Raw genomic sequence first — 135,602 nt, 5'->3', positions numbered from 1 at the left:
GTGGGGGCCAGGGGATGGGGTCAGAGGACGGGGTGGGGTCAGAGGACAGGGGACGGGTTCAGAGGATGGGGGCAGGGTCAGAGGACAGGGAACAGGGTCAGAGGATGGAGGACGGGGTCAGAGGACAGGGTGGGGCACGGGGTCAGAGGACAGGGCATGGGGTCAGAGGATGGGGAACAGGGTCAGAGGACAGGGGATGGGGTCAGAGGACAGGGGGCAGGGTCAGAGGACAGGGGATGGAGTCAGAGGATGACGGATGGGGTCAGAGGATGGGGGACAGGGTCAGAGGACAGGGGACGAGGTCAGAGGATGGGGGCAGGATCAGAGGACAGGGAATGGGGTCACAGGATGGGGGTGGGGTCAGAGGACAGGGGGCATGGGGTCAGAGGACAGGGGATGGGTTCAGAGGATGGGGGGGTCAGAGGACGGTGGCGGGGTCAGAGGATGGGGGCAGGGCACAGTGGGCAGACACTGGTTTTGCAGCGTGGACGATGTCCCAGGAACACCAGCCCCCACAAGTGCATTTAGACGCTATAATTAACCACTGGAAAAAATAAATGTAATTTTTCCAGATATTTTTCCTCTCAGCAGAAATCCAGGATGTGTTTTTCTAGGTCCCTTCCCTTGAAGTGTGTATATTTTGAAGGACACTTTGCCCATGTGTTGCTTACTCGTGTTTCACACAAATGCTCTCAGGGAGTATTTACTCGAGGCCCCAAAACAAATTCCATTTGTTTGTGTTTTTAGAGAAACTTCCTAAACTTAAAAACAGGAAGTCCTCGCTGGTCGGGTGTATGATCGTAAGCTCTGTGGGTTTTCTAGGTTTGAGATTAGGTGTCCATGACGGGGCAGGAGGGATTTCAAACCACTGCCACCCGCATCGGCCATGCTCACGGGTGGCAGTGCCTGGAGGGGACCAGGAGAGGCCAGGCCTCATGAAAAACCGGCTTGGACCCACAGCCCTGAAAGGCTTTGGCTCTGAATGCCCGTCCTCCTCCGCCAGCCTCGAGAGGGAAGGGACAGGGCATCCTGGAACTGCCTCTGTCAGGTGAGGCAATGTGTCCTTGCAGCACAGTGTAAGACAGCTCTGCCTTGGCGGGGCCCTCCTGCTGCCAAAGGGAAGTGGGGAGGTCAGCGGGAGGAGGTGACGTGGAGGTGAGGGACTGGGGGACCGGGGCGGCAGGGGGTGCCACCCCGGGTCTGACCTGCTGCCCCCATTCTCCACCCGAGGCCTCAGTCCTACCACCCGTCAAATGGGAGTAAATGCACCTCCCTTATAAATATACGCGCATCAGAAATGGCTTCCACAGCCCCTGCACGTGCCTGGGGACCCGTCGACGGGCACCCTCAGCAGACAGCACAGGAGGTCAGGGGCGACCTTCCCTGGCCGTGTGACTGGGTGGCCACACCTGCCCTGACCAGTGTACCGTGGAGGTTCTGGGTCAGTTTCCAGAGGACGCTGTGTAGACATTGACTCTGAGTCTGTGTCCATCACCGCTCAGCTGGATTGGGGTCCCCAGAGTGGGGCACGTGACCCGAGGGGGGTGCAAGAATGTCCAGCGAGGCCTGGGGAGGACACAAGGGCTTGCTTTATGAGAATGTCTCCAGATGTGAGAAAGTGCATCTCGCTGTACGTGGGATGAGACTGATCCCTGCGGAGCAGCCAGCACTGCAGCCCTGAGCCACCGGGGACAGGGCGGGAGGCGGGGGTGCGGGAGCCCCAGCCCGCAGTCTAGCCACTCAGCCTCCGTCCAGCGCTGTGGTTTGTGTGTACCTGGCGCACCGGTGGGGACCCAGAGGGACCTTGGCAGTACTTTGATGTGAGTCGGGCGTGGCCGTGCAAAGCTTGACGCCACACGGCTGGTGGGGACCGGTGCACACGGACCAGCGGTTCTAGACACCCGGTGGGCGGCCCTCCTGCAAAAGGCAGCCTCTTGTTTGTCTACACTGTCCTCTGCAGACAAAGGCTGGTCATCGCACGCAGCCTGCCAGGGTTCCTGAAAAAATAAACCTGTGGATGCTGTCTTTTCAAGGGAAAAGTGATGTTTTCAAAGTGGAAGAGAAAGAAACTCATCTCACAGAGAGACTGAAAAATATGGAGTGTTCTCCATCCTCAGGAGATTTTATTACGGGAAACAATTGAAGCACGTTGCCTTAAAAGCCACTATATGTGTCCACCGAGGAAACTTGCGAACAGAATCTGGTGCCTGTGTGTCTCCAGCCAGGGCAGGGTCCAGAGAACCAGAGCCCAACGTGCCCCAAACTTAGAAGCTTGAACTGCTGCTTCAGAAAGTCCAAGCAAGGGAGGGGGTGCAGCTCAGTGGTAGAGCGTGTGCTTAGCACGCACAAGGTCCTGGGTTCAGTCCCCAGTCCCTCCATCAAAAAAGGAGAAAAAGGAAGTCTGATTAAGATTTCTAAAACTGATGGTGTGTATTTAATCATATCAATGCTTCCAGTATCACTTTAGTAAGGAAAAAAGAGATTGAAGTCCACAATAAAAAATTAATGGAAATTATTTTAACTATTGTTTATATTTCATCTTTGTTGCAATCTTTTTATTTTGATAGATACTCTGTTATCCAGATAATGTGCCCCTTCAGTGTCGTGGGTATGGGATGTGTGTGTGTACACATGCACACAAAGTCTGTTAGTATTTTTGGGTTGAGTTTTTAGATTTGGGGGTATCTCCCTGGTCCCCCTGAGTAGGAGGCCCACGGAGCCCCAGCCCACCCCCCAGCGGAGTCCCCCTCTGCCCGCCAGCCTGCACCTCACCTGGGAGCTGGCCTCTCTGCTCCTGCCCTGCTCCTGCCCAGCCCCAAAACGCACGGAGCCTGTCTTTTGGCAGAAAGGCCAACGTGGAAATGGCACCTGAGCGGGAGCCTCGGACGTGAGCCAAAGGAAACAAGTGCCTGTCCCTGGAAACCAGGACCGGGAGCGTGATTCCTTGGGTGTCTACGGGGGCAGGGCACACGCGGGTGCACACGCAGGGCACACGCGGGTGCACACGCGGGTGCACACGCCACTTGACAAGTCCAGTGAGCAGATGCTCTTCATCACGGTTTTAATCGCCCAGAAAAGTGACGCTGGTGTGCGGTGTGGCAGAAGGAAAACAAGAAGAGAACGTGAAACCTGAAAGTGTACAATCTAACTCGGAAGGAAGAATGCCTTCAGACATCAGGGAGTCAGAACAGGATAAAACCTTCCTGAATAAATAAAGTGCACCAGAGCGGCAGGCGCACCCCCAGAGCCAGGCCAGGCAGGTACACGGCTCGGGGGGCAAAGGACGCCCCCAGGTCGGGTGACGGTGAGCGACACCTGGCTCTCCGTCCCATCGCGGGGCCAGCTCCGCAGGCCCAGCGGTTTCTGCTCCTGAATACCCCTCTCCCACCCTTTCCCCCCACCTCCTGCCTCCTGGGACCACCCCAGGGCACCTCCTGCCCCCTCCCCGTCCTGCCTTGGCTCTGCTCTCAGGGATCTAATTAAACACACGTGGTCTGTCTGGTGGGCACAGCCTCCCGCCCAGGGGTCTGAACCACACGTGCCTCTCTCCTTCCAAAAACTGTAGCTTGTGCTGCCTGTGGCCTCGTGGTCCCGGGTTCTGCATCTTCCGGAAGCCTGGGGACGTGGGGGAGCAGCCCCGCCACCAGCTCCCGTGCGTGAGGGGCCGAAGAGCCCGTCTGGCCCCCGCAGGAAACGGCCCCGCATCTGGGGCACAGGCTTCCTGCCGCCGGCCCCTCCGTCCCCGGCGCCTGCTGTGCTCCATCCAAGCCCGCGGTCTTCCACCCTTTACACAACGTACTCGGGGGCAGCTGGAGCTGCACCAGCCAGGCCCAGGGTCCCCGTGCCAGTTAGGGGTCTCCGTGGGCTAGAGCGCCAGGCAGGCCAGCCTCCGCCGAAGGGGCCCATGCGGAGCAGAGCAAAGCGGGCGCTTCTGAGCTTGTGCGCTGGCGCTGCCTCCCGAGCGCCCTCCTCGTGTCGCCGTGGAGCCGCCCTCAGAGGATCGCTGCAGAAGCTGGGCAGGTGACGGCCGGGAAGCGGCCCCCACAGGACGGGGCGCCCGGGGATGAGAAATGGCCGTGCTGGCTGCCGGCCCCGGTCCCAGGGAGGAAGCAGCGTGGACGAGACTTCAGATTCCGGTCCACACGCTGAGGAGGAAGCAAACACGCTCAGCATCACCTTTTCTCTTACTCATTCGTTGTTACTTTTGTGACCATGACCGTGTGTTGGGCACGTGCGCCACACTGCCCATTTGCTCCTTTTCTCCCCGAAACGTCACCTCATTTATTCCCTGAAACAAGCCCTTTGCGGGGGTTGTATTGATACCCCAACTCAGCCAACGCGTGTGCCCCCCACTCACCGACACCCACCTGTGGTGACGCCCATCGCAGTGCAGTCTGTCCACAGAACCACCCCGGTGACGCCATCCCGCCCCCCCGCACCGCGCATTCCCTGCCAGGAACACAGGGACCCCTGCCAGGAACTCACACCCTCCCCACCAGGAACTGCCTGGAACTGGAGGAGAAAATTCACCCCTTCATTTTTCCAAATAAATGTGGGTCAGTTAAGTGACCTCGGGATGAATTCTGCCAAGAGTCAACTAGCCCTGACAGCGGTGCCCTTCGGTCCCTGCCCCGCTCCGGGGAAGCGGGTGGTCCAAGGTGACTCAGGGGACATTAGCACAACTGGCGAGGAGCCAGGTTCTTGTCTCAGGTTGGTTTGGGCAAAAGCCAACTTCTGCCCCAATTCATTTTCTTCCAGCAACAGATCGTATGTATCCCCTAACTCGGGCGTGTTTACTGAGAAGAAACAGGCTGTGTGGGTGGAAACAGGCCGCCGCACCCACACACCAGGCCTTAGGGCACCTGCCTGCGGCCGGCCTGGGCGGGGCCGGTGCCGCAGCTCACACGGGGGGGGGGGGGGGGGGGGAGGGGGGCCCGAAGCCCACCCGTCTCCCATCCACACACTTGCTCTTGTTTTTCCTCCTGTAACACCCCACCCAGGGCCTCCAGGTTCTGGGCAGACGACAACGTGATCATCATCGTGGTTTTTTTAAACAAGTTGGCAACAAATAGAAACGAAGATTAACCCAAAAACCAACCGATTTCGGATAAACAGAGACGCCCCTGCAGGGACCCCAGGCGGCGCCTGCCGCCGGCGTGCTGCTGTGTGAGCTCAGTGCGGGCAGGGCCGAAAACAGCCCGTGCTCCGCTGCAGGCGGCCACACAGAACAGACGGGCAAGGTCCCCCTGTGCAGCACAGGGAACCACACTCACAGGCTCGCGGGGACCTGTAATGGAGAAGAACGTGCACGTATCCATGTGTGTGTGTAACTGAATCCCTGTGCTGCACACCGGAAACTGACACAGCATTGTAAATCCAAAAAAATGCAAAAAAAAAATGTTTAAATGGTGCTGAACTTCACCCTGTGGGGTTTTGCTGTCAGCCGAGTCCTTAAGATCTAACGGGTAGCTTTAAATAAATCCCTCGCTATTTTCAAAACACACACACACACAAATGGTGATGCTGTTGTTTGATGGGGACAGAGTTTGGGGGAGGACGAGAAACGTCCAGGTGTGGGTGGTGGGGGTGGCTGGGCAACGTGAACGTGCTTAATGCCAGTGAACCGCATGCTTAAAAACGGCTGCGACGGCTAAATTGTACGTTCTGCACCTTTTACCGCCATGAGAAGAACACAAGAGGTCATTCGTAAATAATCTGAGGTACTTTTCTGTATGTTTGAAATACTTCATAATATAAACAAGCACATAAATAGATACATAAAAGTGAGTATTAAAATCGCAGTGCTGACCCCCCCACCCTAAAGATCCCCGCAGGGACACCAGCACGTTCCAAGGCAAGGATTCTCTGGGAGGCCCGGCATCCGCGCACTCGCGGGCATTCACGCGCAGCCCCCAGTTCTTTCCATCACCCTGGTGGGAGGTGGGTCACGGCTCAGAGCGGGAGTGCGGGGTTGACTGTGTCCGAGGGGAGCACGAGGGCCAATGGGGACAGGAGCCCCCACGCCCGACGCCCCTTCCGTACCTGGCCCGTCCTGGCGGGTGTCCTCATTGGAGCCAGGGGACAACTGACAGTGCCCAGCAGCCAGGCCCGCGCACCTCGGGCCACTCGGACACCCACTCAGCCCACCAGCCCCCACAGGACCGTGTGACTTCCCCGGCTCCGAGGCTTCATGAAAGTACTGAGGAAAATGCCTGAAAATGGACCCGAGTTCAGCTCATGTGTGTGGCCGTCCCGCTTGTGGACAAGAGCTCCCTGGCTCGAGCGTCTCCAGGCCACGCAGCGGCTGGGGGGGTGGAGGGGCGTCGTCCCTGCCGTCGGGTCCAGACCTGGGGTCTCTGGCCACACTGCTCCAGGCACCTGGTCCCCGAACCCCCCGAGCTCCTCTCGGGCACCGTCCACCCCTGGCTTCCAGACTGACCGTCACAGGACGTGGGGAGGAAAAGGCGAGTGACAGCTGGAGCCCCTGCTGGCGAAACGGCACAGAGGGCGGCCATCCCCCTGCGGACACTCGGGGCCGACCCGGCGGCCCTGCCAGCAGCTGCCAGCTGGCCACGGGCTCTGTAAAGAGCTGGTGTGAGTGGTCAGGCTTCACGAGCCAGTCGGTGTCCGTCACACTGGTCACCTGCCCCAAGGCGGTGGACGTCGCGGGGGCCAAGAAGACGGGCTCGTGGCTTTGAACTTTCCCGTCTCATGTGATACTGACACACTTTTTCTGCTTTCCCCCCAGTCATCTAAAACTGTAAAGACCTGGGACTGAGCAGGACCCCCGGGGGCCTCCCCAGGACAGACCCCACCCCCACGTCCTCGCCCGCCTCCTGTTGGCAGGAGCACTGTGGCCTCCCGGGCTGCCCCCCAGCGCAGAGAGCCGGCCCAGCAGTTACTGGTGAAGACGAGAGCCTCGGGACCCCCAGCTCCTCCCGGGAGGACGCTGGTCCCCGGGCCGGGCTGTGGACACTGAAACCTCCACCAGAGGGAAAGGGCGAGTGCACGATGACCAGACCGTGGCCATGACACAGCTGCTCCACCTTGAGCAGGGCGGAGCCCGCGGTTTGCACGATTCTGAGAACTGGCCTCAAGGAAATGGGAACAAACCGGCCCCGGAGTTGAAGATGAACTGTGCTTAAAACAATCAAGTTGTGGCTGACCCGACCCCCGCAGACCCGGAGGACAATCAGCTTGACCGTCAGGGCTGGCCGCGCTGCCCTGCGCGTAGCCCCGGCCGACACACCTGGAAGCTGCCCGGTTTTCCCTGTGAAACCCTTTTCCCTCTAACTGACAACGGGGGACGATTTAGGGGACGCCAGTCCACCATCTACCCATCTGCCAGCTTCCTGAGAAAAACTTCTTTTTCTGCCAACCCCGTCTCTGGAACGTTGATTTTTGAGCAAAGAGCAGCAGAGCCTGAGTTCGGTTCTGGTCCAGCTGGGGACAAAACCCCGGGCCACTCACAACCACATAGCAGCCAGATTTGCTCCCAGGGTCACAGGCTGCCGACCCCTGGTTTACCCTGGAGGCGACACCACGAGATGCCTCGGCGGCGGCGAGGGCTGTGCATGTGGGAGGGGCAGCCCCGGGGAGGGGCGGGGAGGGGAGAAACGCAGCCCTTCCAGGGAAGCCACCCGCCCCTCCATCAGGCAGCTCGTTCGCTCTCCACTCTTTGCAGCGGCTGAAGCATCCGCGCTGACGTGGCCGCCTCTGCCGGCTCCCGTGGGCACCGGGTATGTCCCCCACCACCGATGAGGCCACTGCCATCACCCTGATCTTCTGAGGAGAAAATTGGGGCACAAACGCAAGAAGGAAGCCGCCCAAGACCACGTGGAAGGCGGGGCGGGCACAGCGTTGGGTGCAGGCATCTGGTCTCAGCCTCGGCGCCCCTCCCCCCGCGTCCACCGGCCGCTGCAGGGGTCTTACCCAGAACATTGGTGCCGCCCACCCCCACCCAGGGGTCCAGAAAGTTCTGTTTCTTCTCTCCAACAGGCTCCTGCACCCCCTTCTCCACATCCACAGGCCCAACAGAGCACATGGAATCCACGCCCGGGCTGCCCGTGCATGGAAGCTGCTGCTCCGGCCGCTGTCCGAGTGACCACGTGTGCCCAGCTCAGTCACACGCACACACACACACACATGCTCACCTCCCTGACCCTCGGGTCCCCCTGGGCTGGGTCGAGCCCCATTGCAGGGGATGGGTAGAGGGTGGAGGGTGGATGGGAGGCATGGCCTCTGCAGAGGGAGGGGTTAGTGGGACATGGGGGTCCAGTGACGTCCTTGACCTGGCTGGGGCAGCAGGGGGAGGCAGGCAGGGCTGGGGTGGAGGCCCTAACACACCGTCATGCGCCGCCTCGGCTGCTGCCGCCCCGGTTCTCACCTGCACACCTGCAGTCGCCCCCCCCCCGCTGCCGCCCGGTTCTCACCTGCACACCTGCAGTCGCCCCCCCCACTGCTGCCTTTCTGTGGTGCCTGTTTCTACGTCCATCATAGACACTGAGAATTCCCTTGGTCCCCCACCCTCCAAGACTTGGATTTTTGGACTCCTTTAGTTTTTGTCACTTTGCCAGTAGTGGAACTGCATCTCTGCTGTGATTTGTTCTCTGCCTCTTCTCCAGGCTGTGGCCAGCAGAGACCCCACAGCTGTCCTCGCTGTCCCGGGCCTTTGCACCCACCTTCCCCTGAGCCTGTGTGCTCTTCCCAGGTGTCCGCACAGCACCTGCCTCTCATCCTCGTCCTCCCGTCCCACGTACCTCTGCCTTTGGATCCCAGATAGAGGAGCACAGGGCTTCTCTCCCCAGATCACACGGGAGCCCTCCTGGGGGCAGCGTGGCCTCGTGTCTGCCCAGCAGCACAGCAGTACGTCTGTGCACACGCAGCGCGAGGCCCCCAGCTGCACGGCTGCCGGGGGAGGACGAGCCCCGTGGCCCAGGGACCATGACGCTAAGTGTGTGTAGAACCAGGCGGGTCTGTGCCATCAGTGACCATAAACGCAGGGCACGGGACTCACTTGAGAATCGCAGAGAATGACCAGAACCACAGTGATGTCTTTCTCTCGGGACGCGTGTCCGTGGAAGTTGGAATTCTGGTGTTTTGAGTCCTCATTTGGCTGAACTTGGCATTGACTGTTTCAACTGTGTGTTGTTGTTGACAGCTTTCAGAAAACAAGACTTTCCTTTTCTGTGAAATTGTTCGAGGTGAGGCGAGAGCCAAACGACCTGAAGGTGTGGACCTCCCGCATCTGGGGGTCACAGGCTGGGGGGACTCAGGATGGGCAGCCGTGCAGGGCGGAGGGCTGAGCCGTCTCATCACAAGGGAGGTCAGGCCCCCCGCCCCCCCGCTGCCCACCCTCACTCCCCTCAGCTCCAAGGCCGTCAGGTCAGCCTGCGCACACTTCCTCTCCCCCAGTCCCAGTCCCAGCCTCGGTGCTGCCAGACTTCTGCAGAATCCCCCAGGCCCCCTCCAGTCTCCCCCAGAGACCAGAAAGACCTTAAACACGAGTGGGAATGTGACCCCTTCCTTAAAACTCGGGGTGAATCATCCTCTGTCCCTCTCAGAGCCTCTGCGTGTGCCGTCTCCAACCCAGGACCCACCCCCGCCCCATGGTGTCCAGCCCAGAACTGGCACCAAGACTGCCCCACGGGAGGGAGGGTGGTGACTCCTTGTCTGAGCACCTTTGGTCACTGATAGTATGAATCTGCAGGGCGTCCCCCTTGCTGGCCGGCCCCTCAGTGGTCTCAGGTCGTGGGCAGATGCTCCCAGTCCCCGCTTTCTGGGGCTGCCCCTCTCTGTCCTGCCCCCTGTGCGTGTCTGCTGGCCCCTGTCCTGCCCCCCATCCCACCTCCTTGCCCAGGTCACAGAGGACATCACCAGACTGAAGCAGGCCACGGGTCAGCCGGGCAGTGCCTTGCCTTTAAGGAGCCCCAGCGGCCTCTGCCCAAATCCTAATGGCTGTTGGATTCATCAAACACAAGACAGTGGAATTTTCCCAGCAGTGTGTTACGGAGAACTTCTAAATCCAGCGGTATTAACAGTAACGCATGCTGAGAGCTGGGGCTCGACCCCACTCCCCAGTCCAGAGACAGGGACCCTGGGCCATGTCCCCAGCTCCGTGCTCCTGTGCCCTTGGGTTTGGGCCCTGCTCACTAAGAGTGGGAGGAGAGGAGTGCTTTCTAGATGAACGAAGGAGGCTGCATATCCCTCAGGCGCCCACGGGGAGGAGAGGGGACCGGTGGAGGGGGACCAGCGCGGGCGGGGTGCAGGGGTGCTTCTGCGTAACAGAATCCCCACGGTGCCCAGAGCCCTTGGCGGGAGGGGCAGGGCTCCGCACGTGGCCAGCGCCTGAAGGCATGTGCTGGGGTCACTCGTGGGGCTGCCTCGTGGCTGCGGCTGGATCGACTTCTCCCCAAGGGGTCTAGGTGGGGCCGCCTTTAAACCAGCACGCCCTGCCTCCTGCCTCTCCTCCAGCCCCAGGCAGCTTGGCTGTTGTTTGCAAAATCAGTCCCAGGGTCAGGACCTTGAACTTGGGCTGGAATCTGGGGCTCCACCTTTTGGCAGGGCACCATGGAAGTGGCCTTTGGTCCACCCAACGGACGTTCTGCCTCCGAGCCTGTGTTTTCAGAAGGATCTGCTGATTCGGCGATGGCCCTCTCCCGGCCGACAGCGGCTGGGTGTGCACCAGAAACTCTTGGCCCATCTGGTCGCGTTTACCGTGACCCACACACGTCGTTTTCCCCAATTTGCTCTAAAGCTCCTGAGAAACATTTTCCCTCCACGGTCCCCGCATCAAAAGGTCTTATTCCTCAGCTGCTGGAACCACGGGCTTCTCGGGGACGGTCAGCACGGCTCACATTGCAGAAGGACGCACAGTGACCCACTTAGTGGGAACGTCAGTCTGACCAGACACCCCGAGCAGGGCTCGGGTTTCAGTAAGGCTGCTGGACCCCGGAAACAGAAGCAGACGTCTTGTCCGGGGACCCATGTGTCTAACACAGCCTTGGGCATGAAACCCCAAGGGACTCGGGTTTCAAGTCACAATACTGACAGTTTAGTCAAGACCTCAGAACAACACGTTCTTTGATCACTGCTTTAGTGACGGTTTCTGATCCGTGGGAAACCCGGAGTCCGGGAGGCCTGGGCGTCCCCCAGTCCTGGCCGGTGAAGCCAGAGCAGAGGCTCCCAGCCTCCGCTCCCCGCCGGACGGTGTGGATGCGACTCCGCCTGGTGGACAGTTCAGATTCTGAGGGTGCAGAGCTGGGTCCGGGGGCCTCACTCCCCTCAGGAGCCCCACAGGCATGTGGTGCCCCCAGACCCCAGGCTCGTGGTGAGGGGGTGATGGGAAGGCCCTGACCTCGGAGGAGACAGGCTCCTCTGGGCTGGGACGCAGAGTCTGAGCCCCCTCCCGAGCCTGGCCCCGGCCCCTTCCTTACGGCCCTCCTCCAGGTCCACTCAGGCCGCTGCCACGAAGGCTCACGGGACCTGGAGGTCAGCACAGGATGCTCCCGACCCCGGGAACGGCGTCTTCAAAAAATACATTACAGAGAAAATCTACATTTTCGTAGCAAATGTAGGAAATGACGAGAAGGGAAACCAAAAACCCTGCGATTATCTGTGACCCCCCTCACACCACTCATGTTCTGCTGTTTCTCTCTGGTATGTGTCACACATACGCCTGTGCATCACATTTTTTTACAAAAACAAGTTTACTCTGTAATTTCTTTTTCTCACCTAGAAATTTATTTTTTAAGTCAGCACCTGAACGTGTTACAAAAGAGTCAAGCGATATGAAAACAAAGAGCCCCTCCCCGGCCCCCGCGCCCCGGGCCCCTGCCCGGTGACCGCGGGGCCGGGAGCCCCTCCCCGAGCCCGACTCCGCTGCTCTGGCGAGGACGCGGCGCGGCGCGGCGGGGCTGAGCCCAAGGGCCTCGCGGTCTTCGCTGTAATGAAGGCGTTCAGTGGTTCTCGAAATAGTTGTTCGGATTCGTTCTCCCAAATTGTAACAGCTGTCTTCCCACGCCCGCTGACACCTGCGATCCTTCTGTGTCTCCGTGTCTGCCAGCCCGCAGGCGAAAGCGTTAACTCCCGGTTGTTTTAGTTTGATTTCCCTGAAGGGCGGCGACGTTTACGTTGGCTGGGGAGCGTCCCCTGCCGTGAACAACCTGGTCACATCCTGGCCTCTATGCCGTTAGCCTTTTAAAATGGTTTTGGAACTTCCTTCTACGCCTGGTGTTAAACTTCCATGCGATCTGCGTGTACATACGGCGTTTTTCTCCCGGCCTTTGCACCTCTTAAAACTTCACTTATGATGCCTTTTTTCATTGATTTTTAAAATTATTTTTATGTCACCCAAACTTTCAACTTCCTGTAATAATTTTGAGAATTTTGCCTTATTACATGAATGTTATATGCGTACCAACTGTAAGTTGGTTTTTATATTTACTTCCTTCTCAAAGATATATTCCACAAATGCGAATTAAAAGAGGGTTCTGCCTTCGTCCCAACGGCGTATCCGAGCGTAGTAGTTGAATCCCAAGCGTCGTTACTGAACGAAGTAGAAGTGCTCACGTATCTGAAAGGCTGCGTCCCCACGTGAGGTTACGATTAGTGCACTTTGTGCTAAAATCACGTTCTTTTTTGGGGGGCGGTAATCAGGTTTTTATTTATTCAGATGGAGGTCTTGGGGGTTGAACTCGGGACCTCGTGCATGCGAGCCACGGACTCTGCCACTGAGCTGCACCCTCCCCCTTAAAACCACCTTCTGTTTGCTGTGTTCTCTTGAGTGTCGTTTCCACGTGTTGCGTCCAATGCCTGACCCTTGTGGTGCTGCCCTGAAGCCCGTGGCCTTGGGGCTCCTCCCTCTGCCTTGAGAAGGTTCTGATGGTCAGAGTGGGTCAGACAAGCAAGCGCTAACCCCAGGCGGTTCCTTCTGACTCCGCAGACCTGGGGGGCTTCTCTTTGTAACCTGGGACGTCCTTTTAGACCACCAAGGACGTTCGAAAAGGCACGCGCCGGGGAGGGCAGAGCTCAGCGGCAGAGCGCATGCTTAGCACGCATGAGGTCCTGGGCTCAATCCCCAGCACCTCCTCCCACAAAAAAAAAAATAAAAAAATAAAAAAATCAAAGGAATTTTAAAAAGAAATTTCTTTATAATAAAAAAAAACTTTTTAAAGGTCATAGGGCACTGTGTCTGGCTTGTCCTGGCCATTCCTCGGTCTCCTGGTCAGTGAGGGACCCCCACCCTGGGGGCGAGGTGGGCATGCAGACACATCACCTGAGTCCATCTTCACAGTGTGTGCGGGGTGAGGACGTTACGGAAGCGTAAGTCCCACGTCACGGGCGGATCTCTGACAACCTGGTCACCGTCTAGCAGCACGCGCCCCGGGCGCCTTCCGGCCGGAGGGAAGGGGCGTGTGTCTGCTTAGGCACAGCTGTGAAATCGAGGGTGCAGCTTTGGGAAGGCGTCTGGGAGAGGGCGTCCGGAACGTGAACAGGTGTGTGCAGGGGGCTCACAGCGAGGGAGACGTGATCTGGAGTAGTCAAAACCCTCACTGGGGAGGCGTTCTTTGCGACTCCACCCCCAGCTGCGGTCCGTGGGGAGACTCAGCTGGTCTATGTGTCTCCAGCTAAATTTCATCCTCTGCAAACGAAATGCTACGTTGGCAAAGGAGCCTTGCTTTTTGCCATAAATAGATGTCTGAAAATTTGCTAAATAAATCCTATTCTGAATGCCCGAAGAAAGCTTGCTGTTTAAAAGTCCCATCCCATAAAAAGCTCACATGGTGTTCGGATGAGGCTGTCGCCCTGTAACTAGGAATAAAAGGTCCGTTATCAGAATCAGTACCACTCGGGTCTCAGCAAACTAAGAAGGTGGGTCAACACAACCTGCCGGGTTGAACAGGAGCGCCGCTGTGCGCGCAGGTGGGCGTGGAGCAGCCGCTCAGAGAGAAGCAAGTGCGCGAGGCAGACGCAGGGGCCCGACCTGGGTCTGTGGACGGAGAGGCTCTCCTCTGGGGATGAGATGCTATTGATACGCTGCGGCGGGGACAGTTAGGAGCAACCGGGGGCCTGAGGGAGCAGCGTGATGAGTAGTGTGACGAAGAGCTGGAGGAGCTGGACAGGCCAGGACGGGAGGGCTTACGTCGGCGCAGGGAGCTCGGCGTCCGTGGGGGTTGAAGCAGAGACGCCAGCAGGAAGGTTCCAGCACGGCCTGAGCAGGTGGGCTGGTCAGTGTCTTCCGGTGGTGCTTAGCAGTGGTGAGTTCCCTGTCCTCGGAGGCATCCAAGCACCCAATGAATGTCAGTTAGCAAAAGTCCCAGCTTAGAGGGTCAGCATTTTCCAAACCTCTCTGCAGACTCTGTGTGGCTCCCCTGAGAAACTTTTCAACAGGACACAACACCAAGCCCCATCACAGAAATGCTGATGCGTGGTTTGGGGGGAAAAAAGCCAGTGGTGCTGGTAAATGTTAAAAAAAGAGCTCTCCAGGAAACAAAAAAGTCCTGATCTGCAGTGTAAACACTCCTGCCGTGCCCAGTTCCCGGCTCCCGGGGTGGTGTCCGGGCTGCGGGGGGAAGTCCTGGCAAAGACGGACTCTGGAGGAGCGTCACCACGCCCAGCCTCTCCCTGTCCCCCCCACCTCCCAGCCCCACCCTGGAGCTGCGGGGAGCTCCGTCTTCCCGGTGGGGAGACAGGGAAACCCCACCCCTCAGCCGTCCGTGAGCGCTGCATGCCGGGGGTGAGAGGCGCGTCTCCCGGGAGACCGGAGCCAGGGGTGCGACTTACAGTAGGGACACAGGACAGATGTGCAGACACCTCCCCGGGGCGGGGGGCTCGGCCCCCTGCGCCCCTTTAAGGGTGAGGGGCTCCGGTGGGAGGGACCCCTGAGGGCCTGGCAGATGCCACCTCCGCCAACGTGTCGGGGCGTCATGTGCCCCAAGTTCTGATAAGAGAAGGCCCTAAACTGCACTGTGCTCCCCACAATGCAGTCCTGAGGAAACACCAGAGAAGCCGGACTGGGGCGCTCTACAGAATTCAGAGCAGAATCGGGGGCCCTCAGATGTTAAATCCCGGGCACTGGCAGCCTGGCTCCCACCAGCCTGGGGCCGGGGTCCCTCAGGGGACAGGCTCACAGGCTCCGAGGCCGCTTCAGCTGGCCGGGCCTCGCCCGCCGCCTGTCTGACAGGGTGGCACCCGGCGGGTCTGCCCCTCCGGGGCCGTGCGCGCCGCTCACACAGAGCCCCTGGTGCCCGGGTCCAGGAAGCGCCCTCCCTCCCAGCCCCGCAGGAGGGGCGGCCGGGGCGGCGGCCGGGCGCGACGGAAACGCGCCCCAACGCAGGTGTCGTGGGAAGGAAGGTTTCCGGCTGCTGTGACCCGACGGGGCTGCGGCCTGACAGGTCATCTCCAGAGACTGCTGAGTGCGGGACTTCGCTTCCCGGGGCTGCCGAGAGAAAGCACCGTGCGTGGAGGGAGACAGGGTTAAAGCAACAGAAAATCCTCCTCTCCAAGTCCTGCGGCCACAAGTCGAAACCCAGGTGTGGCGGGGCCACGCTTCCTCCACACCCTGTCCCGAGGCTCCTGGGAGGGGCCTTCCTGCCCCTTCCAGCCCCTTCCTGCCCCTTCCAGCCCCGGCTGCTCCTGCACCTGACGGAGCACCACTCTGACCTCCGCCCCATCCCCGCACGGCCTCCTCCTCTCTGCATGTCTGTCCCCGTGTCTCTTCTCGAGAGGACACCAGTCACCCCGTGGGCACCAAGGGGAAGGGTGGGAGGGATAAACCAGGAGTTTGGGATCAGCAGACACACACACCGTATATAAAACAGATAAGCAACAAGGACCTACTGTAGAGGACAGGGAACTGTATTCAATACCACGTAGTAAACTAGAATGAAAAAGAATGCACGTGTGTATGTATGACTGGATCGCTACGCTGCACACCGGGAATGAAGACAACACTGTGAATCAACTCTCCCGCAATTACGAAGAGCCTGCCCTGCCCTGGGTGACCCGTCTTCACCCGTTACGCCTGCAGTGACGCTGAGACAGGACCTTCTGCTTTGGTCACAGTCGGAGGGTCTGAGCTTCTGGGTGGACATGAACAGGGAGGGGTGCTCTCTGGCCCAGGACAGCAGGGAGCTCAGTCCGACGTGGAGGCAGTCCACACGAGGCCACACAGGTCACAGCAGGGGCCGACACTCTCAGTGGGAGGGGACCGAGGTGTCCCAGCTCAAAGGGAAGCAGTGGGGACCCCAGATCTGACGCCCAGATTCCCACCCAGGTCCTGCCACTGTCAGCACTGCTGAATCCCGCCAAACCTCAGCTGCCTCACCTTCAAACAGAGTCACCACTTACAACGCGCAGGGGTGAGCGCTTTGGTGAGCGGCGGTCCCCTCCAGGCCAGCAAAGGAAGGACTGCGGGAGGACACCCGGAGCACGTTCCCTCACGCAGGCCATCCCGCTTTGCCATCAGTAACGAGAGCACCTTGGGGAACACAATCCCCAGCACCTCCACTCAACAAAAGATGAAAATTCTCAGCAGACACCGTACTCCCCCTTGGCTCTCCCAGAGCCCTGTGGTCCTGAACCGGCCACACTTCCACCCCGGATTGACAGACAAAAATCTGAGTCTTGGAGCAGCTGCCCAGGGGGTCCCGCTAAGTGTTGGAGCCAGGACTCACTCCAGCCCTCCACCCGGGCTCAGCACCCCTCAGCCACCCTGTGCTACCCAAGGGGTGGTTCTCTGCTGCCAGATTTGGTCTGAAGGGGAAACAGCCCTCCTGCCCTGCAGAAGGGTCCCACCAGCACCTCCCCGCACAGGGGTCACCTCACAGGGTCCCAAGCTTATCTCCTATGTCAGCACACACATTTGCATCGGAGGATGGCAGGCCGGGGGCGGGGGGCCCCTGCCCAGGACCGTGATGCAGTGGGCAAGTGCAGCACCGGGTCAGCCCCGCGCCATCCCTCCCTGTAAGCGGGGATTGTCGCCCCATCCAACTCCCAGACTTTCTTCAGAGGAGAAAGGACCACGTAAGACGGAGGTTGGCCTGAGTTCAATGGAGAGTCCAACGCTCTGCTCCTGAGACACCTCAGGGCCCGATGACCAAAGCCCAAAGCGCCAGGTGGCAGAATCCTATGCAGTCGGCAGTCCCTGACGCCGCCGCCCGGTCCGAGCCCTCGTGTAAGGGGGAGCGCACGGAGCTGGGCGAGCCCAGAGCGGACCCCAGCCGGCCCGTCCATCTTTCGGTGCCTTCTGTCGACACAATATTGGGTGTCGACAGAGCCTGGGCGTCTCCCTGACCCCTGTGAAGCCATTGTAACTTCAGAGATGTGGAAAATTCACTTGCAAGCACAGCATTTTTGACAGTTCGGGAATCGCAGCGGGAAGTGACTCAACTTCCTCCGGGACCCGGGTGGTCACAGCACAAAGGTGACAGCTCCATCTGCCAGGAGGGGGGCGGCCGCGGAGCGGCTCGGCGGAGGAAGCCACGAAACGGCCCGGGGACGAAGGCTTCCAGACCAAGGGCGCGCTCCGTCCAAGAGCCCAGCACGGGGGAGGGGCACAGAGCCCGGCCAGAGCCCCCGCGTCCCGGGGAGACCCGGCCAAGGCTCACCCAGAAGGCGGGGCCGCGGGCGCCCGCCGGCCCGCCACCGCGCGCGAAGCTGGAGACAGAAAGCAAAGCCTCTCAGCTCTGAAAGTAAACCACATCCAACCTAGAATTCTGCTTTTTCAAATTTTTAAAATTTAGACTGTTACAGCTGACCTAGACTCCTACACACAGACGATCCACTAACGACGAGGGGAGAACACAGACGTTTCAGACAGGCGAGACCTCAGAGGCTCCCCTTCCCTTCTCTCTTTCTCAAGAAGCCTTTGGAGTCTGTCGCTTCACCACACTGAACCCAAGGAAGGGAGACTGGAGTCCAGAAGCCAAAAGCCCACACACGGGAGCGGGGCCCATGAACGCGCGGGGCGGCCGCTGTGCGCCCGACCGGGACCGCAGTCGGGGCGGAGGGCTCGGGGCTCCAGGAGAGGCTCCTTCAAGAGAAAAACTTAAAGGGCATCTAAAGTGGTGGCCGACCCGCGGTGCCTTCAGACAACGGAGTGTGAGTCGGCGGTAAAGGGAAATGCGCTCTCAAGCCTCAGAATTCATGCAGGGATCTTGAATGCGTGTTTCTAAGTGAAAGAAGCCAGTTTGAAAAGGCCACTGTGGTTCCAACTACAGGACACTCTGGACAAGGCAGACCTGCAGGAACAGGGGAGGTCAGGGACTGCGGGGGGTGGGGAGGGGCCGGCACACAGAGCACAGAGGATTTCAGGGCAGAGACGCGAGGTTACTGAGCTGCGGGCCTGGGCTGGGCGAGCACCCCCCTCACTGTTTAACCACCGCTGACCCTGGGTTCTCTGGAAGCCGAAAGTGCGGGTCCTCCCCGCCGAGTACACGCTGCAGTGCACCTGTGGGCGCACCTGCCGGCTCTCGGCGCGACCCCCAACGCCGGTCACAACAGCCTGCACGCCTGACATCAGGTACCCAGGGCGGAACACCCACGGAGGGGTCACACTGTGGCCACGTTCAAATCCGTCTGTTCAAAATCTCTCCTTAAAGGTGCGTAAGAGAACAGGGCAGAGGCCTCCAAGAAGGCGGTGTGTGCGGGAAAACGAAACCGGGCGACCCAATGAGGGAAAGAAGTCTTCTGGGAGCCAGATGAGCCGGGCTGGGGGCAGAGGGGCCTGGGTCCCTGGGGCTGGGGTCCGGGCGGCGGGCCCCCGGCAGCGGGAGGGCAGGCCCGCGTGGCACTGACCGCCAGCCCCAGGAGCCCCTCATGGGCGGCGTCTGCAAAGCTGTGTGCCGTTTCTGCCCTTGGGTTTCTCCTCTCCCTGAGGGGCTGAGGAGACACCTCCAACCGAGGGGTGACGGCCGGGCTGAGGCGCGGAATGAGGGCGCTGTTCACTCCGCACCACTCCCGGGCTGCACACCTGCGGCCAATACCGACAGGGGAGCTGGAAAACACAACACCCAACCGTGAAGCGTGTGCAAGGCAGAGCCCCACAGGCACGAGGTCGCAGCTCGGGGCCCGTGCCTGCTACCCGACGTGTCCTGCACGGAGAGGCTCTGCGCCCCCCCCCCACCCCCGCTGGGAGCAGGGCCCCGAGAGGGCGGGCGCCCGGGGCTCATTCGCAGGCTCGCGTTGAAGCGTGATGCCTCCCCTGCTGTCAGGACGGAACGCTCTGAGCAGCCGGAGCACAGTTCTGCTGTGACAGCCGGGTGGGTGACACCATGTCCTCCTTTCAGAGACCGAGCCCCGGGCCCTGGGACGGTCCCCCCGGCAGGGAGGCCACGAGGAAAGCCCTTCCGTGGTCAGGGCCGCCCCATCCAGCATCGCCCAGGGAGCAGACACCACCAGCATGAGATGGAACAGCCTCAGCGGACCAACCCGTCCCGGGACCAGGAGACCAGCTCAACAAGGTCCGGGGCTGCGTGCCCAGATGCAGACCCTCGGCTTGCGCTCAGCTCAGCTCTCAACATGTGACACGTCCTCCGTAAAGCCGAGGGGCAGACCGCCCACTCAGCGGGGGCTCGGTCACGGACGCCAGCACTCGCTGTTCGCAGGTCTACTCAAACTTCCCGAGCCTTTGACTCAGCCCCGGTGGCTGCGCGTTCCTAGAACTGCGTCGCCTCCCCTGGACTGCCCGACCTGCTGGTGCGCGCTCGCAGTCCCCCCGCAGTCCTCTCACACCCGCGGCTGGGGGCGGGGTCCCCACACGCACCTCTGGTTTAGTCACCCGAGCCTGCATTTCTTGCTCAGTCCAGGTTTGTCAGCTTTGTTGAGCCAGTCAGAGAACCAGCTTCCGGTTCTGTTGTCTTTCTCTGCTGTTTCCTTTCTCAGCTTCATCCGTCTCTGCTGTGGTTTTGATCTGAACTGGGACACAGTGAGAGCCTGCTGTGTGAGCCCGCGGCCCGTTGCCCGGATCGCCCGCCCCGGGCCCTACCGGCCCCTCTGCTTCCTCCGTTCCGCTGCCTGCACAGCCTCAGGCTGCCTCCCAACTGGCCACCGAAGAGTGGCAGGTAACTGTGGCCAAGGAAGTTGGAACGGCGGGGCCCGTGGAGCTGGAGGGACCCTGGCCCAGGTGACGTGACTTCTGCCGGGTTCCGGGGGCGATAACGCTGCAGAGACAAACACCACAAACCTCAGGTCCTGGAGCGGAGCGTGCTCACCCCCGGCTCCCTTGGAGGCTGCTCCCACAGTCCTGCGGGGCGGCTGTTGTCCGTGCAGGGACCTGATAACTCAGCGGAGTCTTTTGGTGGCCCCACTGTCCCCACCCGCCCGCAGTCTCCTCAGTGGCAGAGTTCAGCAGCCTGGGGTCACTTCCGCCCATGTCCATGCGCGTCACCAGGAAGAAAAGGGGAACTCGCTGTCACACGATGACACATTTGTTTTCCCCCAAGTTAACCTTCACATGAAACTCCAAACTGGGTGCTTCTCTGTTTTGAGAGGGACGGGGGCACAGTCCTGCTGAAGGCTCACCCGCTCCCAGAAGGACCAACCTCAACCTTCTGTCTCTAAGGAGCAGAGGGGGCAACCTGGTGACAGGGTCCACCGCCCCCCACCCATTTGGCACATTCAGAAACGACTGCAAAGCCGGGGGCTCCTGGCCGGCACACAGCGTCGCACTGGCAGGGGCGGCTGGGTGAGTCCGGTAGACTTCTTGCCCCAGGGTGGCCGACAGCACTTTGTAAAGGACAGCAAAGCGGGAGAAACTGCCCTCGTCGTGGACCGCAGACACAGTCCTGCCCAGCGTGGCTGCAGAGCCCTATTCAAACCGCGACGCTGGCGAGGAACGGGGGGGATCGCCATGCGGCCACCTCCTGAGGAGCCTTTGAAGTCCTCGTCGGCCCCGAGAAAGTTCAGAAATTCACCTGATCTGAGAAAATGTCAGAGGAAAGTGCCTGATAACAAAGGTCAGAATGTTAAGTAAAGAGACAGGAATTAATCCCCACTCATTAACAGGATGCTGACGTGACCTTTAAATCAAATCGAAGTCGCAGCCTCGAGAAGGAGCTCCCTCTGCTTTGTGGATGGAGCCTAAGTGTCGTCTTGACCCCCTCCCTCCGTCCCTTCCCCAGCTGAGAACACGGTGCGTCAGAGGAAGCCGTGCGTCTGTGCAGACTGCGTCACCCTCCTTGCGGCCAAGCCCAAACCCATCCCCTGCCCTCGCAATTGCCCTGCTTCTGGGAAAAGCACCGCGGCCCCCGTGCGCCTGGCTCTCACCTGCTCCTCCCCGGCCCCCTTGGCCAGCCCCGCCCCCTCCCCCACCCCCGGCACCTGGAGACCCCAGGCTGGGCTGCCAGGAGCCTCCCACGCAGTCTCCCAGCCCCAGCTTCTGCCCACGGCTGCTGCCAGGTCCAGGTGTCCTCACTCACTTCTGTGGGTCCCGCACCCGCACCCCCTCTCCCCGCAGGCACTGAGCCCCGGCTTGTATTTTACGGGCATTCCTTCCACCCCGTTCTTTCTCCTGGTGATTCCCTGGGCTCAGGGATGTGTCCTCATAATCCTGCCTCCTGCAGAGGAGGGGGCACTAAACACACTCACACCCATGCACACACGCACACAGGTGCACACGCACACAGAAGCCCTCCACGCCGCACCCTCTCTGCCAGCTGCATGGAGGAGATCCCAGCAGTGTGTTTCCAAACAGGAAAGAAACAGAGAGCTGACAGGGGACTCGGCCAGCAGGGATGAACCGTGTTCGCAGGGCTGTGACGTGTCCACTCCAGGACCGTGCTGACCGTGTGGCTCCCTGGACACATGTTCCACCTGAAGCTGCTACTCCAACCCAAGAGGTGCCTCCTGGGACGGCACACGCCCGGCTGTGAGGACCAGGTGGGCAAAGGACGCGGGGTATTGCGTTCTCACTGACTGCCTGTTCAAACGGTAACACTCGAGAGGTGCTGCGTTAAGTAAAACGTATCATTCAGATCAACCCCATCTCTTTCTTTCTCCTCCTTTTGCTTTAATGCACCGACTGAAAAGGTAACATTCCATGTGAGGCTCGTACCGTAGCTTCTCCCCGGAGCCAGAAGCCTCTCGCGGGACCACAGCCCTGGCCCCGTGCCCGCCGAGGCTGCGGCCACAGCCCCGAGAGCAGAGCCGGTGGTTGTGATGAGACCGTCCGGCCACGAAGCCGAGCAGACTGACCTTCAGATGCTTCAGAAGCAGCTCTCATGTTACCCAGAGGACGAGGGGGACCGTCGTGAGACTTCATCCGTCCGTCATCTGGGAGGCTGTGGCACTCAGTCCAGTCAACCGAGATCTCTAGAAAATGTGTGTAAAATTGGTCAGAACTGCCGTAGTATTTGAGACGTGAACTCCTCCAGTGCAGAGAGGTTGGGAGCGACGGCCGTGTGCAGGATGGAGGGGGAGCTCTGGGGAGAAGCCCCTCGAGGCTGGAGAGGAGGTTCAGGGAAGCCGCCTTGACACCCATTACCATGTACAGCGTGGATGAACAGCAGGGTCCTTCTGCACCGCACGGGGGCTGTGTTCACGGCTTGTGGTTCCCTGTAACGAAAAGGAGTGTGTATGTGTGTTTTTATGTATGTGTATGACTGAGTCACGATGCTGTGCACCAGAAACTAACACAACACTGTAAGTTTTAAAAAATCAAAAAAATACATAAAGAGAAAAAAAATAAAATTAAAATTGGAAGTAATATATATGAAAGGTGAAATCTCACAACCCCTGTTCTGTACAAGCTAGCACGGCTTGCTGTAACTGTTGCAATCTAAACACCCTACAGGGAACAAAGCAAAGGGAAGCACTCGTCCCTGATAACTCAGCCATCAGACATAGCAATACCTCAGTTGTGTACCATCGTTGTTAGAAAGTGCGGGCCCCGGGTGGACGCCGCTCCTAGCTCCAGCGACTTTCTGTTTCATGTGTCTCAGCACTTTGTGTAACCGACGAAGTCGGGACCGGCACTGGAGGCGCTTGGTGCGGGCTGGACGCTGAGCACGGGCTGGACAGACATCCTTTCGCTTCTTCTGATTTCTGGTTTTCGAAATTGAGTGGCTTCGACTTAATCCAGGTTTTCACTCCTAGGGAGCATGACTCCCTTGGGTCACATCCTTGGCTCCACAGGCAGGAGGCAAACACCGAGCGGCATCTCCCGGCCCCTCTCAGCAGAGACCCGGGGACCAGCCACAGGGCCCCGCCCCAGACGGCCTGGGAGCCCCGCGCCAGGAGGCTCTTCCCCCGGCGGCTCCTCTGCCTCCGAGACTGGACCCCTCAGGCCTGCCCCTCGGGCTCCGCCCGGGCCCAGCGAGCGTCGTGGGGACTTGGGGAAGGTGGGGACAGACCTGACCAGGAGGCCACTTTCCCTCCCCCACCTGTCGGGGGGCCCATCGGGCGGGAAGGGAGGGCCCTACAGGTCACTCATGTCCAGACAGTCCTTGGCAGGAGACAGTGCCGCTTGCTGACCGCTGCTGCAGACGGTTATTTAGCTGAGGAACCATCTGTTTCCAACTCAGGGGACAAGTGCTGACATGAGATGACAGTGGGACGTGGCCCGCCACGCCAGCTGGGCCTCTGAGACACACCTCGACCTCCTGCCCACCGAGCACACGGCGGGGGGTGCTCGTCAGGACGCGCTGTGCGTCTCTGGGACGCTCCTCCCGTAGGGCTCCTCCCCAGCCCACACAGAGAGTTAGCTGTGCCTCGCAGGGAACAAACAGAAAACTAGTAGGAGGCTGTTGTTGGCGGAAGTCCAGAGAGCGAGGGTGGGAGGGACATGGGGGTCCCAGCGGCGTGCAGCCCGGACAGGGTGCCCAGGTGTCCCCCAACCCTCCCCAGGGACGCCTGACGTGGAGGCAGAGAAGCTCCTTCTGCCCTGGCCTCCCCTGGCCTCCCGGCCTCATCCCAGCCGCCACCAGCAGCCTGTCCCTGTCCCCGACGCCCTTGTGGGGCTGCTCCTGCGTGTGTGTGTGTGTCCTTGTGTCCGTATTCCCATGAGGTTTCCACTGTCTGATGGTCTCCAGGACCTCGGCCGGGAAGGTGGGGCCCCCACGGTGAGCTTTCTCCAAACTGCCCACAAGCGACTTGACTCCCTAGGAGGGGAGCTAACTGCTACTGCGAGGCCGGCCCTGGGCAGAGCCCACGCTTTTCCGAGGAAACGGCAAGCAGGGGCCGTTCTGGGCCAGATGACTCACTGGTTTCCAGCAGCCCTCGCGGGCACTGGTCTGCTTTCCCTTCAGTGAAGACCCGCCTGGACGTGGACGCACTGAGGGCACACGGGCCTCCGCCTGTGGCCGTCCTGCCCCTCGTGGCGCCATCACCACAGCCCGAATGCCCGCGGCCCTCGCATCCCGTGGGGCATCGGGGCCCAGAGCGTCCCTGGGCCTCTCTTGTTCGCTCCCCACCCGACAGTTCCCGCTGCCCGCGCTCCAGCACCCCCGTCCATGAGCTCTGCACCGCGTCCACCTGCCTGCTTGGCGGAAACATCCCTGTGGAGAGGTTGCCCTGTCCACCCGGGGTCCCCAGGAGTCTCCTTCCCATGGAGCTGGCAGACGCCAACTTGCACAGAGAACAGGACACCCTGAGTGTCCGGGACGCTGGCGGGCAAACTGAGCAGGAGGGCGGTGCAGTCGGTGTTCCAGCAGCGTCTCAGGTGCTCACCTGTGGCTGCCGTCCCAAAGCTGCGTTCAGCACAGGCCAGGCCTCCCACACAGGCTTGCTTCTGATCCGCATAAAACATGCCGGGAAGGATCAGGAGTCCCTTGTCCTTCTCCAGCGCTTCTCCTCCGAGAGCTCACTTCCAATGCTCACACCGGTGGGGGTGGCTCCTGGTCAAGGTGGGTGGTGACCACGAGGGGGAAGCTGGCCCAGGAGGGCAGCGACCCACGTCTGATATCAGGTGAGCTCAGAATCACTTGCAGAGAGCTGGGGGCCCACCTGCCCAGGGCCCCAACCTCCAATACGTCAAACGTGGTGCCCATGGAGGTGTGCTGAGCAGAGCGCCAGGGCGAAGCTGCTGGGCCTCAAAGCCGCCACATCTCCGGCCCATGCGGCGGTGCCCCCGAGGCCTCGCTCTCCCAGGGGCTCCCAGTCAATGACAGAGCACAGCAGGGTCTGCAGAGCTGCCGTCCTGCTGGAGGGGCCCCCCCAGGAACCCCGATGCAGGGCTTCCCCAGGGCCAGCCAGGATTCCACAGGGCGCCTCCCCAGCCTCCATCCTTTCACGGTGTCAGAGGCTCCCGAACCTCTTCTCCTCCACAGACAGGATGCTCCCCAACACATCTCCTGCTTCAGATCCCATCCTGGTGTCTGCTTCTGTCACGGAGTCCAAGCCCACACTGCTGGGCACACGGCAGGCCAGTAAACCAAGAGACGAGGTGCTGGGGCAAGGACTTTATTCAGAAAGCCCCAGAGCCAGAAGATGGTGGACTGGTGACCCAGAGAACCGTCATGCCTGAGTTAGAATCCAGGCCCCTTTCATACTACGAGGGGGAGGGGTGAGGCCGAACACTGCACGGTGCCGGCCAGCCTCGGAGGGGAGGTGTCAGTTCTCCTTCCCGCAGCCACTCACCAGGGGCCCTGGTCAGGGTGCTCCCTGAGGTAAACAGAGGTATTTTGGGCCAACGCTCAGGCCTGGGAGGTTGTATGTAATGTACGCTGTAGGCAACACCTCTTCAGTGGTTAACTTGTAGCAAAAGCAATGGATACAAACGTTAAAGTAAAAGAAACAGGTCCGCTGTGGAGTCCCGCCTGCTCTGCCCTGTCACCTCCGAGCTGACACGCTGCACCTCCAGCACACGAATTCACCAGGAAGCCTGTTCCCCTGCGGCAGGATTCAAAGCTCTTCTCCCGTGGTCAGGGTGCTGGCAGAAAGCTGACTTCTGCTTGGCCAGTTTGGATGGAACCCTTAATGGAGTGAAATGCCTACAGTGTAAGGGAACAGACCAGGGACGATGAGGTGCCTGGAACACCCACCCTCCCAAGCTGTCGGCGCCCAGGACTGAAGGGGGCTCTGCTCCTGCGGCCCGTGGGCCTGGAGCCACTGTGTGGCTGGCACCAAGCATGGAGGGCAGGGGCGCAGCCCAGGGGACAGGGCAGAGCGGGCGGGCGGGCGGGCGGGGTGCGCGCAGCGTCCACCTTCCGAGCTGCCACGCCCCCTCCCAGGAGCCCCCCCCCCGGGGTCCCCTGCTGCAGTTCTCATTCTGTGTCCGACCCGGGACCCCCGAGCCGTCACCCTCATGTTTCAGCCTCACACCCGCTTTCACATTCTCCCCGCTGGCTCTGGGCTCACGCGCCATACCTCGTGATGACACTCCGGGTCTCCACCCAGCTTGGTCCTCAGCGCACACCCCTCCTCGCCAGGCGCCCGCCAGCTGTCAGCTGAAGCCAGACCACGGGTGGGGCCCGGGCGGAGACCCTGAAGTCAGCTCACCCCACACGCTGCACCTTGGGTGGAAACCCTTGGCAAACTGAAAGCATCTGCCACGCCACAGACCTCAGCTCTTGCTGACGGCCGCTGACTCCAGAAGTCAGGGGCCGCCCGAGCCCACCTCATTCCACTGTTTGTGGTCACAACCAGCTTCCCAGCTGACCACAGTGCTCCCAATGCCAAGCCTGCAGGTCCCCGACATCACTGCACACCCACCCGGGGCCTCGAAACCCGAGCCAGAGGCCACGGAAATTTCACCATCGCTGTAAAATGTCTGAAAATATCTGAAACATGCAAAAATCCAAATTTCCTCAACAAATCTCAAGAGAGTCGATCGCAGACAGGTTGTATTTGATGCTGGGTGGCCGTGTGATGTAGGCGGCCTGGGCTGGAGCTGTGGCAGCAGCTTCGCTGATACACTGATCTGCACACGAAGGCCAGGGAGCTGTGACGGGGGAGGGAAAAGCACCCCCTTACCAGCACAGCATCCCGGACTGTGAGACCCTTCCACAGAAGTAGGGCTTAACGCCACAGCAAGCCTTCTCTTCTGAAAGCTGTATAACATTACAAAATTGATTGAAAAATAATTCTTAACAGAATTCTCTGACCATTCTTTTCCAGACACACACCTGCTGCAGAGCGACCTGATCCCACCCTGAGGGACACGGCTCTTCTGGGAGCTGAGAACCAGTGGGTGAACGCTTAAGTGACCCCACCCCCTGGCCACACACCCCTGGCCTCCCAGAGACCCTGCGGAGACACGTGCCCCTCGGAGACCGCGGGGGCCTCAGGGCCCCGGCCGCGCAGCGGGCTGGGCCGATTTAGCTTCTCACTGCGACTTCAGGACCGATTTCAGTACCGAGCGCAGGCCTGGCCCCGAGCGGGTGAGCCCGTGTGCTCACACCCCACTTTCTCCCTCTGTCCCCACCTCTGTTTCTCCCCTTCTCTCTCTCCATCTCTCTCTCCTTCCCTCCTGCCCTGCCTCTCTCTCCCACCCCCAGGCTCACTCCAGGACAGCCAGGCTGTGAGGAAGCCCAGACCATGTGGCAGCACCGTGGGGCCCCCTGCTGAGAGCCTGCAGCCTGGGGGCTTGTGGGTGGGTGACTTTGTGTGACTTCAGGTGACTCCAGTCTGCAGGCTTCACATCTCCCAGCTGAGGCCTCAGCCTGGAGCAAACACAAGCCAGGCTGTGCCACACCTGAACTGCTGACTCAGGGACCCTGTGGCAGACAGTAAGCGTTGCTTATCGGACCCCAGGTTTGAAGGGGTGGGCACCTGCCCAGGCGTAGGGGAGACGGTCATCAAGTGCCTCAGATCCCCAGCCGCCACCCCCCGACCCTCCAGGAGGCTGGCCTGAGCCGGCCCGCTCTCGGGAGAGGAGCTGAGGGGCCGTCGAGCCACGCAGCCCTCCTGACCAGTCCCCACCTGGCCGCCTGGAACGGGCCGCCCCGGGGTTCGGTGTGCTGAGCTGCTCCTCCACCCACTCACCACCGCTGTCACTTTGTCCCACGTCACAGTCTTCATCCGCCCCGTGAAACCACCCAGGGCCAAAGAGCAAAATGCCCAGCACGCGATCAAAGCGCTGGCAACGCAGCACTTTGAGGCAGCACCTCGGAGAGTGTGAACGGCGCCTGCCTCCCCCAAGGCTCCCAAGACTTCCCTCCAGTAAAGAAAAACCAAGGAGCCCCTCCGCACACCCACTGTCAAGACACAGAGATACTCTCGGACTTGGCAGCGTTGGGCCCAGGAGCTCCGGTGTGAGACAGAGCGGCCCGGTCCGCGCGGACCAGACGTGCGTGCAGAGGCTCTTTCCCAAGGCTGGGCCACACTCGTGTGGCCACTGCTTGAATAGCAGCTCAGAAGCCCGGGACAGGACGAGTCCAGATGGTGTCACCACACAGGGGATCTGGCACCACGCCAGGCCTGCACCAACCACCAGGAGCGGAGTCCCGGCAACGAGAGAATTCTGCGCGTGGGCTGCGGGCCAGCTCTTTTTCTTCCTTTAATGGAGGGACTGTGGTTTGGACCCACAACTGAACCAGGACCTCGCGCACACTAAGCACGCACCCTGCCACCGAGCTCCCCACCCCGGGGCCATGTCTGTCTGCGGAAACCAGGAAGGGGCACATCCCCAGCCCTCACCGCAGCCCCTCGGGGCCCATCGCGGGCACTGCTCTCTGGTCTGGATGGTGGTTCTCCCCGTGGTCCGGGGCCGGCAGCAGTGGCCCCAGGGAGTCCTGGGGCTTAGAGATTCAAACCCTGAGCCCAGTCGTCCTGCTGCGGAAACCCGAGGCCAAGGCTCCGGTCCCCGTGAGTTAACAAGCCCTCCAGAGGTGCCGGAGCCTCCGTCTGCGAGCCTCTGATGTGTCCAGGGTGGTTACTGTCACCGTCACACAGCTGGTACCAAGGCACCGACCCTGTGAGCGGCCAGAGGACCCGTCTGGAGACTCCCCAGGACGTGTGATGCTGAGACAGTCTTGTCTCCCAGCTCACCGCTGAGGCTGGGGTCCCCCACTGCAACCCTGACAATCATTTCCATGGGAGCAGAGCACTGGGGAGGTGACCCCAGGACGCGCCTGCTGGGCATGGGGGGGACCAGCACATGGTGTGTTGGGGGCAGGCTGGCACTGGGGCCACCGGACACAGTGTCGGGCATCCTCAGGGGTGTCCGTCCCAGGGCTCAGGAGCTGGGGTATCCACCCCAGCCCCCATCCATCACTGGGGGAGCAGCTCTGGGTGCTGACCCCTGGGCATCTTGCCCTACCCCGGGTGAGGCCGGAATCTGTGGCCAGAGGGCCCTCATCCAGGAAGGAGAGAGGGGAGGGCCCCCATCATCAGCTCTGGCAGCTTCCTCAGGCCTCCAGGGGAAGAGGAAGGTTCCCATAACTCGCCTGTGCGCCTAAGACCCTGGGGTGCTCTGGTTAATTCCGCCACATGGATGGAGGCCCTCACATCCCATCTTCCCTGGACACCTCGGTTTCTGGGGGTGGGGCGCTGCCTCTCCAGACAGAGTCAATCCTCCGCTCAGACATCTCTGCTGACCCTGAGCGGAAGCAGGGCCCAGTCAGCTGGCCGGGCCGGCCCTCGGCGGGAGAGGCCCTGCCACAGATGACTGGAGGGGGTGACATGGGGCCCAGCAGGGACAGGCAGCTCTACAAGGCCACCTCCCCCGGTAGGCGGGGACCCACTGAGGGCGGGGGCAGAGATACCTGCTCTCCCGGGTGCGGGCAGCTCAGAGCAGCCGTGGCTTAAGGAGGTGCAGTCACCTGGCTGGGTGTCAGGAGGGGCGACGCCTTCCCCAGTCACCTCACAGGTGCACCCAGCATCACCAAGGGGTGGCCGGTGAAGGACACTGAGCGTGGGGGTCCCCTCCTCTCCCAACGCCTACCTTCTTCACAACCGGCACCCACCTCGGCCTGGGGCCTCCCACTGACGGCCTTTTCCAGACCGCGGCACCAGGGGACGACACCCTCCCAGGAGCCCTCCGCCCTCAGGGCGCCCCAGCTCCCGCCCCACACCAGCCCCCCAGGTGGGGCTGTTACCTGAAAAACTGGGTTCGCCTCTTGATGGGCATCAAGCCAAAAAACACAACCAGGCCAAAGCACAGGCGCAGGAAGGTTTATTTCTTGCAGCAAGTAAGGGGGACGCCAGGCTCTTCCCCACAGCAGCGTCCCCCTGAACAGAGAACTGAGGAGGCGTGAAGCCAAGGGCACACGCGCGCTCACGGGGGCTTGGGCGGCCCAGAGACCAAGCTGTGGTGGATCCAAGTCGCGAATCAGAAGAGGGCAGCACCCACGCCCGTCCCGGCCAGTCTCCCCCTGAAGCGGACCCGGGGCCCTGACGAGCGGCGGGGCGGCCCTGCTGCCGCTCCTTCCGCCTGGGGGCAGTCCCTGGTCTCGGCGTTCTTGTCTTCCCTTAAGATCGCCAATGGCTGAGGCCCGCCGGGGTCACTCGGCTGGTTCCTCTCCCCACGGCAGGCCTGGGTGCCGCGCAGAGCGTGGCTGGGCTCCAAAGACATCTGCACTGAGGGCGCCCTGCAGAGGCTGCACCCCAGAAGTTACAGCTCTGCTTCTGAACTCAGTCCAGGGCTGCCCGAGCCCGAGGCGGGGCCCGATGCCATCTCCTGACTGCGTGGGTAGGGGGGGCAAGGTTCTGGGCAAGCATGTGTTTCCCAAGCATCTTTGTGACCATTTTTGGAAAATATACTCTGGCGCACAAGGGACAAGAAACCACCGGAAGTCACGGAAGCCACTCTCTGCAGCCTGTGTGTAGGTCTGTGTGTGTGAGCAGGTGTGTTTCCACCTCTGCCTCACCCCCTCTCTGGGCTCATGACCACATCTCGGCCCCTAAACTTACGGGCCTCCCCTCTTCCTGCCTTCCATGAATCTCCCCAAAAGTCAGGTCCCAAGTGACCTCCCAGAAACGCAGCCCCGGCTCCCTCTGGCCCAGCAGCAGCTCGGATGCCTCTTCTGAGGCAGTGAAAAAACCACACACATGGTTTTGGCGGCAACGTGTTAGAGGCGCCACCACCCAGGCACTGCCACGGACGCCTGCAGATCAACCCCAAGTCACGCAGCCTCTGGTGGCAAACACGCACGAGCTCCAGCACCAAGCACCTCGCGGGCCACGGGAAGGTGCAGTCCGGTGCTCACGGGCCCACAGGCCCCTAAGTCAGCCGCCTCCAGGCTACCAGGGGCTCAGCGTGCATGACCAGACGTGTCCTTCCTCCCTGCGGACTCCACGATGCACACAGGCCCTTGGCTCCAAGGCCGCTTAAGCCGGGCTCATCTTCCAGAAAGAGCTCCTACCAGTCTGTCCGTACGCTGGTGCCAAGTTTAGACGCTGGTTGTTGGAATGATCCTTGGCAAATAAGGAAGCTGCCATCAATGCAAAACATTGAAGCACACAAAAGGCCTCTGGATGCCAGCTTTGTGCTCGGCCCCGGGCTAGGACCACACCCCATCTCACGCCCTCCTCACGTCCACGGAGGGAACGGTGTTATTACTGCTCCTCTTCCGCAGATGAGGCGCTCAGCCTGAGGCAGGTTAACTAGCTCGCACAACTACTCTGCTAGCACACGAAGCCACACTAGCTAACTCACAAGTACCTTTATTTATGCCCGGTTTTAAAAAGTATTTTTTTAAAAAGGGAATTTACTGGCTCATGAAACTAGAAAGTCCCAACTTCAAGGCTGAGTTGGTTCCTAACACAGCCATCAAAGGCTTGATTTCTCCCCACCTCTTCTGTCTGCCTCATTGTACAAGGGCACCCTCTTCAGGGTGGCAAGATGGCTGCAGCAGCACCATCCACACGTGACATGTCCAGAAAGAGAAAGAGAAACATCATCTCTTCCAGAATCTCCTGGCAAACTCCTTCTCCAGGCTCAGTGGCCCTAACAGGGCACCCCACCACCCCAGAGCTGTGCCCCTTAGAGCCAGGAGTGACTCTAATCTCTCAAACCCAAAGACCACAGTGGCGGTGGGGGGAGGAGTAAAAACGAGGCTTGCTCCTAAGTAGGGGCCTGTCAGGGAGGAGGCAGCACAACTAGAATACTGCGGAGCAGCTGTGAACCCAAGGCCATCTGTTCATTCAAATGGTGTTTACTGAGCCCTTGCTGTGGCTCACACAGTGTTAGATGCTGGAGACACACCTGAAGGCTCCCCGCCCTCCCGCCTTCCTGCTGCTGCTCTGCTGCCTCTCCGGGTTCAAGCCTTGTGTCTTCAACAGAACTTGGAGCTGAATAATGTCCTCTTAACCAGCCCTTCTGGGACTGAAGAGGCTCTGTGGCTCTAGGCTGTCATTTAGTTCTGTCTCTCAGCCTCCTTCTCTGTAAGTAAAATCAGGAACACCTCCCCTAGAGTTATGAGAACGAAATGAAAAGGGATTATATAGGAAACAAGGAAACTTCAGAGCAGCAAGACACCCACCCCTGCAGGCATGCAGGTCAACCCTCGTTCTCACTGAGTGCTGCTGGGACTCGGAGTTCTGTCCATTAAACCCAGTGTCACCGTCTGGGGCTTTGTAAAGACACTGCAGTGTCACTACCGACCCAAAGATGCTAGTTCACCGTTTCCACTTAGCCGGCAGCTAATTTTTTTTTATAATCCACACATTTCTCCCACTTAAGAGGAGGGTCGCCTACACTGAAGCGCCCACCCAGCTTCTAAATTCGTCCTGACATCGGAGCGCCCGGATTCTCAGGAATGCAGGCAAAGGCGAGCCCCGGGGAGCCAGGAAGGCGAGGGGACGCAGCACACCGCGGAGACGCGGCAGCACCGGCAGACCTCACCTGCGCACGGGTCCCCCCGCTCTGCACGGAGGCAGTCAGTCCCCCAGCCAGCGGTCTGAACTGTAAACTCTGTCCCCGAGTCCCCCGCCAGCTGGTCCCGTTCTGGTGAGCCTGCTGCTTTAAACAAGAACTCTGCAGAAGGTCGGCCCAGGTTCCTTGAGCTGACACGCTGACGCGCGGGAGGAACCACAACCCCACCCAGCGGGGACCCGGCACGCGCGGGGCAGCCCGGCCCCCACCGCGCCTCCCCGCCAGCCGAGCGGCCCCTTCACCGGAACCGGCTTCCTGGGTCCCCGGGCGTCACCTCCAAGGGGCCGCACTGCGAACTGTACGGGAGGGAGGACCCGGTACCGGGTCCGGTGCGGCTCGACGGGCTCGACCCGCTCCGCCCTGGCGCCACCTGCCGTGCGGACTCACGGCCTCCGCCGGCCACTCGTCCCGGTGACCGGGCTTCCGCGGCCGCCTGCCGGCTGGAATCGGCGGATCGCAGGAGAACCGGGAACGCGAAGCAGGAGCCCACGCCCACACGGTCTTCTCAGGCCCAGGGGCTTCCGCGCAGCCGAGAGGCAGCCGCGCCCCCCAGCGCCGGGGGCGGGACCTACGAGGCTTTGCCCAATCAGAAGCCCCCTAGCCTCGGGCCGGCGTCTGTGACGCGGCTGGACCAATGAAGACTCGAGCGCGGGTTTGCTGTGGTCTTCTGGGAAAGCGCCTCTCCCGGAAGCCACCTCGCCTAGAGCCACACCTGGGCGACGTCCCACCGGCTGTCAAAGCTGCCCGTCTGGGGCGAGGGCGGGACCAAGCGCTCGCGTCTGCGCGGAGCTGGCGGGCCGCGCGCGGGAACCCCCGGAGGAGCCGGCGAGACTCGCTCTGTCCCGGGAGGAGGGGGCGCGGCGGCGAGTGGCTCTCCCCGGGCCGCCTCGGGCGAGCGACGAGGGGCACGGAGCCTCCGCGGGCCCGGCCCAACCGTCAGGGTTCTCCGCGGATCCGCGGCCCGCGTGACTGGAGCCGCCCACGCGACCCGGGTCATTTTCCCTACGCGGACCGACCTGACTGAGGCCCCCGCTGACCCGGATCATCTTCTCCTCGCCGACCCGTGGCCACTGGAACCACCCACACTGACCCGGGACTTCACGCCGACCTGGGGTCGGCCCGTTGACCGGAGTCATTACCCTCACGCTGACCGAGGCCGCGGCCCCGCCGTCATTCCCGCGCAGGTAGGTGCACCGCACAGGTAGGTGCACCGCGCAGGTAGGTGTCCCGCGCCGGTTAGGTGCCCCGCGCAGATCGGTGTCCCGCTCAGGTTAGGTGCCCCTCGCAGATTAGGTGCCCCGCGCAGGTAGGTGCCCCCGCGCAGGTTAGGTGCCCCCGCGCAGGTAGGTGCACCGCGCAGGTTTGGTGCCCCGCGCAGGTGGGTCCTCCCGCGCAGGTAGGTGCCCCTTGCAGGTTAGCTGCCCCCGCGCAGGTAGGTGCCCCGTGCAGGTTTGGTGCCCCCGAGCAGGGTAGGTGCCACCCCCGCGCAGGTAGGTGCTCCCGCGCAGGTTAGGTGCCCTTTGAAGGTTAGGTGTCCCCGCACAGGTAGGTGCAGGCCCCCTGACCGCGGCCGCCCGCGCGGTGAGACGTCGCCTAGCCTCGAGGCAGGTCTTGGACGGGTCGAAGCGCCGCAGGAACGGCCCCCCTCCCTGCCGACTCCCAGACGGCGGCTGGTTGAGCTGCGTGGGTGGAGGCGGAGGACCGAGGTGCTGGGAAACCGCGCGGTCGCCGGGTGGTGGGGAGCTCCAGAGAGGGAGACAGGGCCGCAGGGGCAAATTACAGACTAGCGGTCCTGACCGTGCGCGCACGGACTTGACCTCGGAAGAGCAGGAGCCAGTGAGAGGGCCACTCTGTTTTTGTAGACGGCAGATCCGGGCGGAGCTGACCCGGGACCCTCATCCACACTGCGTTTTCGCTTCTCATTAGTGAAGTTGTTACGGTAACATCCCCTCTCGGTGACCATTGAAGGACGCGGTGCCTGTAGACCGCTAGGAAAGTCAAGATCGGAGTGAGAGTGTGCAGGAGTTGGACTTGAGGTCCGCTGAGGGGCTGGCAGGGCCGGGTCCTCACCTGGCCCCCACCCCACACTCCTTTCTAGGACTCAGCTCCCGCCCAGCCTCTCCAGTTCTCCCCTAGAGGCACTGGCCTCCCCCTTCCTCAGCTCATAGGAGAGCCTGACTCCTTCCCAGCCCTGCCTGGGATCTTTCATCCTTCCCATAAGCCGATTTTTTTTTAAAGCGAAGGTCTTTGAAATGAAAAACAATTCAGTATTTAAGTCTGTAAATCTAAGCACATCCAGTATTTTAGTAATGTTGCCCTTTGTTGGGTTTTTGTTTAGTGAAATTTTAATCACACAAAAAGAATACAGCTATGACGGTTGTGCCATATGCTGAAGTAAAACAAATAATAATATTTCTGTATGCTTCTGGACTTTTTTTAAGGAAATGTGATATTTGAGCTACAATTGAAATTCTTTTTTGCTGCCACCACCTCTTCACCCCCCACCCCATAGGACGTCTTCCATCTGACCTGTCTTCCATGGGCTCAAGGGACATCCCTGTGCTCCCAGAAGCTGCGCATCCTCCCTTCTCATCCCAACCCGCCGCCAGCTTTGCTTCCTAGAGCCCCTCTTGGGGGTTGTGGCTCCACCTTGGTCCTGTCCTGCCCCTGTGGCATTTGTTTTCATAAGCCGGCCTTCTCTTCGCCCTCCCAGTCCTTGTGGGTGCCCTCCCAGCAGGCTGTCACCAGCCGATGAGCTGTGCCGTCTGATTGGCCTGGACTGGGCCACTGTCCCTGCCCCGTGCTGAACTGTCTTTACCCGGAATAAACTGCTTCCCTGCTTCTCAGGGGCAGTCACACCTGTCCCAGGCTTACAGGAGAAAGTGGCATTCCATACTGTAGCTTATGAGATGAGATTGTGAAAATTCACAGTGACATCTTCCATCTCTGGGCATCAGGCTCTTAAACCACGTGTGCGGCATGCGCAGTCTTGTGCCACCTGCACGGCCGTACCCAAGTTGGGGTGGCCCGTGTAGCAGGAGCGACTGAGGCTGGGTGGGGCCTCGCATCGGCATCGGCACACGCCTGGGTGGTCTCCCCGCAGAGCAGCAGGATGTCCTTTGCGGGGCAGCACGCACGGTGACATTCACACAGGCCTCTTCACCCTTCCTGCCCCACAGCCCGGCGCCCTTGGGTGCAGGGAGCACCCGGGCGGAGGCTTCCTCCTGTGGGCCAGAGATGGCGTCCGTGGACTTCAAGACCTACGTAGACCAGGCCTGCCGCGCGGCGGAGGAGTTCGTGAACGTGTACTACAGCACCATGGACAAGCGGCGGCGCCTGCTGTCCCGCCTGTACTTGGGCACGGCCACCCTGGTGTGGAACGGGAACGCCGTCTCCGGACAGGAGTCCTTGAGTGAGTTTTTTGAGATGCTGCCTTCCAGCGAGTTCCAGATCAACGTGGTGGACTGCCAGCCCGTTCACGACGAAGCCACCCCGAGCCAGACCACCGTCCTTGTGGTGATCTGTGGGACGGTGAAATTCGAGGGCAACAAGCAGCGGGACTTCAACCAGAACTTCATTCTGACTGCCCAGGCCTCGCCAGGCAACACGGTGTGGAAGATCGCCAGTGACTGCTTCCGCTTCCAGGACTGGGCCTGCTAGTGGGGGCAGGGCGACACCCCCAGCCTGCACTCTGCCCTCGCCCGAGTCCGGGGGCCCCTTTCTGGGCACGTGCGTGTTTGTCATAGCTGCCTTTTCAAAATAGTAAGATTCTCTATTTTTCTACTTGCCCAGTAGAGACCCTGGTTCTGGAAATTCTGATGAATAAAACAGTGAGTGTTGCTTCTTTCTCTCTCCTGGTGTGTCCGGGAGGTTGTGGGCGGGAGGAGGATGTGTGCAGGTAGCAGTCCCAGCAGAAGGCATTGCAGACCGAGCGAGGCTGAGATCCAGGGTGGAGCACCTCGCGGAGGCCCAGGGGCGCCCCCCGGGGCACAGAGCCGGCTCACGGCCCCTCACACTGGAATCCCTCGGGACACTCTGACACACCAGGCCCCTACACCGGCTGGCATGAGGGCGCCTGCCCCCTCCCCCCAGGCCAGAGCCGCTCCCTCTGCTGCGTTATTAAAGGGAAACACCTGTGCCCGTGGTGATGGTTGACTGCAGGGCTGTGTGGGGCGGGCCCCGGCCGCCGGTTTCCCTGGTAACTGATGAGCCAACCTGATGTCAGTTCTCCTGTAAATGGGCGCCGCCTCCCCCCTCCGGCTGCGGCACACAGTGGAGTGTCTGTCCCTCTAGGACCGCGTCAGACATGTAAGCGCCCCTGTCCACTAAGCCCCTGACGGCGCAGTCATTGCCTCCGGCCCCTGTGGTCCCTCGGCTGGGCAGCCACACGGCTTGCCGGCCTGCAGGGTGCTGCCCAGCAGAGGCTGATTCAGCAGGAGCTGCTGCTGGACTTCAGGCTCAGAAGCCCCCCCCCCCCCCCGTGAGGGGTGGGGTGGGACGCCCTCTTCCTCACCCCGGGCCTGGGTGGAGGGTGCAAGTCCCACCAGGACTCGGCTCAGAGCGAAGTCCCTGGGACCTGAAGGGCTGCCTGAGAAGCTTCAGGCCAGCAGCTGCGGGCGTCCTTGAGGGCAGGAGGGAAGTCAGAGTGCAGACCTTCAGGGGCTCCTCGTGTCCACCCGGCCCTCTTTCAGGACTAGAAGGAGGGTTTGCAGTCGGGAGAGCTGTCAGATGAAGGACCGCCTCCCCCAGAGCACCGAGCTAGCCTGGCTCTGCAACTCCGACGGAGGAGGACAGGCTGGGCAGGGGAAAGACTTGGGGGAGCCAGCCTCTCTGTGCTCCTTGTCTTCTGTTATTTGGAAAGCAGGTGAGAGGGTAGATGTTCTGGCAGCCCCTTTGGGCTGTGAGCCCCATTGGGCCACATGAAAGGGATGGAGGAAAGGAAAGCAGGTCAACCTCAGGGAGCCCCCACCAGCCTTGGGTGACCACCCTCTCCCCCGGCTTCTCTCAGGGGAGTAAGAAACACATGTCCATCTGACTGAAGCCACTGCTGTCTGGGGGCCTGTTTACACAGCGAACTGGAATCAGTGCCAAGATGGAGGAAAGAGTGTGAAACAGGACAGGACTATCTCCTTCCTGTGTAAGGCGCCCTTACACACCAGTGAGGAGAAATCAGATGAAAAGGGCAACAAAACAAGAAAATGGGAAACCACAAAAATATGTATGGAGGTGGGGCGGGAGGAAGGGAGGCGATGCAGCACTAGCGAGTCACGGTAGTGGAAGTAGGCGCGGTGTGAGCCGTGGACACGGGCCTCCAGCTGTTACCCACCAGGGTCCTTGGACTCCTTAATCAATAGAAGCTGACAAGAGGCCGGGCGAGGGATTCAGGCGAGGCTTTCCTGGGGCTCGTGCCGCAGCAGACGGAGCGAGAACAAGTGACAGGCGCCCCTGCTCGCTCCCCGGGGTCGGGGGCAAGCGAGCTGGTCCTTAAATGGGGGCAGGTGGGGAAAGGTCCAGGGCTCATGTGGGAGGGGTGGCTCAGGTGGTCGGCACCACCAAGGGGTGCGCAGGGATCATGCCCAGCACCACAGAAGTGGCAGTTGGGTACTTGGTCTTCCTGCATCTTGTTCACAGTGGGCCCCAGCTGCACATGCACACAGTTATTTTTAGTCCCTTGTAGTTCCTTTGTGTTCTGTTGCTCCAGGGGAGTCTGTCCAAGTGCAGGCCCTGTAGCCAGAGGTCCCAGGTCCCAGCCTGTCTCACATTCAGTCCTCCCTGGTGGGTATCATCTAACTGATGGCAGAAGGTACCATCGCCCAGCAGACTGGCCAAGGCCAGGAAACCCCAATCTCCCCAGCAGATTGGGACCTCGGGGGCGACTGCTCTGCACGATGGGAGATGGTGGGGAGTGGGGTGGGCATTTGGGGGAGCAATTTCCTGGGAGAAAGCAGGGAAGGGGTGAGGTGCCACGTCCCTGCCTCTAGCCCAGAGAGAAGGGGAATTAACAGGATCTGCTGAGCCTGACGGGCCCCCACTGGACACAGCCTGCAGGGACCGCTGTCCCCGGGCTGTGTGTCCCCGGGGACGGCTGGGCAGGGCGGGTCCTGCTGCCGTGTCGGGAGGGCTCCCACTCCCTATGACAGAGCAGAGGGGCCTGACCCCAGGGACCAGACGGAGAGTTGCGGGACAGAAGACTGCTGTACTGGGGCAGCCTGTGCTTAGGGGAAGCCCGGGTTGGTTTCCTGGGCTGAGACGCAGGCCTGAGTGGGGAGCCTGGCCTGAGGGGTCTCTTGGGTGCTGGGTGACTGGGCCCCTGGGAGAGGCTGAGAAGCAGGTGGACAGATTCTCAAGGGCTCCTGGAGTTGCTCAGGGCGAGAGCCCCCCAGAGCAAGAGGTCTGTGTTCTAAAGCCAGAAGATCTCAGCAGTGTTGGGGGCCTCAGAAAACCCACTCAGGTGGCCCAGGAGAGAAGGTCCCAGGTTGAGAGACAGCCAACTCCTCCCCTCCAAAGGCTCACGGCTAAGAAACTCGGGTGACGGAGGGCGCAGGGGCCAGGAGGGCGCCAGCCCAGCTGAGGGGTCCAGGCACTCAGCCTCCCACCAGCGTGCGGGGCTTTGGAGGATGTGGGTGAATGCAGGCCTTTCCCGTCTGCCAGTGAGTGCCAGGCGTCAGCAGGGCGCCCTTGAAGAGCTCATCAGACAGCACTTGATCTGTGGGTCGCTGCCTGGCGGACCGACCGCCCTGGTCTGCCCAGGGCTGGGGGTTCCTGGATGGGTTTTTAAAGCTAAGATCGAGAAAGGCCCAGGAAAACTGGGCGGTCACCCTACTTCAGCCCAGTTTATGCTGCAGACCAGTCGACTCTGGAAACAGGGAAGGAGGGGCGTGCGGCAGGACCACGAGTGCTGGGAGCAGGGGCACCAGGCTGTCCCACTGGGCCTGGTGGGAGGACGTGCCCCCAGCCATGTGGGACCCGCTGAGCACTTGAAATGTGGCTCCTGTGACTGGGTGCTGGGTTTATACGTCGTTCTAGCTAACTGAAGTCAGAACAGCCACAGGGGTCGCTGGTTCCTACTGTCGCGGCACAGAGATGAAGGAGGATGCTTGTCCGGAGCCTGGGAGCCACAGGGGACACCAGCGCCTTTTCAGCTGGAATGTGTCTCAGAAGCGAAAAGGTTGATGTGAAGTGCAGACCCCGATGCCCGTCGGGCTCCACGAAGGCGAGGCCGGAAAGACCCTGGTCCTCGACGCCCCAAGAGCGTCAGGGCCTCCCCCGCTTCTTCCCTGAAATGAGGCGCCACGTGGGCTTGCGGCAGCCCTGGGCTTGCGGCTGCCCTGAAGCAAACGCGGGGGAGCTCAGACCCAGGCGTGAAGAGTGCCCCGGCCAGGCCGCCAAGGCCACGCTCTCTTGCTGTTGAGCTGCCACCTCCCACTCCCAGGCGGAAGGCGAGCGAGGTGGCCGCCCAGCCTCGTTCGCCCTGACTCGGCGCGAGCACTGTCCTCCAGCAGGCCCGGCGGGAGCGGAAAGGGTGAGGCTTCCCCTGCACCTCCCGCTTGAGCCTGAAGACGAACTGTTTCAGTTTCCCTAAGGAATGGTGTGCAGGTGAGTGTGTGCGCCTGCGTGTGTGCGCTCCCATGCCACGGGCCCAGCCAAGGCACTGTGGCCCCTCGGGTCCCCTCAGGTGTGCCCTACCCCAAACACTCCTCCATCACCCCCAACCAAATGCACAAGCCTGCACAAGTGGTGTTTTTATTCAGGATTTCAGAACCAGGGCCTTCTACATGGCAAAGCAAACAGGTGGGTCAGGGGGACCAATCGTGACGTCAGCAGTCCTGCTGCCGGGACTCAGGTGGCCCAGCAGCCCCACCCGCTGCCAGGAAAACCTGCAGACCACATGGAAGGCGCTCCCGCAACCCCACCGCCAGCCACCCTGCAACCTAGAGCGACCCTGCCAAACCTCCAGTCCACACGGTCAGACCAGGGAGCCTTCAGAGTGAAGGTATGCTGGGCGGCCTCCCGCTTCTGGGTGCTTGGAGGCTGGCAGTGGACTGCACTGACGTGGAATGAGCTGGAAGGCAGGCAGCGGGAAACCTGGCTCAGGGCCTTCTGCCTCACATCAGCGGGGGCTCCTCCACACAGCAGGGCGGCTTCTCATCCGTGCTGGGCGGTACACACTGGCCAGCTCGGCAGCCCTGCACGCTGGCTCACGGCGTTTCCTGAAACACAACAAAGAAGTCACACTCGCCTGGCCTGGATGAGGTGGCGGAAAAGCTTCCATCTCAGGACCCGGGGAGCTGCAAGCTCAGAGGGGAGCAGAACCGCAGGCCCCGGAGACTCACCCTGGTTCCAGACGTGCCCCAGGGACCCGCTGGAGCAGGACAACCACCTGGGCACTGGCAAGGGATGCAGGCTCTCAAACCAACTGTCCACGCGGTCCTGATGCCTAGTAAGGCTGGAGGGCTGCCGCTTTAGAGGAACAGCCTCCTCTTCTGTCGCTGGAAGACTGTGACGTCGGAGGAGCATGCAGGTCAACCCCTGGGCGTTGCGGAGGCAGGAACTGGGCTCAGATTTCAGCCACTGCTCAGTGTCTCCAAGCCTCACGTTCCTCGTCTGCACAGTGGGAGGAGTATTACACCTGGGAAGCCTGAGTGCAGGGTCAGGACAGAGCCTGCTGCGTGAATCATGATCAACTCAAAACAGGAGGATCAACGTGCACCTTTCAAGCTTGGAATAGACCACATTCAGAAGCTTCTGCACACAGGACAAAGATAACGTCTGAACCAGGTAAGAGTCTATAGATCAGAAAGGCTTAGCAAAGTGGAGACTCGGGAAAGGATCCTAGCACACACACCGCAGAGGTGCACGTGGCCTCGCTACCGGACAGGGTGCTCGCCCAACCTCAGTTTTTAAAGGCATGTTACAAAGGACAACCACAGTAGATGTGGCAGTTTCCCTGAAGCCCCCCTTTGTTAACACATTTTCAAAGGACTGAACCCCTGCTCATCTCTGGGTAGACCTCCTAGTGGGTCTCGGGTAATCCTACTGCCCTTGCAAGAGCGAAGGTTCCAGGCTCGGGCACAGCAAACAGAACTGAAGAGCAGAAGGGAAAGGGAAGTTGGGTTCCAGGCGATTCTGATGCACTGTTGGACTAACCCCAACTCCAGGTCTCGAGTCAGCAACGCCCAGTAACGAGTTTGATGGGCCTTCCTGCAAACTGCGGTCAAAGTCGTCTAACAGGTAGGAACCGCCACTTTGCATCATTCATAGTGATAGTAGACCAGAACATACTGCTGTACCCCACGCTGGCCAGGGTCCAGAAGGAGCGTTCCTGCTCAGCTGTTCGGGGCGGTGACTGCACAAGCTCTTCTGAGAGCAAGTGACACAATTCAGGCCCTTATTGCTGTGGTTCCGTTTCTAGGGATACATACTTTGCAAGTGCAACTGCTTGTACGTAACCTTTATACAAAATGATTCATCACAGGGTCTTTGTGATAATAATCAAAGTACCCTAAAAGTCCATCAATGAGATTAAACAAGTTGTAATATTTCTAGAGTGGATTACTGTGCAGCCTTGAAAACGCCATGATATGATTGTGAAACAGTCTTCCAGATTCTTTGGTAGTCAGAAGAGTTCAAACTCTTTGTAGAATGTCAACAATAGTTGTCCCAAGCATCGAGAAAAACGTCCCAAGAACTTCTCAAGGTACTTTGCACTATTTCCAACCTCATTTTAGAGATGAAGAAATTAATTAGTGCTTTAAAAAAAAAGATTCCATACAGGCTTGGCTCTGTATGCACGACCTCCTGGAAGGACTGGCAAAAACGTAAGGATGGCTGTCCTTAGAGATTAGGTTCTCGATTTTTACTGAGGAGACGAGGTATTTGCTGCAACCATTTACTCGTAAACTTCATTTAAAAAAAAAAAAAAACCAAAAACACAGTCCACAGATTTAAATCTTACTGTAGAATCAGAAATGTGTTTCTGCAGCCAGAAATGTGTTTCTGCAGCCAGAAATAAAGGGCTTTCAAGGCGCGGGCATGGCGAGGAGTGACCTTCCTCCCCAGTCTCCAAGTAGATGCTTCTCTGAAACATACTGGAGCCTCCTCAAAACGGGTACGTTTTAAATATTAAAAGAACCACCAGCTACCCTTGTGGGAAGTTCGACCCGGGTAGTTTGCCCAGATTCCGGCAGGTGAAGGCCTGTGCCGGGCGCAAAGTCGTGGCTGGGCCCCAGCTGCCCTCAGACGCCGGTCTGACGGCCGGGGGCGCGAGCGGCGGCACCGCGCAGCCCCGGGCCCCGACCAGCCTGAACCAGCCCCGCGGCCACCAGCCCGAGGTCCGCACGCCAAAGTGCCCGCGCTTCCGACCCGCAAGCAGGGCGGCGGCATCATCATCCCGCGACCGCGCAGGACCAATCGGAGGACGGCGTGACCGCCAGTAGGCGTGAGCGCCTGAGGAGCCGGAAGGGGCGGGGACGTGGGGGGGCGGGGCTGGGAGCTGCGCGCGCAGCTTCTGCGCTCCTGCCCCTGCATTCTAGGACTTGCCGAAGGGTGGTCCTTCTGGTGTGCGTCTATACGTTTGCTTGTAAATGCGATCATCTCCTGAGTAAAGAAGCATACCTTCTTTACTATCACATGGTGAGCATTTCCCCAGGAAATTTCACATTTTCCCAGCTTCACTGAAGTCTGTACTTGATGATTTGATAAATGTATATATTCTGAAGTGATCAAAAGTTTCATTAGACATTTTTAAAAACATCATTTTAATGACTGCACAGTAAACCAGTGCATTGGTATATTATAATTATTCAGTCATCTCCTTGTGGGCGAGTAGGTTTTCTTCAGTTTTTCACCAATGTATTGCCTGAAAATTACTCATTCTTACTCAATTCTGTTACCGAAACTCACGTCTGGCTGCTCCCTGCTCAGAGCCAATACAAAGAGAGGCGCCTGTAAGTAGAAAGGAAAATTTGTTTTATTTCGGAGGCCGGCAGGGGGGTGGGGGTGGGCTTCTGTCCAAAGGCCCACTCCCCGCTGCCAATCAGTTGGCAAGAGTTTCAAAGGGGAGTTTCGGGGTGCACAGGTGGAGGGAGGGGGCTGCTTGCCGAACAGGACAGTCAGCGCCAACAATCCTGCTGAGATTGGTCGTGCGGTGTCTGACCAGCGTCTTCTTGATTAAGTACAGTTTATCTTCAGTTCCGGGGTCGGTTTGTTCCCACTTCTTTGAGGCCAGTTCTCCGAAGTGCAGCAGCTGATGTCATGGCTACAGCCTGGTCATCATGTACTTAGCTTTTCCCACCCGGTGGGGGTTTCAGTATCCACAGTGCCCAGGAGGGTGTGGAGGTGAGGTGGTCAGGCAGTAAAGGCTAGATCCCTGGGCTTCTGCAAGAGGCTGCCCCATCTGCCTCCAATACCTTAGAAACCACACTTCTCAGGGTTCACTTTTGGATTCGTACAAACCAGACATGGAACTTTTAGGATGCTATTTAATCGCACCTTCTGTGGTTCTTTTCTGATGTTTACCTGGTCTGACAGGAGATAGCGCCTCTGTTCTGTAGCTAGGAAGGCGTGTGGTCTGGGTAGAGGTCTCCTGTGGAGGTTCGAAGCTGGCTCTGTCTTGCACTGTGTGACCTTGGATAAGTAGGCTAAACTTCCCATGCCTCAGTTTCCTCATCTGTATAATGGGAGGGGGTGATAATACTACCACTTCAGAGTTCTGTGGGAAGTGACTACACCAGTAACAGAGGGTGGTGGCTCACCCTCTGTAACCATGAAGCACATTCTGTTCTTATTGAGACTTGGAACCAGAATGGGAAAGTTTGCAGGGAGGAGATGCGTTTGCAGGAGCAAGCTGAGGACCTGGATGGAGGGCAAGAGCCGTCCTTATACAGCAGAAAGAGTAAACTGTCAGCCCGTGCACCTGGGCATGAGCCCCGGTCTCCAGCAACTCAGATGGATTCTGGAAATCCTCCCGAGAAGGGGCATGACTGCAGGACCTACATCCAGGCAAAGCCGGAGGGAGAAATGGCCAACAGGTGTGTGAGGAGGGCAGGGCTGTTCAGGAACCATCAGAACTCAGTCATATTTTTTAGATGCAGCAGAAAGTAGAGATTATGTGTAGGTTTGTACAAATCAGAAGCTAGAAAGTAGAGTGGGAAAGGTGGTGGAACTGCTTTGTCCTGTTTGGGCTTCACTGAAACCAGTGCTGACTCACTTCCCTGAGGCCACTGGCTTCTGTGCTGACCGCACCCAGAAAGGGCAGGTGGGCGCAGTGCCAGGTTCACTGGAGGTGGCAGGAAGGGCCCCTAGAACGTGCCCTACCCGGAGGAGGAGCTGGGCCTGGGCCAGCTGCCCTCTGCCACATGGCCTGCAGGCTCGCTGGCCCTAGGCTCCTTCCACCAATGACATCGTGTGTGTCAGGGCGAGGCCTTCTATTCTGTGATGGACTTGAGAACTTAACAGCCCTAAACACAGAAGCTGAAGGATGGTTAACTACAGTTATTTCCAATCACTCCGTTCTGGCTACTCCCTTCCTCTACTGCCCTGACCCAAGGGAAAAGAGGCTGCCCGAGGCCTCCTCGCTAGACCCTCACCCAGGCCCTGCTCCCCGGGACCAGGGCGCCGTTGGTTCACACAGCATCCCAGCCGTTTCCGGTGGATGCTTTACGGACCGTGTCAGAGACAGTAAGAAGGGCTGTTTTATACGACGACTGAGCAGAGGATCTGCCTCGTTTCTGGACCAGAAGATACGGGGTGACAGGTCCGCGAGCCGCGAGTGTGCCTGGGTCTGCTGGACATCTGGGAGAAATGGGGACAAACGGACGCTCCGAGCTGCGATGTCAACCCTCCAGGCTGCGACGACGCGTTCCCAACTCGGACGCGACGCCTCAGCCGGTGCCCGGCGGTCACCGACGGCGCGCACACACCTGGAAACGGCGGCTCCAGCCCGAAGCTCGCAGGATCTCTGAGCACACACGGCTCCGGCTCCGCTCTTAACTGCCCGCTTGCCGCGTACCAACACCGCACCGCACCGCACCGCTTCAGCTCAGCCCACCGCTGCCTGCGGCACGTGGCAGCGCCCCGCCCACCTCCGGGGCCGCCCCCTACTTCCGGGGACCCGCCTGCGCACTTCTGCCCCGCCGGCTCACTTCCGGGTGCCCGCCCCGCCCTCTCCCGGGGGCCGCCCACCCGCTGTCCTGCCCTCGGGTAGAGGCTGGGGAGGAGCCAGTACGTGACCGCGCGCCCGGTAGGTCACACGCCTTCCTGGTGGGGGCGCCCACCCTGCCCACCCCGCCCCCTCCGCGTTGCGAGAGGCGCCGAGTCGGCGTCGCAGCTTTCCACGCAGGCGCAGACTTGGCTCGCTATGGGTGACGCAATTTGCGCAGTCGGTCGAACGCGCGGGCGGCAGCGTGCGACGGATCACGTAACTTCCCTGCCTCCGCAGTCGGACGTGTGCGCGCAGGACAGCCCACCGGCAGGGGGCGGGGCCAGGCTTGCAGCAACCAATCAGCGTCCCCCTCTCCGCGCCGTCCCGCCCCTGTCCGTCCGTCGGTCCCAGGGCCTGGTCCTCGGAAGCGCGGTGGTGACGGCCGGGTGGTGGGTGCGCGGCCCGCGGGGCGGGGGGCGCGGAGGGCCGGCGGCGGGCGCTGCCAGGGCTCCGATTCGGCCGGGAGGCCTCCGGGGAGTCGGGACGGGGCCAGGCCGGCCGGCGGGCGTGGGGAGAGGAGGCCACCTGCGGCCATTTCCCTGCCGGCCGCGGGCGCTGTCCTCCGGCCGGCGGCCTCTGAGGGGCTGGCCGCGCAGGTGAGGCCGGCCTCCGGGCCGCGGGCCGCGCGGGGGCGGGGCGGGGCGGGGGCGGGGCCGGCGGGCCTGGAGGAGGGGCAGGTGCGGGAGCGCCGCGGGGAGCGTCCGCGCCGGGTCCGGACCGGGCGGCGGGAGGGCGGCGCGGTGCGCGGGGACCCGGCCGCTCCCGTGACCTTGTCAGCGCGCCCGTGAAGCGGCGGGGCAGCCCCAGGACGGCCTGTCAGCCGCCCGCACGGAGCCGCCTGCCGTTCGGAGGGGCCCTGGTCTCCGCTCGGGGGACACGGGCCGCAGCGCGGCCCGGGGAACGGGGACCCCGGGTAGGAGGGGTTTCGGGGTTGGAAGTGGCCATGGATCCTGGGCTACTTTTCCAAGTTTTGTTCATGGAAAGAGGTATCTATTTAGTTGGCTGTTTTCAGACGCTGACGGCATCCTCTAAGGGTTGCTCTCAGACGGTGGCTGCCATGTATTTTGATTATTTGGTTTTCTGGTCAAAGTAGACATTTATTGTTGCTATAAATTCTGTTAGTTTGGGGGCTTTGGAGCTATGAACAAACTAGAAAATGATCCAGATAAACAAATGACTCCTTTAATGTATTTCATTAATTTTAACTTTATCGCTGGTGGAAATCTCAGACTACGTTTTCATGCTCGTATCTTAGGAAAGTGCACCAGGGCTTCAGAAACGTGCTTAGTGGCATGTGATTTGAATCTGTGTATGAGAAAAGTTAGGTTTAGGTTATTAATCAGTGTAAATCCTCTGAAGAACTGAAGTAATCCTCAGAGAGTTTCTAATCCTTTTACTTCCATGGTTGCTCATGCACGAATAATTCTTGCTTTTGTTTTCAAAGCTATTTCTGGAAAGAAGAAACATGGAAAGTGGTGCGGTTCTGCTGGAATCCAAGTCCTCACCCTTTAACCTTCTGCGTGAGATGCACCAGCTCCGCCTTCTGGGTCACCTGTGCGACGTGACTGTCAGCGTGGAGTACCAGGGTGTCCGTGAGGAATTCATGGCCCACAAGGCAGTGCTGGCTGCCACCAGCAAGTTTTTTAAGGAAGTGTTCCTTAACGAGAAGACTGTGGATGGTGCCAGGACTAATGTCTACTTAGACGAAGTACAGGTTGCTGACTTTGCTTCTTTTCTTGAGTTTGTCTACACCGCAAAAGTGCAGGTGGAGGAAGACCGGGTGCCGCGAATGCTGGAGGTGGCCGACAGGCTGAAGTGCTTGGACTTGTCCGAAACTTGCTTTCAGTTGAAGAAACAAATGTTAGAGTCTGTACTTCTGGAGTTGCAGAATTTCTCGGAGTCTCAGGAGGCAGAAGGGAGCGGTGGCTCCCTGGTCGCTGCTGCCACCGTCCCTGACCCTCGGGAAGGGGTGGCTGTGGATGGCCCTCTCGCCAACGGCCTCGCAGGCTCCCCAGATCCCCCGAGCGAGAGAGTGAGCAGTGGCGTGCCGCCAGGCGCGTGCCCGAGGAAGCCCAAGGACAAGCCGGACAAGAGAAGAGAGGCCGCCAAGCCTCCCTACCCTAAGGTCAGGAGGGCGAGCGGGAGGCTGGCTGGGAGAAAGGTGTTTGTGGAAATCCCTAAAAAGAAGTATACCCGGAGGCTCCGCGAGCAGCAGAAGGGAGTGGAGGAGGCCGGGGGGGACCCCGGGTGCCCCCGAGACCCCAGCCCGGACACCGTGGCAACAGAGAAGGAGCCGGTGACCAAAGACGAGGACGGCAGTGCTGGGGCAGAGGCTGAGGGAGAGCTGCCGAGGGCGGGGCCCGGGGAGGAGGAGGAGGAAGAGGAGGAGGAGGAGGACGGGGCTTCGGCGGGGGCGAGGAGGAGCGGCTTCCAGTGCACCGTCTGCGAGAAGGCCTTCCTGTACGAGAAGAGCTTCCTGAAGCACGTGCGGCACCACCACGGCGTGGCCACCGAGGTGGTCCACCGCTGCGACACCTGCGGCCAGACCTTCGCCAACCGCTGCAACCTGCGGGGCCACCAGCGCCACGTGCACAGCAGTGAGCGCCACTTCCCCTGCGAGCTGTGCGGGAAGAAGTTCAAGCGGAAGAAGGACGTGAAGCGGCACGTGGTGCAGGTGCACGAGGGCGGCGGCGAGCGGCACCAGTGCCAGCAGTGCGGGAAGGGCCTGAGCTCCAAGACGGCACTGCGACTGCACGAGCGCACGCACACGGGTCACAAGCCCTACGGCTGCACCGAGTGCCAGGCCAGGTTCTCGCAGCCCTCGGCTCTGAAGACCCACATGAGGTAGGGCGGCCCGCGTCCCTGGAACGGGCTGGCGGGCCTGGCCAGTGTGGCCGCACTGCTGAGGGGCCCTCACTAGTCTGTTCGTGCTCCCAGTTGGGAGGCTGCTTTGAGACCCCTGGATTCTCTTTCCGGGCAGAGATGCCAGGAGGTGGATCCCTGGGCACAGGAAGTGTCGCCAGGCCCCACTGCTGGCCTCCTGCCGCCCCCTTGTCCCAACTCTTCACGTAGAACTCTGGCATGTGACCTGCTGGGTCGCGCGGTCTCATTGAGGACCTCAGTCAGGTGACACTTTTCTGGGCTTGGAGAGCACCTGCTGCCATTTAGTCTAAACTCCAGAATTAGAGCAGTGATCTCTGGTCCCTGATTTTTGAACATCCAGTTTTTAAATAAGTTCCCTTATGGTGATCAGTGTTTATGCCTGAAATGCAGACAGAACAGGTTTCTGCTCCAGACCTACCCTCAAACCTGGGCCAAGGCTGGTGGCGGGGTGGCCACCGTCCCGTTACTGCCATTGAACTGCCTGGCCCAGGAAGGGCTAAGTGAACCGTGGTGGCGGCCACTGCACTCACCTTGCCGTGAAGTGAGGTGCTGACGCAGGCGCCCTGGGGACCAGTGCAGCCAGCACGTTGGGAGCAGTTCTTTCTAGACGGCTTATGTCACTTGGGAGAGGATGGTAAACATTTTGATCACGTGGTGGTTTGTCAGCAATGGTCCCTAAGGGGTTTGTGGGAGATCAGTCTCAATGGGGAAGCTTTACAGACCTTATTTAGTGTCTTAAGCAGCGTGCAGAGGCGTGGTCCCTGTCCGCATGTGTCTGGCGACAGCCCGAACCACAAGACCGGCGTGGGTGGAGGCTCTGCGTCTGGTGGGGACATGGCAGTGTCGGCCTTGTGCAGAAGCGGACTCGGGGTGGCAGTCCTGGGCCTCTCACTTCCAGTCCTTCTCACTGGGGCCCCCGGGGTAAACCGGCTTCACGAGTGAAGGTGGAAAGTGTGTTATTACAAAGTGAGCTTTGAACTACATCTGAGTTACCGTCTGTACGTTGTGCTCTCAGGATTCACACAGGGGAGAAGCCTTTTGTCTGCGACGAGTGTGGCGCGAGATTCACTCAGAACCACATGCTGATTTATCACAAAAGGTGTCACACAGGTGAGTCCACGCACTCTGGGGCTGATGCCTTTCCTGGCTGTAGACAGGAAACTGCGGTGTACTGATCTCGCAGCTGGCATCGGCCCAGTGGTCTGGTCAGAGCAGTGATGTCGCCCTCCCACCTCGTGAGTGAGCATGAGTGAGCCAGTGCACGCGCCCGCTGCCATGGCCTTGCACACGGAGGCCCTGGGGTCCAGGGGTGCGGACGGGGCTGACTGACGGAGCCCGAGTCCCCGCGGGGCCTTTCTCAGAGACGTTGCTCAGAAGGTGGGGGAAGCTCTATGCTGTTACCCTCTTCTTGCTGTCTCTGGAAACAGCCTGACTCTCCAGCCCCAAGGAAGTGGGTCAGTAAGTGGGTAGGTGCCCTCCCTCCCGTCCACGACCAGGCCGTCGGAGGAAGGTCTCCGAACGCGGAACAGCACCCGGGCTTGGATGGCGAGTTGGGAGGCGCACGACTAAGCACATGGTTAACCCCAGCCTTACTGAACACCTGCACGTGAAAGACGAGAAGAAACTAACTCGCTGCACGATGTGTTAAGGAGGTGGAATTACCTGCTTTTTCCGAATCTCTGTGGTAGAGTTGTGTCACGTGAGGGAGGCCACGTGGGCTGTCTTTGCTCTGATTCCGCACAGGGCTCCTGAGGCTCAGAGCCCTGTGCGCGGGAGCGGGAGTGCACACAGCCTAGCTGCCCTGTGCTGTGGCTGTCACACTAAGCCAGGTCCTCACCCCCTGCACGGAGGAGTTCTTCCTTCTAATTCTAAGCACTGTCACCTGAGCCTCGAGTTCAAACACGGGCGAGACAGACGAGCCAGTGATGTGAACTGAATGACCAGAGTGAGCAGACCCGGGCTCCTGTGGGAGACGAGCAGCCTGAGGCCACCACACTGAAGGGATAAGTTAGAGTCAGTTGTTTGATGAAAATGAAAATATACTTGGGTTTTATTACCGCTAGTGTGTTTGGACGATTGTGCAGTCGGGCCCCCCGACAGGAGTCTGACTGTGGGGCTCAGGGCCCAGACCACGCACCCTGGAAGGCGGGTGTCCCTCCTGGGCCCGGCCCCCCCGGCGGGCTGGGGGCTGCTGCTCAGGGCAGCCAGGCTTGTCCAGCGTGACTCCTGTCCCTCTGGGAGGAGCACCGTGAGGAGTCCAGCTCCTCCACCAGGCAAGCTGGAAAACTGGCTCTTGTCCAGAAGGGCTGAGTTTCTGGCACGAGCCAGGTGAAAGCGCCTGGCCTGGGGAGCGTCCTTGGGCTCTCCGCGGGTGCGTCACACCAGCTTTCAGCAAGCAGCAGGGGCTGGACGTGAACAAGTGTTAGTGTCTTATAATAGCTTATTTATTTTAACGGAGGGACCTGGGATCAAACCAGGTCCTCATGCACGCTAAGCACGTGCTCCGCAACCTCCTCCTTTTGATAATTTTAACTAGAAAATGTAGCCTGCTGCCCGCCAAGGCACCTCGTGGGGGTTCCTGTGGGGCTGGAGGTGAACCCGGTCTCCCCGCGTGCTCCAGCGCCTGCGTCATTACTGACTGCGTGTTTCCTCTCTTCCTGCAGGTGAAAGACCTTTTATGTGTGAGACGTGTGGCAAGAGTTTCGCTTCTAAGGAGTATTTAAAACACCACAATAGAATCCATACTGGGTCCAAACCCTTTAAATGTGAAGTTTGTTTCAGGACTTTTGCGCAGCGGAACTCACTTTACCAGCACATTAAAGTCCATACAGGTGAGGCTGGCAGTCGCCGAGGGGGCTGCGGGGCAGGAAGACACCCTGGAGGCGTTAGGTTTGCTAGAAAAGCACCCAGAGTTCACCTCTGTGTGTCCTGATGGCATTTACAATTCCTGGGTTTCTGGTGTCTGGCTCTGACAGACTGAAAGGATATGAACGTTGGAAGGTGGATGTGGGTGTGTGGCCATTAGGGGTGATGGTCTGTCTGGATCAGCGGACATGCACGTGCACGTCAGGGACTTGGGGCTTTACGTCCGGTCTGTGGAAGCCCGGCGCCGCCCGGAGCCGCCCCGCCGCGGTCGGCAGAGGCTGTGACCTCCCTGGCCAGCCTCGCCCTCCTCCAGGCCGGGTCCAGGCCGCAGGGGCAGCCGGTCGCTGTGTCTCTTCCGTCCAGGGGAGCGTCCCTACTGCTGCGACCAGTGCGGGAAGCAGTTCACGCAGCTCAACGCCCTCCAGCGGCACCACCGCATCCACACGGGGGAGAAGCCGTTCATGTGCAACGCGTGCGGACGGACGTTCACCGACAAGTCCACACTGCGGCGGCACACCTCGGTAAGCCGGGGGAGGCCGGTCCGCGATGAGGGCCTGGTGGCCGGGGGCCTGACGGGCGTCGGGGCCCGAGTGGCGGCGCTGCGGTCGGTGACTTGTGCTCTGTTTGGCCCGTAGGTCCATGATAGGAATACCCCATGGAAGTCTTTCCTTGTCATTGTAGATGGCTCCCCCAAGCAGGACGAGGGGCCCAAGGCCGAGCGGCCTGACGGAGAGCATGCGCCGCCCCCGCTCCCAGGCACGCTGCTGTCTTTCGCGGAAAATGGCCGCTTCCACAACCTGGCCGCCATCCAGGGCAGCACACCTGCCATGGCCGAGGACGGGCCTGCGGAGCCGGCCTGCAAGTCGGACACGGCCGGGGGCCCCCAGGCCGCACTGCTGGCCGCCGCCGTCGGCGGGCTCAGTGAGCTGACGCCCCAGCCGGACGCTGGGCCCGCCCAGCTGCGCGCTCTGACCGACGGGGAGTAGCGCTCAGCCTTGCCGGGTATGAGGGCTGGACCCGCGGTGACGTCGTGGCCAAGGAAGGAGCCGCAGGCCAAGCGGTGGGCAGGGACGGCTTAGGCGACCCTCCCGAGTTGTGCTGACGCGCACGCCTGTCGCACCGTCTCTGAAGCTTCCCCTTAGACGTCCTCACTGTGCGGTCTCTGTGACTTTGTCAATGAGGTGGCCGACGCAGTGACTTCGCTCAGTCCTGCTGTCATCACCCCGCTACCTGTTGTCCCGACGCCCACGACGCTCGCTAGCTGCTTGGCTACACCGCAGACACCGCACCCACCCGCTCCTGAAGCTGCCGCCACCCCCTGGCCTCTCCCTGCCGCAGGCTTCCGTGTGGCTTCACTTCGGGTGTGTTCCTACCACGCTGAAATAAAACTGGGGCTGCGCATTTTCAGCTGTTTCTTTCCTGTCAAATTGAAGCAAATCAGCTCTACTCGGGGGTCGGAGGGGATGACGCGCCCCTCCCCATGCCCGCTCCGCAGGCGCTGAGCCGCACCCTAGGCAGTGGCTGCTCACAGCATCTGTGGCTACAAGTGTCAGAAAATGGTGTTCGAAATGAAATGTGGCTGTTGGGTATCATTCCTAAAAATCTGATTAGGTAAAAGCTCTACCAAAGATTGTAGCAGGAAACAGCCTAGTTTTTGCAGAGGGGTGCGAAAAATTATGCGAGGGGCTTAAACACTTGAGTTACTTTGTTCCCGAGTAGCGCCGAGGTGGCTGCAACAAATCTAAAGACACAGGATGCTGGAATCTTGCTAGGTTTCTCTGACTTAATCTCTGCAATTTTGAGAAACCCAGACTGTCTCATTTTCACATCCAGGGCCTGACAGGCAAGTCCCAGGCCCCCATCTGTCCCCCTGGGAGCACGTGCGGATCTGCAGAAGGGACCAAAGGCTCGGCACACACTCCCCTGGGATCGTGCCTTACGTAACTTGCCTTACACGCGCCCGTCGTCCCAGGCTGGCCTCCTGCAGCCTGAGTCTCAGTCCCCTGGGAGGGCAGGTCGCGTGTGCAAAGTGCTTTGACTCACGGGACCCGGGAAACACGTTCACTTAGAAAAAGAATCCTTCTGTGTTCACTAGTTGTTTGTCTTTTAATTTATTAAACTTGCTGTGAAAACACTTCCATTTTCTGAGAAAGGTACTTTCTGCGTGAGTCCAAGGCAGTGACAGCCACAGAAACGCTGGGAGTGCCCGGGTCACGCTCGGGCCGGGTCACTGCACCTCCCAGGACAGCGCCTCCCAGTGGCGTCTGCAGAACAGAAAATAGCGACTCTCACGCTTTATTCTCGCAGAGAGCCAGCCTGCCTGGCTGACGTAAACTGTTCCATGGGGTGGACTCATCTTAACAAGAAATTTAAATAGATTATTTTGTTACCTACTGAAGAATTGTCTTTGTTTCTTTAGGAAGTCTACAAAAATTTAGTTTAATGTGTTAATAAATGTTTGTTTTGTAAAAAGTTTGTAAGTATTTCCATTATTACAATGTAGGTTTTGTAGAAAGATTCCCGATTGAAACCACTGCAGCCCCTGAGTCTCGGAGCCCAAGGACAGCCATCCCTCTGCAAACGGGCCGGTCCTCCAAGGCCATGGTCAGTCTGCAGCGCCGGGCTCCTCCAGCCACGTTCACGGCTCGGTCCTCTTCTGGGAGCAGAGGGCAGGGCTGCCCCCGAGAACAGGGAAATCCTGAAACCCTGCGGAGGACGCATCCTGGGCGTCTCCTGTGTCTCCCCGTCCAGGTGCCGTGTTGCTGGTGATGGTCGCCCTGATCCTGGAGGTGGGGAAGCGCTCAGTGCCGCCCGGAGCCTCTGGACAGGTGATGTCACACCTTCCCGCCATCGTGAGGGCGACGCATTCAGCCCAGACGCCCAAGCTCTGCTGCCTTTGCTTGTAACCAAAGCTGTACACAGTTTGGGGGAAGAAAGGCCACGGGGTGGGGGGAAGAAGCACTTTTATTGGTTCCGCTGCAGCTGATGAACTCAACCAACAAATGTGATCCATTTGTTACATTTTATTCTCACCTGTTAAGACTGTATACTTTGCTACATGGGTACGTTTCTGAGACCAAACGGGTGTCTGTCTCCAAAACTTGATACTGTTCCTGTCACTTTAAGTAACATTATTTCAGGCAAAAGGCCTTTTGTCCACAGGCACAAAGACAGGCCTGTGGAGGCAGGTAGGTAGGGACAGACGAATGCGGGCACAGGCCACCCGTGCGCCCCTCCCCCAGCCGGCCTCGGGAACCAGTGCCTCCTCCACGGGTCCGCACAGGACTGGACTGGCGTGAGGCCTGCAGGCCCGGGATTTAACCCGCCCACAGCGGGAGACTCTGAGAGACGTTTGAATGAGAGAGACCTGGAACCCCCACCACTGGGCTGAATTCCTAGACGGGGTGGTCTCTTAGTCCACTCTGACTTTGCTCTGAACTGTCTGCGGGACCTGAACGAGGCCCCGGGGCGGGGCGGGTCCGCCCAGGGAGACACTAGGTGTCCTCAGAGCGCCGCTCCCTCAGGTGCAGGCGAGGCTCCCGAGCCAGCAGCAGGCCTGCAGAGCTGGGGGTGGGCTGGGTGGGTGTTCCCGGGCCCGAGACCACCCCTGACCACTGCCCTCCACCCGGTGGGGACAACCTCCAGGACAGGAAGCCACTCCAACCTGTGCAGTCCAGCCAGGAAGGACTCCGACACACTGCTGGTAAATTCCACTTTATTTACTGCACAGGGTCACAGACTTTCTGAGAAGGTGCAGGTTAGTCACAGGGTTAGTTTTCACAATACAGCCCTCCGCGACGGCACGACGGGGCAGAGGCCGCGGCCGGGCCCCGACCTGGCTCCCTGCGGGTGGGCGGCCACGGGAGGCATGCTGGGCCGCCACGTCCCCCAGAGTGCCCAGGTGCTGGGGATCTAACGCGTGCTATCGGAGGAGACGACAGATGCACACACGGGTAGTGACACCGTCACATGTGGTCACGACTGTGCAAAATACTGGTTTAAAAGCATTAAATAAAAAAGGAGCTCACACAAGGTATTAAAACGTTGCCACAAAAAGCTAAGCTTTCCTGTAAGAAATTTTAACTCACTTTATCAATTTGCTAAAACACAGAGACTGTAACATAAGCAGTCATCACACTTCGTTCACGAACAACGGCCCACAAACCCTGGAACACTAACCCGGGCTCTGAGTCACAGCCACGCCTGCCCCGAGCAGCGTCCAAGGAGGGAGGTCCAGGTCCCGCTCCTGCTCCCAGGCTGTTGCTCCTCGCTCTCCTTTGCTGTCTGGCAGGCCTGCTGTGGCCGCTGCAATTAGTTACTCTCTTCATGTAAAACATTAAAAACAAAAAACCTTAACCCCGCCACTGATCCCAGTGTTCGTCTCAATCCACATCACCCCAACTGACGTGACAGAACGCTGCCGAATCCGCGTCTCGGGACCACAGCCCTGCAGGGGGCGTCCGCAGGGGGCGGTGGAGACGCTAAGGGAGCGGCCGCAAAGACATCCCCGCGAGGAGTTTGTTCTGCGCGGTCAGACCAGGAGCTCCTTCCAACAAGCGACACCGACGTCTGAGGTGAGCGATGGAGCAAGGCTGCACAGAAACGTGTGCAGTGCCACCTCCCGTGTCGCGTGGATGTGCAGTGCCACCTCCCGTGTCACGTGGCAGGGAGTTTCACCTGTGTCAACACTGTCCTCCCAGGGCAATAAACACACATCAGACATAAAACAAGAGCACATCTAGGTACAGGGTCAACGTGCCACAGACGGGCAGGGCCCAGGGTCCTAGGTCAACAGAGCACACAGATATGACCCAAATTAACAGGACCGAACCCAAACCCACAGGCTGGACCAGTCTACCGGCACAGAGCAGGCTCTCCCGGAGGCGTGGGGCTCCTTCCTGGCTGGGCACACGTGAACCTCGGCACCGTGTTCACCCCACCGAGCCCGACACGCCCAGTAAGTGGACGATAATTCATGACACACTTTGCTAAGCCTGACGTGAGTCCCCTGCAGCCCTGCTGAGCATGGACGTGAGGGGCATGTGGGAAGGTGCACGAGCACGAAGGGGAGGGACGAGCCGTTGAACCCCCTCTGTGTAAGGGCGAGGACAAGCAGGACAGGAAGCCCCGATCTCACGGAGCTGGCAAGTGCGTGTGTACGTGAGTGAGGGCAGCAGGCCCACCCACACCCGTCCACACCTGGGCCGCCAGCAGACATGGCTGTTCCTGACTCACGTGTGCGCTCGTGTCCAACACAACATTAAACCCACGGAAAATGGTCACTGGCACCATCAAAAGAATCACGAGAAAGCAAAGAGAAGAAATTTCCAACGAGGAAAGTCATCGATGATGCCTAACAGGTGTCCTGCGCTGCAAGCCATGTTCAGAGAACACATCCAGGCACAAGGTCACAGAGAAGCTGTAAAGCGTCTACAGAGCGGGGGGCTGGGGGCCAAGGCCAAGGCCAAGGCCGTCGGATGCGGCAACATAAACCCAAGTGCTGCGCGGACCACAGTGACACAGCGAGGCTCGGAAGCAGTTCTTAGAGCTCTGGGGACTCTGGCGGGTGGATGGTCCATCCCACCCGCCTGCCTCACAGGGACGCACGCAGCTGCTCACACACACGCACACACGCACAGCTGGGCTCGTGTGCAATGAAAACAAGCCATTGAGCAGGCACCCTGCCGTGGTCACGGGCCCAACACGGAACTCAGGAGGGCCGCAGCCACCCAGGGCGCCAGCCTCACTTCAGGTCCCCGTCGCCCTCGCCGTCCCCCTGGATGGACTTCTTGATGCGAAGCAGCATGGTCGTGAGCCACTGGTCCAGGCGGGATATCGAGTCAAATTCCTTCACCTGGTTCAAGGGCAGAGAACGGGTTGACTCCGTGGAAAACAGAACAGAAACTGCCGAATACTTCCACTGACGGCCACTGACTTTCACCTGAACCCGTTCACTCCACTTTATAACTTTCCCACCATCCCGTGACTGTTGCGACGAAGTTAACGACACGCTCCCATAAGGACAGCAGACCCTGTCCAAGGCCGAGGCAGCGTGGAGGTCACCGCTGCGCCGATGCCCGCTGGACAGGGAGCGGGGACAGCAGACGCAGGGCGTGCGGGGGCACAAGCCCTCAGCCTCGCCCCGCCCCACCCACCACCAAGGACGGACGCGCAGCCACACGAAGGCCATTCCCACCGCTGCTCCCAAGCCAGGATGGATGAATGAATGAAGGACACTGAGAAATTCACTCAATTCTACACATAAGATGGAAAAGGATGGGAAAACAGGAAATTGATGAATGTGAAAAAAAAATTCCCATTTATTTTATGCCAAGAAAGTAACACACTCTCACTGCTTTGTTTTTGTTTGAAATGTAACTGATTAGCTCTGACTGCTTTTACTTTACTGTTTAGGGATCCGATTATTTTCCAAAGGAAACACCCCAAAAAGGAGCCACAGCCGCGTGTGACGTGCGTCTGTCTCACAGCTAACGCAGCGTGGCTCGCAGAAGGTCCACCTGCGAGGTCCGTGGGAGCTAAAAAGCACGCCTTTCGGAAAACACGCTTCGGTGAACCCCAGTGATGTCCAAAGGAATGCTCAGCATTTCCACAATGAAAAGAAAAAGGACCTTCTGTGACTTGAACCTTCAGAAAACGTGCTACTCCCAAAGGAGAACTTACTGCTTCTGTGTAAGCCTCACTGTTCTGTTCTTCATGAGCTTCTAGGAGTTTCTGGAGCAAAAATATGGAAAAATTAGTTTGGTAGGTTAAAAAGGTCCACCTACGAGCACTTTACATACAGAAACAGCCTTGGTGTCGCCCTGACGCGCTGCCGAGTCCTCACGACGGGGACGGGCTCAGACACGAGCCAAGATGAGCCCGAGCGGGGGGGGGGGGGGGGGGGGGGGCACGGCTCTGCGTGAGCACCCCCAGTGGCCAGCGAGAGCGCAGCGCCGGGGCGGCCGGGCCCCACCCGCTCACCTTCAGCAGTTTACATTCTCTTGAGTCAGTGAACGCTGGGAACATCTCCTCGTACTTCTCCAGAGCAAGCTGCAGGGGAGACCACTCGTTACCCTCTGAGCCGCTGAGCCAGGAACCCGCGCTGACGTGCTGCGCACGCCGGTGCCGCTGACCGACGTGCTTCTCACGTGCACACGAGAACGCCGCCAGACGCTGCATCGGACCCACCCGTGTTCTTCCAACCACACATTCTGAACTTCCAGTTAAAAATAAACGTCTAAACCAGTTCTTCTGGGTGAGGCTGCGCCAGAGAAGACAACGTACACCAGACCTAATCTCAAGACCCCCAGACCAGGCGCCCGTTTCTCCCTGAGCAGAGGTGTCTCCCCCACACCGCCCGGCCTCCCCGACGCCCGAGGGGCCTCCTCCTCCCAGGGGGAGCCCCGACACCGCCAACACTACGGCTGCCCCATCGCTGCGCCTCCCAGCCCTCAGCCTGCTTTTCAGTCTCTCCCCATCCTCACTCCAATTCCATCTCTGAGTCTGCAAAAAGATGTTACGGGGAGAGGGGAGGCTGGCAGGGTAGAGCTCGGGGTAGAGCACGTGCTTAATTAGCATGCACGAGGTCCTGGGTTCGATTCCCAGTACCTCTATCTAATTAGGCATTAGTAACACTAATTACCCCCCCCCAAAAAAACCCCAATTTTAAAAATAAAAATAAAAAAGGATGTTATTTTAGTTTTACTGCCTCCCCTCAGGCCTGGAATTTCTTTAAATCAAAACTATGAAGGGAGCGTGGTCCCGGGGGCCTTAGTTTAAGGACAGGGCTGCGGCAGCTGCTGTGGGGACATCGCAGGTGGGACAGGGTCCCAGCACCAGCGCTTAGGTCATGCTCCACGTGCCGGCTTGGTCTTGCTGCTGGCAAGGCCGCCCGAGGCTGGCGCAGCAGCCGAGGCCACGCTCCCGGGTGACGCCGCCAACACCGGCACCGGCGGGCTCTCACCTTGGCGTTCAGCTCGTCTACAATGAAGTGGCAGAGGGCGGCCTTGAAGAAGTAGTCCTTCGCACTGTACTTCAGCAACGGGTTGTCCATGGTGCTGGCCCCGACCTAGGCAGAGAGCAGGGTCAGCCTGGCCAGGGCCGCCTGCCGACCAAGGGCAGACTGACACGCCTCTGCTCCTCGGGAAGCGCCCTGTGTCTCACGTGAAGTAAGTGAGGAAGTACATTCTTATGGTTGAATATCATAAACTGGAAACTGTTCTTAGACCAGAAGCAATATTTAACACATAAAGTGCTGACCTGCTGAAAAATGACTTGGACGACTTCCACATCCGGGACGGAACAGACACGCCTTCCTGTCCCTCCCGTGAAGGGCGACTAAAGGCCCCGCTTCTGTCACGTGAGCTAGCGTCAGGGCTGGAAGGTGGGGGCAGAGCAGCCAGGGACACACGGAGGACAGCGCCCTGGGCTGCCTTTTTCTTGCGTCATCTCTGACATGGGACAGAACAAGCCAGCGACCCATAAACGGCAGTGGGTGGAGTGAGTCTGCCCTCTGGCCAGAGGGCCAGCAGAGGGGCAGGTGAGCAGGACAGAAAGCATCCATGCTGATGGCAAGCACTCCCCTCCAGCCGCGCTCCCGACAGCAACGCCCAAGAGGGAGATGAGACCCCCCTCCCTGGGCCTCCCACTCAGGGACTCCAGGGCGGAAGCAGGAGCCCGCCGGCACCCCCTGCACCCCGCAGAGGCAGTGCAGACCACACAGGGGCTGGGCCCCCTCCTCCCAGCAGGGCCAAGGCGCCCTCACCTCCCAGCTGCGTGGCCCCAGGAGAGCCCAGTGCAGGGTGACCTCTCCTGTCACCCGACAGTAAGGAGGCGGCAGGAGGGGAGCCTGAACTGCTCCCCTAACCTGGCAGAAGCACGGAGACACCCCTTCCCAGCCGGAGCTGTGTCCAGGGAGCCCGCTGAGAGCAGAGGCATAACAAAGCCCAGTCTCTTAACGCATCGTGAAAACGTCCAGTGTTCAACTGAAACTCCAAACTCCAAATACCAAAAAAGGGGAAGATCTCAAGCTGAATGAAAAAAAGACAACTAACAGATGACAGTTCTCAGTTAATAGAAACACTGGAATTTTCTAATGAGGATTTCAAAGGAACCCTCCTAAAAATGCTTCAATGAACCATCAGCCAAGTGCTTGAGACTAGAGTTCAAACCACAGCATCAAGGAAGAAAGATTCTCAGCAGAAAACCCTAGAAGGTACAAAGACAAAGCGAACAGGAACCTCAGAACTGAAAGGCACAATTAATGACCCAAAAAGTAGATGAGTTCAACAGCAGAACAGAGGGAACCGAGGAAGGAATCGACAACCTCATGTGAGAACATTAAATCACAGTCTGAACAACAGAGAGAAGACAGAGGGAGAGAAAGGGGCCAGGGCCTCACGGCCTCCGTGATGATGAAACAAGGCCCATCTGGGCTGAGTCCCGGGGGAGGCGGGCAGAGCAGCTAGGATACACTTGAAGAAATGATGGCTGAAAATTTCCTAAATTTGGCAAGAAACATAAACCCGTAGATTCTGGAAGTTCAGTGAAATACAAACAGCACAAAAGCAAAGACACCCATGCCACGTACACTTCTGGAAACTGAAGACAAAGAAAAGCATCTTGAAAGGGGCCGAGAGAAACATCAGCTCACTGAGCAGGAGGACAGCCTGAGTGACAGCACACTTCTCATCGGAAACCACGCAGCCGTATGGTGCACATTCCTCCAAGCGCTGAAAGGAGAGAGCTGTCAGCCCAGGGCCACACACCCAGGGGAAACACGCTTCAGGAACGAAGGGGAGGTCAAAACTCCCCCAGACGAAGGAGCACCAGCAGACCTGCCCCAAACGGGAGGCTCAGAAGGCCGTTCTCCAAGTAGAAAGGAAACCCAGGAAGGAACCTGGGACGCCAGGAGTAAAGGGTCCAGTGAGCCAAAGACGGGAAACACAACGCGCTTCTCTTCTCCTCCTGCACTTCCTAGATGATGCTGAGACAGACACCACAAGGCTGACTGGCGGGGGCATGTGGAGGAAATATTCACAACATCATATACTGAACATGGGAGGAAAAGGGACAGAAAGTAAGGTAAGATATCCGTATTTCCCTGGATTGAAAAAATGACACCACCATTAGCCTGGGACACGTTATGTAAATGCAGTGTCTAGCGCACTCACTCAAAACCTATTGGAGTGATACACCCCAAACACTGCAGGTAATCCAGCACTAACTCCCTCAAAGGCAGGAAAAGGAAGCAGAAAAACAAAAAACAGAGCATAAACAGAAAACAAAAAAACACAATGGCCAACTCCAACTCTAACACATCAATAATTACATTAAGTGTGAATGATCTAAACATACCAATTAAAAGACAGAGATTGGCAGAGCAGATTAAAAATACGGCCTAACTCTATGCCGTCCACAACAAACTCACTTCAATTATAACAACACAGACAGACTGAAAGGAAAAGGACGCAAAAATACACACGATACAAACATTCACCAAAGGAAAGCAGGAGAGACTGGATTAGTGTCACACAGACAGACTTCAGAGCAAGAAAATCACCAGAGACAGAAGGGGACACTGCATCATGACCGGCAGCTCACCAAGGAGACAGCAATCCTAAAACCATATGCAGCAGACAGAGCTGCGAAACACGTGAAGCCCAGACCGACCGAGACAAGCGGCGGACAGATCCGCAGCTGCGGTCACAGCACCGGGTCACACCCCAACCGGAGAGGCAGACGGAGACCAGCAAGCACACGCGAGACCGCAACCCCGCCTCGGCCAGCGCCTGCAGAGCGTGCCGCCCAGCAGCAGCGGGGCCACAGGACGTGGGCCCAGACAGACTGGCTCTGCGCCGTAGAGGAACCTCGACAAACGTGTGAGAACTGCAGTCACAGTGTTCTCCAGCTACAACGGAATCAACCGGAGGTCAACACGACAAAGACAGGAGGAACCTTTTCAAACACTTGGCAATCCAACAAGATGCTTATAAATAATCCATGAAAATCAACAAACATAATTTAATAAGTAAAAAAAAAGTAACAGAATTGTGAGACAGTCAAAGCAGCGCTCAGCGGGTAACTGACAGCATGAAAAATGCACACACAACAGAGGAAAATCAGTAAGCTAAGCTCCCACCCGCAACTCCCTAAAACAGAGCAAAATAAACCTGAAGAAAGTAGGATAGAAATCAGGGTAAGAGCAGGGATCAATGAAACTGAAAAATAGAGAAGACCACTGAATTCTACCAAATGTCTACAGAACGAACACCAGCCCTTCACAAGCTCTTCCAAGACACAGAAGAGGAGGGGATACTCGCCAACTCACCTGCGAGGCCAGCATCACCGTCTACCAAGCCAGACGAGGACGTCACGAGAGAAAACTAAACACCCCTGTGAGTACAGACGCAGAATCCCTAACGAACACCAGACAAGCAACTCCAGCTACTCAGAGGGGACTACACACTACGGCTTTGTGTTGTCCAAAGAGAGTCTTGCCTTTGCCCGGGATTCCTGGTAGGTGATCTCGAAGCCCTCAGAGCGTCCTGCCTGAGTGTTCTGTTTACCTGGGGGTCTTGGACAGTGTGGTTCGGCTCCACCCACAGAGGGGCTGGAGAACAAGGCCAGGCCCCGTCCAGGTGCCTGGGCCCCAGGAAACCCTGGACACCAGGTCTGGGTGCCTCTTCCACGGCGACAACACTGCGTGCTCCACCCGCGGCCGCCCGCACAGCTGCAGTCGGGGAGGACACCAGGAAGCTCGCACTCAGGACTCTTCCGATCCGGCCCTCAGTACCTCCTCCTGGGGCTGATGTTACTCTGCAACCTTCTACTACAATAAACCGTAACTGTGGCCAGGCAGCTTTCACTGAGTTGAGTCCTTCCAGAGACTCGGAACCTGACAGTGCTCGGAGGAACCCCCAGCTGCTCAGCACTTGAGCAGGGCGCCTCCCAGGGACGCAAGGCTGGGCCGACACACGGAAACCAACCAACAAAGACATGTTACTAGAACAAAGGACAAGCCCCACAGGATCATCTCCCAGGATGCAGAAAAGCCCTGACAAGACCCAACACGCTTGATGATGAGAACAGCGCACCAGAAGGAGAAGGTGAAGGGCAGCTGGAACACCCCCAGCGGACACTGCCCTCCACAGGGAGGCAGGAGCTCTCCAAGACAAGGACGTCTGCTCTCCCCACCTCACCCATCACTGTCCGAGGTCTCGTCAGGGCAAAGGACAAGAAGACGAAGTGAAAGGTGTCCAGACTGCAGATGAAAAGCTACTGCTATGTGTAGGTGACATGATTTTTCTATAAAGAAAAGCTTAAAAAAATTAAAAAAAAAAAAAACCCACCTCACTAGAGCTAGTAAACAAGTTCAGCAAAGTTGCCGTATATAAATTAGCCCTTAAAATCTAAAAAAGGAAGTTGAGAAAACGATTCCATCTAAACAGCATCAAAAAGAATAAGACACCTAGAGGAGCGCAGCCCCCCGAGAAGGAGCTCCCGGCCTGCACGCCCCGGGGCCCCAAGACGCTGCTAAAGGGAATGAGGCACCCGGAGCAGACTGTCCACTCAACGGCAGTGAGGAGGAAATACTCTCCAAACTGGTCTGCAGAGTCCGTGTAACCCTCATCAAACCCCAGCTTCTCAGCAGACTGACCAGCTGACCCCAACATTCACATGGAAACACAAGGAACCTCGAATAAGCAAAACAATCTTGAAAAAGAACAAAGTCAGAGGACTCACACTGGTTCCAAAGCCTACCACCCAGAGCTACAGTCATCGCACCAGCATGGTTCCGGCATAAAGACACACCACCGACCAGGGAACAGAGCAGACAGCCCAGAAGTAAACCCTCACAGATGTGGTCGAGGAATTTCCAACAGGACCGTTCAACGGCCACCGGACAGTGTGTTCAACAAACGGCGCTGGGAGAAGTGGGCTGCCCGCGCGGAATGCGGCTGGGCCCTTACCTCCACCGCACACACACATCAACTCATAACGGACGAAAGATTTAACCTAAGAGCTAAACTGTGAAACTCTCAAAATGAAACACAGGGTAAAAGCTTTGTGACCTCAGATTGGCAACGGTTTCTTGGGTATGTCATGAAAAACAAGCTACAAAAGAAAAAGTAGACAAACTGTACTTCGTCAAAACGTAAAGCTTTACGCATCAAGAAACACTAATACACTAGTAACAGAGTCAAGAGGCAGCCCACAGAATGGGAGAAAACATTTGCAAATCGCGTATCTGATAAGGGGCTAATACACAGAGCTGCTGCAGCTCACACCAGGAACAGCCCAACTCAAAGGCCAGCAGCGGACCTCAGCAGACCTTCCACCAGCCAAGATGCACAGCGGCCAACAAGCTCAAGCAGAGTCTCAACGCTGCTAATCACCAGGGGAACAAATCTCTGAAGTGCAAGGAGGAGTCACTTCACACATCAGGGCAGCTATTATTAAAAAATAAGCCAACCGGGAAACAGCAACTGTTGTGAAGTGTGGAGAACTGGGACCTTGTATGCTGCTGCTGGGAATGAAAAATGGTGCAACCTGCAATTTGTCAGGAAGTTACAGATGGACTTTCCACACGCCCAGCACCACCAGTCCTGGGGACATAACCAAGAGCTGCAAACGCCACCCCCAAAACCTGAGCGCAAATACTCACAGCATTATTCCTAAGAGACCCAAAGTGAAAACAGCCCAAATCTCCCCTGGCTAATAAATGGTTAAACTGTGGAGTATCAATCGCCCCATGGTACCCTGGGGACTAGCTCCAGGACCGCCGGGTACAACATCTGTGGGGGCTCGAGTCCGCCAGGCCTCCCCCAACACCCGAGGTTCCACGCCCGCGGTTCTCCCACCACGAGGAGGGGAGAGCGGTGTCTCTCCGCGACGAAGGAAGGGCTTTAGAATGAGGCAGTGGTGCCAGCTGCAGATCTGCGAGCGGGCTACAACTCACTGACCTGCACTCCAAGGATGGAGGACACGACATGCGAATCACACTTCAACAAAAGTCAAAATTAAACACAACGTTCAGGCACAGAGAGGACCGCGGCCGCCCACCTGCTCGTAGATCTCGATGGCTCTCTGGTACTGCTCCAGCTGTGCGGCGTAGGCCGCCACCTTCAGCAGACACTTGTTCGCCGAGCTGCAACCAAGACCAGGCAGGTTACGGCTCCAACACAGAGACGCCAAGAGCGGAGAAGTCCGTCCGCCACCCCAACCGTCCAGCCCAGCGCGCTCACACGCCAAAGCCACGCGACGACTCCGGGGAGTGACACTTGCCTGTTGGACTCCTCCCCTTTGTAGTAATCAGCCGACTGCTCGTAATGGGCGATTGCCTGCAAACACACACGTGTTTTACTCAGACTGCGTGCTTGAAGATCTGCACTTAAAAACTGCATTTGAACAGGGACTTTTCCTATAAATAAACCTGTCCAAACAGCAAACCTTCCACAACCTGGCCTCCTTTATTTTGGGAACACAAGAAAGCACGCACTTCCAGGCGGCTAGTGGCCGACAGCTGCCCCATGGCAAACGCCCAGCCTGCCGCTCCCATCCCCGACGCTCCTCACCAAAGGATGTAAGCAGACCTGCAGACCTGCCGGGAGCCATCTCCAGACGTGGCCCATACACCGGAGTCTGCACCCTCCCCCAGGCCTCTTCCATTCCCAGGAGCTGGAAGGCAATGATCATATCCAGTGACGCTGGAAGCCACAAACTGAAGGCGGCAGACCTTCTGTCCCGGTTCCCAGTAGCCACACAGGGCAAAACGTATTCAACCCAGTGTCCACACCACCATCCAACACAGAGCAGCCACGGTGGGTCGTTCCTTTGGACCCACGGCTGCTACTGCTGCACAGACACCCCTCATGGACACTCTAATGTCGTCCAGAATTGGGGTGCCGCCTCCCATCCAACACGGCTGGGCGGGAGTGACGGTTGTGGGGGTGCAGAGGCTGCAGGCTGGGGAGCCAGAAGCCACTCTGGCTGGGGTGTAGGGTTCAGTGAAAGAAAGCATCTGTCAAGTCGGAAAGCGGAACACGTGGCTGCCAGGGCAGAAACTCGGGAAAATGCGCTAAGGGGCAGTTGACGGGCGTGTGGTTTTTAGCAAGGCTGGCAAGAGAACTCTGCAGAGCCAGCTGGTTTGCAGGCAACGATGAAACGCAGGGCCTTGCGGGTGGGAAAGGCCCGTGGCACCTGTCCCCACATGGGAGGGACAAGCCCAAACAGCGTTTAATCCGGGGTCCGTGGACCTGTATGCAGCGACCGGGGACCGCCCTCGACCTGCCGCCCCACTGGGCTCCCAGCGACAACACATGCGGGGACGGGCGCAGCTGTGCCCAGAAATTCAACCTACGGACAGTGGACTTTCAACACCGTATAGCTTTCCTGTGTCATGAAATGTTTTTTTCCCACCAGCGATTAAAAATGTAAAGACTGTTCTCAGCATGCGGGCCCAGGTGCCCCGGGGAGAGTGGCCCTACCTGCTCCACGGACCACAGGCCAGCTCCCCATTCAAGCCAGGACAGGGCACAGGGACACTAGGAGCTGCACCAGGAGACCCCTCGGCTGGGTGGACCAGGTGCAGGGCCACCTCCGCAGCCACAGAGCCCGCCCGCCATCTGGACCACAGGCACTGGGGCCAGTTTGTGAAGAACAGACACTTCCATGCTGAGCAGTGATGTCTGGGGCCTACTGGTCAGCCGTGGAGCCCACTCTGACGAACTAACAGACCCCACACGAGTTCTCTCAGTATTATTTATAAGAGGAGAAAAACTGAAACCAATTTAGGTGGTTACCTGTAATGGGCCACTGGACTAAGATGAAAAGAATGATGGAAAGTACCAATACAGAAGGTTCTCGAAATGTCAAAAAACAGCCATAAAAAGACACATACAAACACAGACATGTGGAGGAGACAGCTGGAGCCTGTCCCTCTGGAGCAGTCAGAGCTGCCACACACACAGACACAGAGATACAGTGACACACACAGATACACAGACACACACACGCACACACACGGGACCCTGGCTGACGTGCACACGCGCACGAGCATGCAACACTAGCTCTGCACCAGCTGACACAGCCGCCTGCAAGGCTGTAAGCAGCGGGGACACACTGCTGACGAGGACCGTGAGGTGCAGACACACACAGGACACTTAGAGCCACCAGGACCAGGGAGCGCACAGTGAGAGGGGGCAGACCCAGCCCCAGGCACCCGCACCATGGCGGGGAGAGGAGGGACCAGCCAAGGGGGGTACATGCGGGGGCAAGGGTGGGCAGAGACCATGTGGGCACAGTGCTTCGGGAGCCAAGGGAAAAGGTGCCACCGCAGAGGAGAAGTGAGGCGGGGTGGAGGTTGGGCTCTGAGCTCAGCGTCCCCACCGCCCGCACACACCCCTCCTGACTCACACCTGCCGTCCACAGCAAACACTGTCCCAGGCTGAGCCAAGGCCAAAGTCTGGGCGACAGTGGCTCAGCAAAGTCCCCTCCCTCCTCTCCTGCTGCTCCTGTGAACCTCAGCTCAGGAAGTGACCTGAGGGACATGCAGAGTGAACCACCCCCCCAGGTCAGGGCCTGATCTAAGGCATGTAATGCCCATCCGCCATCCTCAGCCTCCCACAGGGCCATGCGGACAGGGCAGACGAGGGCCCTCGGAGGTAGGTTCTGACAGACACCGGCCAGAGCAGAGCACAGGTGGGCCTGGTCAGTCCGAACCAGCTCTCCTGCTCGGACACGCGCTCCGGGACAAGAGCCTCCCCACCCCAGGCTGAGGTCTCCCCGCAGCCCCGCATGGACGGCAGCCCTCTGGCCCATGCGCACCTTCTCGATGTCTACCAGCTCCGTCTCGTAGATCTCAGCGATGGTGATGTGGTGCTTGGCCGCGATGGTGAACCTGCCCTGGGGAGGAACACAGGACAGTCACACCGGTCACGCCGGCTTACACGGCCGGAGCCATCTCCAGGGCTCCACCCCACAGCCGCTCGAGCAGGGCGCGCTCTTACCATGTCTGTGTAAATGTCGATGGCTGCGTTTAAGCAGTTGATAGCCTCTGAAGCGAAGGCATTTAAGGAAAACAATGAAAAGTCCGTTCAGTCAGAGGGTTTGGTGAGCCTGCCTTCCTGGCTGTCACTAGAACCCTAGGGAGGCCCCACGCGGGGCGGAGAACGTGGCGCGCACGTCCACCCCTCCGCGGCCCTGGACCGGCAGGGGTTGGTGTGGCGACCCCCTGCCCCGACGGTGAGGGCGATGGGGGGGGGGGGCAGGCTGCATTACCAGTGCTGCGGGGACGGGGCTCCTCAGCTGCTCAGCAGAGCCAACACTCCGCACGGAGTTAAGCCGCGCTGACTGTCAGGCTGCTAACAGCCAACAGGAGGAAAACCTCCATGGAACCGGAGCGCCAACGAGCTACACTGACCTCCCAGACCAGAGGGCCAGCAGCTCCCGCCACAGGCGCGGTGTTCATGATGCCAGCATGTGGCCGGCGGCTCCGAAATTACTGCCTTTGCTTTAAAGAGGCCTCAGTGCACGATGAGAAAAGCAAAGAGATTAACCAAAATAAGAGCCACTTCCCCCTAAGCTGCGTAAGAAGTGTGGATGGTCACACCTTTAGAACTCAGAAAAGGAGACACACCAGCTGCCCACGACCCCCCCGCAGCCCTGCAGCCCTGCCGGGATTCTGAGGCACGTTTCCTGCCCATGTGCTCAGGGCCGTTTCTACAAGCACGCGTCCTGTGACTGCGGTCTCAGCTCCTGTGCGCTGCTTCTGCTGTCGGGTGAGCACTTCCCAGCTCACTGAAGACCTCGAAGCCCTCCGGGGGGCTGTGGTCCTGCCTCGCACTCTAGTGTGGGCGCGGGGTGACCCTCTCCGTCCGCTCTGACATGTGCAGACAGTGCCCAGCTGTTCACTTCTGCACGTAAACCGTGATGAGCCTGACACAACAGCCCCTGAAATATCTTATTTCTGTGTGATGTATTCGTTAAGAGTCAGGATTTCTGAGTTAAAAGGTCGCCCAAAACAAAGGGAGATTCCACAGCCACCAGCACACGTGCGGAGGGAAGAAGTCAGGCTTCTCCCCCCTAAGTGAACACGCCTCTAACTAAAAAGGAAAGGACGTGTGCAACACTTCCCTAAATACCCAAGGTCATTCTTTCCTCCAAACCAGTACTTTGAGAAAAACACTTTTAAAAAGCAAGATGACTTCTGCGTGCGTAAGCTGTTTGTAACTATTAGATTTTACGACCTCCCGAAACTGGATCTCCACACGCAGCAGGAGTTCAGGAGAACCGCCCGTGTCCTTTAGTGAGCGAAGCACACGTTCATCAGATTAAGGCCACAGGAAGACTGGTCAAATTAAAGCTAATTTCCAGGAAAGGCCTGCACACGCAGCAGAGAGGGAGTTTAAGAAAACGCGACTGACCACAGAACAGTCAGGATACATTTGACCCATTTTCTCCCTGTAAGAGCTTTCAGTGATACAGAAAGATCCCATCACCCACGTCCCCACCGCTCCCCTGGCAGCTCGGTGGGGAGCAGGCCGGGCGGGCGGGGCTCACCTTGGGGGTCTGCTTTCTTGTAGGCGTTCCCGGCGTCCACGAAGCTGGTGGCAGAATCATGTTTGCTCTGCAGCTGCATGTGGAGCTTGGCTGCCTGACAGAACGCATTCCCTGCAGCTGGAGAAGATAGTTTCTGAGTTAAAGGAAGGTGCACGTGTCCCCACAGGGTGGCCCAAGTTCCAGGTCCACCCAGGGGATCGATAGTCACCTCCCCGGCTGCATGCAGGGGCTGGAGAAACGGCCAGGACCAGGGGAAAAGGCTTCCATCCACCTTAAGCGCCCAGCGGCGGGTGTCCAGCTCTGACCCCACACAGACCCCACACCATCGGGGAGTCCTGCCGGGACACCTGGGGCCAGGGGACACCGTGGGCCAGAACACGCCCACCACCCTGTCTGCATCCACTGGTTTAGCCACCATCCTGAAGAAATGACTCTGGAGGCTCCTGGACAAGCAGTTTCTCAGACAGTGAAAACCAGGCCCACAATTCCAAAGTCGAAGTTTTTTCTTAAGTTAACAACCGAATCTGACCGAGACCCCTGAGGTTTCAACCGTGTCCCACCTGGTACGAAAGTGGTGCCCTGCCCCGGCCAGGGCCGCCCAGGTCTCTGCGGGGACGCAGCCGGTGGGAGAGGGAGGTTCTGGATCAGGAACCGTGGATTCCAGAGGGGCTGCAAGTGGAGACCAGAGGCGGCCGGCTGCCCGCAGGAGCGAGTGGGCTGGGCCATGGGAACCAGGCCTGGGGAGGTGGAGCGCATGGCCGAGGCTGCAGCCACTGGGTCCCGAGGGCCGCAGCACCAGGCGCGCCAGGACCGGCGCAGCGCGGGGGCCTGAGCAGGAAGGTCGGGACTCACAGAAGTGGACCCAAGAGCCGCCCCGTTAGGAAGAACGTGAACGAGAGAACCCAAACCTCTCAGAACTTAAAAAATGTTGTCATGAACGCTTCAAAAACATTCAGAAAAGCACAGAGAACAGTGACAGACGCCTCCAAGCCCTGCTGGTTCAGGGCATCCACGCTGAACGCCTTTCTAGGAAACAAAACATCTGCACCCACAACGAGAAAGAACAGGAAAAGAGGTCCAAGCGTGTGCGCGTATGACTGAGACACGATGCTGTGCACCAGAGACCGACACGCTGTGACCGACTGTACTTCAGTTAGAAAGGAAAAAACAAAGACATCCGACTCCTCCGCCACCCGAGAGCCTCCTGGGGCTCCGGGCCTCTCTGGGGGGAGGAGAGGCGGGACAAGCCAGAGCCCTGCTCTGCGCAGGGAGCAGGTGCCCGGGCAGCTCTGAAAGCCCTGACCGACCGTGCGGCCCGGGGACGGCCAGTCCGAGTGGACGCTGGCCCACAGCCAGCACTGCGCTGGAGAAGCCACAACCCCTACATTGGTGGATGTGAACCTGTGAACCAGAGGAGGGCCACGCGGCAGCCAGAGTGCGGGTCGGCACGCGGCCCCCGGGGCACGGCTCTGACAGGCTCGGCCTCAGACGTGGGTGGTGATCGCTTGGACCTTCCACGTGAAGCGCTTCCAACAGCCTGGCTCCAGCCACGTGGTGGCCACTTCCACCATCACGTGTAAATCCATCCTGAGACCGCACCTGTGCTCTGTGCGTTTAAATACCAGCATTTCATTGACAACCAAGTCCTCCCTTTTCCACCAGCAATGTCACTTCTGGCGGCTCACCTGTGCTGGCCGTCCCAGACCAACCACAGCCCCCACTTCGGCCGCGCGGTCCGACCACGGCTGGCGGAGAGAGCACAGCGCCCAGGCCCTCCTGGGCCAGCTCCACGTCCCCAGACAGCCTTAAGGGCGTTGGTCTCACAAGCTCACACTCTCAGCTTCCAAAACGAGCTGCTGGCTTGCTTCCTCAGTCTGAGCACTCATTCCAGCCCAGTCTCTCCACACCTGGAGGTGTCTTTAGATGAGCGTGTGCTCAACCAGAGTCACCTCCTTCCTAGGCCCAATTTCTTCAACTGGAAAGCGTCTGACACCTGCCAAGATGATCTCTCAAAAGCTGAGTGTCAAACGCATCAGCTGAAGAGGTGCAGTGGTGTCATGATCAGCACCCCTGCAACACGGACGTCATTTCAGAGAACTGGCAGTTACTTATTCACGACACAGATGTCCTGAGCATCCGCTGTGCAGCACGTGCTGGTCCAGCAGAGAGCACACACCCTGACCCCCCAAGGCCTCCGTTCGAGTGAAGGACGGCACACAGCAGAGCACAGACAATACAGATGAGTAAAGGGACTTCAGGAGCATGGAGACAGCACCCCAGACACGAGGCGCCCAGGAGGGAAACACAAGCCCCCTTAGGTGGTGATGCCCCTTGAAAGGGATATCCAAAGGTTAGAGCAGCTGATCTCCAGATTAAAGATATCAAGGTCCTTTTAGATAAGATTGCTCTTTACCTATGATTACAGGACCTGAACCACACAGGAGCTGTGAATGAATGCTGAGCGAATACTCCTCCCCTCCATTTAAAAAGTACATTGTAATTCAGGTGTCAGTGCATTCTGGAAACAAAACACGCCCTTTTAACCCAAAACTAAACCCATAGAGGAATTTTATAGCCAGAAAGGCCCTCTGAGAGTCATCCAGTTCACCAGCATCGTCTCCACTGAAATGGTTTCAGTGTCAGCCTCAAAAGCAAGTGGGGAGGTCGAGACACAGCACCCCTCAGCTTACGCGGTGTGACAGGTCACGGCCATCTCCACAGCGCGGGGAAAAGCACTCGAGGAGGGCAGGCCCCTCCAGGTCACCTGCAGGCGCGAGGGCCTGGGACCCACACCCTGCAGGGCAGCAGCCGTGCCCACCTTCACCACAGAGACGCGCACCACAGAACTCGTTTCCAGGCATAGGGGATGGATCTGCTCCTCAGATCAGTGTTGGAAAGAGCCACCCCCTCTCAGAACAATGAGAAGAACCCTGCTGACTTTATCTCGAGTCATTCCCCTGAGCAGGAAGCCTGACGCTGGGAAGGGCCAAGTCCGTTGGGCTTTACAGCCGTCACACCCCACGGCTGCGTCTCTCATGGACCACAGCACACAGGGTATCACAGACTGAGGAGCGGTCGGAAGTTCTCCGCAGGGTCCAGCCCACTGGTTTTCAGCAAGTTTTCGCGCAGCTCCCTTCCCTATGGGCTTAACATCAGCAAGAACCCAAGGCTCCCCTTCCTAACGCCACGTAACTCCAGGTCTTTCTACCAAGTGGTTCACAGGCACTGAAACAGACCCGGTCTCCAGGCTTCAGTCAGGGCGCCTGGGCCCTGTCTTGGCCCATGGAGCCGACACCCGCCCCTGGCCAGCATTCTTTCTGGGGGACGCAGACAGGGACTTCCTCCTTCAGAGAGATCTTAAAGTTACTCACCTGGAAAGCAAACAAACAAAGTTCTGTCTACGTACCACTCCAGTTCTTGGCCATCTTGAACATATTTGCAGCTCTGGTATACATTTCACAGGCCTCTTCAATTCTTGTGTTTCCTCTGAAAAAAAATTTACAAATGAGGTTCAGTTTCGCTGGAATGACCATCCACATCCCCCGCCCCACAACAAGGAACATTTAACGAGCACTTGCTGGGTGCCAGAGCAGCATGACAGAATCTTAGCAGCTGCTCAGAGGGCGTGCTCTAATCACCCCGTATTCCAGATGAGGAAACTGAGGCCCACGACAACGACCAGGGGAAGCTCACAAAGCGAGGACGCCGCGAACGGACACTCAGACACAGATCTGGCCGGCCCCAGAGCCTGCGCCCTCAGCCAGAGTCCATTCCACACATCAGAAGTGAGGTTTTATTCATTCTGGGAAATGAGACGTCCATTTTCCAAAGGAGATTAAATTTTGAAGGATAAAGACGTGATTCTACCAACATCCACGAGTGCAGCACTGTGTTCACTCAGACTTAAAAGTAAATATAAAACCCAAAGCCAGAGCAGGAAGGTGCCAGGCTGCCGCAGAGGCCCAGGGGCCAGCCCACCGGGCAGGAGTCTGCTCGGGACTTCCTCCCAGGCAGCCAATCTCGCCGACAGACAGCCTTAGCTGCTTAGAAATTCCTTCTCACATAAAGACAGACAACCCTCTGCAACGTCACCCTCGTTCTCAGCACACAGAGGCCGGGCACAGTGTCCCTTTACCTGTCTGTCCACACCGCGAGCATGCCAGAACCAGCGGACCCAGACCAGGCAGGCTCTGTGCAGCCCACGTCAGGAAGGGCTCGGACGGGAGGACGGATGTAAGGACAGAGACAGGAGCAGCCAAGCTGACCCCGGAAGCGGGCAGCAGGGTGAGTGTGCGGGCAGGCAGAGGGCGGGGGAGGGCACAGCCAGCTCTTACACTCCTGTGACCCCCACTGCGCACCAGCAACCGGCGGGTCATACATCTACACCTCCAGGTCGTTACAAAGATCAAAGGAAGGAGTCCGGGTGTAGCTGCCACTGCAGGGTCAGACCCAGGGGAGGTGCCGATCCTGGTGATCATTATAATTAGATCCACCCACTGAAGGTGTACGAACTTTTGGGAATATGTCTGTCTGATAAGGGACTTGTATCTGGAATACATAAAGAACTCTAACAACTCAATAATAAAATGACTAATAAACCAATTAAAAATAGGCAAAAGATCTGAATAGACATTGCCCCAAAGAAGATACAACTCCACCTCCCCCCCAAAAGATACAGCCTATCAGCCCCTGAGGAGAGACTCAACACCACCAGCCAGCTGAGAGACGCAGGTCAAAGCCACACACGAGACAACACTTCCTTCCCACGAGGCTGGCTGCAACCAAAAGACAGACCTAACGGAGGACATACAGCAACAGGGACCTCGTACCCCTCGTGCAGGCAGCCAGCGGTGCAGCCACGCTGGACAGCAGTTTGGCAGCCACTCAAAAGGTTAAACATAGTCACTACGTGACCCAGAAACTCTACCCCAAGATACCTCCCAAGAGAAATGAAAACATCAGTCCACACAAAAACTTGCCTACAAATGTCCACAGCAGCACTGTTCATGACAGACAAAAGTGGAACCGATCCAAGAGTTCATCAACCGACGAGCGACAGATGAAAGGTGGCACACAGACGGCGCGTGCTGTCGCACAATAAAAAGGAGTGAATGCTGACTCTGCTCCGACACACGGGCCTTGATAACGTCGTGTGAGTGGGAAGCAGCCCAGATGAGCGCGCCATACACAGGAAAGATCTAGAACAGGCAGACCCTCGAGACAGGAGACAGAACACAGGCTGGAGGCTGCCTCGAGCTGGGAGTGCTGGAGAGTTAAGGGGGTAGGGTAGAGTTTCTTTTCAGGGTGATGAAAATGTTCTAAAATCAGCTGTCGTCATGGTCCCACAGCTTTGTGACTGCCAAGAACTACTTAACTGGATACATGAATGGGTGCCCTCCGGGGGCTACGTCACTCGGCCAATGGCAGAACGGCAAGGAACCGCAGCAGAAATGAAGAGTCCGAACGAGCAGGGCCTTCTCTCACTTACACCTTCTTGTGCCTTTTTCTCCACCTCAAAGCTACATTTTAAAAAAAATTAGTTAATTATCCCAAAGGAAAATTCCTAATTGAGAAAGTTTTCCATCTTAGCCATAGCTCCTTGGAGCAAACTAAGGCTTTCCATTTTGTCTTATTTTTCTAAAGCGTACCAGGAATCTTCAACTGTAATTATAGTCCACTCATTCTTATTAAAGGTTTCCAAGTCAAACCAGCTTAACTAAAATGCACTGTATCCTATTATTTTCAGAGACAGAGGCAGCTAGGAGCACCAGAACGCCTACATCACGCCCGTCTTCTGCTGCGGATTTTCACAAGCTCATGTCGGCTTCATTTTTACAACAACTGTGAAAGCTGCTCTCTCCATGTTGCAGACGAGAAAACTGTACCTGGAGGTCAGGCTCGCCAAGGTCATCCAGTCAAGGTCTGTGGTGGAGCTGATACCTGGGGTCAAGTTCAGCGATCTTTATGAAAACAATGAATGAATCCTGCTAGACTCAAGACCCTCACCTCTCCAAAACAGAGTCACCAGAAGTATTCTCGTTTTTAAAAGCACCAGAAAACTCATTTGTCATAAACAGACACAACCTGAACAATTCATGAAAAATGTGCTTTTAAATCACTCCAAAGGCCTACTGGGTTCTGCACATGTGAAAGTCAATTTGTATACTCCTTAAAATGTATTTAAGGACAAATATTCCAAATTCACCCTCAAATGCTTCCATTGTTATCCAGAGCCCTGTGAGGTTAAAAAACCCTTCAAAAGAGTAACAGGTCTCTGCCAGGGAACCTACCTTACAAAGTGATACAACTTAGTACATGGCACTGAACTGCCAGAAAAACTAGGAAAACAGAGTTCTCACCAGGAGGAGGTCAGAATGCTCAGAGTAACATTCAACTTCAGGGCTGCAAAAGTCTCTGTCCAACACCCCCAGCCCCTGCTCCTCAGAGGTCAGCGTGGAGCCGCAGCCCCACAAGGCCCTGCCTCTCTTCACACCCCATCCTGCCTGCCCCACTCAGATGCTCAGGGGGAAAAAGGTCACAGTCAGTCAGTTATCTCAAAGAGGTGGCATCGACACGCAGACAAGCCTGTTAATGCAGACTCCCCTGAAGTCTTGCATTTTCCTTGTCTTGGATGAGAGCAACCTATCCAGAGCCCCGGGAATCACCCAGACCAGAACACGTGCGTGGGCGGGAGGCACCCCCACACGGCCCCCGGGGACTGGGGGCACACAGCACGAGGTGGGCCCCGAGGAAAGCAGGCACCTGCTGAGGCAGGACAGAGTTGCTCTGAAACCACAAGATGCAGAGCGGACGCATCACAGCTGCGACAGCGCCAACGCCCTGCCAATGCCAAAGCAGGGCCGGAGACAAAATTCAGCTCCCTCCCACAACACCCCGAAGGGATGTCGCACTGTGTGGGAAGGCTGAAAACAGGGGTCTCTGGAGCGGTGCCAGGCCCGGGGGAACCACCGAGTCCGCTGGGAGAGCCACCCCCTCAGCGCACACAGACCGCCTCGGGCACAGGGCCTGGCACACAGGCGTCGGCAACGATGCTGATGATGCAGGGTCCGCAGGGAAGAAGCGGCCCTGGCCCCAGACTGGTGCGGCTTCCCCGTGTCCCCGTGGGGCAGGTGCCCCTCCTGGCACCTCCACGCCTTCTCCATCCGGGAAGCACTCAGGACCCCACTGTTTAGGGTTTTTACAGAGGCTCGTTACAGAGGCAAGACTGATCCAATCCTCGACCGCGAGGGACTGGCTCAGTCCCCAGCCCCCTCTCCTCCCGGGAGGTCAGCGTGGGGCTGAAAGTTCCAGCCTTCTCATCACCGGCTGGTTCCACTGACAACCAGCCCCCTCTAGGGACCCCCAGGAGTCACCTCGTAGCACAAGCCAGGTGGGGATGAAGGGGCTCACTGTGAACAAGAGAGGACCCCTCGCCCTCAGCACTCGGGGTCACAGAGGGGCTGCACGAGTCTGTGCCAGGACCCGGATGAGAACAGACGCGGGGCTCAACTACATCCCGGCAGCGCAGCCGCATGCGACTGTCTGCTCTGTGGTCATCCTTCCAGGAGCAGTGCGTTTTCACCTGACCCTTCACATCTATAATATCCACTGGTTCTAAAAGCCTGGGAATCTTCCTAGTTTTCCTTGCAAGATGATTTCATTTCTGGGTTTAACCTATTCGTCTACAGTCCCACTCCCTCCACGTGAGGAGGAAGCAAAGACCCCGAAGGAGGGGAGACACGGAAGCCCCAGGGAGATTCTCTTCTTGGGCTCATCCGAATTCTGACACCAAATGCCTGTCACTGCTAGACTGAGGCCCTGCACTGTTTCACAAACCAGCAGCAGGTGTAGGGGCCAGACCACCCACAGTCAGTCATCCCAGCTGTGCCCCCGAGCAGCAGGCAGACCTGCGCCCCAAGCGCAGCCTCAGTGCTCAGCCTCGGACCCCGGGGTTCCATCTTTTGAGAACTTGTCACTATGTCTGTTTATTGAGGAAAAAATAATCATAGATTCTCAGACACTGTAGACATTTAAGGAGTCTGGAAAAGCACCTGTGTTTAAGCATAATTCCCTGACATAAAGTGTGAGAAGCCAAGCAAGAAGGCCAGCTGGCCTCACCCGGCGCCAGCCCAGCGCCTCAGGCCGGCGCGGGGCACCCCCCGCACACAGCGCAGAGGTCGGTAAGGGATCAAAGTCTAGAAGGAAAGGAGACCAATCATCTTAGAAATGAGCCCTTAGCTCTACTACACAGAAGGGGAGAACAGACCCCCTGAAGCTGAGAAACATGAAAACTGCCAAGAGGATGAAAATGAAACAAAGGAGGGAGGGGGTCAGAGACAAGGGGACAGAGCACAGGCTGAGAGCCCACAGCCTGCAACTGGAGAATGGGCCGCGGAAGAGCACTGACACGGTACTGAATCTTCTGCTTTCATACAGACCTACGATCTGGATCTAAACACTGAAAGGCCTACCAGGCACTGGGAACGCAGACCCAGCTCTACTGTGAAGCACAGCCTGGTGAGACCATCAGATCTTTTTTTTTTTTTATTTCAATTAATTAATTAATTAAAATTGAAGTGTGGCTGATTGACAAATGCTGTGTTAGTTTCAGGTGTATAGGAAAGTGAGTCCGTCACCCACACACATATTCTTTTCCAGAGTCTTTTCCATTACAGGTTATTACAAGATATTGAATGTAGTTCCCTTTGCTGTACTGTAGGTACTTGCTGTTCATCTCTTTTATACATGGTAGTGTGTGTCTGTTAACCCCAAACTCCCAATTTATTCCCCCCCTTTCCCCCTGGTAACCACAGTTTGGTTTCTGTCTGTGAGTCTGTTTTGTAAATAAATTCATTTGTATCATTTTTTTTAAGATTCCATATATAAGTGAAATCATATGCCATTCTCTGTCTGACTTACTTCATTTAATATAATAATCTCTACGTCCATCCATGTTGCTACAAATGGCCTTATCGCATTCTTATTATGGCTGAGTAGTATTCCATTGTACAAATATATCCCAGCTTCCCTATTCAGCCATCTGCTGATGGACACTTATGCTGCTTCCATGTCTTAGCTACTGTAAATAGTGCTGTGAAAACTGGGAGTGCATGTGTCTTTCTGAATGAGAGTTTCCTCCAAATATGTATTTTTCATATCCATAAACTTTATTTGTTTAATGTTTTATGTTAAAAACCAACCATACAGGAATATTTATTAACATACTTAACACATACTTTAAAAAGTCTGTTCCCCAGGTGGAAGGAAAACACATTAGACATTAAAGATCCAAGACCAAAAACAGGAGGAACAGAGGTAGACAAATAACATGGAAACGTTTGCTCTGACAAAGTACAGATGGCCCTGACTCACGATGGTTTGACTTACGAGTTTCCAACCTTACAACGGTGCAAAAGTGACACACACTCAGTAGAAAGCACACTCTGAGTCTGATTCCTTCCCAGGCTAGCGATTCGCAGTGCGAACCCCTCGTGATTCTGGGCAGGGTGCGCGCTGAGCTCACGGGCGGCCTGCAGTCCGGGCGTCAGCAACTGCTTACAGCTGTTATCACAGGCAGCTCACCAGCGCTCCGCCCCCAGACACCAGCGCTCCGCCCCCAGACACCAGCGCTCCGCCCCCAGACACCAGCGCTCTGCCCCCAGACACCCACTCTGCTGTTCACTTTCAGTACCACAGTCAATGAATTACATGAGATACTCAATGCTTTAGTATTAAATGTGCTTTGTGTTAGGTGGTTTTGCCCAACTGTAGGCTAACACAAGTTTAAGCAGGCTGGGCTAAGGCACGATGTACTGGTATCAGCAGGTTAGGTGTACTAAATGCATTTTCAACTGATGGCATTTTCAACTTACAGTGGGTTTACTGGGACGTAATCCCATGGTAAGTTGAGGAAGATCTGTACAAAAACTGAACCTTTCCCCCAACACACACCCTGGATAAAGGGGTACGTAGGACATGCTCACTGACTGGCACATGGTGATGGGTGTTCTCAGAGAAGGCAAAATACTCAATGCCTAAGAAAGGAAACAGAGCTAAGGTATTAAAAGAGATTCACAGTATAAAGGTAACCAGTAGAACAAAAGTACTAAGTTTCCTAAATAAAAAGCAAAGAAATCACATGAAGAAAAACTGCAAATAGAACAGAACATTGACCTCTGAACAGCATGGGGGCTGGGGGCTGGGCGCTGACCCTCGGCGCAGTGGAAAATCCACGTCTGACACGCGGCTCCGGAAACACATAGTTCCCTGCGTCCTCGATTCTGCAGATCACGCAGCCCCGCAGGACTTACTGCAGAAAAATCTGCATGTGAGTGGACCTGCTCAGTTTAAACCCACGCTGCTCAAGGGTCTGCTAGACACAACAAAAATAACAGAGCAGGATGACACAATTAAAAATCATCCGCACACCCGTCAGAGCAATAATGTAAACACGCTGAAGATTTTACATTTGTTCACAAGACAAAACCCAACTCTGCCCAATAGGAGAGCCTTAAGATAAAGAGATGGTCAGAAGTTTACCAAGCACACCAACCAGCGCTTGTCAGGTCTGCTGCAGCAACAAACCCCCTAGTCTCTCCCCCTCACCCCACCTGCTGCAGGCAGGTCGCGACTCCACCGGCCCCTCCTCCGGGGGCATCTCTACCGAGGAGCGCAGCCCTACCTGGGGTGTTCCCTTCTCATGACAGAGAAACCACAGCAGAAGCATGGGACAACCCAGCAGCTTCCGCTCAGTTTCCCTCCCTCCCTCCACCACAACTCAGTAGGGAGGGGAGGTGCCCTCTCCTCAGCCAGGCAGCGCAGGTCACATGGCAACAGGCATCAGGAATAATCCTCTTACATCACACAGCCCTAAAACAGGCAAACGCGAATAACAAGAAAGGGGGGACTGCTACCCTGGCATCACATAAGGTAGAATTTGGGCTCAAAAAGGTATCATATGAAATAAAGAAATGCACTTCACCATGCTAAAGATACAATTCATAATGAAATCATACTAGTTTTAAATATCTAGGTACCACAATACAGCAGCCACCTTTACAGCAGAAATTACACCCAATCCAAGAAGATAGAAATGCACTTATAAAAGGAGACACTGATATAAATATACCCCCTTTAGGCCAAAACAGGTCAAGTGGACAAAAAACGAACACATGAAAGACCTCGACGACAGTCAGCAGCTGACCTCGGGGATCTCATGCAGCCACCTGCTCTGTGAGAAAACACACCCCTCCTCAGGTGCACTGGACCACGCACGACCACCAACCACACACTAAAGGCAGAGAAAACCTGAGTAAGCCCTCCAATCACAATGAAATAAAGCTGGAAATTACTAGTATACAAAAAAAGGCCCTTCCACCTGAAACAAAACCCTCAAACAACTCTTGGGTCAAAGGGGAAGCAAATTAATGTATCAGGATCTATGAGATGTAATTAAAGCAGTTACACAGTTTTAAAGGAAAATTCATCCATGAATACTTGGATCCAGATAAATAAAACAATAGAAATAATGAACTAAATACTGCCCCCAATTCCCAAAAAAAAGCAAAGGGCAAAACCAAGAGAGAGCAATAAGGCAGAAGCAGAAGTTAGCGAGGCAGAAGCAGCAAACCAGTGAACGCACAAGTCAGACACCAGCTGTTTGGGGAAAACAATCAACAGAATCAAGAATAAAAGAGAAGAAGCACAAACACGAGAGACGTAACAAGACAGAAATCACTGCAATAACATTTTTAAAAGTCATAAAAGATTACTTTGCACAACTCTGCAAATAAATTTTAAAACTTGGATGAAATGAGTAATTTCCCAGGAAAATGCAACTTACCAAAACTGACTTCAGAAGAGAGAGTTTAAGCATTACAAATTCCAGAGGGAAAAAAAGAGAACGTTATCAAAGAAACACCCACCAAAAAGCCCGAGATCCTTTCACTGTAAGAGGGTTCTATTTAAGTCTCCAAAGACCAGAGCGTGGGAGTAGAAAACCTTAATTCTCTCTGAGGCACCTGTGACATCAGCACTTCAACCTGAGAAAGTCTACACAAAAGAACAGTAAGTAAAAGAATTCGAAATAAAACATTTAAAACCAGAATCCAATAGCCCATAAAAAATTATAACCCAGAGGGGTTATTCAAAACGCAGGGACAGCTCGCTGTGAGGATGGTCACTAATTAGTACATAATTCAGGAGAAAAGTCACGTTCCTCTTACTGGCACTGAAGAGGCCTCCAAAACAGAACGCTTCCTTCAACCCCTAAGGAAAGCACCTACTGCAACTGGAATTGGCAGGTACTTCCTTATTGTGAAAAACATAACATTTAATCCAAGAAAGTACTGACCTATTAATTTGTTATATCTTAATTAAATTGCCATTGCTTATGATAAGCTCTATTCAAATACAGACACAACATTCTGAAATGCTACTTCCACAGCTTTCTTACTGCGAACTCTAAGTACCACTTACTGTAAGTTCTTACAGCCCAGAAGCTTTACTGATTTCACCATCTAATCAAATAGATGCAAAGGGAGAGCCTAAAGACAGACCACAGGCCTCCTCTAGCTAGGTGGTCCTGCACACTGGCTGCAGCCCACTCCCAGGTCATACCTGGTTTCTTGGCATCTCAAAAAATCCCAGTTTGTATTATATTCCCAGCCACTCTATAACTCATAGAAATAGAAAGACATTTGAAAAAAATTTTAAGTAGAATTACAAGTTTAAATTTTTTTTAAACTTGTAGATAAAACTTTAGAGATTGAAAATTAACCAAAATCAGGAGGTTAAGGAGAAAATGCACTGTCATATGGGCTACGCAAAATTCTTCGTTTTTAGCAGAACTGATAGATGTTATCTAAAATTAATACAGTAGGTAGTGTAACTACTCTAAAATTATTTTGAATTATGCTAGTAACCATCAGAGGAATCAAAAAAAAGGCTAAGAACGGTTCCTTCTGCTGAGTAAGGTTTAGCAGAGTGAGGACTCCGGGAAAACTTCACTTTTCAACTGAAACCCTCTGTACTCCAAGCATTTTCCTACCCTACGTCGCTGCCACATTGACTATAAACACGTATTTAAGAAAACACAGAAAAAAGCAATGTGAACCCCCTTCACTGTTACCTCCACTCTTGAAACCAGACAAGAGGACAAGTCAGTTGTCTGCACCCGCCTTCACCCAGGTCTCTCCGGCAGGACCAACTAGCACCTGCGGCAGGTCACGCGCTGGGGGAGCTGCTGAACCAGCAAGAAAAAGGCGGACCCCTGGGGCTGACACTCCAGGGCCACACGCCACCCGTCCTCCCTACCCCAGGAACAAATGTGCACCTTGCAGGCTCACAAGAATGAGAGTACGTGGTGAACATTGCAAAAAGCAAACAGGAAAAGGACAACCTGGCAACTGTTTATCATTTGATACACAAACTGTAACACCAAAATCAGAATGCCCAAGGATGACAGTTAACAGTAACACAGCTTAGTGCCACTTTGTCAGCATGCTGACCCCTCACTCAGTCCTCACAACTCTGACAAGTACTTTCTTTCCCTCTGCCCATTCAAAGCCGAAACAGAAGCTCTGAGTGTGATTTACTTGGCCAGGGCCACCAAACTAATAAACTTCAACTTGTATCTGGTTTTCCTATGTGTAATAGCATATGTAACTGTAATTCATACATAACAGACGTTATATAAAATACAATTATTGTATTCCTTATTATATAAGAAATATTTAGTTCTTATACCACACCACCTGTCTCTAAGTAAATCTGAGCTTAATAATTTTTTAAGTTCAATCTGCATTTGAGTATCTATTGTAACTGAGGAGACCTAAATGCTTTATGAATGCTATCACATGCCCCCAGCATATTTTGGCAAAATTTTAAACACAATCTTTGTCACAACGCCGAGTGAAGAAAACACTGACAATTAATGGCCTGCTGTGCTTGAGAAACACTCCCAATTTTCACAAGTAGCTAAGAGATCATAAGCTCACAATTATTTCAAGACAACCCCAGAGTCTTTCTTTACCTTTACTTTGACACTGCCAGATTTCTGGCTTTTTTTTTTACAAGCTTTGAGACTGGGGAACATTCACGAGCAAGAGAAGACAGATTAACCACCCAGAACGTCTTCCCACCGTCGGTCTTAAGCCACTCTCTTCCATGTGAGCTGGGCAGTGCATCCTCAACGTGGTCTCCCACATCAAGATGGAGAAGGCAGTGAGGGGCCTTGGAAATGCAAAGTTACCTGCTGTCAGACCCCGGTCAGCTTAAGACCCTATTAGCAATTCATGAGATGCTAAATTAGAATTTGAAACTAACTATAAAATTCAATAGCTCATCTCTGGAAACAAATGAAATTGAAACACAACCCTCGTGGTGGTAGTTTTGCTGTACTACGCTAAGCCAGCAGAAAGAGTAAGCTTTAATTTAATTCCACAACTACAAAAACACACACAGGTTAACCGTCCTTCATGCAGGACAGCAACACACAACCTCAGTCCTTGTGACAGCTGGTCCCCGGGCGGCTCCTCTCCTGGGGGAAGGAGCACTGACATCCCGCAGACAGGCATGGACTTGGATCTGTGCCTCACACACAGGAGGAAAACACAACTGACTTTTTCTCTGGAGCATACAAAGCATTTTCTCATCTAATTTTACTGAAAGCAAGAGGAAAGAGCTACAGAAGAGCAGTGAGAAAAGAACACAGCATTGCACCAAACTAGCGAGGGTGGGGGATCAACACTGAGTGCAGGGCATCAGCCCTAAAAGGGGTCACCTGCAGCGGGAACGAGTCTGCAGTGGGAAGCACCTGCAGCCGGCTCAGCACCCTGTCTCGGTGGCCTCTTTGGAGCACTGGCGCCAGCTCTTAAACATGTGGGCTCAGTGACACTGCTGACCCTCCTGTGGTGGGTTTGGTTAAGTAAGGAGTCTGACACGAAGACGGACAACACCGCGGTTTAAAGGGCAACAAGCAGATGGGACTCCAGAGCTGAGGGCGCAGGGGTGGGGTGGAGCTGACAGTGTCCCAGCCCGGAAGGCTCACAACTAAGATTCCAAACACCTGAAATGCATACAGAACCTGCCCTCCCACTGTAACTGACAGAGAAACTAGGCCAGGTTTGGGCCTTCAAATAATTATGTAATGTTATTAAAGCTCAGAACTCTGAGTACCCTTCTTCTCCAGGCTGTTCTGGAGCCAAGCATTACTGAAAACACAGTCCTCCACGGTATGAATAACACACGGTGCAGAGCTCTTTCAAAAATTTTATTTCAGTAAAAGACGAATGATCTAGTCCAAAAGGCCTTTAGCTCTGAAGTCCTGGCAAAGCCACTGGGTCTGTCTGGTTCTCCACTTCCCTGATAAACATCTGGGGCTGACAGTTCTGATCAATACACTCATTAACATGTCCTAGTCCCCATCTTCATCGACCCTACGCGTTTTACAAGCACGTACTAACGGAGCCCTCACTCACTACGGGATATCCTACTGTTACCCCAATTTATAGCAGGGTCGGGGGGTGCAAAGGAGCTGCCCCAGATCCCAAAGCGAGGATAATAAACTGACCTGCTGGAGCCAGGTCAGACCCAGGATGCAACGACTTTCATGCAAACTAAGTGTGACCGGAGAGAATGAAAGCCTTCCTCTGTGGCCGGACAGAGAAACAGGTGATCAACAGTCAAGGAGGAAAAAACGTTTCTCTGAAGACAAAGTCTTTTCAAAATCCTTTGAGAATTACTGACTCAAGATTTGGCCCAGTTTCACAAAAACAATAACGCAACACCTCTTCACAGAAAGGAATGCTCCCTGGACAAGCATCAGGTGCTGCGAGGCGCTTCCCTCTGCCAATCGCAGACTGTCCTCCAGGGACGCACCTCCGGACTTGAAATACGCTGTGCTATTAAGATCACCTCCGGCAGGAGGTGCTATGACATTCGCGTTTATCTGAACTCGTTTTAACTGTGTTGTTTACCCAGAGCAAGGAGTTACTGTTTGCTGTCAGCCTCCAATACTAGGCAGCTCTCCTAAGGTACTGCCATACTTAAAAAGGGGAAGAAATCTATGGTACACGCTATAAACCAAACCACACGTCACATGAGAAATCTAGAAACCAGCTGGGAAAAGTGCCCTGCGAGGTTCTCGAGGACAGGGCCCCTTAACCCCTCCGCATCTTCGCATCCTGCACCACGCGCACCGCGTGAAACGTGCATTTGCGCACTGCCTGCAGCTGGTCAACGACGTGAAGTATTTCGAGCAAAAGAATGAAGGCGGCAAACAAGCTGATAACAAACCGAACTTGTGCAGAAATAGAACTCTGTTTAATGATGCAACAGTTAAGCACGGACCTCCGGTCCTTCTCAAAACAAACACAGGCTCTTGGTGTCGGCAGAGGACCTTGCACTTTCAAAAGGAAAAACAAAAAACCACCGCGAATTTTCTGCCTCTCGTCCTAAACAGCTGAATCATTCGCACATTCAACCGCCCAGCATTCTTCCAACAACTGTCGGTGCAGGCTCTGCTCTGTGGGAAGCCCGAATTCAAGACCTTCCCTGGGAAATGAACGCGGTCCCCAAAGGCGCAGCCTTAAAGGGGAGCCGCGTTATCCCCAGTCCAACAGGAGGCCTGGGTTTCACGTCAAGCTCCGGTGAAGGAAACACGCTGATTGGGGAAAACCTGTCGTCGCTTCCACGGACACTATTAACGCGTACTTGGCGCACAGGGTGGCGGGATGCGGGCGCCGCGGCCCCACCGCCCGCCCGACTCCCCCAGACAGACGCGGGCGTTGGGGCGGGGGTCTCGGACGCCTCACGCCCACACGGGTCTCCCGAGGGTCGCGGTTCATTCGTGGCGAAACGAACAAACCGATGTGGTCGCGGCGGGGAGGGTCAGGCACACCCGCGCTGCCGCGAACCCGCGAAGCCGTGGGACACCCCCCCGCCAGTGCGGGGCCCGAGGGGGGCGTCGGGGGTTCCGGGGGCCCTAGGAGAGCCCTGGAGGGCGGGCGGGGGCTGAGGGCTCCTGGTTGTTCCGAGGGATCCAGAGGAGGCGTGGGGGGGAGGGGCGCCAGCCCGGGATGGAGACCCCCCCCTCAGGGCACGCGCGGCCCGGCACTCACCCGAACAGCCCTCGAAGGAAGGAATGGGAGGCCTTGACTCGCTTCTCGGCCTCCGCCATCAGCTGCACCGCCTCTCGCTCCTTCCCCGCGGTGTCCATGTCGTCTGCGCGGCGGCCTCAACAACCTCCTCCCGCGCCGACGCGCCTCCAGCGCCTCCAGCGCCTCCCTGAACTCTCGCGGTGGCGGGACGCGCAGGCGCGGCGCGCAGCCTGTCGGGAGTTCCAGTCCGGGCCGCTCCGGGGAGCGCCTCTCGCGGCGGCAAGGTGCGCAGGCGCGGCGCATAGCCTATCGGGAGTTGTAGTCCAGGCCGCGGCCGGGGGATGGGAGTGTAGGAGGCGTCAACCACAGCTGCCAGAACGCTGCAGGGCAGGGCTGGCTTCAGGGGCTTGGGGGCTGGGGTCCCGACCTTCTGTAGGGCCCTCGGCCTAGGAGAACGTTTATCGTTTTAAGGATGCGGGAAATGGAAAAGGGCCCGTGGCTTCAAACCCAAGCATCACGTTGGTTCAGGAGTCCCCGCCCAGCACGACTGAGCGTGGTCAGGGACGGACGAGGACTCGGGGACGCGGGGATAACGGGATGGAGGACGCGGCAGGTGGCAGGATGGAATGCCCCACTGCGCGCGAATTCCCCGAGCATGGTGTAAGGTGGCCCGGCCGTGGTAAGCAGCTGCACTGACCTTGCGATGCCCGGCTACCAACCCTCCAGCTACAGCAGCAGGAGGGGCCACGTTTATCTCCAGCAAGGCCTTTAACGAGGAAGCATTTGTCCCAATATAAATTCAATATAAAAATACCATACGATATCACTTATATGTGGAATCTTAAAAAAACAACACAAATGAACTCATTTGCAAAACAGAAACAGACTCACAGACATAGAAAATAAACTTGCGGTTACCAGGGAGAAAGAGGGAGAGGAATAAACTGGGTGTTTGGAATTTGCAGATACACACTACTATATATAAAATAGGTAAACAACAAGGTCATACTGTAGAGCACAGGGAACTATCTTCAATACCTTGTAATAGTGAAAAAGAATATGAGAAGGAGTGTATATGTGTAACTGAACCACTATGCTGTACACAAGAAACTAACACAACGTTGTAAATCGACTATACTTCAATTAAAAAATACTAACGTTAATCTAAAAAAAATTAAATCAGAGTTGTTTTTCAGTGCCTGCACATTGCAACTTTGTCAGTCTTCACTGGTCATTGCAGACTTGCCTGTGTGGGATGTAGGCACAATGGTCTTTTGTTGACTGGATTCTTTTCAATGGATGTGAACCAGTGAGGTCCCTTATTCTCTACATAATGCTGGCCATAGTGTGGAGTGGGTCTCCTGGAACACAGCTCTGCCTGCCAGCAAGACTTCTAATCTCCAACAAGTATCCATGGATAGATGCTATTGTGTGCCAACGATTTCCAGGCCTGTCCCAGAGGGCATCATTTTTTAATATAAAGTCTAGACCATTTACATTTGGCAAGGCTAAAGCAGAAGTGGTGAAGCAAATATGAAAATCACTGCCAAACAAGAACTTGTGACAATTTCAAACTATTAGTAAGTGCACCGTGGGCACCGGCACACAAAATACAGCTAAGAAGATGAAGCCTGTCTTCAGAGAGGAAGGCAAGAAGTCCAGACTCCTAGGCAGAAAGGTAACCACAGCATGTGTCTCAGAGTTCACCCAGTGCAACCACTCTAGAGACCGAAGGAAACCTCAGCTCCTCTGGCAGAGCTTCTTTCTTTTACTGCATGCATCACTCTAACTCCGAGAAGCTGATTTGGAGCAATACTGGGGAAGAAGTCATTGCACTGAATTTTACCTGTCTCTTTCCCATGGTGGCATATTCGGGCTTCATCATGTCTCACTATTTCAAAAATACTGAGGTCTGTCCCAGAATGCAGGGAGGGCTTTCCCAGGGGTGGTCACATGGATGCCGGCTTCTTGAGGGTGTGGAGCCAGCGTCTCCTGGCGCTCAGCACACCCAGCAGCGAGGGACTGGACCTGGAAATGCCCATGGTGCTCACTGCCCACGAGGTCTGTGTTTGCGACTGCCTATTTGCTTGCATTTATGGGTGGCTAGAATCAGTCCTCGGAGCACTTTCGAGGTCATTTGCGGACACGTGCAGGGCAGGAGACACTGGCGTGCCCCATGCACACAGGGACAAGGCAACCCTCTGCCCTCGTGTTGTAAATGAGTGTCTTTCTCGTTTTTCACATTTTTGTACGTTCTGTTGGTGACTTTGCTGTTTAATTGGCCCCAAACCCAGTGCTGAAGTGCTGTCTAGTCCCTGAGGCAAGAAGGCTGGGCCGTGCCCTCAGGAGGAAGCCCGGCTGTCAGATGAGCCTTGCGCAGCCTTGAGTTACAGAGCTGTCACCGGTGAGTCAGCCAGTGAGTCAACTGTATGTCAAGTAAAATGATATGTGTCATATACAAGAAGGCACATACTGACACACTGTAACTGACTATACCTCAATTAAAAAGTAAAATTTAATTTTAAAAAAAGAAGGTACATATTGATGGGTTGACAAAATGTGAGCAGACACTCAGGGGAAGCAAACCGCATTTCCAGATGGGGCGGGGGTAGGCAATGGTTCCGTTCTTGTTAATTCAGGGTCTGCACTGACTTTCTAGAACATTCCTGCCTTGGACAGTGAGAGCTGACGACATTGGGAGGCTGCCTGGACAAAGACAATGGAATGAATACAGATCATAGTCTTTCCCAATCCCTAAAAGAAGTAGGCAAGGAAAAGGGAAAACCTAGCAACTCTTCCCCAGATTAAGACAGGGGAATCACCCTGTGTCAGGCCTCCCTCACCCCCTGTCCTCCTGGAGCAGTCTGCCCTGCGGTGCAGACCTGTGCAGACTCCATCAGAGGGACCACAACCTCGAACTGCCTGTTGTGTTTGGCCAGTAAAGTGCGCGGTCTGAGGTGGAGGGCAGAAGGGAGAGGGGTGGTGCTGTTCCCCAGACCCCACAGGGAGGCCGTCCTGCAGCAGATGACAGTCCTGTGCTCAGGCTCCCTGGCACCTGCAGCGTTGTGGGTGTCCATAAATAAACCTTCCTGTTGCCAGTGTGTCCCACTGACTGCACTTCCCAGCTCCTTGTCTGAGGCTGGTATAACCTTGAAACCCAGACCAGAAAATGCCAGCACGAGAAAGGGCAATCTGGGGCCAGTCTCACTTGTGAACACGGATACAAAAATTCTGAAAAAAAATTAGCAAGCACACCATGCACAAAACTTGATAGTTACAGGCACAGAAGTGTTGTGCTAAACTTTAAGACTTTTAGAAGCTTTAAATGAAAGTACAGGAAGGTAGCTTTATGGCCTTGGTTTCCTAAATAGACAGCAACCCTGCAAACCACAGGAGAGAAAATCGATAGAGCCACCCCTTTAAGACTAAAGCTTTGTTTTCACCAACTCAGCACAACGCAAGTGAAAGGACAAACACAATCCAGAAAAGGAGCACACACACCCCCAAAATAACTGTTTTTAAGGACAAGGACGTTCTACAAATCAGCGGAAGGCAAGCAGCCGCCCAGAAGACGCGGGCAGTGGGCTTGCATGCGAGGACTTGAAGGTGACCCCAGAGTCTCGTCCCCTTCAGCTCTGGCAGCTCGCTGGCTCGGGAGGACGGTGTCTGTCTACGGGAACCTGGAAAGACAGCAGAGGAAGTAGAGGCAGGTTGCTGTCAGCCTGCGGAGCCCGGTGCCTGCTGGGGCCTTCGGGGCGATGCCAGTGCCCAACCGTCTGGGGCACCGGCCCGTCATCGCTGGCGCTGTGCTGCTGGCCTGCTCCCGGCACCGCAGGCGTCTCCAGCCAAGGCCAGCCCCGTCCTTCTGCGGCAGCCCAGGGACCTGGGACGGGCAGTGCCCCCGCCAGCCCCCGGCGTGAGGGACACGCGCGCCACTCCTTGTTGGGCTCAGCAGGGTGGCTCTCAGATAGACTGGCACCCTGCCTGGGTTAGGTCCAGGTCGGCAGTCAGTCTAGAGCCGGGCTGTTTACAGGACAGGGAAGAGCTTATCACGCACAGTGCCGCCCAAGCACACCCGCACACGGAATCCACACAGGAAGGCAGTGGAGAGAGGAGCCCAGGGGAGGCCAGGCCCGGCTATTGGTGTATTTGTTCTCCCAGAGTGAGGGGGAGAGGCTGGGAGGACACAGGTCACAAAGAGGACGTCACAGTGACCAGCTCCCTGCCCGGAGGGAGTAGAGTGGGTGGAGGCTGCTGGAAGTGGCCCGGAGCCCCAGGGCATCCCACCTGCCCCCCTCCTTACTGAGATAGCTGAGGCCTGCTTCCCCTCCCCGGCCCCGCCCCAAGCCTGCTCCTCCGTACCTTTTATAATCTAATTTCACAATCCCCCGAGGGGTTCACCACAGCCCAGTCTTACAGATGAAGAAGCAGACCCGGAAGGTGAAGCCACAGCCAAGCCACAGAGGACAGGCGCCCCTGCCCCTCAGTGAGACCAGACTGACCTGCCTGGGTGTCCCGACCCCGCCTGGCCACTGTCATGGAGCCCGCCGGGCACCCTAGGCTTGGGTCCCCACTGCTGCTGGGCCTCCAGGCCCCCCTTCACTCCCGGGAGCAGTGGCACCCCACCTCAGACGTCCAGTCCGGGCCTCACGCGATGAGCGGTGGTCTTGACCAGACTGGTGGGCGGTCTGTGCAGGCCTGGAGGGGCTGTGCTCCAGGAGGGGCCGGGAAGTCCATGGGGGCGGGGGCCGCCGTGAGAAGGCAGGACGGAGGAGAGGACTAAAAGGCGCCGCTGAAGGAGAGGTAATACAGTGGCTGCTCTCAGGCTGTCTTCTGGCCGTGTACTTGCCGCTTGCTTTTAAAACGCTCAGCACATCCGCCCGACTGGACACTGCGCCCAGCCCCGGGCCCCCTGCTGCAGTCACAGTCAGAGTTACAGCTGGAGCTGGAGCTGGAGTCACAGTCAGAGTTAGAGCTGGAGATGCTGATTTTTCCTGTTTGTTGACCTCACTCTGGCAATTGAGATTGACAATCATGTTTGGGTTCTGAGTCATTCCTCTAGGAAGGGGGTCACCGGACGACAACCTCAGGAGAGTGACCAGACCCTCCGAAGTCCCTCCTGGTGCCTAGTGAGTCTGAGCAGATAAAGAAGGTCGTGGGTGGATGACCCTCCAGGCCCCCAAAAACGATGGTGGGCAGACTGGCCGGGGTTCAGGAGGGAGCGTCACCACAGACTCCTGTTGACAGATAGCACCCTTCACTCTCCAGCTTGTTCACTGTGCGATCACTGAGCCCTAAGACGGGCCCACAGCTCTGAAGCCACAACCCTGCCGTGAGTCTCCTTTGCCCGGCAAGGTGACAAAGTGGCCTCTTTTCTTCTAAGCTCCAAGGTCCGGGCTCTGAGTTCTCTGGCTAGTCAGGGCTGGGGGCTGAACTTTCAGCAACACAGCAGCCAGGAAACGCCTGTCTCCAGACCCCGCAGCCTCGTGAGCAGAGCCTTCCTGCCTGCAGTGTAAGGCAGTCTCCTTTCCTGCGTGTTTTCCCCGGGAGCAATGGATCCAGAGGTCCCAAGCCTGGTTGGCAACAGCAAACCAGGAAGCTGTGCAGCTCTCCGAGGGACCCCGAGGCACCCCTGTCATCCCACCCACACACAACCGGCCACAGGCTGATCTGAGATGAACCCCGTCCACTCTGCCCCACGACTGCTCCTGCCATGGCCCTCCTTCCAGGTTCCGCCCTGAGCCAGGAGGCCAGGTTTGCTGGGCTCTTGGGAAAGATGGTCCCTCCTTCTTAAGAACCAGCTCCTGTCTTCCTCTGGGTGACGGGACAGCAGAGGAGAAGGTGGCCTGGGTCCAGGCAGGTGGGAGGGGTCGAGGTGCAGGCCTCTTTCTTCCCATACTTGGCCCATGAGGCTCTGCCTGGGGCAGGCCTTTCTCACTCGGTGCTCTGTGCACCAGCCAGGAAGAGGAGCCCAGTGGTGGTGGGAAGGGCTCCCAGGCCTAGTATTTATTCCACACGAGGGCCTGTGCTCACTCCTGCACACCCCTTGTCCCTCCATCCGTCCATCCGTCCACCCGCTCACTCATCCCTCATCCGTCCATCCGTCCACCCGCACTGCTGTTTGGAGGTGTGACTGGCACTCACTCAGCTGCACAATCTGATGAGCTTTGACACGCGACTCACGCCTGCAGGCATCACTACCACCCGCATAGTGAGCACCTGTGTCGCCCACAGCCCCTCGTGCCCCCTGCATTCCCTCGCTCCCGCCCTCACTCTGCGGTGTACCCAGGCCCGTGTTTCCTCTGGTTCCGTGTTATGACCAGGCCCCATCTCCCGTTCTTTTACTGACGAGAGCGGGGCCGTGTTTTTCACTGTCCCATGAACACCGCCAGTGACGCACCCTCACTCCATGGCAACATCGGGCTCCTATTCCCTCCCACCCCCGGCTGTACCCGGCAGCACCTTTTCCCTATTATCCCGCGGAAGTGAGTCGGTCTCTGCTTCCCCTTGTCCTGTGGATGTGACTGGCCAGGGCCTCTGGTTCCGCGCTGCGCCGCAGGCACAACCGAGCCCCTGCTGTGAGCTGGCAAGCAATAGACCTCCTGGTCTTCGCACCCGATTCCAGGCACAGGGCTCCCAGAACCCTCGCAGCTTCCTGGGTGACAGGAGTGTCTCCCATTCTGATCAGGTGACTCTCCGTGGCTTCTGGGTGGGGGCTGGTCACCAGAAGGGCCAGGCCACGACTGGGATTCTGGGAGTTTTAGTCCCGCCCACCCTTTTCTCTTGAGAAGGGAGAAGGGCTGAAAATGGGGTTGACGATCAGTCATGTCTACGTGACGAAGCTGTCATAAAATTCCCAAAGTGTGGGGTTCGGGGACCACGGGGCAGCTGGGAGAGTGTGCAGGGGGCAGGCAGGCTCTGCCCCTCTTCCCACCCCTGCGCCACGCCCGTGTCCCTCTGGACGGCCACCTGTGTCCTCTAACAGATCCTTTCATCACAAACCAGTGGTGAACCTACGTGCTCCCCGAGTTCTGTGAGCCTCTCTAGCGGACGCAGTGACCCCACGGAGCGGGTGGTGGGGACCTCTGATCTCCAGTGTGTCGGTCAGAGCACAGGTCACAAGCTGGACTTGCCATTGTCCTCGGAAGCGGGGGAGGCTGGTGGGACTGGGCCTTACCTGTGGGGTCTGACACCATCTCCAGGTAGAACTGAGTTGAATCGCAAGACGTCCGGCCGGGGTCGCAGAGGGTCTGCTGTGGCGAGGAGCCCCCTCCTGTTTGGTGACCAGAGTGTCATAGAGCGTGTCCAGTGGCAGCAGTCAAGGTGACCCAGGGGAGAGAGACCCGCAGGGCAGAGCTGGGTTTTCCCCACACGGGTGGAAAGCTGACTTTTCCTTTTCGCCTGTGTCCCCCTTTCCAAGGAAACGTCCAGAGACCTTTCTCCCTAATTCCGTGAACATGTCCAGGCTCCCCGTTCGCCTGTCAAAGGGTGTGGTCAGTCCCCTTCTGCTCACTGCAGGGACTTAACCAGGCATGTCCCCTCCTTCCCGGATGTGGCCGAGTCCTCACTCCTCTCACTACGGGAGCCCGGGGGCTCCACTGTCCGCGACTCCACGAAGAAATCAGGCCTCATACCTTCCCTTCCTGGGGACTTTATCAGTCTCAGTATTCGTCCCTTAATTCATGGACACAGGCCCCTATGTCCACCAAGTTTTGTGGACGTGGCGGCCTCAGTCCCTTCTTAGCTTATGGACATTGAATTGCCGCCTGTCCCTGCAGCGTGTTCTGGACAACAGGCGGGTCATTTCCCTTATTCCATGACCTTCATCACTGCCCGCTTCCCTCCTTCCGTGGACCCATCCAGCCCCCCTCCCCCATTTTCCCCTAAACTGTGGGAATGAGTCTTCCTACTCTGTCTCCCTCCGATGCAGGGACGGAGCACTGCTCCTGTGGACATCACCGGCCCTGTTCCTCACTCCCCGTGGACGAGACCAGGATGCCCGGTTCCACCCTTACTCTTGGACAGAAACAGCCGTTTTCCCCTTAGTCCATGGATACAGCCAGGACACCTGTTCCTCCCTTAGCGATGGAGTTGGTGAGGCCGCCCATTTCCTCCCGTTTCCTCTCGCTTCCACGGATGTGTTCGTTCCCCTTCTCGCTTTCCCGAGACGTGACCAGGGCCCTGCTCTCCCCTTGTCCTGTGGGAGTCAGCCCTCCGATTCCCCCAGTCACGGTGTGGCAGCCGAGACAATGCCCCCCGCAAGACAGCCCAACCCCAACCCCAACCCCGAGAACCTGCGAACAGCACCCTAAGAGCAAGGTGGTGAAGTGCGCAGACCATCGTGGGTTTTCCAGATGGGCCCTGAGTGCCGTCCGACATCCGCACAAGAGGGAGGCAGACAGAAAAGGAGGCCACGTGACCACAGAGGCAGAGTCTGGCTGACGAGGCCACAGGCCAAGGATGCCCATCAAACCCTCGTCCCGCGTCTGCTTTCCTCATTAAAGGTAGGAGCACGGCGGCCAGAAGTAAAGAACGTCTGTTTGAAGATACAGGTGACCGCCGCCCTCCCTGGACCCAGAGCTGGGCTCCGCCGTGAGCAGACTCCCTTCCCCAGCACCTGGCCACGCGGACGTGCCGTGTGCAGGCTCGTCATTTTGGAAACCTTGAAGGAGGTCGCCCTGACTTGTTTGATGTTCTGTGTTCTGATAAGGCGTGAAACTGCTGAAAACCAGGCTTCTCCAGAGCAGCTCCTCGGAGCTACAGTCCTCATTTTGGCTCGAATAAAACTCTCTTCTGTTCTGATTACAGGCTGGTTACTGACTGTTTGCACGGACAGTGTCATGCCATCAACTGATCTGCAACTTGATCCACAGTTGGTCAACTGCCCCACAACTGCCCTTTCTCTGGAGCAGAACCCATTTAGGATCCCACCTTGCTGAGAGTTTTAAAAGTCGGGGGAGCTCTTATGGGCTTCCGGGCACAAGTGATGAGGTTCGGGGCACGCTTCCCCCAAATACGGCACCTTGGCTTCTCCAGTGTCTTAAGGTGGGGGAGTTTGAGAAGACGGCAGAAGCAGGGATGTCCCTCTGACCTCCCCGCTCCCTTCTACCCTGAAGCAGGAGTCAAATGTCCCAAGTGAAGGGTGCCCTCTCTGGACCAGGAGGGCAGAGGACGCCCTGGTGAGCAGAGATGGCGATTCAGGGCCAAGAAGGCGGCGTAGACACACCTGCTGCCCCTTCACCCCAACCACACCGAGCCCAGCCCTCTGCTCACTCTTCACAGGTTTGCTGTGTGTTTGCTGCAAGGTATAAAAGCTCCCTGCTCTGGTCACTTCTTTGCGTCTTCATCCTCTTTGAAAGCTCCCACGTACATGTCCAAGGTCAGTAACTTTACATGCTTGTCTCCTATTAATCCACCTTCTGTCAGTCTAATTCTTAGGCCGAGACAGAGACCCAAAGAGGGGAGAAGAAATTCCCCTCCCCTACTAGTCTTCAGGGCTTCATTTCTGAGTGAGGCCCACAACTCAGTCCTCCCTCACTGAGAGGCCAGGGCTACTTCACAATGCTCTGCGGGGCCACACCTAGATGGCAAGACCTAGCGGGGGGGCCTGCGGGCACAGTGGGATCCAGGAGACAGAACTCAGCAGTGAGTGGGGGCAGAGAACCAGTCTCTAGGAGAAGCACGGGGAAGGGTTGATGACGGGGCTGGACAGTTGAAACCCACTGTAGGTAAGTGGAACGTATCACTCCCTGTTCCGTGTCCCTGATGCCTCGCATCCCAGTTCAAACGTCATCTTCTCTGTAAGCCTTCCCCGAGGCCCACCAATGGCACTTCTCTGTCCGATCACCTGTGGGGTCTGTCCTGGGGGCCGTCTTCCTCACCAGGTATAGCGGCAGGGAGAGGGTCTTGCCTGCTTGGCAGGTGTTTAGAAGTGACACCTGCTGGAATCACGGGAGAGCCCAGTGGGTGTGAAAGGAGGGTCGGACCTCCATGCAGGGAGATTCCCCCGGTGCGTCCTTCGGTCAGATCGTGGGGCCCCCGGAAGGAAGGGGTGTCAGCCTCTGTTTAACCGCAGGCAGGGTCTCCGGGGCAGCCGGTGTTGGCTGGCGAGGGCTGCGGGCGGGGACAGCAGTCAGCGGACGCGGCCGGCCCCTTTCTACCTGGAAGGCACCGCGGTGAGGAGGCCACAGAGATGGGAGCCGGACGCGGGGGGCACCCTCTGCTGCTGCTGGTGGCCCTGGCCCTGGCGGCCAGGCTGGGCCAGCCTCAGAGGTGGGGCGGCTTCCAGGAGAAGTCCACGAGCGCGAAGAACATGAACTCCACGCTGGCCTTCTACATGGACGCCTACAACAACAAGAGCAACGACTCCTACCTGTTCCGCGTGGACAAGCTGCTCCGAAGTCAGGTGCAGGTGAGCGGCCGGGCTCCCGCCACCAGGACGGGAGGACCCTGCAGGGAGGCCCAGCCCCGGAGCTGCCTGAGCACCGAGGGACCGGCCGAGGCCGGGGGCCGGACTGTCACTCTCATCTGAGCAGACATGTCCCCTGAGCTTCGCAGCTGCTCTTCCAGGGCTCGACTTGTCTTTCGTTCTGAAATGAGGTCCTGCCGAGGGACAGCCAGACAGGAGGGTTTTGTTTCCTTCGTTCGTCTCATTTGGCAAAATACAAACGTTCTCTGCAGGCCCCCCTCAGCCGTGGTTTTCCACATCCAGGGCTGGAACATCTGCGCGGGGACTTTCTGGCCGTGTCCCTTGGAAATCTGGGCTTACACAAAGGGCCTCCAGCCACGTTATGCGGGAGCCGGGAATTACCAAGGGGTTCTGGGGAGCAGGGGATCACGGGGCAGGGACAGGCTCCAACCAGATCATCTCTCCTTCTGTTTTACATACAAAGCTTCTCTGAAGGATAGTGTTTGAAGGATAACAGAGGAAAGAAAAGCTGTTCAAAAGCCACTTTTGTTTGGTCCAACCTGCCCTCAAGTTTAGACAGTAAACCATATATTAGAGCAGAGGCAATAACACAGCTTCATTCAGTTAACTGGATTTGGAAAGATCACCTGGCTGGGAGAAAAGGGCCTGGCCTGAGAGTGGGGAAGTGGACACAGAGAGCAGCAGAGGGGGTGGGCGGTGCCCGTGTGACACTGGTGGGCCTCACGGGGTGTGCACGGCAGCCTGTCCTGAGCCCCCGCTCCTGCTCAGGCGGGCCAGGGACACTGAGGACACTTGGCCACAAGGTGGCGGCCGTCCACCGACGTTCTGCCCAGGTTGGCATCTCCAGGGGCCCGCCGTGTGGACTGGGTCCATCACTAACAGCACCTAAGGCGGCTGCTTATAAGCAGCTTCTGATGCCGCTCAGGCCGATCAGCGGTCAGAGGGGATGTGCCCCTTGCAGCGGGGTGACCCACTGCCGTGATTGTTCCTGTTCCTGTTTAGCGGCCAGTCTAACAACGAGGCAGCAGACAGCTGGCACGCTGAAACGTCAGTGAAATCCACACCGATGCTCCGGCTTCCGTGTATGTGCGGGTCACACGTGCTGACGTCAGTGTGGACCTCTTGGTCTGAGCCTTGCAGGCCGGATGGAACTGCCCTTGGATGGAGAGCCGGGCCCTGGTCCTGAGGTCTTTCTGGTGGACGCGGGACCAGGCTGGCGGTCCTGCCCTCAGGCCCCTCCCCCACATGCTCTGCCTCGAGGTTTCTGGGGCTCTGTCCGCACCCTCTGTCGCCACCACAGAGAGTGCCTGGCCTCCTCGCTGGTTCGACCACTGAGTCTGGGACAAGGCAGCGGGGCCCTCCCCCGAGCCTCTCCCCTCGCCAGGTGGATGATCCAGCGCACCCGCTCACGTGGGGTCCATCTGTTGGCCTGTCCCTCCTGGGTTTGGGGCTTCCGGCCACAGGGGGCCTCCCCAGTCTTTCCCCATCTAGTCCTGGCAGCCTGGCACTTGGACGTGGGAACAGGAACCAGCCCCCTGGGCCTGCACTCTCCGCGGGTGTGTGCACGCCTGGGGAGGAATTGGTGCCACGCCACCCATTTTCTAGGGAAGAGAACTGAGACCCACGAGGTGGATGGACCTGTTCCCGGGCCCAGGGCCAGGGGGAGTTCCTCCGTCTCCTGTTCTCCCCCACACCACTCACGCTGCCTCAGAGTGCCTTCCTGCGATTGGCTAAAACATGTCCTCATTCGTGGTCGTTGAGCTAATCAACAATTTGTTTTGTGTGTTCAGTGGGTGCACACCTGGGCAGGCACTGGGTGAGGAGGAGTGCGTGAGGCGCACGGCCGCAGGGGTCCGGGAGGGGGTGGGGAGTGTGCTCAGGTCAGCCCGGTCCCTACACCCAGGCCGTCAGCTGAGGTGCCAGCTGCTCGGCCGTCAGGTCAGGTGTGGCAGGAAGGACAGCAGGGAGGGGGGACAAGGTCGTGGTTCCACGCGTCTTGAGGACCATGCGTGCAGGCCAGGGCTACGATGGGTCCCGAGGATGCAGGAGACGGTGAGAAGCCACCTGTGGCTGCAGCGGTGCGCTGGTCCAGAGCAAGGGACAGCTCCGCACGCTCTGGGCGCTGATGGGGCCTCGGCTGCCACCACGCATCCTCCCGCCAGGAGGGGAGGAGGGTCAGCCCCGGGACTCCTGGGCTTCCCTCTCGTCCCAGCTCTGGGGTCAAAACTATCAGCTCTTTTCTGGGCAGCTGACCACAGGAGTGGAGTACCTGGTCACCGTGAGGATCAGCCGGACCAAGTGCAAGAGGAACGACACAGGCACCCGCCCCTGCCCCGTCCAGAGCAAGAATAAGCTGAAGAAGGTACACCCGCCTGCCCACCCGGGAGCAGGGTCTGGAGCGGAGTGGATGGGGTGGCTGGGGCGGGGCGAGGGCACGGCCCCAGGGCTGGCATGGGGGGGAGGGGGCATGAGGAGGGAAGCCCTCTGACTGGGCCTCGCCCCACCGTGGGCGGCGCTGCGCTGGCCCCAGCCTCCGGCTGCCAGTCCTCACCCACCTGGCCCTCTCCCCAGCCCTCAGGCGGGAGCAGAGCTTACTACCCTCGGGGACCTTCTCTGGGTCTTGGTCAGCACCCCCAGGTCCCTGTGGATTGTCCAGTCGCCTCCCTATCTCCCAGCCTTTGCCCTCTTCCTGGTCCCTCCTGGTGGCACCCCCTGCCAGCTGGCAGGCCCAAAGGGCTCTCCCTGTCCCCAGGTGCAGGGGTGCCTCTCGGGGGACGCCTGCTCCGGCTCCTGAGTGGCTGGGCAGGGGAGCCCAGGACGACATTCCTGTCCTGGCTGACAGCCCCCCTCGCCCCAGCATGTGACAGTGAGCAGATCCGGCCTTGCCCACGTGGTCACGTGGTCGTGTGGTCAGTGACCAGCCTCAGTAGTGGGTCCGGACACACCCAGACTGCGGTGGGGGGTGGGGACTTCTGTCGCCTTTGGAAAACGTTCCCCTGAGGACTGATGGTCTGTCTTCTCTCTCCTCAGAGTTTCATTTGCGACTTTTTGGTGTACACTTTGCCCTGGCTGAACCATTACCAGCTTTGGAACAACTCCTGTCTGGAGGCCTAAGTGCATTTGTGCAAAATCTTTGATGAACCTCAGATGGCAGAGCCGTGTGCTGTTTATTGTGGAATCTGAAAGGCCCTGTGTGCCTGGTCAGGGTCTCCACACCCAGTCACACTCGCACCCGGAGGCACGCTCACACACGCCCTCACGCGCGGGCCCCCAGGGCACCCACACACTCAGCACACATTCAGGGGTCTTTAGGCGGCTGCTGCAGTTTGAGCAGGAGGTTGCTAACTCTTTGGGGGGGCCTGCTAACTTTCCCACCTCCAGCCCGTATCTCTGAGGCTGTTCCCGATTCAGGCACGTCCTGACTCTGGCCTGACCTTGGAGAGCCCCGTTTCTCCCCCGCACACGTTCAGCTCTGTGACTGACTCCCAGGACCTGGCAGGCGCAGGGTCGTACTCAGGGCTGTGACTTACCGCGGTGAAGGACGCAGACAAACTGAGCAAAGGGAGGAGGCCAGCGGGGAGGAGATGTCCGGGGCACAGCATGGGGTTTTGGGTCCCCTCCCGGGGCAGCCACCCAGGACGCGCCTCAGTCCTCCAGGGGTCAGGTGAAATGTTTGCCAGGGAGGCTCCTGGGGGCTCAGTGTCCCGGGGTTTCCCTGGAGCTGCTCACACAGGCACCCTCTGTCCAGCGTGGACCGAAATGTCAGGTTCTGAAAGGAAAGCAGGTGCTGAGCATCAGTCCTGGTGTTTGCGCAGCATGGACCCAGTGAGGCCCTGATCGCTTAGGGGAAGATTTAGAGCCACATCAGGAACTGTTTACCATCCTGGCTCCCGGGTTCCGGCCAAGGCCAACTGTGCAAGCAGGCCTCTCCGAGGACCCGGCCTTGGGCCGGCTGCGGGATCTCTCCTTGAGCCTCACACATGCTCACCGCTGGTGGCATCTTCCCTCACATAACTCATAGTCTGGCAGAAAAGATGCACCCTGGACCACAAATGGGGAGCGGCTGTGGGCTGTGAGCTGCCCCCAGACCAGCTGGTCCCTCCCCGGGGACCGGTCCCACCAGCACAGTCAGACCAGCCACCTGAGAGAGAGTTTCCAAAGGGGAGGAGTGGACACCGCAGGAAGCGCAGGTCTCCCCGAGAGCCCTGGGGCAGAGGGGAGGATGGAGGGAAGGGGTCAAAGGTGGTGAAATTCTCCTGCCAGCAATACAGAAGCACCCAGCTCTGAAAGTCTGATGTCGCTGGGGGCTGCCTGCGCCCGCATGGCCTGCCACCCCCACTGCCTCCCTCGATCCACATGACAAGGGCTGTGTAGGTTTCCCTCGGGTGAGCCTACTGTGACTTACCATCCATTCTACTGGGGGCCGGCCTGCAGCTAGTTTCCAGCTTTTGACAAGAAAAGCATTAAGAACAAACCTGCGTGGTCCCATCTGAGGGGGGACAGGCGCACGCGTCTCCGCTGGGACGGCCCTGAGAGTGGAGTCGTGTGTGTGTTCAGCCTTCAGCTAATCTACTCAAAACCTTTGAACATTTTCTAATCGTTTATTTGATTTATGTCTGTAAATTACTTCATTATTGATTGACATCTGCTCAAAGTCTGACTTCTTTTTTTGTCTTTTATTCATATGGCTTCATTTCTGTCTTTATTTTATGCAGTTTTATATTGACACTGTCACCTTTTTCATACCATTTTCCCAAACTTTATGACTTTGCTTTGAGTTTTCAAGGCGAACTCTCCCCTCCCCACCCCACCCACCCACCCTGCGTTTTCATAAACGCAACTAGGAAGGCAGGTCTGAGGCAGGCACCTGTGACAGGAGTGGGGAGGCAGGCCCTGACCTCTAAGAGACCAAGACAGGTCTCCTTATCAGAGAGAGACAGAGAGGGCTTGGCAGAGACGCGTGGAGGATGAGGCACGTGGAGACGGAGGCACCGATGGGGTCGTGTGACCACAGCCCGCAGCGCCAGTGGCCACCAGAGACGGGAGGAGGCAAGGAACAGATTCCAGCCCAGAGCCTCCGGGAGGAGCCAGGCCCGGCCGACACCTCTGATCTCAGGCTCACGGCCCCAGAACTGTGGGAAACACATTTCCACAGCTTCAAGCCACCAAGCTGGTCGCTTGTTACAGCAGCTGCAGCAGCTCATGCCCTGGGTCTTCTTCTTGCTTCGTCCACCTCAGACTTGGGGGTGAAGAAGCTGCTAGCATTTTGTCTAACATGTAGACAAAGATGCCCCAACCAGAGCTCGCTCTCTGCCGTCCGAGGGCCCGGAGAGGGGCGGCCCCGCAGGACAGGAAACACTGGGGCAGCAACGGCTGTGCTCCAGCCAGCGCTGCAGGAGGAGGGGAGGGTCCACGGCCCCGGCCAAGCCAAGGCCGAGCCGGGCGCCTGGGCTTTAGCCCCTCGGGACCGCGATCAGGAGCCTGACACCACATGGGTGAGGTGTCAGAGACGGCCGGCAGGACTGCCATCCCCGCTGGGGGCCACCAGCCCCCCCACCGCCTGTGCGGATAGAGAAGCCTCCTGGAGAGTCTGGAGTTTGGTTTCTCCCCATGGCGGGGGTATCAGAGGAGGCAGCGGGGAGCACAGGCCTGGGGGAGCCCAAACTCCACCCATGTCCAGTGTGGTGGGAGCCCCAGCCTGGGTCAACAAGCCACGGGGGACCTGGGCTCCCCCAACCCTTCCCACCAGGGCCCTGTCAGAGGGGCTTGCTAGGAGAGAGAGAAGGACGATCCAGAGTTATCATATGAAAATGTCCAGGTTTTAACAGAAAATCACCTGTCCTGCTAAGAGCGAGGACAGTTTCAGCTTACACACGAGAAGAGGCAGTGAGCAGGCGCTCACGTAGAGATGACGCAGACGTCAAAATCATCGGATGGAGGCTGCAAGGCAGCCGTCATGGAAATGTTACAACAAGCCATTATAAACCCACTTCAAGCAAATGAACATGCAGAAAGTCTCAGCAAACCTGAAGAAACTCGGCCAAGGAAGAGGAGCTACAAAGAAACCAATGGAAATCTTAGAACTGAAAAGTGCAGTAACGGGGATGAGACCGCGTGAGGGGCCCCCCAGGGGAACGGCGGAACAGGGGTGAGAGTGACCTGACTGCAGAGAGAGCAATGGGGACCAGCCGCTCGGAGCCACAGTGAGGCCAGCACAAAAGGTCTAACCCAGCGAGCCCGGAAGGAGAGGAGAGAGAGGGCTGAAAACCTGAAGAAGCCATGGCTGAGGACCTCCCCACTGCGGCAAAGGGCCTCGACATGAGATTTGAGACACTGCTGGAATTCTAAATATGACTAAACCGAGAAAGTCCACACCCAGGCACGGGAGGGTCAGACTTCTGAAAATTAAAGACAAAGAAAAAAATCTTGAGAGCAGTGAGATAGAAAAGATGCCTTATCACTGAGAAAAGAAGAAACCGAATTGGAGTGGCCACAGATCTCTCATCATAAACCGTGCGGGCCGGAAGTGGCATAACACTTTCCAGGTGCTGAAAGGAAAAAATAACTGCCTGCCCAGAGTCCTATGTCCACCTAAAATATCGTTTAGGAGTGAAGGGGAAATCAAGTCATTCTCAGGTGGAGGGAGACGAAGAGAATTTGCCCCAGAAGCTCCGCCCACGAAGAATTGGTAAGAGCCCTCTAGATGGAGAGGGCACTGTGAAAGGAAGACTCGTAAAATGTCAGAAAGAAGACCCTTAAAAAGTAAAACTTTTAGTAAATGCAATAGATTTTCCTTCCTGTGAGTTTGTAGACTATGTTTGATGGTTAAGGCGAAGATCAGATCATTGATGTGGTTTCTGATGTATGTAGAAGAAACAGTTCAGACGCCCGGAAACAAGGGCAGACAAAGGGAGGGAAACGGTCACACGCCACTCAGACTGGTAGAACACCGAGCCTGTGGTCCGAGGCGCACGCCCGTGATGGGACCTCCAGGCCGACAACGGGAAGGCTGTGCAGAGACACGCAGACACAGTGCAGACCCACAAAAACAAAACCCTGAAAAACGTTCAAGTAACTCACAGGTAGAATAAAGAAAACAGAAATAAAAAGCAGAGAGAACAGAAAACAAAGAGCAAAATGGACTTAAGCTCTGACGTGTTAATAATTCCATGAACGGCACATACAAACTGCGTGTAGACTGTCTAAACACACTGATTAACAGACAGACATTGACAGTGAATTTAAAAAGTGGCCCAACTATGCACCATCAACAAGAAACTCCCTTCAAATATAATGGTGTAGGTAGGCTGAAGGTAAAAATATGAAAAAGTTACATTATGCAAACATTCATTGAAAGCAGGGTTAATATCCTGCTTTCTATATATTAATATACTAATACTAGGAATGGGTTGCATTTCTATCCACTAACAAGGACATATCAGAAAAAGAAATTAAGAAAACAATCTCACCATCACATCAAAAAGAATTAAATACTTAGGAATAAATCTACCTAAGTCGGCAAAAGACCTGTACTCTGAAAACTGTAAGACACTGATGAAAGAAATTGAAGACGACATAAATAGATGGAAACATACACCGTGCTCTAGGACTGGAAGAATCAATATTGCTAAAATGGCCACACTACCCAAGGCAATCGACAGACTCAGTGCAGTCCCTGTCAAACTACCAGTGGCATTGTTTACAGAACCTAAACAAAAAATTGTTAAATTTGCGTGGAAATACAGAAGAATCCAAGTAGCCAAGACAGTCTTGAGAAAGCATGGAGCTGGAGGAATCACCCTCCCTGACTTCAGACTGTGCTGCAAAGATGCAGTGATCAAAACAACATGGTGCTGGCACAAGCACAGGCCCACAGGTCCACGGAACAGCATAGAAAGACCAGAAGTAAGCCTGTGCACTTTGGTTAACTGATCTCTGACAAAGGAGGTAAGAACAACAATGGGGAAAAGACAGTCTCTTCGGTAAGTGGCGCTGGGAAAACTGGGCAGCTGCCTGTAAAAGACTGAAATGAGAACATTCTCTAGCACCATATGCAAAAATAAACTCAAAATGGATTAAAGACTTAGATGTAAAACCAGATACTATAAAACTCCTAGAGGAAAACATATGTAGAACACACTTTGATGTAAATCACAGCAATACTTTTTCCCATCTGTCTCCTGGAGTAATGGGAATAAAAGCAAAAATAAACAAATGGGACCTAACTAAACCTAAAAACTTCTGAACAGCAAAGGAAACCATAAACAGAATAAAAAGACCACCTATGGAATGGGAGAAAATGCTTGCAAACGATGCAACCAAGGGACTAATTTCCAAAATAAACAAACAGGTCACACAGCTTAATGTCAAAAAAAACCAAACAACCCAAACAAAAAATGGATAGAAGACCTAAATAGATATTTCTCCAAGGAAGACATACAAATGGCCAACAGGCACATGAAAAGGTGCTCAACATCACTAATTATCAGAGAAATACAAATCAAAACCACAATGAGGTATCACCTCACACCAGTCAGAATGGCCATCATTCAAAAGTCCACAAATGACAAATGCTGGAGAGGCTGTGGAGAAAGGGAACCCTCCTTCACTGCTGGTGGGAATGTAGCTTGGTGCAGCCACTATGGAGGACAGCATGGAGATCCCTTAAAAAACTAAAAATAGACTTACCATGTGATCCAGCAATCCCACTTGTGGGCAAATATCTGGAGAAAACTATGATTCAAAAGATACATGCACCCTAATGTTCATAACAGCACTATTTGCAATAGCCAAGATATGGGACCAACTTAAATGTCCATCAACAGATGACTGGATGGAGAAGATGTGGCATATATACATACATACATATGTATATATGATATATATATATATATGATATATATCATATATATATATAATGGAATATTACTCAGCCATAAAAAGGAGTGAAATATTGCCATTTGCAGCAACATGGATGGACCTAGAGATGATCATACTAAGTGGAGTAAGTCAGACAGAGAAAAACAAATGTCAAGTGGCATCACTCATATGTGGAATCTAAAGTGATACAAGTGAACTTATATACAAGCCAGAAATTGGCTCACAGACATGAAAACAAATTATGGTCACCAAAGGGAAAATGATTTGGGGGAGGGATAAATCAGGAGTCTGACGTTAGCACATACACACTACTATGTATAAAATAGATGAAAAACAAGGATTTACTGCACAGCAGTAATAACCTATAATGGAAAAGAATTTGCAAAAGAATATATGTATGTATATGGATAACTGAATCACTTTGCTGTACACCTGAAACTAACACAACATTGTAAATCAATTATTACTTTTTTTTAAAAAAAAAGAGAAAGCAGGAGAGGCTGTATTAAAATTGGATAAAGTTCATCTCGGAGCAAAGAACATCTCCAGTGATAAAGACGAACATTTTGATACATCCACTCTGGGAAACAGTTTGCTAGTTTCTTTTTTAAAAAATCCTTAATTAAACTTTACCGTGTAACTCAGAAATGGCATTCCCGGACCTTTAACCTACAGAAAGGAAACTTAAGTCCACACACAAACCTCTACATGCTTGTTCATAGAGGCTTCATTTGCAACAGCCTCAAACTTGAAAATGACAAGCACCCCTAGCAATGGGTGAACAGTGAAGCCCTGGTGTGTGGTGCACTGTGGATTACTACTCAGCGGTCAAGAGGGACAAACTACTGATGCACGAAACAGCTTGCGTGGATCCCAAGGGCACCCGACCAGTCTCAGGAGGCCACACGCTGTGTGATTCCATCTATGCAACGTGTTTGAATTGACAATTGGAAAGACAGCGAATAGACTGGAGGCTGCCGGGAGTCTGAGATGATGCAGGGAAGGGGCTGTGGCCTCAGGGAGCAGAGCATCTTCCAGGTGATGGAATAGTTCTGTGCCTTGATGGTGGTGGCAACTGCACAATTCTACACGTACAACAAAATGACACGCACACACCATGTACCAGTGTCAATTTCCTGGTTGTGGTATTTTTCTATAATTACAACGATGCAACCATGGAGGGGTCAGCTGAGAGGTACTGGAGGGTACAAGACACTTCCCGTGAATCTAGTTATTTCAAGATAAAAATTTTAAAAGTCCACTGCACTGAGAAATCCAAGATCAGTGACTGCCTTCCCTTTGCTCTCCGCCCCCACCCTTACCTCCAGACGGAGTGGCCAGGATGCCGGAAGAGAGTCGCGTGGCTGGTGAGCATTAAACCGTACTGCCACGTGCAGCCGGTGTTCCTGCTGGCCACTGACGCTGGTTTGAATGTTTGCTTGGTGCTGGGCGCATGTCGGGCAACTTACGTGCATTACCCTCATTCACCGTTATCGCTGTGCTGGGAACAGGTGTCATCCAGCTGAAGATGAGGGAATTGTCGGGGGCGGCAGTAGCTCGGCCTGCACCGGGCCCTGGGCTCAATCCCCAGTACCTCTATTAAAATAAGTAGAGGACCACGAGCTCGCCTCTCCTCACGGCGACAACAGAACCACAACCGACTACTAAACAACCATCAAAAAAGACCGGAACCTGCAAGGAAGATCTGCAACTGGAAACATAAAGAGGGAACCGCAGCAGGACGGTAGAAAGGGCGTGCTCACGATATAATTGGGCCCCATACCCTTCGGGTGGGTGACCCACAAACTGAAGATCTGTTAAATCACAGAGGCCCCCCCACAGGAGTGAGAGCTCTGAGCCCCCCGCCAGGCTCCCGAGCTCGGGTCCTGACACTGGGAAGAGAAGGAGACCCCAGGACATCTGGTTTTGAAGGCCGGGGGGCTTGGCTCTGGGAGCCTTACGGGACTGGGGGAAACGGAGACTCCATTCGCTTGGGAAGCGCACACGGAAACTCACGTGCACCGGGTCCAAGGGCAGAGGCAGTGACTTCACAGGAACCTGGGCCAGGCCTGCCTGCTGGATCTGGAGGGTCTCTCCTGGGGACGTGGGGGACGGCTGTGGCTCACTCAGGGGACATAAAAGCTGGTGGCGGACATTCCAGGGGTGTTCCTCTACATGAGCTTTCCTGGAGGCTGACATCTCGATTGGATCACCAGCACCAAGAACTAGCCCCACCTGACAGCCTGTAGGGAAGCCTCAGGCCAGACGACATACAGGCTGGGAACACAGCCCCACCCATCGGCAGACCTCCTGAGCCACAAAGGCCTCTAGACACAGCCCACCCACCAGAGGTCCAGGACCGAGCTTCACCCAGCAGTGGGCAGGCACCGGCTCCTCCTGCCAGGAACCCTGCATAAGCCTCTAGTCCAGCCTCATCCACCAGGGGCAGATAACAGAAATAAGAAAACAACAATCCCAAAGCCTGTGGAAGGAATCCACACACACATAGAGAGACAGACAATATGAGATGGCAAAGGAGTATCTCCCAGGCCAAGGCACAGGATAAAATCCCAGAAGAAGAAATAAGTGATGAGGAGATAGGCAATTTATCTGAGAAAGAGTTTAAAGTAATGATGGCCAAGATGATCAGAGAACTCAAGAGGAGTATAGATACACAAAGTGAAGCTTTTAGCAAAGAGTTGGAAAATATAAAGAACATCCAAACAGAGGTGAAGAACAAAATCACTGAAATGAACAACCCACTAGAAGGAACCAAGATGAGACTAAATGAGGCAGAATAACGGATCAGTGAGCCAGCAGACAGATTAGTGGAAATCACTACTGCAGAACAGAAAAAAGGGAAAAGAATAAAAAGGAATGAAGATAGTTTAAGAGAACCCTGGGACAACATGAAGCACTCTAATATTCACATTATGGGGGTCCCTGGAAGAGAAGAGAAGAGAGAAAGGACCTGAGAAAATTTGGGGGGAGATAATCACTCAAAACTTCCCCAACTTGGGAAAGGACACAGTCACCCAGGTCCAGGAAGTGCAGAGAGTTCCACACAGGATCAACCCAGAGAGGGACACACCAAGGCACATGGTCATCAAACTGACAGTTAAGGATAAGGAGAAAATGTTAAAATTAGCGAGAGAAAAGCAACAAATAACATACAAGGCAACTCCCATAAGGTTATCAGTTGATTTCTCAGCGGAAACTCTGCAGGCCAGAAGGGAGCGCACGATATATTTAAAGTGATGCGAGGGGGAAACTTACAACCAAGAACACTGTGCAGCAAGGCTCTCTTTCAGACTTGAGGGAGAAATCAAAAGCTTCACAGATAAACAAAAGCTAAAAGATTCCAGCACCACCAAACCAGCTTTACAACAAATGTTCAAGGACCTTCTCTAGTCATCAAACCATAAGAAAAGAGAAAAGAAGAAAGAGAAAAAAGAGAGAGAGAGATCTACAAATATTGCTTTGTCAGTTTGGGGTCTTACGTGGTTCCTTATAAATTTTGGAATTGTTTGTTCTAGTTCCGTGAGGAATGTTGCAAGTACTTTGATGGGGGTTGTGTTGGATCTGTGGGTTGCTTTGGGTGGTGTGGCCGTTTTGATAGTGTTGATTCTTCCAATCCAAGGGCACAAGAAATCTTTCCATTTCTTTGTGTCATTTCAGCTTTCAGAGTACAGGTAACCTCCTTGGTTAGGTTTATTTCTAGGTATTTGGTTGGTTTTGATGTAATGGAAATGTCTCTGCCAGTTTTAAAATTCTGGTTTTTGAAGTGAAAAAAAAGTGAATGAAGGGCCACAAATGGCAAAGTAGCCTTCGTTCTTCTGGGTGAGCTGGATTCCATTCCGTATATATATACACACACACTGCATCTCCGTTGTCTATTCATCTGTTGATGTGCACTTGGGGTGCTTCCATATCTTGGCAATTATAAAGAATGTTGCTGTTAATAGTGGGGTGTATGTATCTTTTTTAATTAATTCTTATTTTGCGGTTGGCTTTATTCCTTTGATAACTATGTAAGTTTAAAAAGCTAAAGCTCTAAACGTTCTTGGAAACAATGAGCAGTACATATGTGTAAATTAAAAGATGTATGTGCGGTGAAACAAGAGATCTATCAAGCCATGAACGACCTGGAAGAGACTTAAAAGACACATTACTAAATGAAAGAAGCCAGACTGAAAAGTATACAAATTGTACGATTCCAACCAAATGACATTCTGGAAAAGGCACAGCTTCAGAAACAATAAAAAGATCGTGGTTTCCAGGGGTTTGGGGAGGGGGTGGGAGGGAGGGATGAACAGATGGAGCGCAAGGGATTTTTAGGGCAACGAAAGTATTCTGTATGGTACCGTAGTGGTGGCCACACGTCATTATGCATTTGTCAAAGCCCACAGAATGTACAACAGCAAGAGTGAACCCTCGTGCAAACTATGGACTTCGGCTGGTGATAATGTGCCCGTGTTGGCTCAGCGACTGAACCAGACACGCCACCCTGACGAGGGACGTCGAGGGGAGGGGAGGATGTATGTGTGGGTGGGGAGGGCTGTGTGCGAACTCTCTGTATTTTCTGCTCAGTTCTGCTGTAAACCTGAAACTGCTCTAAAAGAATAAAGTCTATTAAATAAATAAATAAACTTAATTACCACCTCCCCTAAAAAAAAGCCTTAAAAAAAGAATTAAAATTTTTTAAAAGATGAGGAAACTGTAGGTTAGCATCTTCCCAGATAGTTGGTAGAGGGGATTCTCACCGGGGCCCCACCTGAAACAGGGTCTCAAGGACTCCAGAAGTTTGCTAGGGAGAGTCGAAGTCGGAAAAAATGGTTCTTTCAAAGCTCCAGCCTCCTCCAGCCGGTGGAGACCTGGGCGGAGACCGTCATCCCAGTTCACCTGTGTGGAGGGCGGCCCGTTGGTGTTCTGCCGGGCCCCCTCGCATCTCACCTTTCTGTGCACACCAGCCCGGGCTCCGCATGCCGACACCTGTGCCCCTCCCCTCTGGCTGCGCACTCTGCGCTCGGGCCACCCCAGGCCAGAGGTTCCAGGGAACTAGTGCCCTTAAGAGCTGTCCTGCAGCCAGTGACCGGCCAGGGCTGCGGGATAAACGCCGGCTCCCTCTCCCTGCAGGTCGATGGATGCTGCGTGCATGTGGGCGCGCGTTTTCCACAGCGTCTCCATGATATTAAACCCCAAGGCTTTAGCCTGAGCCCTTGGGCGGGACCTTGCTGGTCCCGCGTGAGGTGCGTGAGGACGGCTGTGACCCAGCAAACTGCCGGCAGCCGTCCGGAGAACAAGGAGGGGGTCGCGTGGGGACACGAGCCCGGCGATGCTGTCTTCAGTCCTGACTCGAGCTGTCAGGTGGGGGTTGCTGACTCCTCGCTGCCCAGGTGACACCCGTGGGCAGGGGCCCCTGTGACGCGGCGTGCCTGGTCCCTGTCCTCCATCCTCCCTCTGGAGGGAGTCCCCTCTCGGGTCTGCTGGGGAGAATGAACGGGGATTGCAGCCCACGTCCTCCTCCTTCCCGCAGGGGCCCACCTTGCCCTGGGCCCTCTGGGCCAGGAGTCCCTCTGGGAAGATACCTGCCCTGGCCCAGCGTGGCTGATGCTGGGGGTGTGGGTCTAACTGTAGAGTTTGGGCTCAGAAAGTGCACGTGACGGCAAAAATGAGGCACAGCTCCCAGCCTGGCCCTTGTCAGTGACGACGCCCTGCTCATCTCAGTTACTCACATCACGTCCCCTCGTTCCACACTTCAGGCAAAGGAGGTCCTTTGGGCCCCTCGGAGGTGCCGCCACAGGCGTCCGTGCCAGCACCCTCCGCTGCTCACTCAGGTAATCGGAGCGTCTTCCCTCCTCCTGCTTTTTCTCATCTTCTCCTTCTTATTTTAAAATCTAGAGGATCCCACTCGATATGAGAACGAGGCTGAAATTCTGCTGTCGTTCAGGAACGGGCCATCAGACCAAGAATTACACCTGTCACCCCACTTGGACCCCAAAGCTGTGCTAGCCGGGAATAACTCAGACCGTGTCATTATGAGCTGAAGAATTTGGGGGGCGGGGAGTGGAATCACAGACATTCAGAGCGCTAGGAGAAGAGGTTGACCAGCATTTATTTTCCACACGGAGCGCGGCAGTCGACGTCGGGTTCTTTCACACTCAGTGACTGCCGGATGTGCGCTGGGACCTCTAGCCATCGGTGCAGTTTTTGGTCAGAAGTTTATACTTTTCAAACCAGGGCAAAACAGACACTGAGAAGAAGCAATCGATTTTCTAAAAAACAAAACAAAATGTGAAAAAGATCTACCTGCAGGCTGAGAACTTTACAGGGGAAGGAAGCCGGAAACACCAGTGCCCTGTCTGCAGCCCCCCGTGGGGCCATCATTGTTTTGATTTCAGTGACTCGATAGCTGCTCAACTCATCCCCCAAACGTCCTCCTGCTGCGGTTGGAAGTGGAGACTGGAAGCAAAGTGTCCCCCGCCCACACCCACCGTGGGGGCCACGGCCGCTTCTCCCCTTTTCCACCCCAGGTGGTCCCCACACACTTCCCGGGCGGGGCCCCTCCTCCCATCCTGGCCCCCCTTCCACCCGGTCCACCATCTTCCCTCTCCTCCTCCCGCCCTCCCGTCCTCCCAGCCTCACGCCCCCTTCCTCCCCCGCCCTGTTTCCTCCGAGGCCCCCTCCTCCCCGCCTCCCTCCCCTCCCACAAGGGAGGGTCAGGCAACATATTTTGCACATTGTTGTCATTTCTCAGCGCGACTTCACTTTCCTTCTCTTGGTTGGAAAGCCCGGGGCTGCAGTGAAGAGGGGGCCGGGGAGGATGAAATGCTTACAGTTCCCCTAAAACAGAAGTCCGAGTGCTAACTTTGGCTTGATCTCTCACACCTATCAGCTTCTCTCATTATACTCCACTGTTACCATCATGATCTCCAGGGAAGGACCAGGAAAGTCTAACTTGCTAGATTTTGGAGAAATCTCCACGTAGGTGGAGCTCACAGATGGACGTGTGTCTGTGCTGAGAACACGGAGACCTTTACAACCAGGGTGACCGTGGAATTTATGAGACAAACCAGGACACGGTGTAAGCAGGTGGGGACGCTGTTAACAATGATGCTAAGAAGTTGGACACAAACCAGGACGCTCAGGACAGACATGCCCCTGACCCCCCTCTGTTAGCTCATCTGGGTAAAGAGAGGGCTTTGCAGGGCTGCTGGGACTTGGGACCTTCAAGGCCCCAAGAGCGAGGGCCCGCCGGACCATGCTGTCCCAGATGGCCGGGGTCCAGCTGGCCGCCCCGGATGTGGACACACTGGGTGGGGGCGGTGGCCCCCGAGCCGGTCACGGGCCCGCGGATTTGCCCCCTCCCTCCCCCGCCCCAACACCCTTGAACTGTCTCTGAGCCCACTTCCCCATCCCTCCTCCTCGTCACTGGAAGAAAGGGGCAGAGGCCGCAAGCCCAGCCCCTGTGAGACTGTCAGGCTGACGTCCAGATTTTCAGTGGGAGCTCTGGCGAGGTCCCCCGGCTGCTAAAATGGTATGACAATCATTACTTCCTTCGACCTCAGAGTGTCCCCCCGCAGCTCAGTGACCTGGGCTCCCCCCTCCAGACCCCTCAACTGCCCCGAAATCCTTCCAGCCATAAAGGCACAGAGCCCGCCAGGTGGGGTCCTGGTCCCTCTCTCCGTCACTTCTCCGCCTCGAGAAAGGAGGTGCGAGGTGTGCGTTCTTCTCAAGCAAGCTGGGTACCTCCCCAGTACTCCCACCCCCCTCACCCCAAACCACAGGGGGAGCCACGCAGAGGGGCGTGGCCCGCACCTTGTAGAGCTCCCCGTCCTGAAAGCTGCAGTTGTTGGCCTCCGACTTGAAGCAGACGGTCCTGCGCATCTCCACGTCGATGTGGTACTCCATGTGGTCGGTCAGCTGCAGGAGCAAGGGGCAAGGAGATGAAGGGCCACCAGCCCTTTCCTGCAGGGCCGCCCTGGACAGACTGGGGCTCCTCCCTCCTCCTCTTGTCTGCTGCCCGTGCTGCCCTGTCCTCCGGGGAGAGCTCCCCAGAAGCCACCACTCGGGCAAAGTCACCCTGGGGTGGCCTGCGTGATGCCCACTGCTGGCCCACGGCAGGGAGCAGGAGCCCCGCCAGCGTGGAAACAGCCTGAGCCGGGCACACGCGGCGGGGCCGGGCGCCTGGAAAGCAGGCACCGGGTGGCGGTGGGCAGCTGGGGCCCTCGGCTGTGCTGGGCCGGCCCTGGTCCTGCGCGTCCCCTGCGTCCATCTGCTCCAGGGAATTTCTGTTTCTCTTAAAACACCCGCTTCTGACTAAATGAGGCCAAGCTGACCGGCGCAGCCCCAGCCCGCGGCGCCCTGGCAGGGCTGGTGAGGGGAGGGGACACTGACCTTCTGCACAACCTTGGGGACCCGCACGACCCGGAAGTTGTACTTGTCCTCACTCTTCTTGTTGAACTCCTTGGTCACGTAGTCCAGGGTGGTCACCACGACGGACGCCGACGCAGGCACCTCCCGGACACTGATGAAGGTCTTCCTTCTTGTTTGGTAGGTGAGGGCCACCAGAGCCCCCACGATGGCCAGCAGCAGTCGGGGGCCCTGCGGGGCTCTGGCCATTGTCGCTGGGTGGGGGGCCTCTTCCTTGGGCTGCCAGAGCTGGTCAGTGTGCTGGCCGCTCTGCTCGGCCGGATTTAAGCCAGCCCGGGGCGGGGGGACACCTACGCTCCCCTCCCCGGTCCAGATCTGCATTCACACCTGCAGGGAAGGCGGGCAGACGGCAGCTGCAGGCTCAGCGCACCCACCACCTGCTCCGTCCCTCACAGCTGTCGCACACGCATGCACCCCACCCCTCTCGGCTGCACACCCTCTCCCCTGCCCAGCATTTCTGGGTGGGAGCCAGGCTGGGGCTTCTGTCCACAGAGCTCGGCTCAGCCGGGGCCGTGGGAGGCCTGGCTCACGGGAAGGGACGGGGACGCGGGGGCGCGGGGGCACAGGCAGCGGAGCGGGACGAGCTGGACGCCACCCCCTCCTGTGCCCCTGATGTTCCCGGGCTGTCCTTCCGATCGTGCCCTCCCCACCTCCCTGGCTGGCGGGACACAAGCTCACCCACTACTCAGACCTGGGCGTCGTCTGCCTGCCCCCATGGGAGGTGTCTGCCCCACCCTGGAGAGCTGTGCTCCCCAGAAAATGGAGGGTGGGCCCCAAATGGGAACCTGCGGGTGTAGTCATGACGCTCTGTGTTCACGTCCCACCGTCCCTGAGGGTGGACCCTCTGTGGCACTGGGACAACGCTCAGCCTCAGTCCAGAATCCAGGTGTCCGTCTCTTCAGATGCTCGGAGCTTAGACGGTGTCTCGAGCTGCTCTTCTCCCTCCTGGGGCTGCGGGTGGGCAGCGGGGCAGACAGCTTCTCCTTCTGTCTCCCATCCATCCTCTGTCTGCTGCCTCCCCATCTCACCTCGTGGCTCCTAGGCCCCCTGGAGCCAGAAGAGGAGCCAGAAGAGGAAGAAGGAGAGGGACGGGGAGCTCTGGCCACAGAGCCCTGGGCCCTGCGAAGTCTGGAGCCGACTGCAGTGCGGGTCCCTCCCCAGCTCTCCCCCGGCCCCTGCGGGAGCCTGCCCTCTCCTGGCAGCTCGTTGGCGTCTTGCGGCTGTGGGAACAAGTTACCACGCGTGGTGGCTTCAAACAGAACATGTTTTGGGGTTTTTTTGTTTGGTTTTGATTTTTTTCTTTTGTTTAAAAATTGAGTTACAGTCACTTTTCAGCGTTGTGTCAGTTTCTGGTGCGCAGCACAGTGCCTCGGTCACACACGCACATACATGTATTCATCTTCACACTCGTTTTCCCCGTGAGCTACTGCAAGATGTTGAATATAGTTCCCTGTGCTGCACAGTATAAACTTGTGTATCTGTTTTATACATACCAGTCAGTATCTGCAAATCTCAGACTCCCAGGTTATCCCTTCCCACCCACCTCCTCCCTGCTGGCAGCCACAAGTCGGTATTCTATGTCTGTGTGTCTGTTTCTATTTTATATATAAGTTTATATATATAAGTTCATTTGTCTTTTTTTTTTTTAGATTCCACATATGGTTTGGTGAAGCTATTGTGGAAAACAGCATGGAGATTCCTCAAAAGACTAAAAATAGACTTACTGTATGACCCGGTAATCCCACTCCTGGGCATATATCCAGAAGGAACCCTACTTCAAAAAGACACCTGCACCCCAATGTTCATAGCAGCACTATTTACAACTGTTTCCCAGACATGGAAACAACCTAAACGTCCATCAACAGATGACTGGATAAAGAAAATGTGGTATGTTTATACGATGGAATACTACTCAGCCATAAAAAAGGAATAAAATAATGCCATTTGCAGCAACATAGTTGGACCTGGAGATTATCATTCTAAGTGAAGTAAGTCACACAGAGAAAGAAAAATACCACTTGATAGCACATTTTTAAAAAAAATCTCACTGCCCTGGAGATCAGAAATCCTAAAACCCAGGTGTGGGCAGTGCTGCCTTCCTTCCACAGGCCCTCAAGGAGAACCTCAGTCTTCCCGCTTCCAGAGGCCTCTGCTCAGCCCATGGCCCCCTCCTCCATCCTCACAGCCAGCAGGGGGCCTTCCAGCCCCTCTCTGACCCTCCACCTCCTTCTCATAAGGACCCTGGTGATGACGTCCGGCCCACCTCCCTGCAATGACAGAGGATGGTCTCCCACCTCGGGACCGTTAACTTAGTCCCACCTGCAAAGCCCCCTTTCCCTTCGCAGCGGCCTATTCGCAGGTTCCGGGCGAGGGGCTGGGGTGGTGAGGACGGGGGCTTTTCTGCCTGTCGTAATAGCACAAGGTTTCTTCTTTCTGGGAATTCCCTGGTTTCTTTCGGCTGAGGCATGTGGACCCCCCTGGCGTCCCTCCCACCCAGGTTCTGTCTCTACCCAGAACAGCCCCAGCCCAGCCTCGTCTGGTCACCCGGCTGGAGTGCAGGGAGAGTCAGACGCGAGACCCCCTCCCTTTAGCCTGCCCCCTGCCCTCTGCCCCTATCGATTCACTTCTCCACAGGCGGCGAGCTGTTTTCTACCTCGTAGTGCCTTCACCTGCTCCGAGGACTTCAGCATTCTGCCCCGGATTTCAAAATCTGCCTCAACAATGGCATTTCGCGTTCAGTAACATCTGCGTAGAGTCGGGCCTATAACTCTCAGGGGGCATAGATCCCCAGTCACGCCCACTGGCGTGGGCCTGCATTAAGGCCCCTTCTCCACACTCACAGCACGAAGCATGTTCACGCCTCCGCAGACGCGCCCGCGTGTCGCCTCACTCCAGTCCTGCTCTGAGGTCTGACCCCGCGGTTCTGCCTGGTTGCTGCAAATTCCTCACAAAGTCCCACTGTGAACAGAAGCGCCTCCGACTCAGGGCCAGCTCACGGGCCTCACGCCCCCCTCGCTGCCCTGCAGGCCCCGGGTTGTGTCTGGGGAGCCCCAAGATCAGCCCGAGGTCCACCCAGACCCCAGTCACTTCTTCCCTTCTGCCTCCCGCCCTGGACGCTTCGTGGTGACAGGGACCTGGGTTCGCTCACGTTTATCTTACAAACACTCAGTTGTCCCCAGCGCCGGGCCTTCCACAACGCATGGACAGGCGGTTTAGACGCTGAGACCGAAAGCAGAATTGTCAGCTGCCAGGAAGGCTTCCTGCTCGGCCCTGGCCTGGTGCCGAGCCTCGCGTCTGCACAGACTTGCCTCAGGTGCCTGGAGCCGCACCTCAGACGTGCCCTGCTGGAAGGTGTCCCCTGACGGCCGGACTCTCCTTTCTGGGGGACCGGCATGCAAGGAGGTGGCACTGGCTGGTCCCCCTGGCAGCTGCCCTGCTGATGGGTTCCTGTGGTCCAAATGCATGTCCTCAAGCCCGTAGACACTGCCCCTCCAGCCAGCAGAACAGCGCACGCCTGGGGCTCAGAGCACAGGGAAGCAGTCAGGTGGCTGCCCCTGAGCTGGGGACATCCGTGCCTGGTGGTGAGAGGAGGGTGTCACAGTATCACGGATCTTTCTGGAAGCCACAGTTCCCGCCCTGGAGGCAGCCTCGGGACTTTGGCTGGGCTTCATTTGGTGGGTCGGGGGCCAGCCTGGGATGGCCGGGCCAGGGGAGTCTGGGTGTCAGCTAGGGGATCCCTGCCCAGGTGCCCCCACACCAGCCTCCGCTCAGACCCGGCTCCCCTCTGGTGAGGCTGCTTCCCAGCTTCACTTTGTGAGAATTCACTCACCTCCCGGACTCTCCTGCAGGGTCCTCTGCTCTGGAACCTCCTTCTGAGCGCCGCCCCCCACCCCGGGCTGCACCTTCGGGTGTCTCCTGCAAAGACCAGCCTCCCTGCCGCTGCCCCTCTGCCTCTGGCACTGACTCCAAGGCCCTCGGGGCAGATCGTCTGGGTTCACATCCCAGTCACGGTGGGCGGGTCACCTCCGTTTGACATGCCTGGGTCTCCGCACCTGGAAAGCGGGTGTGAAATGCTTCTGCTGTCCTGACAGTTAAGAGGTAACTCAGGAGAGAGCCTAGGGCGGGCTCACGGTGTCAGCTGTTACCATGTCGTCCTTCCTGCCGCCCGACCCTGCCGCAGGGCTCGTGCAATGAGTGGCTGGCGGTGTGCACACGCGCGTGCACACACGCACACACTGTGCACGCACCACACACAAACATCACCCACACACACACCACATACACACCGTGTACACAAGCACACACACTCACACTGCACACATATCATACATGTACACGTGCACACTACACACACATCACACACACATGCACACAAATAGTCAGATACACACACACACACGACACACACACGGACACACAGCGCCTCTCAAATACACACAGCCAGAATTCTGAGGAAAGGAGGACAGACAAATCCACAATCCAATCCCCATGAGGGGTTTTAACACGTCACCCAAGAACAGACGGAGAAGCAGACCGAACCCTAAACCCAAACCAAACTCAGTAAAATAAAACAAAGTAGGGATGGTCCCTGTAGGGAAGTTTTGATCACATGGGCCACCTGGGATATGTCCATCCCTAACTTTGCACCTGAAAAATGCAGAAGACAGTCTTTTCAAGAACGTGGACCACTGGCCAAATTCTGGGGAATGAAACAGGTCTCGGCCAATTTCACAGGAGAGACGGAATAGAAAGGCTGTTCTCTGAACGGAGCGGCCTTGGGCCGGAGGTCAGTAGGAGGAAAGGCCATCAGGAAATGGGCGGCCGTGCGAGAGAACACGGCACTGCCAGCGGGGCCCCGGGCGGAGGGCACGTCAGGGAACCAGGCGTGTTTGGAGCGCAGAAAGCCAGGGTCAGGCATGGCCGGCGGGGAGCGCGGAGCCAGGTGGGCTTCTGGAGGAAGTCGGGGCGGCGGTGAGCACAGCTCCCCGCAGACTCCCCCACTGCCGGCTGCACGCCCCATACTCCCAGCCCGGCCGGTCGTGTGGGCTCCAGCCAAGGTCGCAGCAGGCTTGGCCGCTGCCGTGCTGCCCGGGAGGGGACTCCGTGACCCCGGCGGTCCCGGCTGCATGGCTCTGAAGGTGGCAGGGTGGACGCAGGGCCCGGCAGGAGGGACCCGCCCAGGCTGAAGCCCTGGAAACGCGGGGCACAGAGCCTGCAGCATGCGTGCCCAGCATCCAGGGTTCCTGTGACCGGGGGTGGACAACATGACGCCCTGCGCTGCCTCCTGTTCGGTGCCAGCAGGAGAGATGGGCAGTAGGGTGCCGAGGAGCTGGCCTGCGGGGGGCGCCCATCGCCCGTCCTCCCCGCTGACGCCGGACAGCATGTTCCCGAAGGCGTCTCTGCTGCTGGGGCTCACTGTCCCCGGCAGCCACCTCTGGACCTTTCAGAAGGCCTTTGCAGACGTTAGTAAGAACCACGGTTATTTCACGATGTCCGTGGAGTTGGCCGTGGCTTCCTTCAGCAGTGGCAGCAAGGACATGCAGGCCCACAGGCTGCTGGAGGTCGGGCGAGCCCAGCAGGAGGCGAGTGGCCGTCGGGAGCCCAGGCCCAACCCTGGTCCCGGTGACCAGCCCCGAGCCAGCCCACGTCAGCGGGGCTCTGAGGGGATGGCGCGGCTCTGACGGCAGCCCGGGGGACCAGGATCCCTGCCCCCCTCTCTGGAAGGAGTGGCCTGGGGCCTCCGCGTGTCGGGCCGATGTGACTGAGGGGCAGGTCTGCTGTCAGGTGTGCCATGTGCGTGCGTGTGCGCTCAGCGCCGCGCGCCCTGCTTCCCGTGACTGTCCCCCGCCACGTACATCTGGCACTGGTGCTGGGGGTCCTGAGCCGGCCGTCGGGGTTGGGGGGAGGAGGCCAGGCTGCTGGAGGGGCCCTCGGGGCCGTCCCCTTTTTGGTTTTGTGCTAGTAGGGAAGTTGCACAAGGCTTGTGTGCCCTGTTTACACACCTCGTCTCGTCTTCTGCCCACTTTTCTACTTGGTTCTCTGCCTTTTTTCATTCCCGGAAAGCAAACGTAGCAGCTGCTTCATGATTCCTCGACAGAGTTGGACAGTGATATTTTTAATGGACCTGGAGCTGGGCCAGAAAATTTGTAGAAAACGTGCTGAAGACCTCGGCCACTGTCCCCTGCAAGAAGGCCCGGGAGAGAAGGTTTGAGAATAAATCAGCGCAAAGCTCCCTGAATCTTCGGACAGTGAAGCATAACACGCTAGAGAGTGTGTGAGAGAACCTGCCGCCCCCGCGTGCGTCCTGTTCTCCCCACACAGGACGCCTTGCTCCTGGCCCTTCTGGTCACCATGTATGTGGGGGTTTTTCACAGAAAATAATTCTCTGGGACACCGGGTGTCCACCCGGAGGTGATGTCAGATCTCACGGGTTAGGGGCTCAGCCCCCGACACCGCTCCCTGCTTGCAGGTGCCGGATGCGAGCAGCATGCCCCCAGGGGCCCACAGCTTCTGGCCAACTTGCTACACCTGGGAGATTGCCACCCCGCTCTTCAGGTGTGATGAGTTTGCTAGTCCGGCTCACAGCTCAGGGAAGGAGGCTCAGGGTGTGACCCGGACACAGAGGCGCAGCCAGGTGCAGAGGTGCCCGGGGTGAGGTCTGGGGGTCCCGAGCACAGGGGCTCCTGGCCCATGGAGCTGGGGGGGCGGCGTCGCCCAGTGTGGATGTGTCCACCAGCCTGGAATCTCTCCACACCCTTTGCTTTGGGAATTTTGCGGAGGCTTCATCACATGGGCGTGATCAAGCATCAACTCTGTCTCCAGCCGCCGCCCGGAGGATGAGGGCGGGGCTGAGAATCCCAAGCTTCTAAAGATGCCTTGGTCCTCCTGGTGAGCAGCCCCCACCCAGGAGCCCAGCAGGGTCACCTCAGCAGGACAGGAGGTGCTCCTGGTGGGTTCACCAGTTAGGAGTTCACGAGAGGCTCGGGAGCTCTACACCAGGAACCCGGGCAGAGACCAACTTAAGCATTTTCTATGCGAGGGGGCTTAGGAAAGTCACAGGGGTGACCCTGGGGCAGAATGCCGGGGAGGAACGGAGGACCGGAGGACCAGAGGACCAGAGTACGGCTAGGTTCGCTGGTCACCCCACCTCTCCCCCGGGTCCCTGGGCTGCGAGGACAAGCCCAGCTCAGCCAGTCCTCCTGTCGTCATCCTACGAGCTGACGTCTGGTCCATTGGACTGGGACCGTGGGCGTGGGCCTCAGTCAGGGGGACGCCCTCCGGGGGGCTGGTGTCCCCTGATCCCAGCCTGGGGGGCAGCCTCCCCTTGGGGTGGGTCTGCAGCCACTCCCAGGTGGGGGGGCGCCATCTGGACCCTCTCCTGGGCAGTCTGCCGGCTCCCCGAGCCCACAGGCAGAGGCCCTTCATACAGCATCATGGTGGGTGGGGGGACCTGGGGGACAGGCAATGGCCCCACCAGGCACCCTCTGGGGAGCCCCCATCCACGACGGGCGGATTCAGCACCCCCGCCCATCACCCAGTGGAGACCTGAGCTCCCGAGCCCGGCCCCAGGCCGCCGCTGGATTCTGCTTTTCCTCCCTCTTTAGCTTTTAACCCATCCGGGCACCTGTGAAGTCCTCCACGCCACGTGCTCTCACTGCTACGTTGGTCTGATTTTATGTCTTACGGTTCCTGTTTCCAGGTGAGCTGCACTTTCGTGGTGGACTCGCAACCCTGGATCACCCAGTTCACCCTTGTGAACAGCACCTGCCAGCAGAACCAGGGGAAGGGGCCCCCGTCTCCCGCAGCAGACCCTCTTCCTCTGGATGACGTTCCGGGGTCCTAGGTCTGTGCAGCACCAAGGGAAGTAAAGGCACCTCAGATCACTCTGGGCCCCTGTCAGTTCTGTGTGCTCCCCAATGGTCCGTTTCCATGGATGTCGCCGCCAGTGACGAGTGATGGAGAAGTTGTCACTGTTGTTCCCACCTGGGCTGTGGGGCAGGACAGTCTGGCATGGACACCCCCGAAGCAGGTCCCTGCGCCCTCCTTGTGCCTGCCCTGGCAAGAGTGTACCGTGTCCCTCAGAGGTGTGGCCATGAGTCTGGTGACAAGGGTGTCCCCCAGTGTCCACACTCCCTCTCTTTCTGTGCCGGCCCCAGTCCTGTCCTACAATGGGTCCCCACGACTGTGGTCCAGACCTCGTCTTCCTGGGATCATCTCGCTGGACAGGTGACCCTTGACCCCATGCCCCAGGGGAAGCATTGTTCACTGGCAGCACCCCTACCTTCCCGGCCTCCCGGCTCCCAGGCCGTGTACGCGTCCCAGGCTGGGCACTTCAGCATCATGGGTCCTGAGAGGAGAGAGTGATGGAGCCACATGGCAGTGGCCACAGGACCTCAGATGGCAGAGCTGCATGAACGCACGTCAGCCGGGCTGGCGGGGCCCGACTTCCCCAGCCCCGACCCCTCTCCTGCCTGTGGCTGGGGCTCACGTCCAGTCCCGCAGAGCCCCTGCCTTGGGGTGACTTCCCCCTTGTGCCCCCCTCCCAGGTGCCAAGCACGGCCAGGCCTCCTGGGAAGACGGACAGCAGGGCCAGGGGTGGTGGGGACGGTGGGCCCCCAGCCCGTGGCCCCCCTCGCTGCACCCTCCTGGTGCTCCCTGAGGTCACAGGCCACGGCCAAGGTCAGAGGGAGACCAGGGCTGCCCTCTGCTCCCCAGGACTCGGGGCCCACCAGTACTAAGTGTCCCCGCGGTTCCACCAGTCCCGGGATGCGCTGCCGAGGGGGCAGCGCAAGGAGACCCTCACCCAGGCCCCTCTGGGGACAGAGCCACTGCACACATGTCCCTGGGCCCAGGCTTCCCAAACAAGTGGTGGGAGTCGTGCCTCTCACTCTGCCCTCAGTCTGGTGGTGACAGCAGGGCGGGCAGGGACGCAGAGGAGGGGCCGGGCAGCAGTGCAGGGGCGGGGAGCTGGGCAGGGCTAGCCGTCACTGCCACCCCCGCCGGGCGCTGCGGGCCTCCAGGCTGTCGCCAGACGGACAGCATGTTCCCGAGGGAGCCTGTGCTGCTGGGGCTCCTGGTGCTGGGGCTGCATGTTGGCAGCTGGGACTTCGAGGATGTTAGTAAGAGCACGAATTTCTTCAGCATGTGTGTGGAATTCGCTGTGTTTCACTTCAACGAGCACCATCCTGATGAGTACGCTTACAAGCTGATGTGGGTGGGGAGGAGCCAGCGCAAGGTGAGGGGCGCAGGGGAGTGGGTGGGGGTGCGGGTTAGGGGTGTGTGGGTGAGGGGTGGGGGGCTCCCCTGTGGCTCCACCATCCCCCTGAAACCAAGCCTGGAGGGCGCACCCGTGGTCTGCAGGGAAAAGCAAGGTGAGTGATGTCTAAAAATACGAGGTAGCGTTAGAAGGGAGAGATCCCACAGAGCTCCGGCCGGCACCTCTCTGGACGCTGTGGGTGCGGGGGCGGCAGCCTGGGGCCAGCGGAGAGCAGGGTGTGGGAGCTGGTCCCTGGTCCCTGGTCCCTGGGAGGTAGGAGAAAAGCTGGCTTCTAAGTCTGCTTGGAGGTGATGTGGGGGCACTGATGGGGGTGGGGGCAGGCACGGACCCCAGGTTTTGCCCTGAGCACGTGGGTGAACAGTACTCACCAACTTGCAAGACCATGGAGTAGGGCAGGGACCAGAAGATGCCTGGGAACCCATCACCTTCGGAATTCCCGAAGCAGCCTAGGAAGGCCCGGAAGGCTGTGGGTCACAGAGCATCACTGAGGGTCAGGGTGGAGCCGGATGGCAGTGGGCGTCCTTAGACCTGGTTGTGCAGGGGTTCCTCCCACCCCGCTCCCCCTCGCCCTTCCACTGGAGTAACTGTGGTCCAGCCATCGGGAGCCCGGGCCCTACCCTGGTACCGGTGACCAGCCCCGAGCCAGTCCACGTCAGCGGGGCTCTGAGGGGAGGGTCCCCTCTGCACACACTCCCGAAGGGACTGGAGGGAGGCCCCCACCCTGCACAGATGGCCCGGCTTCCCTCATGTGGCCCCGTCGCCTGACTGGCTGCCTCTTCCCTGGGCTGCGTCCCAGCCCCGGAACCAGGGAAGCCGAGGCTGCCTCCCCCGCCCAGCCCGCCCTCACCCAGGACGTGCGGGCGTGCGGGGTGGGCCGGGGTGTGGCCGGGGGCCTCCGCTGCAGGGATCCCTGGGCCCCGAACGAAGCCAGCTTTCTGCAGGGAGGGCTGCTCCTGCCTGCGGAGCTTTCTGGCTGCCTTCCTCACGGTGTTTGGGTTCTTCCCGAGTGTTCCTCACCTCTAAGTAGGGGATGAAATCATAACGCGCAGTGAGTTGTTGGAGGAGCAGCGCCTGGCCCCTGAGCACCCACCCACCCGGACCCGGATGAGAGTTGGCTAGTGAGTCCCTGGTGCCGCAGCTCCCCCCACCCCCACCGTGGGAAAGAGGCCCCCCGGCCCCCAGGCCCGTCCCGATCTGGGTGCAGCCCCCGAGGGATGGCGCGGCTCTGACGGTGGCTCCAGGGACCAGGATCCCCGCCCCCTTCTCTGGAAGGAGTGGCCTGGGGCCTCCGCGTGTCAGGCCGATGTGACTGAGGGGCGGGTCTGCTGTCAGGTGTGCCATGCGCGTGCGTGTGCGCTCAGCGCCGCGCGCCCTGCTTCCCGTGACTGTCCCCCCCTCCACGTACATCTGGCACTGGTGCTGGGGGTCCTGGAGCCGGCCGTCAGGGGGAGTGCAGCGGAGAGGCCAGGCTGCTGGAGGTGCCCTCAGGGACATCTATTTGTAAGAAAAGTAGAGAATTAAAATGAAAAAGTGAAATAATAAAGAAAATAAGAAACAGGAACAATAAGCGAAGTGCACCAGCTGTGCCTCCCTCACTGCCTGCGCACCTTCGAGCCTACCGCCCATTACCTGTTTGCTTCTCTGTGTTTTTCTCACTATCGCAAAGAATTTCACAGGCGTTTCTACAATCTCTTCTTTACAGAAGCTTAGCTGGACATATTTAATGGACCTGAAGCTGGGCCGCACGATTTGTAGAAAACATGACGAAGACATTGACAACTGTCCCCTGCAGGAAGGCCCGGGAGAGAAGACGGTGTGAGAATAAATCAGCCCAAATCTTCACGAGGCTTCTGACAGCGAAGCTGCATCAAGGACGGCCTATGGGGGGCTCGGGAAGGTCGCAGGGATGACCCTCTCCACCGGGCCCCTGGGCTCCTGCAGATGGGAGAGGCGGTCACTCTGCACGGTCACCGCTGTGCCCAGCACAGCCTGGCTGGCTCCCCAGAGACCCCCAGAAACCCCCCTCCGACGTGCTCCTCCTCCCTTGGGGAGCTCTCCCTGTCCCAGCTTCCTGCTCCCTGAGGCTCAGGTCCTGGAGACGCTGCTCTTGCCGTGCACCCCTCTCTCCTTTGCTCCGATTCCTCCGGACAGGAGGACTGTTCAGCTCGCTGGTCACCCCACCTCTCCCCCTGGTCCCTGGGCTGCGAGGACAAGCCCAGCTCAGCCAGTCCTCCTGTCGTCATCCTACGAGCTGACATCTGATCCATTGGACTGGGACCGTGGGCGTGGGCCTCAGTCAGGGGGACGCCCTCCTTGGGGCTAGTGTCCCCAGATCCCAGCCTGGGGGGCAGCCTCCCCTTGGGGTGGGTCTGCAGCCACTCCCAGGTGGGGGGGCGCAATCTGGACCCTCTCCTAGGCAGTCTGCCAGCTCCCAGAGCCCACAGGCAGAGGCCCTTCATACAGCATCATGGTGGGTGGGGGGACCTGGGGGACAGGCAATGGCCCCACCAGGCACCCTCTGGGGAGCCCCCATCCACGACGGGCGGATTCAGCACCCCCGCCCATCACCCAGTGGAGACCTGAGCTCCCGAGCCCGGCCCCAGGCCGCCGCTGGATTCTGCTTTTCCTCCCTCTTTAGCTTTTAACCCATCCGGGCACCTGTGAAGTCCTCCACGCCACGTGCTCTCACTGCTACGTTGGTCTGATTTTATGTCTTACGGTTCCTGTTTCCAGGTGAGCTGCACTTTCGTGGTGGACTCGCAACCCTGGATCACCCAGTTCACCCTTGTGAACAGCACCTGCCAGCAGAACCAGGGGAAGGGGCCCCCGTCTCCCGCAGCAGACCCTCTTCCTCTGGATGACGTTCCGGGGTCCTAGGTCTGTGCAGCACCAAGGGAAGTAAAGGCACCTCAGATCACTCTGGGCCCCTGTCAGTTCTGTGTGCTCCCCAATGGTCCGTTTCCATGGATGTCGCCGCCAGTGACGAGTGATGGAGAAGTTGTCACTGTTGTTCCCACCTGGGCAGCAGGTGCAGCATGCTGAGCCAATCAAACCCTCAGCTCCTGTGGGGGTGCCCTCCCTGGTTCTTGCAGGGGTCCCATAGTTGGTGTGCACACTGATTCATTCATTCATTCATTCTCCATTTGTTCATCATCCATCCATCCATCCACCCACCCACCCATCCTTTTATCCATCCACCCACCCATCCATCCACCCACCCATCCATTTATCCATCCATCCCTCCACCCATCCATCCATCCACCCACCCATCCATCCATCCACCCACTCATCCATCCACCCACCCATCCATTTATCCATCCATCCCTCCACCCATCCATCCATCCACCCACCCATCCATCCATCCACCCACCCATCCATCCACCCACCCATCCATTTATCCATCCATCCATCCACCCATCCATCCATCCACCCACCCACCCATCCATACACTCATCCATCCATACATCCACACAGCCAGCCAGCCAGCCAGCCACCCATCCACTCATCTATTCTTCCATTCCTTTGATCATTCTTCCTCCAATCTCTCCATTCATTCCACTAAAATGCAATGCAGATGGTTTTCCCAGTGATAGCCACCTGTGTCCTCTTTGTGTCCATCTTTGATGCTGGGCTCACAGTGGGGTGTCCCTTTGTGGGGGCACCATGCCCAGGCCCAGGGGTAGGAGGTGGTGACTGAGATGACAGCAGGCTCTGTCCTCTGTGGACCCCATCAGGACACTTGTCCCGGGAGCTGCCTGTGTGATGTCCCCTCTGGGGATGGCCCAGAAGATGGCAGGTCTGGTCCCCACCTCCCGTCCTGCCCCTCGATGTCTGTGTTCCCTGACCAGGGCCCAGCCTGGCCTCTGTGGCCGTCAGCACTGACCAGTAGCCTGGAGACAGGCCCTGAGATGACAGACCCCCGCCTCCTAGGTCCTTGTCGGGAGCTACCCTGGAGGGGCCTAGGGAAGGGGCAGGACTGGATCAGAGACTGGGTGGTGTGCCGTCTGGTGGGGTACCCAGCGGGAGGGGCTGAGGCGTCCTCCCTCCGGCCTCTTGAATGTTGGGGATCTGGTTTGCGTGCCTGTGGTTGGCAGTCTGTCCCTTTCCCTGCTGGTCAGTCACCAGCTGGGGGCCTGTCCCGTGTCATTGTACCCTGGACAAACCCCCCAGATTCAGCCCAGTCACTAGTCCCAAATCCTTAGGGAGTGAAAATATACTTGGGGCTCACGATACAAGCACACAATATAAAAACTGACATGCATTTTGTGAATCCCTGATTTCCATGAAACCCAGAGGTTTTACGGGGGCCTGGCTTGGAGATGCAGGCCTTGGAGGGTGCTTGCTGGGAGTCCCCCTTCACCCAGATCTCACCCCTGGGGAGTGCTTGCAGAAGGCAGCAGGGAAGGAGGGGTCGGTAAGAAAGAGAAGAGTCGGGTGACCTAAGGACAGCGGCAGGAGCACAAGCGTCTGCAGGACTGGAAACGTCAGACCCCGGTGCCCGAGGCCTCCTGACCCAGGGACGGGGAGGGGAGCAGGGCAGAGGGGCACGTGTGGCTGAGCCCCTGGAGGTGACAGACGGTCAGGTCCTGCGCGACCCACACGCACCCGCACACCCGCAGCTCCCCACCAGGAGCGGCCCTTCTGTCTGCCCCACTTCTGCTCACGTCCCCGTGTCCCCGTGCCAGGGCTACTTTCCCTCTTTCTTTTTTCCTAACTATTAAAGCAATGCATATGAAATACAGGAAACGTGAAAAATACAAATGTAAAGAAAAATCCAAAGCGAATGTTTTTTTCATCAAGGCAAGAGCATTGCTTCACTCAACAAACAATGACATGTTCTCTATGCCTGGCCTGGCTCCTGGCTCTGGCGGTGATACAATGAGTGACAGGAAGGAGTCCCTGCCTGAGAAAGCCTGTTTTCTCTCTCGAGGGGGTAGACAGACAATACAGATGTTCACCAATAAGTAACTGCAGGTTATAAGAGACGATGTGTTGAAACAGTGATGAAGACAGGAGCAGCGGGGAGCATCTGGGAGCATCTGGGAGCAGCGGGGAGCATCTGGGAGCAGCGGGGAGCATCTGGGAGCAGCGGGGAGCATCTGGGAGCAGCGGGGAGCAGCTGGGAGCAGCGGGGAGCATTTGGGAGCAGCGGGGAGCTGCAGGGAACATCTAGGAGCAGCGGGGAGCATCTGGGAGCATCTGGGAGCATCTGGGAGCAGCAGGGAGCAGTGGGGAGAGGCACTTTAGATTTGGGGGGTCTGTGTTGAGACTTGCAGGCAGATGAACCAGGATGAGTGGCTGCGTGGAGGGGAGGGAGGAACCCCAAGCCCCCCGAGAGGAAGCTGTGCCTGGTGCTTGGAGGTGGGAGAGGCTGCGAGGGATGAGGATGAAGAGGCCGCCCACATGACACAGTGTGATGGATTCTCCTGCGTTTTGTTTTGTTTTGTTCTTTGGGATTTTTGCGGGGCGGGGGGGGGGTAATTAGGTTTACTTACCTTAATGGAGGGACTGGGGACTGAACCCAGGACCTCGTGCATGCTAAGCGTGTGCTCTACCACTGAGCTCTCCCCTCCCCCCCGATTCTCCTACGTTTTTTCATAACATTTGTATTTATGAAGAATTGGATCCTATTCAGTGTTTTGCATCTTGTGCATGACTTTTTCTTTATAAGCATTTTCCAACATTATTGAGAATTCGCCAAATACGGAAACACCTGTGTAACTCTGCGGAGATTCTGGAAAGGTGTTTGTAGCGACTGACCATGAGAAACACCAGCCTCCATCAATAGTCGAAGGGCAACGCGGCGGGTTCCCACCAGCAGTGGTTAGGGCCACCCACCCGCGAGGTGGGGGCTGTCACTTCCCACACGCTGCCCAAGGTCGGGAGCCGGGCAGCCTTCATATCCTGGGACCAGTGCCCACCTCTCTGCACCCCCCAGAATGTGCTGGACTTTCACAGGGAAGCAGAGCGTCGGAGAGCCCTGGGGAGAGTGCGCCCCCTTGTCCTAAGGCCTGGGCGCCAGGATGGGCTGTGACCCACGGCCCTCGGCAGGACAGCAGAGGGAGTCCAGAGTCACGGCACCGGTGGGCAGGAGACCGCTGGGGCACCCTCCACCCTGAGGGCAGGAGGTGCTCGTCCACTGCGTGAGCTGCCTGGACCGAGGGCCAGCGACCGGCAGGGCAGAGGTGCCCTCCCGGAGGCAGGGTTGCAGGTGCAGGATTACATCACAAAGTGTGACCTCCCTGCAGGGCGTGGACTCAGAAGGTGAAGACAGACCAGGGATCAGGAGCAGGAGGCCCCAGACCAGAGCTTGGGGGCAGCTGGAAGTGCTGGTTCACAGGAGAACCCCGGGCAAGGGCTGGGTCAGCACGCAACTCCACAGGAGGGGCAGCAGTTTGGAAAGGGGGCCAGAGCGGGAAGACTCAGGGCAGCCACAGCCTTCACGGCTGCACAGACGCAGAAGCAGGAGTAGGCGGTGAGGCACTCAGGGTAGGTGTGGACCCCGAGTCCAAGTGCTGTCGCTGGAGCCGCAGACCCACCCAGGATGAGTGGGGCGGGAGGCCGGTGGGGCGCCCTTCACTGGCTCCCGTGGGGGGGCTCCTTGGAGGACAGAGGGTGCCCCCCGGGTAGCCCTGACAGCTCTGTCTCAATCCAGCTGGGCTGACGCTCTCACAGCAAGATCTGTGAACCTGCGCGGGAGCAGCGGCCACCCTACCCCGCCTGCGGCTCCAGCCCTGAGACGCCAAGGAAGCCCACCTCTGGCCCCTGGACGGAGGGACCATGACCAGACCCTGGGGGACCCGCCTGCTCCTGCTCACCATTCCGCTGGCCCTGGTGGACAGCGCGGACCTCGACAAGACGAAAGTCAAGGTGCTGAGAGAACTGAAGAAAGTCAGCCCCTCCAGCGCCAACGTGAGGCAGTGCCTGTGGTTTGCCATGCAGGAGTTCAACAGGGAGAGCGCTGAGAAGCACCTCTTCCAGGTGGTCAAGGTGCTGCAAGTCCACCTGCAGGTAAGGCGCCTCCCCCGGTTGGTGCATTTGCACCTGGTGGCCCAGACCGAGGCCAGGCTAGGAGGGCGGGCGTGGGGGTCCCCGGTACCAGCGGTAGCAAACGTGCGCCCCACACCCTGGAGGTAGGAGGTCTCGCCTTCGAGGAGGTCCCACACCGGATGGAGCCGCCCCAGACACCCGGTGGGGCCAGGTCAGGGCATTGGGATGTGGTGGGTGCCATAGACCCCCCGCTGAAGGTGTGTTTGGGGAGAGAGGAAACGGGGGGGGGGGCAGAAGTTGTTTAGGGCTTGCTGAAACTCTCAAAAAGTAAAATAAAGCTTTTTTGAGCAAAGTCGCACGATTGCTCATCGACAGGTCACAGATTGTTTGGAATACCTCATCGAGGCTGAAATTGCCCGCACCAATTGCAGGAAGCTCCCCAACAGCAACGAGAGCTGTGTCCCGAAGGAAAACCCCAGACTGGAGAAGGTAGGTGCAAACCAACTGTCTGCGGTGGCCTTGGCTGCTCTGAGCCCCCCGCAGAACTCGGGGTACCGAGACCTTCTCCTTGAGGTCAGCATCACTCCTGGTGTTTAGACAGCAGGGTCCCACCTGCGGAGTCTGATTCAGTGGGTCTGGGGTGGGACCCAGGAACTGGCATAGCTAACAAGCCCCGGCAGGGTGAGGGGAGCTGCTTGGGCCTCGGTGCCTCACCTGGAGAACGCATCTGCTCCACGCATCTCGGCGTGGGAGACAGGGCCCGCTGACAGGTGCCCGTGGTTACCTGTGCCCAGAACGGCGTCTGTGAACTCCCGTGAGCAGGTCTGCCGACTGCAGCCGCAGACGCCCGGCACGACAGACACTTCCAGCAGCGGTATGTCTGGGCCATCCCATCTTTTATGTCGGTTTTGTCTTTTCCCGGAAGCAGAGTGTGGTGGTTTCAATTTCTGTTTTCTGCTGGGCTGGTTGTGGTTGCAGGAAAGTTGTTGCTTTTTAGCTGTTTGTAGCAAATGCCAAAGAGAAGGGAGGAGAATTGTCTCCAAGGGGCTCGTTTGTTCTGCCGTTCCCATGGCCCACCTCGGGCATGAGACCAGGTCTTCACGCAACACGTTTATCAGTGAGGAAAACCTCGCCTCCTCCTCTCCAAGTGTTTCGAGCCGCGCGGAAAGGGAGCGACGCTGGCCACTGCTCGTGCTCCTGGATTCAATGGGGTTCTTTGCAGTATTTACGTCATCACTAAATATTCTGTCGTGTTGGTTTCTGAAATTCCTTCAACACTCGTTTCACTATTTTTTAAATTAAGAATGTTTCAGAGGGTGGGACTAGCTCAGAGGTCAAGTGCAAGCTTAGCCTGCACGAGGTCCTGGGCTCAAGCCAGCACCTCCATTAAAAATAATAAGAATAACATTTAAAAAATTAATCAATCGAGAGTGTTTCCTTCTAGGAGTTCTCCTTTCAGCAGCTGCACGCACACTAAGTGGCCCTTCTCCTCTGACCCACTCGTGCAATAGACTGAAACAGCAGGTTCCTCAACGGCGAGCCCTTCTTCCCCGTCCGGGACACGGAGCACCTGTCCCTTCTTGGCAGTTCTCCGGCCTGACTCAAACGTCAGGGTTAGTTCTCACCCCCATTGACTGACGGTGGCGACAGGTGCACAGGGAGCCTGGGTGCCGGTTTCGTTGGTGAGTCTGCACCTCTTCAAGGTTCTGGGCGGCTGCGCGTGGGCGCGGCGGGGCGCCTCCTTGCTCCTCGGACCCGCTCGGCTCTGTGGAGCCTGCTGCCCACGTGCACGCCTGGCATTCCCGTGTCTTTGATGGCAAATGTCCAGGTCTCTCTGGGTGCGGGGGCGCAGTTCCGGAGGGCCACCCGGGAATACGCTCGTGCACGTTGAGGTATGGTTGGCTTCAGTTCATATTTTGTATTTTTACATTTTACGTAACTCCACTAACTGGAGTTAGTGTTAGCTGGGTGACAGCAGGTCGGCCCCCTCCTCGGGTCCCCTCCCTTTGTGGGCGCCGTTCCGCGGGGCCAGGCTGGGAGGGACGGCTGGTCGGGGGGGTGTCTCTTCTTGCGGCTTAGGGTGCAGGGGGTCCATGAACCACTGTCCACGTAGGAACTTTGCTTTTATGTGTACGAAGTGCTCACAATCCCCTAGTGTGGAGAATGCGTCCCCACATGCACGCAGACACAAGGGCACGCACGCGAACACACACACACAAGGATCATGGCCTCGTCCCAAACTACTGAACCAGAAAGTCAGGTCCAGACACCCCCCACCCCCGTCGTGTCGCTGGAGCACCCTGCGTTAGGGACAATGACTGTTTGATACGCGGCCGCCCTACATTTGCTGGTGTTTTAGGGTGCTCCATTTAGTCGGGGAGTGAGGGTTATAATTGGTTTCTCAGTTCTGTTTGGTTCCAGGGTTTCTCTGGTCTGGTGTCATGAGAATGAGGCTTTCCATCGTTTCTGTGATCTGGTTCCGTTAAAGACCAAAGGAGGTTTGGGGTCCCAGGGCTCGATGACTTGGTGTTTTCTGCGGGTTCGTGGGAGGAGGAGGCGCGTAATCCCCTTCTGCACGTGGCCAGGACCCACAGGGACCTAAGCCCTTCTCCCTGCCACCCTGGGGTGCTGAGTGCCTTCCAGGCAGCGACGGAAGACGCCCTTCGCTGTCTTCCAGGACCGCTACCTGCCTGGCCCCGTCCTCCGTCCCTGCCCCCGTGCACCCGTCTGTGACCCACACATGGAACATTTCACTTGTCATTTCAGTGGCATTTCGAGGAGAGAAGCGGCCTTTGGAGGAAAAGGTCCGTTCGGCCCCAGAACCCGCCACGTTGCTCTTTCCCTGGTGTCCGCGTTCTCAGGGCCCAGGGCGTTACCGGGGCTTTACGATCACCCACATCACACTGTGCCTGGCACAGAACCGCGGCACTTAGGCTGTAGAAAATACTCGTGAGCATTAAAAACAAAATCAGCTTTGCATCCGGTCTCCCCCCAAAATATGATGATTATTGGTACTTGCTGTCCCTCGGTGGGCGGGGCGGTGGGGACCGAGGCCCCTGCAGGTCCCTGCGTGTACGGCCTGCCGCCTCCAGCCAGCAGGCTCCCGGGGACCGCCCTTGGGCTGACGACCGTCTTCCTAAGCTGACGCCCGGCACCTTGCCTTCTCTCGTGGCCGCTGATGAGCTCTGCGTGGTGCTGGTCTCTTTCAGATTCGGAGGTGCACCTTCCTGGTGGGCGCGCTCCCCTGGCACAGCGACTTCACCGTGATGAGGAAAGAGTGCGTGGACGTCTAGGGGCCCCGGGCCCCGCTGCAGCCCCCTCCTCCACGCCGGGAGCCCGGCGTGCGCACTCTCACCAACACGCTTTCCTCACCGCTGCCCGTGGCTTGCTGTTTTGCTTCCTAGTCTCGCATCAGCTGGTGGCAAAAGATGGGCGTGTCCCAGTCCTCCTTCCTGGCCTGGGGGAGGCTGCTCGCCGTGCAGCCCGCGGTGCACCGCCACCAGGAACAAGGACCGTTTGTCACTGAGCATAAAGTGGTGGGGGGTAAGGTCTGACTCTCTCTCCCACTGACGTCTCGGGGGAATCCCTTTGTGATGGGTACCGCCCCTCACAGGGGCCTGAGCCCAGTGGGTACCAACTCCCAGGTGCCCCTGGGAGGCGTCCTTCAGCTTGAGGGCCGGATCACCTGGGTGGGCTGGGGGCCGCCCTGGCAGAAGCAGCGCTCCCCACCCCCGGGGGTCTCTGTGAACTGGGGGAATTGGTGTATCTTTTGCTGTAAATGTCAACGGTGGTCACAGAGAGGGAGGGGTGAGGGCAGTAAAGCCTAAAGAGGAAGCCCAGTGTTCACATGTGTCTGTGTGTGCAGGTGTGTGTGCAGGTGTGTGTGCAGGAGTGTGTGCAGGAGTGTGTGCTGGACTGGGAGGCAACAGGGCGGGAGGGGGGCAGGCTCATGGCCTGTGTGCGCCTTGGAGGGGGTCCCCTTCCTACGTGCTCGGTACACAGAGACCCAGTAGGTGCATTTCTAGGGTCTCCAAAGGAGCCTGGGGCAAAGGGTCAAGACCCGGAGATGGCAGTGTGTGCAGTGGCCCCCAGCGTCCACCCTGTGTGGGGTTGGGGGTGTGGCCCCTTGGACCAGCCCTGGGAATGGACCCAGGCCAGCGAAGGGGGCTGCTCCCCCTTGACCTCGTGAATGAAATGAGGAGACCATTCTGTTTCCGAGGATCATGGGATAA

At 57.4% G+C, this 135,602-nt stretch overlaps 8 protein-coding genes and 5 long non-coding RNA genes across 23 annotated transcripts; 6 read left to right on the top strand and 7 right to left on the bottom strand.

Annotated features, from left to right (window-relative positions):
* Positions 1-424: 424 nt before the first annotated feature.
* On the bottom strand, positions 425-20,329 carry LOC105083175 (uncharacterized). Its single transcript, XR_006721026.2, has 3 exons — positions 19,766-20,329; positions 1,775-4,145; positions 425-1,566 (listed from the first exon to the last, which is right to left on the bottom strand). It is a non-coding gene; the product is annotated as an uncharacterized LOC105083175 (long non-coding RNA).
* Positions 20,330-22,174: 1,845 nt separating this feature from the next.
* LOC141574086 (uncharacterized) lies at positions 22,175-33,296 on the bottom strand. The gene is made up of 3 exons (XR_012500746.1): positions 22,852-33,296; positions 22,484-22,554; positions 22,175-22,311 (listed from the first exon to the last, which is right to left on the bottom strand). It is a non-coding gene; the product is annotated as an uncharacterized LOC141574086 (long non-coding RNA).
* Positions 33,297-33,412: 116 nt separating this feature from the next.
* On the top strand, positions 33,413-36,596 carry NXT1 (nuclear transport factor 2 like export factor 1). 3 transcript variants are annotated; one of them, XM_074347779.1, is made up of 2 exons: positions 33,413-33,936; positions 35,265-36,596. In XM_074347779.1, the coding sequence occupies exon 2, from the start codon at positions 35,990-35,992 to the stop codon at positions 36,410-36,412; it is 423 nt and encodes a 140-aa protein (XP_074203880.1). In that variant the 5' UTR covers positions 33,413-33,936; positions 35,265-35,989; the 3' UTR covers positions 36,413-36,596. The 3 variants fall into 3 exon arrangements, with proteins under 3 accessions (XP_074203880.1, XP_074203878.1, XP_074203879.1); XM_074347777.1 differs by having other exon boundaries at positions 33,414-33,936; positions 35,932-36,596; XM_074347778.1 differs by lacking the exon at positions 33,413-33,936 and adding an exon at positions 33,973-34,152 and having other exon boundaries at positions 34,189-36,596.
* Positions 36,597-40,481: 3,885 nt separating this feature from the next.
* Positions 40,482-45,679, bottom strand: LOC123613656 (uncharacterized). The gene is made up of 2 exons (XR_006721042.2): positions 41,086-45,679; positions 40,482-40,962 (listed from the first exon to the last, which is right to left on the bottom strand). It is a non-coding gene; the product is annotated as an uncharacterized LOC123613656 (long non-coding RNA).
* Positions 45,680-45,896: 217 nt separating this feature from the next.
* Positions 45,897-54,176, top strand: GZF1 (GDNF inducible zinc finger protein 1). 4 transcript variants are annotated; one of them, XM_074347772.1, is made up of 6 exons: positions 45,897-45,992; positions 47,398-48,797; positions 49,852-49,946; positions 51,500-51,667; positions 52,065-52,222; positions 52,337-54,176. In XM_074347772.1, exons 2-6 carry the CDS (start codon positions 47,419-47,421, stop codon positions 52,685-52,687), a joined length of 2,151 nt encoding a protein of 716 aa, XP_074203873.1. In that variant the 5' UTR covers positions 45,897-45,992; positions 47,398-47,418; the 3' UTR covers positions 52,688-54,176. The 4 variants fall into 4 exon arrangements, with proteins under 4 accessions (XP_074203873.1, XP_074203872.1, XP_074203874.1 ...); XM_074347771.1 differs by lacking the exon at positions 45,897-45,992 and adding an exon at positions 46,209-46,342; XM_074347773.1 differs by lacking the exon at positions 45,897-45,992 and adding an exon at positions 46,301-46,549 and having other exon boundaries at positions 52,383-54,176.
* A 1,223-nt stretch (positions 54,177-55,399) lies between these two features.
* Positions 55,400-87,610, bottom strand: NAPB (NSF attachment protein beta). Of its 3 annotated transcripts, XM_074347775.1 has the most exons (11): positions 87,383-87,595; positions 73,669-73,748; positions 70,263-70,379; positions 68,711-68,757; positions 68,529-68,606; positions 65,988-66,043; positions 65,766-65,850; positions 59,665-59,769; positions 58,683-58,751; positions 58,383-58,433; positions 55,400-57,555 (listed from the first exon to the last, which is right to left on the bottom strand). In XM_074347775.1, the coding sequence occupies exons 1-11, from the start codon at positions 87,478-87,480 to the stop codon at positions 57,445-57,447; spliced, it is 897 nt and encodes a 298-aa protein (XP_074203876.1). In that variant the 5' UTR covers positions 87,481-87,595; the 3' UTR covers positions 55,400-57,444. The 3 variants fall into 3 exon arrangements, with proteins under 3 accessions (XP_074203876.1, XP_074203875.1, XP_074203877.1); XM_074347774.1 differs by having other exon boundaries at positions 55,400-58,433; positions 87,383-87,598; XM_074347776.1 differs by lacking the exons at positions 55,400-57,555; positions 58,383-58,433; positions 58,683-58,751; ... (1 more) ...; positions 65,766-65,850; positions 65,988-66,043 and adding an exon at positions 66,050-66,380 and having other exon boundaries at positions 87,383-87,610.
* A 3,169-nt stretch (positions 87,611-90,779) lies between these two features.
* LOC141574000 (uncharacterized) lies at positions 90,780-92,271 on the bottom strand. The gene is made up of 2 exons (XR_012500493.1): positions 91,988-92,271; positions 90,780-91,041 (listed from the first exon to the last, which is right to left on the bottom strand). It is a non-coding gene; the product is annotated as an uncharacterized LOC141574000 (long non-coding RNA).
* A 5,282-nt stretch (positions 92,272-97,553) lies between these two features.
* Positions 97,554-100,904, top strand: CSTL1 (cystatin like 1). Its single transcript, XM_010972938.1, has 3 exons — positions 97,554-97,772; positions 100,039-100,152; positions 100,821-100,904. Exons 1-3 carry the CDS (start codon positions 97,554-97,556, stop codon positions 100,902-100,904), a joined length of 417 nt encoding a protein of 138 aa, XP_010971240.1.
* Positions 100,905-112,745: 11,841 nt separating this feature from the next.
* CST11 (cystatin 11) lies at positions 112,746-119,136 on the bottom strand. Of its 2 annotated transcripts, XM_074347769.1 has the most exons (4): positions 115,889-119,136; positions 115,068-115,430; positions 114,489-114,593; positions 112,746-112,945 (listed from the first exon to the last, which is right to left on the bottom strand). In XM_074347769.1, exons 2-4 carry the CDS (start codon positions 115,422-115,424, stop codon positions 112,862-112,864), a joined length of 546 nt encoding a protein of 181 aa, XP_074203870.1. In that variant the 5' UTR covers positions 115,425-115,430; positions 115,889-119,136; the 3' UTR covers positions 112,746-112,861. The 2 variants fall into 2 exon arrangements, with proteins under 2 accessions (XP_074203870.1, XP_010971266.2); XM_010972964.3 differs by having other exon boundaries at positions 115,068-119,136.
* On the top strand, positions 119,136-122,959 carry LOC105083205 (putative cystatin-16). Its single transcript, XM_010972965.3, has 3 exons — positions 119,136-120,685; positions 121,201-121,308; positions 122,803-122,959. Exons 1-3 carry the CDS (start codon positions 120,368-120,370, stop codon positions 122,944-122,946), a joined length of 570 nt encoding a protein of 189 aa, XP_010971267.2. The 5' UTR covers positions 119,136-120,367; the 3' UTR covers positions 122,947-122,959.
* Positions 122,960-123,414: 455 nt separating this feature from the next.
* LOC105083206 (putative cystatin-15) lies at positions 123,415-127,577 on the top strand. The gene is made up of 3 exons (XM_010972966.3): positions 123,415-124,338; positions 126,083-126,193; positions 127,114-127,577. Exons 1-3 carry the CDS (start codon positions 123,940-123,942, stop codon positions 127,255-127,257), a joined length of 654 nt encoding a protein of 217 aa, XP_010971268.2. The 5' UTR covers positions 123,415-123,939; the 3' UTR covers positions 127,258-127,577.
* On the bottom strand, positions 124,357-127,236 carry LOC141574085 (uncharacterized). Of its 2 annotated transcripts, none has more exons than XR_012500744.1 (5): positions 125,988-127,236; positions 125,786-125,874; positions 125,228-125,399; positions 124,749-124,844; positions 124,357-124,625 (listed from the first exon to the last, which is right to left on the bottom strand). It is a non-coding gene; the product is annotated as an uncharacterized LOC141574085 (long non-coding RNA). The 2 variants fall into 2 exon arrangements; XR_012500745.1 differs by having other exon boundaries at positions 126,010-127,236.
* Positions 127,578-127,797: 220 nt separating the features above from the next.
* LOC105083207 (cystatin-8) lies at positions 127,798-135,188 on the top strand. 2 transcript variants are annotated; one of them, XM_010972967.2, is made up of 3 exons: positions 127,798-131,391; positions 131,746-131,859; positions 134,580-135,188. In XM_010972967.2, exons 1-3 carry the CDS (start codon positions 131,161-131,163, stop codon positions 134,661-134,663), a joined length of 429 nt encoding a protein of 142 aa, XP_010971269.2. In that variant the 5' UTR covers positions 127,798-131,160; the 3' UTR covers positions 134,664-135,188. The 2 variants fall into 2 exon arrangements, 1 of the variants encoding a protein (XP_010971269.2); XR_012500492.1 differs by lacking the exon at positions 127,798-131,391 and having other exon boundaries at positions 131,534-134,174.
* Positions 135,189-135,602: the final 414 nt, after the last annotated feature.

The sequence above is a fragment of the Camelus bactrianus genome, chromosome 19 (genome assembly GCF_048773025.1).
Source record: "Camelus bactrianus isolate YW-2024 breed Bactrian camel chromosome 19, ASM4877302v1, whole genome shotgun sequence".
Taxonomy (NCBI): domain Eukaryota; kingdom Metazoa; phylum Chordata; class Mammalia; order Artiodactyla; family Camelidae; genus Camelus; species Camelus bactrianus.
This window is presented reverse-complemented; position numbering and strand designations above follow the sequence as displayed.

Excerpts from the sequence above, each read along its gene's own strand:
- NAPB (XM_074347774.1), bottom strand. The coding sequence starts at position 87,480 with ATGGACACCGCGGGGAAGGAGCGAGAGGCGGTGCAGCTGATGGCGGAG. Across the intron at positions 68,607-68,710 it reads TCGACATTTACACAGACATG|GGCAGGTTCACCATCGCGGC; the intron begins GTAAGAGCGCGC and ends GTTCCTCCCCAG. Across the intron at positions 58,434-58,682 it reads GAGAATGTAAACTGCTGAAG|AAACTCCTAGAAGCTCATGA; the intron begins GTGAGCGGGTGG and ends TTTTTGCTCCAG.
- NXT1 (XM_074347779.1), top strand. The coding sequence starts at position 35,990 with ATGGCGTCCGTGGACTTCAAGACCTACGTAGACCAGGCCTGCCGCGCG.
- CST11 (XM_010972964.3), bottom strand. The coding sequence starts at position 115,424 with ATGCAGATCTGGACCGGGGAGGGGAGCGTAGGTGTCCCCCCGCCCCGG. Across the intron at positions 114,594-115,067 it reads TCCCCAAGGTTGTGCAGAAG|CTGACCGACCACATGGAGTA; the intron begins GTCAGTGTCCCC and ends TTGCTCCTGCAG. Across the intron at positions 112,946-114,488 it reads AGGACGGGGAGCTCTACAAG|AAAATCGATTGCTTCTTCTC; the intron begins GTGCGGGCCACG and ends TTTGTTTTTTAG.
- LOC105083206 (XM_010972966.3), top strand. The coding sequence starts at position 123,940 with ATGTCCCTGGGCCCAGGCTTCCCAAACAAGTGGTGGGAGTCGTGCCTC. Across the intron at positions 124,339-126,082 it reads TGGGGAGGAGCCAGCGCAAG|AAGCTTAGCTGGACATATTT; the intron begins GTGAGGGGCGCA and ends TCTTCTTTACAG. Across the intron at positions 126,194-127,113 it reads AAGGCCCGGGAGAGAAGACG|GTGAGCTGCACTTTCGTGGT; the intron begins GTGTGAGAATAA and ends TCCTGTTTCCAG.
- GZF1 (XM_074347772.1), top strand. The coding sequence starts at position 47,419 with ATGGAAAGTGGTGCGGTTCTGCTGGAATCCAAGTCCTCACCCTTTAAC. Across the intron at positions 49,947-51,499 it reads TCACAAAAGGTGTCACACAG|GTGAAAGACCTTTTATGTGT; the intron begins GTGAGTCCACGC and ends CTCTTCCTGCAG. Across the intron at positions 51,668-52,064 it reads GCACATTAAAGTCCATACAG|GGGAGCGTCCCTACTGCTGC; the intron begins GTGAGGCTGGCA and ends TCTTCCGTCCAG.
- LOC105083205 (XM_010972965.3), top strand. The coding sequence starts at position 120,368 with ATGACGCCCTGCGCTGCCTCCTGTTCGGTGCCAGCAGGAGAGATGGGC. Across the intron at positions 120,686-121,200 it reads TCGGGCGAGCCCAGCAGGAG|AGTTGGACAGTGATATTTTT; the intron begins GCGAGTGGCCGT and ends ATTCCTCGACAG. Across the intron at positions 121,309-122,802 it reads AAGAAGGCCCGGGAGAGAAG|GTGAGCTGCACTTTCGTGGT; the intron begins GTTTGAGAATAA and ends TCCTGTTTCCAG.
- CSTL1 (XM_010972938.1), top strand. The coding sequence starts at position 97,554 with ATGGGAGCCGGACGCGGGGGGCACCCTCTGCTGCTGCTGGTGGCCCTG. Across the intron at positions 97,773-100,038 it reads TGCTCCGAAGTCAGGTGCAG|CTGACCACAGGAGTGGAGTA; the intron begins GTGAGCGGCCGG and ends TTTTCTGGGCAG. Across the intron at positions 100,153-100,820 it reads GCAAGAATAAGCTGAAGAAG|AGTTTCATTTGCGACTTTTT; the intron begins GTACACCCGCCT and ends CTCTCTCCTCAG.
- LOC105083207 (XM_010972967.2), top strand. The coding sequence starts at position 131,161 with ATGACCAGACCCTGGGGGACCCGCCTGCTCCTGCTCACCATTCCGCTG. Across the intron at positions 131,392-131,745 it reads TGCTGCAAGTCCACCTGCAG|GTCACAGATTGTTTGGAATA; the intron begins GTAAGGCGCCTC and ends GCTCATCGACAG. Across the intron at positions 131,860-134,579 it reads AAAACCCCAGACTGGAGAAG|ATTCGGAGGTGCACCTTCCT; the intron begins GTAGGTGCAAAC and ends GGTCTCTTTCAG.